The sequence below is a fragment of the Chaetodon trifascialis genome, chromosome 13 (assembly GCF_039877785.1).
Source record: "Chaetodon trifascialis isolate fChaTrf1 chromosome 13, fChaTrf1.hap1, whole genome shotgun sequence".
In the NCBI taxonomy this organism is placed as follows: Eukaryota; Metazoa; Chordata; class Actinopteri; order Chaetodontiformes; family Chaetodontidae; genus Chaetodon; species Chaetodon trifascialis.
In genome coordinates, this window is record NC_092068.1 from 22,103,688 (window position 1) to 22,213,564 (window position 109,877).

The following is a 109,877-nucleotide window of genomic DNA, read 5'->3' on the forward strand; positions in this document are numbered from 1 at the left end:
ATTCCAGCACAGCTCTGCCTCACTCAAGTCTAATCAGCCAGAATAAGTCAGAACACCTATGTGGGTGTTTTCCTCTGAAGGAGCGCTGGGATATTTTGGGAATATGCTGTTTTAGCTGGAGTTAGATAAGAGGATTAACATCAGTTCCATCTCTCTGTGCTCAGCTAAGTGATGGTCCAGGATGTGTTCAGCCTTGTCTGTGATATAACACGGTGATAGAAAGTGCCTCCCTGTGTGGGTTGATGTTTGATTTTGTTTGTCTTCATGTGTGTCTGTTTATGTATCTGTCTGTATATTGCTTATGTGAGGTTATTGCCACTACTTCTCTGGTGCCCTTCACAAGTGTAACCGTTTAGAAAAACATTTCCTCTGGAGGCCTTTAAGTGGGTTGGCTGCCTTGGCTGCGTCAACAGTATAAAAGCAAAAACTCCTTATGTTTCATATGTCAATCTAACTTTGTTTCACTGTCTAGACATTAATTTGCTCCTCATGCCAGCCTTCATACATTTCTTCATTCTTTATGGCTTATTTCTGTCTCTTAGTCAGACATTATTCTGCCTGTGTCAGAAGGTTCAGGATGACAGTTTAGGCAGCACTGGAATAGCTATGCCTGCCAGACTTATGCACATACTTAATAGAAATATTAGGATATCCAGGAGAGCTTCAGACGTAATTATGCGGTGGTGGTGAGAAGGTTTTCATGGCCACAAGTATTGTTATATTTAATTATTTGGCACATAGAACTGTAGACCTGAAACAAACTCTACACACCCTCATGTCATGTTCAATAAATTTTAAGACTTTTGCTCGTTACTCGTAGAAAATAGTCCTCTTACAGTCTTAAATTGTGGACCTTGGATAAACTACGCCAATAGTAGTAGCCAGCTGCAGAATTGTACAACCTAATGGTGAAGGACAGTATCATGATATCCTTCTGGAGAGGATCTGAGGGTGTGTGATTATCTGGAACTGCACATACATGATTTAAATCTTAACTGTAGTGTATCCTCATTTTCCTTATTGATGAGTGGCATCCCACAGGGCTCTGTTCTTGATCCCATCATGTTCTGTGCATACAAGACAATATAATTCGTTGCGATGAAATCTGTAATCATTTCTCTGCCAATGATTCACAGCTGTAGTTTCATAATATCTCAATGATTACATGAATCACTAGAAGGATTCTTCTTCTTCTTCTCATCTCTTTTCAGAATAATGCTACGTGTCTGTGCTCTTATTTATCATCAATTTTTGAGCAGTCTCTCCTAAAATCAGGGCAAAGTACATGCCTGTTCTCACTGACATTTTCCTGAACTGAGTATTTTCTTGTTGCACCTGTCTTTTGGCATATCTCCTTGATTATTTATCATTATTAATATTCTAACACGTACTTTTCTCTCTCCAACCCTGCAGATCGAGTGGCATTTGTGTGGTAATAATGTCAAGCTTGTTGAAAAAAGAGGGGGGGTGCTGTCTGTGCAGGACAGGGGTTAATTTTTAGTAATGGGGCTGTCATTTTTTCTTTGCAGCACTAAATGTCCAGGTTGAACCAACACACACACGCACACGTACATACACACACACACACACACACACACACACACACACACACACACACACACACACACACACACACACACACACACAGTGTAGTACTCCATCAGACCATCATCCAGCACTAATACAGAACATTATGTCAGCTTTTACCTTAGCAAATTATTAGCTGCTTGACTGGCTTGATTGACAAGCTTAAAATGATTGCGTAAAATACTTTCACATTGTGTGTATGTGTGTGCATGTGTTGGTGTGTGTGTGTGTGTGTGTGTGTGTGTGTGTGTGTGTGTGTGTGTGTGTGTGTGTGTGTGTGTGTGTATAGACATATTAGAGCAGGTGTTTCACACACATGGCATGGATTGAAATTAAATGTCAGGCAAATACCAGAGCATGAACTCTTGCCCGCAGATCTAGTGTTGGTGTGCTTGTGTGTGTGTTGTGTGTGTGTTGCCTATTGCAACGACCATTGTTAATGCAGTAGAGGTCGACTATGTTCTGGACAATGTTGGTGTGTATGTGCCTGGTGGCCATGCTACTCTCAACCTTTAAAGGTGCAGTATGTAAGAATTTCAGTGTGAACCATACCAAAATGAACTAGAATTAACTTAAATTATGTGAGGAAGTAACAGTTTTGATGTTATATCAAAGACATCTACGGATAGTGTTCCAATGATTTATCTACTGAACTTAGCATGCTAACCAGCTAGCTGTCACCCATCCTGCAATAGTCCCACAGAACAGCCCCCTGTAGTTTCAGCTGGGCGTTGTTTGCTCTAACATGGTGCACTTAACATGTTAGATTTGGCTGCCAAAGGGCATCACATTCATAGAAGATCAGAGCCAAAAGACTGCCGCAGAACAAACATGGCAACTGCAAAGAGGATTGTTTGGTTTTTGGCAGCTTCTCTCAAATCTCAGAGCTTTGGGAGCATCCATGAACACACCAACAGTCCCTGCTCACAGCTGACAATAATGGATCTCTGATAAATAAATTGTTCACTGTGATAGATTATCTATCTCAAGCAGGTTCCAAGTCAGTGAAAGTTAATTTTCCCTTAGTGAAATGAGTTGAATCCAGAGGCCACCTTGAAGGTAAGAAATCAATCTAAGAGCCTATATGACTCTGTGATAATGTAAAGTGGATGCAATTTGGAGTTAATGGGCTAAAACATGCAAAACCAAGGGTATGGTGCTTTAACACTTAAGTCTTCTTCAGCTCATGAAGCTGCACTAATCAATGCTTTTTAAGAATGATGATGGATCAAATGACTCTGACAACATGATTCTGTTTTACATTGATAATGATTTTCAACCTAAGTTATAGTATTAACTATTAACTAATTACTGCATATTACTGCTTTGTGCCCACAGAGATTCAAAACATCTTCGCCCCCTTCAGTCTATTAAACATCACAACTTTATACATATTTATAATATGTCACATTTGATTTCAGCAGTGCTGTGCAAGTTACTGAACATTAGTCATTAGTTACAGTTTCTTCTCTCAGAAATCACTGAAATACCAGTACCAGCTGCTGCATATAAACGTGCATTACTTTTAAATGCTTCAGTTCTTATTAATGCACATATAGTTGTATTATTTTGGTGTTACTGTGGCGCAGTGTGGGACAAGACAACTGTCAAATTTTTTCATTGTACCTATTATCACTGTAGCGATAGGAGGTGTTAATACTCCCGACCACCAGAGGGCAGCAATGACCAGCATGTTCTCTTGTGATGTGGTAGAAGAACACCCACATGATGCTGTTGTGCATGTAAACCAAGCTTTGCTACAGTAGTTAATAAATCATCCAATTTGATGAACCCATTTTATATTAGAAACATTACGATCACTGCGATGAAAAGCGAGCTCACCGTGCCTGAACTGTCCTACAATCCCCTGCAGCTGCCCACTATTTTCAGGTGAGGCAGCACTAACGAGCCCATTTAAATTTTAGTCACTGAAACTATGAATTTAACTGTTCCTGAGAAATCTTTATGATCTGAATCCAAGTTTTCAGCAGCTTTACGTTTCCAGCCTCCATCATTCTGCTCAGATCCTCGTCTCTGCAGCCTCTATCCTTTTCTAGCTGTCTTTATCTTTGATTCTCCTCTCTCCTTCACTCTCTCCTTCCCTCAGTCTGTCACTGCACTCTTCTGTTGCTCTCTCTCCCTTCCTTTCTTCATTAACTGCTCTGATCTCCTCATTTCTTGTCTCACTCACCCGCCTTACTCCCTGTCTCTTGCCAGAAGTTGATGACCAAGCCTTCCTCTCTTTGACTTGCACACGCCCAAAGGAGAGCGCGCACACACACACACACACACATTACCAAAACACAACTGACTTTACACACTAGCACATCCACAGACTCAAATGCACACAGTGCACAGGGTACTCACACACTCTCGTCAGTAGGTTACTCTGTGTCAGCGACTGTTCGCTGCTGAGAGCCTGTGGGCGGCGAGATGATGCTGAGTTACTGTGGCGATTCTCTGTTGCCGCGGCGACACTTTCACAACAACCGACCGCGGTGTGCACGCACAGACACACACACATACAGCCACATAGGCCTGTTCAGGCCTGGAAAAGCAGCACGCACTCAGCTCCACACATAGATCCAGACATGGAGGCTGTTTGCGACGCCTGCATGCACTCCCACATAAACTCAGGCCATCAGGTAGAGTCACCCTGCTTTAATAAGGATGCTCCAACCCTCCTCAGGTGTTATTTTAGACGTGGGAGTCACCTTCTGACCTTTTGTCCATACATGTCCCATCAGAGTAAGGAAGAATATAGAGGACAAGTGAGTGAGTAGAAAGAGACACGAAACAATCTGAATCCTTGAAATTAAGTGCCATCGAGACAGAAATAGATGAAACAAGGACGACAAAGCCGAGCAAAGATACACATAAACTATTATATATATGTACAAGTGGGTGAAAAAAAAGCGTGATTATGTTCAGTATGCATGTCTTCATATCTGTACACAGCGTGCAGGATTGACTGTATATCTGACGGTGAAAAGAAGTGTGCTTTTCAAACTGTAAATATCTCATTTGTGGGTGTTTTACTGTGACAGGGTTATAGACAGTATTGGCGTGTTTCCATCTATTGTCAAGCAAATTCAAAGCATTGAAATGTCGCAAAAAAAGAAAAAATGAAGAAGATGCGAGTTAGAGGTGTTTCCATAAACTGGTTTGGAGTGAATAAACCAGGCTACTCAAAGAGCAGTTTCATCAGAAGTTGGTGGTATCAGCTACATTACACATGGCTGTAATAAAAAGAATAGAAGAAGAAGAATGTTGAAAATGTCGCAGCCACATGTAGATAAATGGAGAGAGGTCTGCAGGAATTTGTTTCAAAAACTGCCTCTGCAAAAACTGCCTCAAGCGAGCATGAAAATGTTTTTTGCAAACAGTCTTTTTAAATTTTGTCGTTTCCATCAAGCTTTGCAATGCGATATTTCAAAATGTGCACAAAAACACCTGGACGGAAACACGGCTAGTACGATTTAACAGTAACCACAAGCAACATAACCTGCTGTGACTCTGTTAGCATTCATTGGCCGATGGGAAAAATGACTTCTGCCATCAAATACAATCGCAAAGCAACATTTTTAATTTATGTTCTTAAAATAAATAACTGACAACATACTGCACAGAGAGATGTTTGAGTGTTTCTTGTGTGGATTGATGCTATTCTGCCTGAAATGTTGCCTCTCTTAATGCATTTCTGTATATTGGCTAAAGGAACATTTTTCAGTGCCAAAAAATCAATGTGAACCGAGCTGAATTGCCAGAAAAAGACATTATATGCTTCAGAAAGAAAGCCAGAGGTTCCAGGGAAAGACAATTTAGCTATAGAGAGCGCTGTTTCTAAAGATCAAACATGGAAAGTAGAGATTTATTAAAAAGAAAAAGTAACACAGAGAGAAAAATGAACATGAGCACAGACAGACTGAGTCCAAATTCATCTGCACTGCTGTTTGGTGTTTCTGAATTATATGCACTGCTTTTCATTAGTGCGTGTACAAAAATCTGATTTTCATGACACTGAATAATCAAGTCGCACTAGTCTGATAGCCGGTGGAAGAAAAGGGAAAAAGAGAGAGAGGGAGGAAGAGAGTACAAGAGCGAGAGAGTAATAACACCAATCAGACAGCATTAGCCGAGCAGAGACCAGTAATTGGAGCTGTGAAGTGTGACTCATCGACAGCGAGCGAGACCTGACACACACACACACACACACACACACACACACACACACACACAGAAAAACCATCAACCACTTGTACCACTCTGCCTCTTTCTTTCTGTGCTGCCATCGCTGTCATCCCTCTTTCTCCAAGTCACTCGCACACCTTCTCTGTCATACCTCCATCTGATCACTCTCATTTTTAATTCACACAATATTCTGCCTGAATGCTTCGCCTCCAGATCTTTCTCTATTCTAGACACACATGTAATCACACACACACACACTTAAATTCTTTCTCACACACTTGCGCCAACACACCCACACACAGAAATCCACACACACACACACACACACACACACACATACACACACTCCTTCCCGGGCTGACATTCACACAGAGCTGCCAGCTACGCCACATGAGAGCTCCTTCCTGCGCCGCTCGCCCACCTGCTGCAGCTCGCACCATAACGCCGAGAGAGAAAGCATCTTTTCAACCTTTCTGAGTGAGAAACACTTAGCGGAAAGTGTCATCTCTTCTGTGACCGTCACTCAAAGTGTCCTCTTTTTCAGCACGCCTTACATCCGTCCTGTGCAGGTGGCGGAAGGATTGACGTGCTTGTGACCTTTCCAAAGGAGTGCGGTTACAAAAGAAAGTGACATGAGGCCTAAAGTAATGTTACATGTGAAGGGAGGAAAATCACTTTTAAGATAAAAATTTTTTAGAAGCTCAAGTTTACATTTACAAGCTACACTGACGCACAAAGCAGGTTGAAAACTCTTCAGCAACAGTCAGTAACAATAGAGACTATAACAGCGCTTTACTGTCGTCTGTGATGTTTTTCATGTTACACCTTTCTTGCATCTTGTGAACATGAGCCTGTGTCAAACAGACTTCATAGAAATCACCCAAATTCCAAAGCTTAATGCCACGTTAGCATTTAGCATTGCAGACTAATCTGCCATCCAGCTTCTGTCCAGCTTTCAAGCTCTCAAACAAACAACATCACACAAAGATTTCTTGTTTCTGAGTTTAGTTTAATGTTTCTCTTCAATGAGCGGCTGCCGTCTTGTAATTGCTGCTGTTTTCATGTACTTGTTGCACTGTGAAGGCTGCGATCGAGGCTCTCGTCCTGCTGCGTCTCCACAATGCTCAGTTTCAAACTTTCATCTCTCCGCTCGTGTTCCTCCGCTTCCTCTCGTCTTCCTCTCTTTCCCTGTTTCTCATCTTTTCTCACGTCCACTCCCTGTGCTGCGTTTGTGCCCTCTGCACGGTCTTTAAGGTGCGCTCCGTCGCTTTGTTCTGTCCCATCTCTCATCCTCATCTTGGTTTTACATCCTGGTTGAGTTCTTAGCGTTCTCAGATTGTCTCCGGCCTCGATAAAGTAGTTCTCCAGCTGTGCCACAGGTCCTTTACCTGAGAACAAATGGTCCAGGTATGCCTGGGCGTACTGATCTGAGGTGATCAGGTCCAGGTTAATGGAGGAGGACACAGCTGCAGAGGTGCTGTCAGGCCCTGAGACTCTCCGTCTTCTCCCTGTGAAGATCAGCTTAGTTCAGTTAAATGCAAGTCGACTCAGAGGCTTAAGTCGGTTACTTCTAGCGAGTCTACCTGTCTCCCTCTCCATGGTGGATAGAGGGATGGTCACACTCTTTCCTGTCTCTCTGTCTGTCACAGTGAGTGCCGTCATGGAGCCCTCCTCTGGCGCCTCGCTGGAGGGGTCACATGATGCCAGAAGACCCCCTCGGCATTTGACGACAGACACTGTGTGAGACTTATAACGCCTGTAATGAAGAGGTGGGGGGTCAGAGGATGGCAGGAAGAACTGGGAAAGACTTCATAAATGCATATTCCTTAACTTAGACAGAAACCTGGATTAACATTACTGGATTGAACATTACACTGACTGATGCTGTGAGCCTAATTAATGGGTGAGGGGCTGCCTGGTGGTCACTAGGTTTAAAGATTGATTTACGCTTTGGCTTCCATATTTATTCTCTCATTTAACTCACATGCTGTTGGTTGTGCAGCTATTGCCTGTCAGACAGAACATTTTTACTGTAAGCAGCAGGTCTGACCATAAGCTAAAAGCTAAGGGCTCGACTTTTCTGACAGTCTGAGAGCTTTTTGTGTTCTTGCTGTCAGATCTGCAGCTGGCTGGAGAGCTTGTCTCCGAGCAGACAGCCGGGCCCTGCGTGGCTGTGGTTTCCACTGTCAGTGTGCTCCATTAGGCTCCTGCCTCCACTGAAGTGCTGTGTGTTTGCTGTCTGACAACACAGTCTCAAAAAGTCTTCACTGTTTGGAGTTGGACTGTGAGCTGCGTAGTACACTTCCAGCACCGGCTGCCCACCGACAGTCAGAATGGCTAATATATTTATCAAAATTTGCAGCCTAACCTATTATGTAGCCCACTTTGGCCCCATCAGTGACCCAGATGTTCATACACATGTGGCATATGGAGCCAGTACGATACACATCTCCACATGAACATGTTGGCTGCTGCTAAAGTGGTGAGACCCTCCATGATGTTTGAATGCTGTAACTACTGTGTTACCTATAAGCAGGTATGATCTGTGTGAGGTCCTCCTTGTATTGCTCCAGTGCCGCTCTTGCAGCCAGGGGCTCAGCTTTCCCCTCAAGAGCGGCCAGGTGAACCAACATCTGGGTGTTGAATGCTGCTCCGCTGGCCCAGTGCCTCAGAGACCTGAACGACCAGACAGCGTGAGACCAAAACAAGCTCCTGGTGACCACTGCTGAACTGACTGTGTGACACTCTCCACCCTCTGCTCCACAGAGCTCACCTGTGCTGTATCCTCTCACCTGGAGTCACAGTTTCCTCCGAGCAGACAGGTCTTCAGCTGAGTGAGGGTGAGGCTGAGCTGGGCCTCCAGTCTGACGGAGTCCTGGATCAGCTTGTTTTTGTCGTTCAGGTTGATCCTGCAGCGCTTCAGGTACTCCTCCATCACCTCCTGCAGCTCCCACACTCTCTGCTGAGGTAAAAAATGTAACTAATATATATCACTATGAAACTTCGCCAGTTGATTAATTACATTAAGACAACTGTAAAAACCTTCAGAATCTAGATAGGAATTAATATAGATTGGAACATTTGGTGTGTATAAGTGCTGAGAAAAAACTCAAAAACAGCCTTTAAAGGTAAAAAACCATTTGCATACTGCAGATGAATATTATTTTTCATATAAGTTTTCTAAAATGTAATCTTTAGATATGCAAACAAGGCCGTATCTAATGAAATATGCTCTAACTGAAATCTGAATTAAAATACACATGATTTCTCTCCACCAGCCTGTAAGAAGACATGCTGTGTCAGCAAAATAGCCCAAAATTTCCAAATTGACCAGCGTGTGAAAAAAAAGGCCTGCTGTGTCTGGCCCTCAGCGAGCTCTTATTACGTTCACATTGCCTTCATTATTTTCTATCAGAGGCTTTACCTGGCATGATGATGACCCCGCCGACTTCTCTTTCACACCTGCTGACTGTTTTGATGATGTGTAGGCCATATCCATCACCATGGTAACCACTAATCCCACCAGGCCGGCCAGGCGGGGCTCATCTGAGAAGGTCGTCAGTCGGCCAATCAGGTCCTTCAGGTAGGTGGGCGCCCTTTTCCCGATGTCGCCCTGCAGCTGGGAGAGAGGAAATAAATGGCAGCTGTTTCCCATCATCTGTCTCAATAGAATAACTGAGCAGACTGCTCTGCCTTCTTTTTCAGAACAACTGTGAAGAGCGGTTTGTCATCATCATATTGCTCCTCGTTGGCCACTTTATTGATTTGTAACCTCTTCACGATCCCCAGCAGAATGTTTCGAGCACTGAGTGGTGCTTCATGTTGCACAATCGCTCTTTCTTATCGTCTCAAGGCAACAGCGTCTTTCTTTACCCTCCTGTTCACCGCAAAATATGGGATGGATTTCAAGTGGAAATCAATGAGCAGCTCACCCGCTCAGTCTACGTGAGGAGGGGGAGATCACGGCATCAGATGCGCAGCAGGAGCATCACTCACATTTAAAGCTCATTACCAAATCAGCCTACTACCGCCTGAGAAACATAACCAGAATTAAGGGATGTCTGTCCAAAGAAGACATGGAAAAACTTGTTCATGCATTCATTTTCAGTAGGTTGGACTATTGCAATGGAGTCTTTACAGGCTTAAACAAAAAAACAATTAGGCAACTACAGCTGATTCAAAATGCTGCTGCATGAGTCCTCACGAACACCAGAAAACCTCCTCCTCCTCCTCCTCACCTGTGGAACATTCTCCCTGCACACCTGAGGTCTGCCCCAACTGTCAGCTCATTTAAATCAGGGTTGAAAACATTATTATTTGCTACAGCTTTTACCTAAAGTGAATATATCTGCTCAATGATTTTAATCATTCTAAATGCTAAATTATTGTCTTTTACTGGCTTCTGCTTTTAATTTTCCTTTAAATGTATTTTATTTTTGTTTTTCTATTCTCTTCTAATTTCTTTCTCTCTTTCTTTGAAATGTATGATTTTAATGTATTTTTATGCTTCTGTAAAGCACTTTGAATTGCCTGGTGTATGAACTGTGCCATTGCCTTGACTTGTCACTCTTTCTTTCAAATCTCACCAACCTGTTGCAGTTGCTCCTGGAGGCGGGCCTGGGCGTCAGAGCTCTCATCGTGATTGGCGAGGAAGCGCGGGTGGACGACCTCGAGGTCAGGTACGGCGCCGCCTTCCAGCATGGCATCGTAGAGGAGAGAGCCAATCGCATCCTTGACCTGAGAAAGCTCTTCTTCTGATGAGAACAGCTGGCCCATAATGGTACTAGTGTACCAGTAAATAGTCCTAATCTATGGCAGCGTCTGAGGAAGAGCAGAAAATACTGAACAGCAGGTACAACCACAAACCTTCAGCAGTGAATAACTGCTGCAAATAGTGACAATTATATCCTCATAACATAATAGTGGAATTACGGTCTATCGATTGCTTAATTTCTTTATTACATGATTAGAAACATCATATATTACATTAGGATCTTAAAGGTTTTAATACAAGATGTGAAAGTCTGTAGAGGCTACACACTTCAAGACACACATAAAATATATATATTTAACTGATCATACCAGCAGGACGTCACAGTTTCCTCAAAAATAGCTCCCTGACATTTCAGACTAACGTTCCCGCAGCATTTCAGTCACATCTGATCTCTCTGTCACTGCAGAGCGTTCAGGGCAGCCGGCCTCTTTTTGTCTTCACTTCCCCTCTTCCTCCTCTGAGCCCCCGCCCGCTGCAGTGACGAGTCCAACCAAGACAACACAGCAGCAGGACGCAGCTGAGCAGCAAACCTAGAGCTCCCCCTAGCGGCACCGACTAGGAAGCGCAGCAGATGTGAACGCTGGGGAGAGTCTGTCATGTCTTCAAGGCCAAGGACGCCGGCCTGTCCGGGCTTTGTCTGAGTAATCTCCATTGTTTTTGCCCGTTTGCTGTTGGTGCCTGGAGAGTTAAAACCTCTGGGAATGGTTATTTTGCACTCTTTCTTTTTGTGCTATCTTTAAGTGAACGCACGATAGTTAAACTAATCCTCCTTGTGCTGGGGGAGTCCCTGGAAGAAGCCAGAGGTCCTTGGGAATGAAAGTAATAGCTACAAACTCTTTATGGCTGTGAGAAACATTGAAAAAATAGGCCAAGGGCTTTCAGCTTTTTTATTTAGCTAAATGGAACAGTGGCCTTGGTGATGTTGACTTTTTTTTACTTGCTAAAATATGGGGCAAGGGGATTTGGGATTTTCTGTAGTGTGATAGATGTTCTTTGTTAACTGGGACAAGGGCTTGTGAACTGTCAGGCCTCAGAGTTTAGTGTGGAGCTAAATGAAATGCCCCACACTGTGTTGTGGCCTGTAGCTGATGTCTGTTAATCACTTAGATTAAACTTCCTGGACCTTCTTCCTCGCTCTGTAACCTGTTTTTCACGATCACTGTTTCAGAGGGATTATAAACCTACGTTACCTCCTTTTCAATTAGCGCATTCCCTTTTTGATGTTATTTCACAGATGTACTTTATATGCAGTGTTTGTCAAATGCACCAAATTCAGCTATCATCTGCAGCAGACACCCAAGATTTGCACCTTGCTAGTTAACAAAGTGGAGCATTTAGCTGCTTAAGAGTCAGATATTTCCCTCAATAGATGGTGGAGACCAAACCAGAGTTCGAAGGAGCATTGGACTTTCATTCATTAGGTGGCCAGGAACAGTCCAAATGAGTGCACATGATGCTCTGCAACTGCATCAATAAGCAACCGTGTGCTAGCATTAGCTTCATAAGGTGACAGCAAGTCAGTGTGAACTTGTTGCGCTGCCCCCTAGTGGGCAGGAGAGGGTATCACTAATGTCCACATACTGTACTCCTGCCCAGTTTTACAACAATATTGGACTGAATTAAGCTAAATGATAGGTATTATATTTCAGTGCACTCTCTTCAAAGAGCATTTATTTCTGGGGAGGACAGCTCAGCTACTCTCTCACCAATCTCATAATAACCTCTTAAGAGTAGCAGCACTTAAGCAGCTACTTGGCACCACAAATAGGAAAATAGGCCTTTTTCATGGAGGGCATTTTGACTTGTCACAGTGGAAAACACACTGGTGGAAATCATAATATTAATGATGGCAGAATTCCCTTTGGCTGGTTCAGTTTCAGGGTCGTGGTGTTGCCCCTACTGCCTCATTCTTGCACTGTCACGGCTCACTGGGATGCTTTAAAAGAACGGAGCTGCCATTAATGTTATTAGAGACGCCAGTGCTTTTCCTGTTGTGACAAGGACAAGGAAAGGAAAGAAGGAAAATTACAAAATGAAGATGATAAATCACGAGATTAGGAGTTAATTTAGCCAAATTAAGATAAGAATAAGATAAGAAAATAAGACATTATGCATAGACAATTTGGGCACATGCATGAAGTCAATTTTAGATAGAGAATATATTTAAAACACACACACACACACACACACACACACACACACACACGCTGTTTTTGTGAGTCGGCTGAGCGTGCTGACTTGTTTACAGATAAGTGTACCAAGGTGTCACAGTGAATTTGACAATGAAATGTTGATTTTTATAAAACTGAGGACAGGGAAGTCACACACAGCAGGCATGGAACAACCACACATGCACCTACACACACACACACACACACACACACACACACACACACACACACTTTTCCTCGTTTCCTTCTCTCTCTCTCCCTCCACTCTGCTTTCCATCCTTCCCCTCTTCCTTATTGCTCCTGTTATTGTTGATTTTGATAGCTTCTGTCAGTTTGATGCTGTGTTTACAGGCTGAGCTCTGCCGCAGGGGGTGTGTGTGTGTGTGTGTGTGTGTGTGTGTGCGTGTGTGTGTGTGTGTGTGTGTGTGTGTGTGTGTGTGTGTGTGTGTGTGTGTGTGTGCGTGTCTGCCTGTCTGCCTCCCCTCTCTCTCCATGGATGCTTGGCCCTGTTGACACACTTCACACTCCTGTGAGAGCGGTAAATATTTAAATGTGCTCGCATCACACACACATACACACACCAGCACTCACAAATGGACATGGATGCACACGTATGTGGTTAAGCGGCGAAAATTCAGTGCTCTCCCTCTCTCGAGTGCGTGTTTTCGCTCTGATTTTTTCGTTCCGTCTCTTTGTAAAGGTCTCATTTCCATCTGAGAGTGAAGCGAAGGTGAAGAGTGAAAGAAAGTCGAGAGGAGGGCAGAAGAAGAGGTGACGAGAGAAGAGAGAAGGAGAGCAAAAGAAAAGGACTAAAAGATGGAGTAAAGGTGACGTTGATAGAAAAGAGGAGTCGGAGGAGAATGACAGATGGACTCAACCTACTTACACACACGCACACACACACACACACGCACACACGCAGTCTGGCCTTTTAAATGACAGCCCTTTTGAAACCTCACTGAATAGTAATCATCTCACACAGAATGTGTAATTTTACGTGATAATGCCACTTGAAACTCAAGTTTAATTCTCTGTTAGGGACTCAGGGAGGGGACCCATGGCATCTGCATCTGTGTGAGTGTTCATGTGCGTGCGTGTTTACATCAGCGACTGTGTATGTGTGTCATGTGTTGTTGTTAACTGCGTGACCAAACTTCAGTCTTTGTCCTTAACATTTACTGGTTAGCTGACGTTAAAATGTTGACTTTTTAGCAAACGTTTCAAACAGAGGCTCCGCTTTCTTCTTCTCTTGGCCTTCCTCAGCTCATGCAGTTGCAGTTGGTCACATGATGAACAGTATAATTTTCATTTTTTTTGTAGGGGGGTGGTATTTATGGAGTAAACGATGAGTGGCAGGAAATACAGAGAGACTTTCGGCCAATGGGATGCTCCCTTCTATGTGCTGTGTACAAAATGCTCTATATAGCTGCTCTGACTTCCAGAAATGTTTGTAGTGACTTAAGCACCACTTGGCTTCCACAGTTTATTCCCTAAACAGGAACAATTTGTTCTTTCATTCAACAAATGGAATTTTGTCGAGTTGACATCAGATGTGTGCTTGTGTGTATCACCATCAACTGTGTGGACCTTTAACCCTGTGCATTGTTTGCAATTTCACCGCCACTGTTTGCATTATTGTCCCATTCAGAGCTCATCAGCCTTGAGCTCTGCATAAACACTTCACAGCCAAGGCCGCACCAATCAGTCTCTCGTGATGAAGCTGTAAAACAAAGCTGCTGTTTTCTTTTCCCTCCCCCGTCATGTATTTATCTTTTCCCCTCCATTTCTTTTCCCCTATTCTTCCCCCCATCATCATTTCTCCTCTTCTCTTCTATTCTCCATTTTCTGTCTGCTTTATCCCTCTCCCTCCCTCCCTCTGATCATTTATGGGGTGTGGAGGAGAATAAAAACAAGTTTAATACACAGTCATATATCACGCCACGGCCAGTGTGCCAGGCGGCATCCATTTTGTGGAGCTGTTGTGTTCACTTAGCAGCAGTGGGGCTAATTACTGCAAATGGCAGCTGTTGAAAGGAGTATTAATGTCTCCTTTCTACATGGATACGTCCAATATTATGGGCTGATGGAAGCAGTCACAGGATAAAGTTTAAAGAGAAAGAGCAATGAAAAGGGGAAACCTGAATTGTGGCGTGTTTAGTAAAGCCCCATAAATCCAACCGTATCAATTTTAATTAAAGCTGTCACGGACTAAATGTACTGTAATGATTATCCAGCTTGAAGCCCAATAACGTTTATATCTGCAGCATTTTCATGTAACAGAGCTTTGATTGTGAGGTGCTGGATGGTAATTATGTGGCACACAATGAGTCCAGTGTTTCTGACAGAGGAGAAGCTCAACGCTAACAGGAAGACACGTGATATTCCAAAGAAGAAAAAATCACTTTGGGTGTTATTTGTTCTTGCAGATAAAAAACACTTGGTGCTAAGTGGATGATGGAAGACATTTGTCAAAGAAGTGTAATGTAGCAATAAAGTGAATTTCCGATCCTCTGCCAAAGTGGGGATTACAATAACACAGTATGAAACATCTCCCATGCTAGTCGAGTATAAAAACAGTTCTTGAAGCCTCCATTTCTGCTGGTCGAGAGTTGTGCTTTTTACCTAAAATATCTTCGCAACCTTTCAGTGCATAGCCATGAAGTTTGGTTAGCATGCTAACACACTAAATTAACCGAGCGGTCGTAGTAGATGTTCTCCTTGCTAAACCATCAGCATGTTAGAATTGTCATTATGAGCATGTTAGCATGCTGTTGTTAGCTTCTGGCTCAAAGCACCATTGAGCCTCATTACTGGTCTAGCATTAAAATTACAGCTGAATGCAGGAGATGTAACAGGGTCATTTATACAGCAGTAATATGTGTAAAGAAGCCAAATGTACAGTTGTAATATTAAGTATTTTAATTACGTTACGTTTGGGGGTACCCCTCCTATAAAGGGGTGTCTCCCAGCTCACCTCGCCCCTTTTTGCTGTTGTACTCCATGGGAGGGGTAAGCGTCATTGCTCTTACTGTAACATTGGTGTTTTAGTGCTGTTAAGCCATTTAATAAGTTCATTTTTCAGCCTAAACTTGTATAATATTCTAACAAAGTCCTGTGTCACTTAATTTGTGAATGGGCTCGAGTTTTATGACTACAATTGATGGAGGATTTTGTTTTTTACCTCTTGCTGTCAGCTCCAAAAATAAACCGAGACTGCCTCCAAAGACATGCATGGACTCCAGAGTCCACCGGTCACATAGAGTTGATTGGAAAAGGGTTCATTCCAGTAGAAAACCGTTAATACGCTCTTCTTAACTGAAGTTTCTCTCACCCTAGGACTCCATGAAACTTTTGAGTGTGTGAGAGTCTCAGATTAGATGATTATGGTGCCTCAAATTCCTGTTGTGACTTTGCCGAGAGACATGGCCACACGCTGAATCCAATCGTAGCTCACTGCCTTTCGTGAACTGCAAGACTGTGCAAAGGTGATCGGGCAAGAGTGGCCAGAGACGAACAGCTTCCCAGGTCAAGAATGTCAGCGACCCAGTCATCCAAATTCAAGGAGTGTAGACATCATCAAAAGCAAAGGCAAACTAAATACATGAGTCATTTGTTCCCTGAAGGCCTTCTGAGACATCCTGTTACGACTTTTCATCAACCTCGACACTCTACAAATAAAAAATTTGAGAAATGACATTGATTCAGTGGGAATGAAATCACATCAAAGTAATATTCATGTTTGCTATTATATCACCATATTTACTTTGGCCAACCATAACTCTTCGCGTTGTTATGAGCATGCACTACACTGTGGCAGGTCACAGCAGCCTGTCAGCGTCTGAGCTGTTTATGGCACAAGGCAACAAGCAGAACACTGTTCATCAAATAAAGTAAGGGGATTAAACGTTGGGGGTCATTAAAATGTCACAGAGAGAAAAGAGGGAGATTAAAAAGTGTTAGAGAGAGGGTGACGGGGCAGGAGGAGAGACAGAGATAAGAAAGGGATTTAAATGCAAAGTGGTGAGACACAGATAGTAGGATCTCTCTGACTCCAGTAGATCGACGGAAAAAGTGTGAAAGAACAAATTTCTGCTGAAGGGTTTATTAGTTTCCTCTCAGCTTTGGCAGGACATCTGCTCCGAGCTGCCTCCAGGTAGTACACTGCAGCACAGATGACTGTGTACTGTGTCTGTCCAGCGTATGAATGAAATGTATAAATATGTTTGCACATTTGCAATTTGTTGTTATCTTGTTGAAAGTGTGAGTGTGAGTGTGAATACCTAATGTGTGCACAGAAGCTTTTGGGAGTTATGTGAGTATGTGTGTGTGAGTCTGTGTGCGCTGATAAGAGCTCTCAATTCAACCCATGCATTAAAACTAATCACAAAATTAAGGCTTGTTGTTGTGGCCTTTGCACGGCTGTATCGCATTAACATGTCATTGTTACAAAGAAAATTAAAATGGAAAGGTCTGAGTCCCATTGGCACATTATTACATTCAGACTGCGACAAATCTTACGATTAATATGCAGATTGTTTGTTTATTAGACCACTTTTCCGGTTTGTTGCATCACTGACTTTTTCCACTGTGCAAGAGAGACCCCTGCTGGCCGAGGGTTGTCACTGCAGCGTGAGGACGTAGTTCCGTTTCCGGTGTAAACAAACAAGCCAACATGGCGACTTTCATAGTCAAACAGATATAGCAAACTTCTACCAGCAGATATAAGAGTTTGGCGCCTCTGAGCGCATTATACCACATAATGAGTGAACCGAGAAGTGAGGAGAGTTTAGTTCGCTACTACTGCACCGCTGGAAACGGCATGGAGCATTTTTTAATTGACGAGGTGAAGAAGAAGCTGGCCGCTGAAGATGTGAGTGTTTCAAAAAATCTGTACGCCATACGTCGTTTTAGAAAGTTTGGTAGACAGGTTTGACAGACAGTGACCGTAGCATACGCCATTTGTTTTGTACTTGTGTTTAAACCCATTTGAAAAAATCTAAATTAATTAGCTAACGTTAGCATGCTACGTATGTAATGTCCACATATTGCAGCTAAGCTTTGGTATAAGATGAATGTGAGCTTTGAGCAGCTTAAAAGCTGTTAGAATTAAAGTTTCCGGTCATTTTTAGTAACAAAGCTATATTTTTTTCCATGTATAACATAGTTTACCTTTCAACTTTAATTGTATATGCCTGTTTATTACTGGTACTGTAATCTGATATTTAAATTAGTTTTTCCTGCGTCATTACGTAGCGCGCGGTTACTTCGTCACAAGCCTTTACTCATTATATATGAAGGATCCATTGGCAAAAGTATTTGTTATGTTATTATTAGTATTATCTATGATATGTGTTTATGTTAAAAACAAGTACATGGTGTTCCTCATCACGGCAAAAAGTGATCGTCTGCCAAACACTGACTGCATTATACATATTAAACACACATAAGCATTGGAAACAATGGGACAGTATCGCCTATAGTCACAACAAATATGGGATTACAGTCTATGCTGCCTTTAATCACTGACCTCCTCTTTTGTGTGTGTGTGTCCAGGTGTGTCAGATGCCAGGGAAAGTGCTGTTCAGCTCCTCTGCGGGGATCGACAGAGTCAGCGAGCTGAAGACTGCAGAAAGACTCTTCCTCCTGTTGAAACAAGACTCACCTGTGTGGCTGTCAGCCCACATTAGCCAAGGTACCTCCACCAGATGCTCAAATCACCTCAGATGATCTGTTTTACTTAAAAACTGCCCTTGGTGTCTAATTACCATTTTTGCATTAATTTGTTTTTCTCTGTAATATTCAAAGCAAAAGCAGCCTCTGTGCTGCAGTCCAGACTGTTGGCTGACAGAAATCTGTGGAGCAGTGCTGTAATAACATGGAGCCGCCTGCAGGGGGAGCTGGCAGACAGAAGGACTACTGTCAATGCACAGAGCTCTGCACAGGGAGTGACAATGAACAGGGAGGAGGGGAGAAGGAGTCAAGAGGAGGAGAAGGCTAGTGTGGAGCTAAGAAAAAGCACAGGAGGACAGAGGGAGGAGAGTGGCAACAGGAGGCTGAAAAGTGGCAGACAAAATGGAGCACAGATACTGGGAAGAAAGAGAAAGAGGGATGACGAAGAAGAGGAGGAGGAGAGGAGTGGCGCAGCTCAGGACTCAAATAATGAGAAGAATAAAGAGAAAGAGACGACGTCTGAGGGAGAAAGGAGAGGGGGAGCAGAGGAGAGAGGACAGGTTATTGAGTTTAGCAGCTGTACAAAAAATGGTAAACATGGAGTGACATCAGGAACATATTTCAGTGACAGAGATCACACAACACCAGGACTGGAACTCAGTGTGGAAAGAAGCAGCAGGAGGAAGGATGACACAGAGAAAGACGTTGCTGGAGAAATTTTGGAAAATGGTAATAAAAGAGATAATTTCTTCAATTTCTATTTTAACTTTTAAAACATCAACTTTTCAGTTTAACGTCTTTTCATTTCTGTGTTCATTGCTTCCTTCTTCTCATGTTTGCCTTCGTGTAAATAAAGTGAAGTCTGCAGGAGGAAGAGGTGACAGTCTGCTGCCCCCCAGCAGGATCAAACCGGAGCCTTCTTCTGTCCCGCTCTCTTTTAGGATCAGCTGCAAGTGCACTGGATCTCTGTCCCGATGCTTCAGCGCACAGGTTAGAGGAAGTTAAAACGCACGTGAAAAAGACCTGTGCACTGTCTCACTCATCATGAGACTTTAATTTGTGAGCACTAAACAGACTTAAATGATTCAGGTGTCAGTTCCATAAATAACTGTACGTTATGTTCAGAGGACTGTTGTGTGTTTGCATATTGTATCTCTTATAGGAGGTGAGCAAAGTGATCGGAGTGGGTTTGAGCAGGCTGCTGGGCTGGAAGACTGACCTGAAGAATCCACAGCTGGAGGTGAATCTTCCTGGTTGTGTTGATTTGTGTCCAGACAGTTGAAAAGATAATGTTCTGTGACTCTTTATGTATTTTATTTGAAGCAAATACTCCCTCTTTGACGATAGTGCTGCCTGTCCTTTCAAACGTAACGTCATTAGTTGTTTGCTCTTTCCTGCAGGTAAATGTTTATTTGAGCGACGACCACTGGCTGCTGGGGATTCCACTAACCAGGTTACTGAAAGAAGCTTTCTCTGTGTTTAACACATTACTAATAAGTGGAGGGTCTCCTTGGAGGGTCCATCCAGGCTGCTTTAAGAATCAGACTCTGAACAGAGCCGCTTCATTTGATAAGTAGTCATAACTTACCTTTTTCCTTCAGGTTGCCTCTGGCTAAGCGGAGCTACATCAAAACCACAGGACTGAGGTCTACTGTAGCCTGGGCTATGGCCTCACTGGCTCAGATACAGGTATTAACACATGCAGGTGATGCATGCTCTTATTGTTTACAATTTCAGTTTCTGCACATCTAATTCAATTTTGCACATCAATATTCAGTATATAGTGTAATTCTAATATATATTTTCCATCTCAATTTTGCACATCCAATTGCTCAGTATATAGTATATAGTAAAAATACTTGTTTTATTGCTGTGCATTTTATTGTGGTATATTTCTGTATATTTGTATATTTCTTATATATCCTTAGTCTTAATATTCTGTTTCTTTTTGTATTGCCTTTATATATATATTCCTTCTCGTTCTTTCTTTCTAATTTTATTCTAATGTATAATTCTATTTTGTATGTAGCACTGCTACAAAAAACAATTTCCCCTCGGGGATCAATAAAGGAACGCTGATTCTGATACCGATTAATAATGCAAGCCTTTTTTGTCTTTATTGCAGAGATTTTCTGCCATTTAAAGTGTTTGTTTGCTTTATCAATCCCATAAAAAAGACTCATTGTGACCTTATACCTGTCCTCATTTTCTAACTTTTAGCAAAATATTTGTTGTCTGTAACTTCACAGTCTGTGTGCTAAAGCAGACTGTGAGGAAACATTGCCTTCAGTCACAGTCTCACCGTATGCGATTGACCAAGTGTGTGTTCTGCACTGTGTGTGTTGTGTTTCCCAGCCGGGCTTCTGTGTGGTCGATCCGATGTGCGGGGTGGGAACCATCTTAATAGAGGCAGCGCAGGAACACAAGGTCAGGGCACAGATCTACACAGAGCTCAGCTGAAAGTCTGAACAGTGAACTTTTTAGGCTTCAGATAGAATAATATATATAAAACATTTGATTATTTAAAGTAAGTATAAAGATTAATACATATCATGCACCTTTTAGTAATAGCATACTGCAGGGTGCAACTTGAACACCACTATTATAATCAGATCTGTCACTCTCACTGGGATCTCCAGGCTGTCCGTTTTCTGGGCGTGGACTTTGATGATGGACAGCTGCAGAGAGCCAATGAGAACGTAGAGTTTGCAGAGCTGAAAAACAGGATACACCTGCTGAAAGCTTCATGCATGGGTAAGAAAACCCGCACAGACTGATCAGTGGAATAATGTCAAATGTTTCTCATTAAATCTGTCACATTTTTTGGTATTCAGATAACTTTCATATCTAGAGAGACCTGCGGTGGATGCCTCAGTGAAGTCAGTCTGTGGGCAGGAGTTGTGGTGTAAAGCTGTGTACACCAGAGTAAATGGTCAAAGCCAGAACTGCAGTATTTTGACCATAAATGCTAAAATATCTCTAAATTAATGAGCGTAAGTTACAGATATCACACAAACCAAAAAAGTGGTTTGTACATGCAATTATATATATAAGATGCATAACAATAATGTTGACTTTTCACAGTGACTTCTTGTATAAGACCTCCTTGTATGAGAGTAAACATCTGCCTTTTGGAGAGCTGTCACATCCATACACCTCAAACAGAAATACATTAGGAATGCTTTTAGAGCCTCATCAGCAGCTTAAATGTGTAACGCAGCTCCAAATGGAGTCATTAATGTCCTAGAGAACCTGACTCATGGGTCTCAGGTGATGATACCTTTTACTTAATCCTTCATTCTAATTATACGGCTTTCAGAACTCTTTATTTAGTTCACCGGGGATCCAAAGCTGCATGTTTTGGATGGGAATCGGTGTGTGGGAGTGAGTGTGGAGCCTGCTGTCACATATTAAATTACCTCTTGGCTCGTCTGTCCTCCTCTGTGTGCGCAGTGCTGCCTCTGCCCAGCGCCAGTGTCGATGCTGTAGTCTGTGACCTGCCGTTTGGCAGGAAGTTTGGCACCAAAACAAACATGGCTGCCAACCTGCCACTCATCCTGGCTGAGATGGAGAGGTTTGTGCCCCCGTGTGCCCGTTTCCATTGCTTCTTTTCGAGTTGTTCAGTGAATCCAAAAATGTCACTAGACATTTGGTGTGTGTGTGTGTGTGTGTGCATGTGTGTGTGTTCATGTACTGTGCAGAATTCTTCGCCCGTGAGTCAAGCAGCACATCAGTAAAGCTCCTTTTAATTTGTCAAGAGAAATTTTATTCTTCTTGTCTGTCCAAAAACCGAGTTATAACTGTACTTAACAGAATGTTTCTGTGTCTAGAGTCCTCTGCGTTGGTGGTACCCTGGTTCTCCTCCTGAGTCCTCAGTTATCCTGCCTGCTGAAAAAGCTCCTGGCACAGAAAGACACCAGATCAACATCTCACCAGGAAACAAAACCTCAATCGGGGACACAAAACTGTCCATCTTCATCTCAGTCTTCCACAGAAGAGCAGGCTTTCCGGATCCATCAGGGGGCCAATTCCCCACCGTCCCAGAGAACAGACTCTCAATCTGAGCTACAGCACAGCGTTCCCGCCCCCCTCTTGTCCCTGAGGCACCAGGCGACTCTGAGAGTCAGCTTAGGCCTGATAGACGGACTTATCCATAAATATGTCAAGATCAGCACTTCATCAGTGTCAGGGGAAGTTACACTTCAAAGTAATTAGTTACTTTTCTTTGTCACTTATTAGGAAAAATATTAATAAATATTAATAAATACTTTTTTTAATTTGACTGTTTCTCTGCTGTTTTTCAACACAAGTGATATGAGCAAATATACAAGTGATATGAGCAAATATACATATTTTTGTAAACAATGGTTTTGAGTTGTGTTCGCTGTGGATTGGTAAGAGGTAAATCCTTTGTCCGCCTTCTTGTCTTACATTTAATTTTCATTTTAGACGTAGGTCTTGGATTGTCCTTTTCCAGGATTAGCCAGGATTTCACTCTCACAAGGTTTTTGTGTTCTTCATCATTCTCAAAACTGTACGGACTGCTCGTCCTGCCCGTGGCGCTCGGCCCAAACCCACCGGTTCCTACTGAAGATGTAAGATTTAAGAGCGACTCACAAATCTATAGTTTCATCTATTAAAAGGCCCATGTTCTTGATAAAGACGGTACACGGCCCCCCGTGCTGGTGTGTTTTTAATAGATTTTGGGTCTATGGCACAGAAGAACATCAGGCCGGAGCTACACAGACAATACATGTTTGTAGGATCAGTTCATTGTTGATTTTGGTTTTTTTTGCTGTCGCTAAGACATGTGGAGGTACATTAGCCTTATCCTGAATGGACTGAAATGACAACTGTAAAGTTTTCTGTAAAGGGACTTTTGTTCGGCCTGTAACACAGACCCCGATAGGCTGAATCACAATGCTGCCATCTGCCACTGTTTAGCCCTGCTTAGCCCAGTTTTACATTGCGGGGCCATACAAGGCCACACGGGGCTTAGTGTCTTCATTCATATCGCCGTTAGCTCCAACCTTCCTGTGCAGATTAGAAAACATGGCTTCACACTCATTGTATTGATCCAACTGTGAAGTGATCAAGTGAAATCAATATGGGTTTTGATGTTAAAAATAGGTTTTGTCTCTTGATCTTTTTAAGTTTTACTCGCACAAACAAATTAACTACTGACTCATTTTTGTTTTATTTTTATTTTTTACTTTCTCTTGAAACCAGTCGCAATCATAAATTCACCAGCTCCGTCTCCATGCTCAGACTCCATGGAGAGGCTACGCCATGATGTCCATTGCGCATGCTCAATGCGCAGTGGACGCCATGTTGGAGCTACATTGGAATCGGGTTGGGATTTTCTGACGCCGTATGTTTTTCTTAAAATATCTGCTCTCATACACTGTTGGGGTTCGTCAACCGTGCGCGATCGGCGCCGTAATCGGCAGTGGAAATGATGAACTCCAGTGTCGACCTGTCCCGGCGGAACCCGCAGGAGGATTTCGAGCTGATCCAGCGGATAGGAAGCGGCACATACGGAGATGTGTACAAGGTAAAACTGCAGTGAGGGAAGCAGTGGAGTTCCATCATCGGACACAGACTGCTGAGACGTTCATAGCTTTCCTTTGTAGCCAGTCACTGTTGCAATAACAGTTCAAAGCTAATACTGGAACCATCAGTAACCAGTGTCTCAAATACGATTTGGTATTTAACGTTACTGATGCAGTATTTATTTTGCTAATCATGCACCATACTCTATAGTCGGACACACATCCAAAGGTGGTCTTTCCTGACTGTTATTGTTTTGGCCTTTCTTCCCGACATTGTGGACATCCGAGCTAACGTTTTAAGAAATGCCTTTCAGTAGTTATAATAATCAAATAATCAAAACTATCGATAATGTAAACCTGTAGTCTGAGCTCGGGCGCACACGTAAATCTGATTTTTCCGTGCAGAAATCACATTGACTTTGTACTCTACAAGTGTGAGTCGTTGTAAATATTCTGCTAATGCTTCGGCGACATACTTTATACGTTTTAGGCTGTGGGCTTCGTGTAAATACTGCGGTTAAAAGCTCCTATTTTTTTTTTACGATAGAAGAACAATTGCTCGAGTTGTGTCCGATAATAGACGTTTAGCCGCTAGCTGTCCGGGAACGGACGCCTGTTAACCTGTTAGCATCTAGAAGCTAGCCAGGCTTCTAGCCGTTTTGTGGTAGCGTTGTGAGAAAATGACAACGAGCAGCGGCTTTCTACATAAACAGAAGCAGAGATTAACCAGTAGCTTCGCCATTAATCGTAATATAGTAGAGCTTTTGCTGAATTTATTCAAACTGTCTCCGTGTTGCCGCGACGGAGACTGACAGCTGCCTGGCTGGGAGTGCAGTTTGGCTAAAGCGCTCGGCGGCGAGCAAGCTACCACAACAACACCCGTAAAACCAGCAGCTCTTGTCGGCTCTGTTCATGTTTTAACCCCAGTAAGAACCAGCCGCCTTTATTAAAGCAGTGGGGTGCTCAATTCTTGGTGGACTGTGTGATTTATGTCGCGTTAGGGCTGCTCGCTTTGGTCCTTCGCTTTCCACGGGGCCTGCGCTGGGAGCAGACAGCCCGCATCCAAAAGGAAATGAAGTTCCTGAAGTAGCAGCCAGCTCCACCACACTCGCTTTGGCCGTGTTGATCTTATGCTACACAGAACAACCGCAGTAACGCTATGTAGTAGAAAACAACGTGAGAACACGGCAAGGCTGTGGCATGTCATGCACAATTAGTAATATCGCAGAAAACAGTGAAGCAGCGCTGCAGAACAGGAACAAAAGCATCTCGCAGGATGAGGTGCAGTTCCTCTAGAACACCGTGATCACAATATACCATAAAGTTGAGGACAAGCACACTGCTGAGCATGTGAAACCAGCTGTGAGGTCTTACTGATGGTTTTGGAGGTGTGTCGTATCAGCCTTGCCTGGTTGATTTGCACATCAGCTGTCGACCAGTGAATCAGTCAGGTTGCTCAAGTTTGACATGCACGCTGTTGTTTGTGCGGTTGTTTGTGTTGCGCTCACTCTGATGAGGAATTTCATTTGACCGAGGTGTGAAGGAGAGGCGTTTGGCAGGCTGCAGATTCATTAAACACTTCAGTAGCGCTAGATGATGTTTGGTTAACCTCCAGGCTCTTTGTGTCGATTAGAGGAAAATAAAAGTCCTGAAGACCAGAAACGTTAAAGATTTCAAGTCTTTTTCAACGCACAGAACCACAAACCCAATCAGTCTATTATTATTTCTTCTCTTTCTCGTTTTCCGTATCATGTCACTGGATGCTGCAGCTTATCTTGCTCCTAATTTAGCTTCAGTATCTTGCCTTGTTGCAGACACATTGCAGCTCAGCCTGCTGGACCTGTCACTAACAGCGTTCAGCTGATTAAGGTGCAACTAATGTAAAAGCAATTGTACGGAGCAAAAATGTGTCATCTGGTTTACATAATAATGACAGGATTATTAGTAAGATTTTGCTGGGTTGATGCACGCTTTCATGAAGCTGATACACACCGTACGGTCATTATAGCTGCTGCTGCAGTTGGTAGTCGTGCTGATGGACACTCAGGGGCTCAAACCTGAAACCTCTGGATTAAAGGATGTGTTTCTAAGCATCGGGGCACTCAGTCAACCTCATTGATGCCTATATTTGGTTCTACCGCTGTGCGAAAATCTGTGGCTCGGACAGGAATGTTTGAGGAGGAAACAAAGTGTGAAGGTTGTTTTCTCCTCCGTTTGTAGCCCGCTCTTGTCAACAGTGGGATTCGAAAATGCGGGAAGTTTTCCAGCGCCCTGCCCTGGTCTGTCCCACCAGCCTCACCGCGGTCCACACGCCCCTCACATTTAGACAAGGCTACACACAGGGAATCCTGAAAACACCACGAGGCAACCGCTTGCTTTAAATATCAGAGCAACAAGGATTGGGTTGACCAGTTCCTACATGAAGTGACTGCAGTATGTGGTCAGGATCAGACGCCTGGTCGAAGGTGAAATGCTCTGAACATCCCTGCTTGTCATAAATGAAAACACGAAAGGGTGTATAAATTCAGCAGTTAGCTTAAATATGTATTTCTTGAAAGATATGCGCATGTTATGCTTCAGTTGTGGTTTTTGAGAGAGGCTGCAGGCAAGTGAGGCGATTGGTCGAGAGGGTGGTTGTGAAAGTGGATGGCAGAGATGGTATAAATACAGCCGCTGGTGGAGCATGTCTCTGAGCCTGTTGGGTGAGCTTTTGTTTGGCAGATTTGTTGCTTTCCCTCTGCGTGATACAATAAAATCTGCGTGGCATCGTTGCAAAAAGCATGAATTCGACTGACGTTGCTCTTCATTAAGTAGAGGTCAGCCTCCTGAGCTTCTTACGGAGACTTTTCATCGTTTTGGCAGGTCATCCATCCCTCTTGTGTTCATCCTCCTTCTTCTTCTTGTCACTAGATGTTTAAATATTTAAACGTGAGGACAGCAGGAGAGTCCTGGGAAAAAAAACAGGAGGGTTGACAGGTCTGTTGTTGCCTCTTTGTCTGTATCAGGTAGAAGCTGGAGGAGGGTTGGCTGATGTTGAGATAACAGGTTCAGTCCTCATGAAGGGGCTTGTAGGATGCGGTAAACTGGTATCTTTGAGATGTACCAGTATTTTCTGAAGCTGCCATTTAAACTCAGACTATGAAATATCTTCTCTCTCCTTACAGGAGGTGTGCTCAAGCAGGGTTGACTTTTACAGACAAATCAGTTCCCAACTAGAAGAGATCTCAACCAGGCTTACAGTGAAGATGATAGCAAAGGAAAACAGGGAATTATTCACCTTGTGTCATTCCTAACTTCATTGGATCATAAGATATCGGGTATGGAATTGATCTGTAGACGCCTCAGTTGAAGGTGAGACCAAACTTTCCGATGGATGTCAGGTTTTAGGCCACAACAAAGGCCAAAATATGGACTGTAACAGACTTGGTAAGCCTTGTTTTTAGCCCAGCTGATTGCTGGAAAGGCCTTTTGCTGCCAGATTGAAGCAGTTGTGGATCGCTTGTGGCCAGCAGCATAAAACACAGCAGTCACTAAAATCATTTTTTCAAAATTTGGGAATTACTGCAAACACCTGGTCCTTGAGCATGCAGTCAGAAAATATAATTAGTCTCACTGGTTCAGTAGTATGTGAGACACACAGGAACAAACACATGATCCCCTCCAGGCTTAGGCCTGGCGGAGATAATTAAGATTTCTGCCAGAATCATTCCTGAAATACTTGACGTTACCAGCTGAGCAGTACTGTAAAGTATTTCATCATACATTCCAGAGTAAGTAACACCAACGAAACACGTTCAAATGCCATTTACTGGTCCCAAACACAAATCACCAGCTGTCTGTCAATACTGGAAGAAAGTGTTGGAGGCGACGGCCGGCTTTCCGCAGAAGGCCAGCCCCCTCACTGATGCCGAAGATGCAGTTTAAGTATTGATTTGTCACTTTATGTGGGCGGAGAAGCGATAACGCTCTTCTTTTGTCTGCTCTTTTAGTCCGACTTTGTCATTTAGACTGCTTGAAAAGCGCTTCACTAAATGTCAGTATCAGCTTGATGTGTTAACCTGTAGCCCTGAAAACCTGCTCCAGAGGCACCGCCGGAAGAGCTGCCCTCACGTAAAGCCAAGTTTTTACCAACACGTAGGTTTTGACGCAACTTCTGCTGCTTAAACAGGCCGACTGGCTCGTTTTCTCAAGGTGACAGTGGCTTTGGGTTGAGGAAGCAGAGGCAGGAGGCTGACGACGGCCTTCTAGTGGGGATAGCGATCAGTTAATGACCATTTCATTCGCAGTTTGTGCTCTCGAAACACCCCGGCCATCTGGGTATTTTTGGACTTTGCATTAGAGGAAAGCAGTGCTACCGGTTTTCCTTTATGCCAGTTCAGTTTTTGTTGTTTCCACCAGCACAGTCAGCCAAATATCCCAAACCTGGCACGGTTATTTGGGGCATGTAATCAATATAAATAAAAATAACTTCATGAAACAGTACATGTGGCCATATTGAGGCAGAGCGTCCTCTTCAGATCCCCAACTTGAAATCTTACTTATTCCAGATTAAAGGACAGTAAATGTTGAGTTTGATGCTCCATGTCCCTTCGTAGAAGTGACAGAGGTGTGAAGGCCCTCATCGTGATTGTGCATCCACACGTTTCTGATCTATTTAAAGTAAGACTCACACACTTAAGAGCGATAAATGTGGTGGCGGTAAAGATTTCCTCAGCCTAGGTATTGGTTTGTTTGTTTGTTTGTTTGTTTGTGTGTGTGTGTGTGTGTGTGTGTGTGTGTGTGTGTGTGTGTGTGTGTGTGTGTGTGTGTGTGTGTGTGTGTGTGTGTGGCACAGCTGGGCAGCCGCGTTCCAGGAATGCAGGAATCTTCACTTCCTCTGTGTGTGTGCGTGCACGCTTGTGTGTTCATGTCCTATTGTTTCACTCTAGCTCAGAAGCCTGCAGCATAGCACACACACATGAAACCAGATGATTGTATGGTCACATGCGTAGACACACATGCACAGATGGCTGCAGAGCCACAGTTAGAGCTGCTGGCCCAGAACCATCCTGTTTTTGTCGCTGTTCCTCCAGTTGTTTTGATACACAGACCTCGGCCCGCATTCACAAAAGCTCTCGCCTCCTTAAATCCTCTCTGGCTTCAGATCGGAAATTTACTGTAGTCCCCATCCTGGCGCTCTGGTCTCTGTTCGCCTAGTACAGTTAATGTGCTGTGCAGGAATTTGTCTCCGTGCCACTGTGCAGTGACTTATTGATAACTTGCGTGGTTACGCGGTAGTTAATGACACAGTGTGGAGGACAGGAACAACACCAGATGTACCGAGGAACATTTACAGCCTTCTAAGGTCGTTTTAGATTAAGGCAGTGTGGTATTAAATTAAAATAATGCTCGGTTAAAAAGCCCTCAGTCAAGTCGTGATCACATTATTAACAGTAGTGCTCACATCCATTTACTGTCTTGTATATTTTTTCTTAACTTAATTTCCCCAGCGTGGCATTAATAAAGTTTTATCTTATTAAGTATGTGATCAAAAATGTTCTGAGTAGACCTAAATCTTAATTTAAGTGGTTGGATTAAAAGCCGTTATTTTAATTAAAAAATCAAAGTGTGTTTTGTCTAAAACCTCTGGTGCACTCACTGCCCATGGTGAAATATTTTAAGATGATTCCTCTGCACACTAAGCGCACACTTGCTGTATTTTCACCATGTAAACAAGTGGCCAGGCCCACGTGGTTCACATTATCTAGAGCCAGGAGATAAGCAGCTATTTAAACAACAGTTTAATTCCATTAACAGAGATTAATAGAAGATCCTGCAGCTTGTGTTTGTTCCTTTATTAAATGATTAATAAAACGTCTGCAAGGCATAAGCTGTTCTGCAGAATGTCCACAGTGCAAACAGCAAATGGTGCGACAGGTGATGGAAGTCTGCGGGCTGTCCCTCACCAACGCACATGTTTACAGCGCTATGTTGCTGCTTTTGAGCCGGGAAACCTCCACTCAGCGGGTTTTACTCTTGAATTAGAGGATCTGTGACTGTCAGTCACCAGAGTGTGATTCAATAAATCGAACAACTGAATCCCTCTTTCAGGCACACTGCATTTAAGCTGGTATTAAAAGTGAAAACAAAGGCAAGGCCGCTAATTAACATTTTCTGATTCTTTTGCATGACCATGACAAACAAGAGAAAACATAAAGCAGCATCTTGCCACACTACTGGATAGCTTTAAAGCATCTTTGCACTGGGGGGTTGATCCCGGCTGGGGGTCTTTCTGATGGCCCGACAAGTAATAGATATTTGTATTTCTGGCAGCAAGTTTAGGTTTCTGTGCTGAAGCTCACTCTCCATTTTCAGCCTTTTTCATTCTTTAAGAGATTATTTAGAAATGCAAGAATACAAGGAAATCCTTTTGGATGAGGACATATCTATGTTTGCACCGAAATCCACTGAAGGCAGTGCTGCACGAGCGATGCATCACTGCAGCTAAAAGCTGCCTCATCACTAAGTAACCAGGAGGGGAGTCCGTCTTTGAGGCTCGTCTTTGGAGCGCTCTGGTGCTCATTCCTCTGCCAGGATACAACCCTGCTGCCGAACTGGTTCAGTAAATCTTGGCACGACATTAGCACAAGTGTCAAATCTAATTTTGAGACCGCGTGCTCATGTGATGCAGTGGGGAGCGCTCAGAGCTGAATAATGGTTTGATATCAGTTAAATGCTTCTGAGGAAACATTTAGATGACTAATCGAGGGTGTTGGGAATGTTTATGTCTGCTGTCTGGACCGTCGTTGCTTGTGATGTCACAGGCCGACACTCGGCGCTGATGCCATCGGTGCTTTCGTCTCACCAAACGTCATGTGAGATGTTTGAGTTTTTAGATTTGAGCACTGATCTCAGCCTTGTTCTCAGACTGAACTGCATCGCGCTGTGATTTTGTGCCGCTGGCATCGATTTCACCACTTTCCAGTGAAGCATTTCAGTGATTTCCTTTCGGCCTTGTTGAGTTGTGTTGGAAACAGAGGCGGTTATATTGCCGTCGCAGAGCCCATCACTTGCTTTAAGGTAGAAGGGTGAAGTGACTCCTCTGGGTGGATGACTCTGCGGTGAATAGAAGTCGACTTTGAGTGCTAATAAAAAGTTACTCTACTAAATTGAAGTGGCCCTGAGAGGCTGTGGATGGTTGTGGTGTGTGTGCGTTTATGTGGACATTTGGGGGTTTTGTTTGAGTGAGTGGGTCGTTTGTTGGAAGACAGGTGTTTTAAATAAAAGCACATCGCTGCGCACAGCGTTTCGCCTCACCTGTTCCCCTCCCGTGGCCTTGTGATTGAAGTGGCGAGCATCACCAAAAACAAACCAATCAATCATGCTCGTTAAACTCAGTTCTCTGTCTAATTTCAAGGATATTTACAAAAACCAATGAAGCCGATGAGGACACACATTAAATATATCGTCTTTGTGCTGTGTTCAATTGAGTACATGTCCCAACTTTTTTGGAATTGTGTTTGTAATTTCAAAAATTGGTAAATGGACGTCAGAAGAGAAGAAAAAGGCCATTGCTGCATGGCCTAATGCGCTGGTTATCTTGAAAGTCACCTGTTCGAGGCCTCCAATCTGTTGGAAAAATCTCGTCGGAGCAACTGAATAAGCAGCTGCTGGCGTAGTTACTGCCCCCGGCCAGCCATTAACGCCCCGACTGCTGCAGTGGAGCTGCTCAGTGTGCAGGTTCACACACAAACACTAAATATCACAAAGTTAAACACTGCATGACATTGACTTTGTATTGACAGTATCAGCCAATTATAATCCAATTTAAAAACTAACAATGGGGGGAAAAAAGTCATAAAATGAGTCACCTTAATGAAAATCAGTGTGCTAAGAGCTGGTTTTTACTGAGGAGGTCACTGCTGATTCCCATCGCCAGTCAATGTGGAGATTAAGCGGGTGAATCCTCGGACATGAACCGGTGACCCGAGGTGACTTTCTCTGCCGCCCTGACATGACCTCTGACCTCACACAAGCCACTCCATCAGACAAGTGGCCTTGTGGCCTCTCACGAGGCTTCCGTCGCACTGGATTAACTGTAAATTCAAACGTAGTGAATGAAGGTGAATTCAGTTAACACACATGGGTAAACAAACAGCCTCAGAGTGAGATGAGACGTGCACGCTTGTTTTGTTTTTTTTGCAGGATCTGCAGTGATTAGCATGGTGAGCTGCTGCTGCTGCTGCTTAGGTGGTTGCCCTTGTTTGCTTTTCATGGTCAGAGAGAGTGAAATGCCACACTGATCCTCCGCTGTGCTGGCCATATGCTGAGCGTATGATACGCACGCACGCACGCACGCACGCACGCACGCACGCATGCACACACACACACACACACAGCCTGATAGAGGTGTTAATGATGGATATGAGCTAAATTTCTGCATTACTACGAAGTAGAAGCTCTCATCAATCTACTGCTGATCTGGCAGTTTAATACATCAAAACAAACTCTTATCCAGGAGTCCAGACTTGGCTTTGAGAGGAAATGTTCTTTTTTTAATTTATCGTTGTTGTTTTTATTTGTCCCTTTAAAGTCGATTCTCATGAGGTAAAATATCCCACATCGGGCTGAGCATCGAGCATCATTTTCGTTCATTTATAATCTCTTGAAAATTAAATCCATTGTGTTTTCACTACCGTAGAATGAGCCCAGAACAGACAAACCAAACTTTTATATTGGCCTGTATGTGCTTATGTAACAGGACTGGACGCCATCACTTCTCCTGTCGCTCTGTGTCGCCATCGGCAAGCGTCCAGTCATTTCAGCATGGGGCGGTGAGGCGCCCAGCCTGTGTTCATGTAGTGGTGATTTCATCAGTCGCTCATTTACGTCGACATTTTAGCTGTTAGTTTGCAGTTCCCACTCATTGAAATGAGCGGACAAACTTTGCCTTTTGTTTTTCCAATCGTTCACCATAAATACTCAGAAGCAGCCTTACATTCAGGGGTCTCCTTTGATATTTTGTCATTGGTGATCTTTGTTCAGTCATCCCTGAATGCATTTTTCTGACATTTGAAGGATTGATGGATTGCACTGCCTTGCTGTGGATGTCATTCATGTGTTTGTGCACACACGCTGATTTCTTTGAGTACATTTTGAGCTTTGTGAAAGGGTTTGTTCCTCTTTTCTGATCAGTTTCTCTGCTAGCTAGCTAATCCAGCGTGATCTTATTTGTGCGTTTGGCTGACCAGACGTTGGCCACCTCAGGGCACTTCTGCGCGGCGGACCTTGTAGATAACTGGTGATCCAGCCTCCGGCCCCTTTGGCTTCAGCAGACGGCATGCTTCAGTCGCTCACAAACAGCCGGCCAGCCCGTCAAGTGGAGTCAGGCTGCGTGTTGTTGCCGCTCACGGTGGCACTGAGCGCTATGACTCATCTCTGGTCTGTCTGCTGACTGAAGACACACTGTCTCTGCTCTCCGCTCTGCTTCCCTCTTCTTCTGTTCTCTTTGCGTCTCTTTGTATCTCCTCCCTCCCACCACAGCTTTGTTTTGGTGTGGGCTGGCCTCTGTTCTCCTTCACTCGGTCTTCCTCTCGGGCTGAGGAAACAATCGTTGCCTTCCTGATAGACAAAACTGAGAATCCTGGTGGAATGACTGGTTTTGATAGTGAAGCTGTTCTTACTGCGGTTATCCTTGACTTCTGTCTTTTATTTTGTCTCCTCATTGCTGTCTTATCTCTGCAGTCCACTTGTGTGAGCGGCACTGCCTTGTTGAATTTAGAGCCACGGGGCTGTCACTGTTTATGCTGACATGGCAGTTCAGTTTGCTCATTATGCATCTCGCTGTATCGCTATTAAAATAATCATTTTTAAAAACTTTGCATGTTGATCCAGTAATAATTGTGTGACACAGTGGCACATCGGCAACACTGTCGCCTCACAGCTAGAAGGTCCTGGGTACGATTCCCACCTGGGGCGCTGTGGGCGCTGAGGGCCTGTCCTCCACCATGCCTTCGGTGCCTGCAGCCCTTATCTCAAGAGGAAAAAGGGGCCTTTCTGTGTGGGGTTTGCGTGTTCTCTCCTTGTTCACCTGGGGGATCCTCCACAAAATAAAATCCCCCTCTAAAGAACATGCATGAAGATCACCACCTGACCAATGGTGACGAAAAAGAAACTGGATTTCTGGGCGCCGGTCGGATGGCAGCCCACCGCTCCTGGTCTGCCGTGGAGGAATTTTCTACCAGGAAATTTCACCAAGCATGGCGTGTGTGTGTTCTTTGCATCTACTATGTGGTGTGACAATAAAGGCTTCTTCTTCTTAATTCAATGGCACTGATTGAATCAGCTAACAGTGCAAGTGTTCCTTTAGTTACAGCCAAACTCTGTCCTTCTATTGTACTGCACTTTAATGTTCTTTATTATAAGGCATTTTTGCCCTATTGTGTGTCTGATGGGAATATGTATGATGTCCTGATAATATTCCACTAAAGTCCCACTAAAGTGGACAGACCAGAATGTAAAATGTCATGTTTTCTCTCTCTATTGTTGTATAAATACACAGAGGGGATCAGGTTCGATGGGGGTGTTTCTGTTGGTTCCTCTACTGAAACTAGAAATAGTGAAACCATAGAATTGGACAACATAGCAAGAGCTGTTGTGTTTGAGATATTTGTCCCAGGCTGCTCATGGTTTGGAAGCTGTTGTTTTGTCTGTTGAACGTCTTGGTTTTATCAGTTAATGTAAAATCTCTCTCTCTCTCTCTCTCTCTCTCTCTCACGCACACACTCACTGGTCGCCCTCTCACACATACTTCTGTAATGTCACACAGTCGTATTTGCGCATTCTTGCCCAGTGAGAGGCAAGCAGCTCACGTCTCCGCTGAAAGACCATCTTTTATTCATGTACATTTCATATAGGATTCCTCTCCTGACCCACCAGCGCCGCTGCTAAGCATAAACACAGCTCGCTATTTATAGAATCAGCCTCAGTATCCTGCAAAACCCCTTGCTTTTTGACAAATATCAGCTTTTCAGGAATACAGGAAAAGCAGCCAGTTGCATTTTGAATGAGTTATGAATGAATTCTGGCGTTTGCAAAACTGGCTGCACAAAACATAATTGTGTCTTTGTGGTCTCATTAGTAACATGACATCAATGCAGGAAATAAATGCTGTGAAAGAGTGTTTCTGATGTGGGTATTCTGCATTAGTTGATCAAATAAAGAACTGGGGATTGTGTGTCTGAGAAATGGATTAAAGGTGATCGTGTAACAGTTCAAAACTTATTCTGAAATGTCTTTGAAGTGTTAGTTGTACCAATCATGGTCTTTACCTCAAAGGGCTGCGTTTGTGGGAGATGTTGCTGCAGGTGTTGGTGAGAAGATGAAATATGATCCAGGAAAATTAGTTTGAGCCATAAATCCATGAGTTTTGAAGGCTTATGAGAAACCAAAATAGTAGTTTATGCAACTAGTTTCAAAGAAGTTGAGAGTACAGTGAGAGGTTTTTATAGCTGTGCAAAGTTATCACAGCATCAATCCTTTTACCCTCTGTGACAGCCGTGCAGTAAACAGAAGTATCCTGTTCAGGTTACATAGTAATTTAACAGGAATATGCATTTACACGATTAATCAACACAGCACACTGAGCCAGGGTTCCACCTTTCCTTTTTGCTAAATTTTCTGATTTCCTGAAGTTCCCTGGCTGGATTTCTGCTGGAGAATACAGTTTTCTGTGTCATGTGCATATACGTGTAACCGCTTTTCTAATTGGCGTTCGACAAGTCTGCATGTGCATGACAAAATGCTGCACACGGGGAAAGGAACAGCTGACTGAGTGTTTGTTAAATCCAGTTAGATTTGCATGTGAGAGCCAGCCTGTCTCAGTCTGTTTGTCTGTCTCCTCTCATCTCTGCATCAATACACAGATTTACAGCAGCCTGGTTACTCAGTGCATGTAAACGCTTTCAGGGGTGATGTGTGTGAAATGGATTCATTAGCTTCCACTCAGCTGGGAGAAGCTGTCGTCTGTCTCCTGGTTCAGTCAAGTGCAACTCAGATCTACCTTGAAGTTGCATGAACAGCGCCGTGTTGAAGAGCCTGCACTGTCTCACTTTCTCTCCTTTTTCCTCCTTCAGGCTCGTAATGTAAACACAGGAGAGCTGGCTGCTATCAAAGTCATCAAACTGGAACCGGGTGAGTTTTCTTTTCTGTCTTTGTGTTCCTTTATCTCCCTGTTTGCAGCTACATCTGTTTGTGCGTTTGCCTTCTATGAAGCTTTTGTTATATTATTGTTTGTGTGTTTGACTACTGTGGTTTCCTTTCTGCCTAGTTTTTTTATGTTTTTTTCCCGATTCTAGCTACCCACCTCTTCTTCAGTGTTTGTATTGTACATCACCTCGTAACTCTGGTTTTGAATTGCGGTTTATGAATAAAGCTTTCTTACTTTCTACCTCACCAGCCTTTCTGTCAGTCGCTCTGTCATCCTCCATCTTTGGCTTTTTCACCATGTGATCCTCCCACAATCTTTTTACCTTCGTCAGACTCTTCTTCACAAACCTCTTTTCCACAATCTCCCCCGTTCACTCCCACTCTCACCCTACGCTTGCAGATCCTTTCCCATCTATCACTATCTTTAACCTGGTCCTTTGCCCCTTTCCCTTACAGGAAGTCACAGGAAATGTTAGTGGAAATGTATCATGACATCATTGCTAAATAATTATGGTCTTCAAGTGTGGAATTTTATTTTATTTTTTTTTTTTTTGTTGAAATACATCCTCTCACTCCCATCACATCTGCCCTCCATCCGTCAGTCACACACTCCATGGACAAGCCCACTTCTCCTGTTTTCTGTTGCTTTGTACATAACGATAACCACGTCAAGATATTAAGCTGCCAAATTATCACTGTAATAATAATAATAATAATGATGATAATAATGATGATAATAATAATAATGTGTGTGTACACATGTGTTCACTGCAGGTGAGGACTTTGCTGTCGTCCAGCAGGAGATCATAATGATGAAGGACTGCAAACACTCCAACATTGTAGCCTATTTTGGCAGTTATCTCCGGTGAGAGAGGAGTGTGTGTGTGTGTGTGTGTGTGTGTGTGTGTGTGTGTGTGTGTGTGTGTGTGTGTGTGTGTGTGTGTGTGTGAGTACAATGGATTAGTTACAAATGCTATTAAAGTGCACGACGATGAAGACATTTCTTCAGAGTGTGTGCATGTGTTCGTCAGAGAGAGGAAAAGAGATGAGCTGGTGCATGCGAGGAAATAAACAAAATAAAAAGGAGATGAAGCGTGCGTGCGTGCGTGCGTGCGTGCGTGCGTGCGTGCTTGTTTGTGCATGTGAGGGGAAATTAGTTTTGTGAGTTTTGTGTGAAGGTGACTGTTATCTGTGTGTGTGCAGGAGAGATAAGCTATGGATCAGTATGGAGTACTGTGGGGGAGGTTCTCTGCAGGATATCTATCACGGTGAGAACATCATGCACCCAAATGCACGCACACACACACACACACACACACACACACACACACACACACACACACACACACACACACACACACACATTTTGATCTTATCTGTGCTGTTTTTTGTTTGTTTGTCATATCATCTCTCCTCCTTTCACTCCTCCAGTCACCGGGCCTTTGTCAGAGTCACAGATAGCCTACATGTCACGGGAGACCCTGCAGGTAGCGTTTTGACCGGTCTGCTCACACGTTTCAGTGTCTCTGCCTGTCTGATGATGAGAACACAAACACCGAAAGTATTAATGATCTTGAGTGTTCATTTGAGCGCTGACTCTGCTGAGTGAGAGCCGGCTACTTGCTGGACACTGAAGAAGTCAGAAAACCACCTTGAGCTATAAAATCGAACGCATAAAACATTGAGACAAGGCTGTAATTATTGCCAAAAACACCACAGCTGCATATAGTTACAGAGGAAATGCTCTTAAGTGTTAGCATTGTACATTTGAGCCAGCCATCGATCAGAGACACAGATGATGTGTCCATGCTGCCAGCTGGAAATTCAGCCAATCTCACAAACATTTGATTTTCATTCGAGCAACAGATGTTTCTGATGAAAGATATCTAAATACTGAATCTCCTTTTACAGATATCAGGGTTCATACAGCCTTAAAAGATTGATTTAAATGTTTTTAAGGTTAGGAATGTGCTTGAATTTGAGTAGTCCTTGAAAAATGCTTGATTTTCAGCTTCATCTGGTTTTTATGTACACAGTCGTAATTTTACTCCTAAAAAGCTGTTCGAAATTCAAATTTAAAAGTGTTTTTCTGTGTTGTTTTAATCACACGACTTTCCTTTTTTCTGCAATAACAGCCAATAACACCAGTTGCTGTGTGTTTCTGTTCACAGGGTTTATACTACCTACACAACAAAGGCAAAATGCACAGAGACATCAAGGTGAGTTTGGAGCTTTTCAGCCAGACTTTCCAAGTCACCTGTCAGCTGTTAATGGAAATGTCTGTGACTTCCTGTTGGAAGGTGGACAAAATATCACTTTTCAGTCTCATGTAGCTCAGCGCGGCAACACAGATTAACCTGATCTCAGAGGTCGTCCATGGAAACTGGAAAAGGGTATCCACTTTCAAAAAAGACCTGACAGGTGATTGGATGCATCATCTGTCCAGACTAACGTCATCCAATCAGATCTTCATTCGTCTTTCGATGAAGAAATACTACAGTTCTGATGAAGCTGATGTTACAGCAGCATCTGTGCTGACCTGTTTAGGAGCGGCCTTTCTTGTTTTTGAATAAATGGCCATTTTATCTTGGCGTCACACCTAAACCGCTTCTATAGCTCCCAGTAGTTCCTCATAGGACGCCGATTGGTCAGAATCTGGGCTCGCGTGATCTCATGGGATCTCGTGATCTCGCGAATCGAGCTGCCTCACAGCTGATGACATTTCATTGAAGTCCGGAAAAGAGTAAGACCGCATGCATTTAGCGACTTTGAAAATGAAAATTGATCCCCAGATTATTGCTGCTGATAATGTTTGTGACGGGGGAAATGATTATTGATTCATGCAGGTCGAGCGCGCTGCTGAATGTGCGTCTTTGAACTGACCTGAAATGTGCTTTTCTGGTGTCGGGTCCTGATGCTGGTTGTGTTTGTCTCTGACAGGGAGCCAACATCCTCCTGACAGACAACGGCTACGTTAAACTAGGTGAGATCAACACGCTTCTGTAATTACGTTCTGCTTCAAAAGACTGAATCCCAACGGCCTCGTTTGCTGACTTTGTCTCTCTCCCGTTCCCCCTTCGTATAATCATTTCTGTTCTTACTCGCCCCCTTTTTTCCATTTCTCCCTGATCACATTAATTCTTCCACTTCTTCCACTCTATTATTCTCATTCTGCTTTCTTTTTCCCACCTGTTTTCTCTCCCCTCCTTTTTCTCCCTGTAGCTGACTTTGGTGTATCGGCCCAGATCACAGCAACTTTAGCCAAGAGGAAGTCGTTCATTGGAACTCCGTACTGGTAAGTTGTGCTTGTTTTTCTTCATCAGCTCCCTTTATACTGCATATGTGTGTGCATGCAGGTAGAGCACTCGAATAAAATCCAGCTTCCTGTTGAATGCAAGAGGTGATCAGTCAGCTGGGGAAAGTGTGCCTGTGGGAGTGTGTTGTCTGTATGTTTTATTGTGTTAGCTGATGGTTTTCAGTGCAGCTGTAGTAGAATAAGAATATTCACTGATTTAAAACTTTAACAAACCATGAATGGAAAGCAGTTTGGGGTCCTAAAGGCTCTCCTACAGAAGCAGAACCAGGACAAGACATAGCTAAACAGCTTCATGTGCTGCAGCTGCATGGAGAGAGAAATACATTTCACGCATTTCTTCATGTTTTTGTCATGCCGCTCTCCTTCTCTCCATAGGATGGCTCCAGAGGTAGCAGCAGTAGAGAGAAAAGGAGGTTACAACCAGCTGTGTGATATCTGGGCTGTGGGCATCACTGCAATAGAACTGGCTGAGCTACAGCCGCCCATGTTTGACCTGCACCCCATGAGGTAGAGGAGTGTGTGTGTGTGTGTGTGTGTGTGTGCGCGTGCGTGCGCGTGTGTGTGTGTGTGTGTGTGTGCGCGTGCGTGTGTGACTTAGGCTAATTTCTGGGACATGTTTCAGAATAAAGACCATTTAACTGGAGACAACAGCCTTGTGTGTAATTGGAGAACAGCTGATGTTCTGCTGTGAAATGTTGGTGTCCTCAGTAGATTAAAGCATAGCTGTACTGTTCAAAGTACAGCAGTATGTCGACTGGTTTGTGGCTCTCTCACCACACAGCACTGCTCCACTCTGAAGAGTTTAATCTTTGTCTCTTTTCCTGCAGGGCTCTCTTCTTAATGACCAAGAGTAATTTCCAGCCTCCTAAGTTGAAAGACAAACTCAAGTGGTAAGAGCCCACTCTGCTCGTGATGTCTCTGTCTCCCTCGTTTGGATTTGAGATACTTTTACTGCAGATGCAACACCGTACTGTTGAGGTCAGCAAGTTTGATCGAATCTGTGCCTGACAGGGTGGAAAGATGAACCCTTTCTTCTTCTTCTTCTTCTTCTCTGTGTCTTTCTCTGTTTGATCGCAGGACAAACAACTTCCACCATTTTGTCAAACTGGCTCTGACCAAGAACCCAAAGAAGAGGCCCACAGCTGAGAAGCTGCTGCAGGTGAGCAGTAAAAACAACACATCACCACAGTCTTAAAAGCGAACAGATCGGGTGGTTTTACAGTTGTACTCTTACACGTGGACACACACTGCACATCTTAACGCATCCTTCCTGTCGTCTCCGTCTCTCGGTTTGTCTTCCAGCACCCTTTCGTGTCCCAGCCTCTCAGCAGGACTCTGGCAATAGAGCTGCTGGACAAAGCCAACAACCCCGACCACAGCACCTTCAATGACTTTGACGATGACGACCCTGAGCCAGAGGTAACCTTTGACCTTCACAGGCTTTGCTTTCAAAATAAAAGCGTCCTCATGCTTTCCGACAGGTCGACAGTGTCGATTATTTTTTGCCGCGTTGCTTCTTTTCTTTTCCTTCCCTTCTCTCCTCATTTGTTCCTTAAATTCCTTCTTCACCATCCCTCCTCAGCCTCATTTCCTCTTTTCCCAGCACATGTGACTCATCTTTCTGCTCTTTGTCCTCCCCCTTCCCCCTCCCTCCTTGCTGTGTTCTTCACCTCTTCGTTTCTAATTTCACTCTTCTCGCCTTTTATTCTCTCTTTCCTTCTTCTCATCCTCTTCCTCTTTCCTCCTTGTAGCACTTCTCCTTTCTCTCTTCCTTTCTCCTCTCTTTCTCTCTCCCTTCCCTTTTCCCTCCTGTCTTCTTTTCTCCACCCCCCATCCTCCTCCTCCTGCTCCTCAGTTTAAGTACAGGGGTCATTTCCTACCCATAAGCCCCGGTGCTCGACGTGCACCGCGCTTTGCGGCCCGTAGAAAGGTACCAATGTGGGCTGCGGTGTCTGCAGTGATATCCTTCTAACACCAGCGATGCTCTCAGTTGTTTCTTGGCCACAGAACTGAATGAATAGAAACTGGAATTCCACTCAGTCCAATGTCTGCTGGCGCTGTCATGGAAACTGGGACGAACATGTGACTTTCAGGCGGTTGATGGATTACTGTGGCAGTTGCATAAGTAGTGTAACATACCAGTGAGCACTTATGTTTAACGTCCATGTTGGCGTGCGCCTCAGCTGGTGTGGTCATTTCTATATAATCCTCATGGAATGTAATCAATTTGAAACATGTCATTGATCGACACAGCCTGATGAGGAACACACTGCCATTGATTTTACTGTGGTTATAGCAGCGTGGGAAATGTGCTTGATCGATTTGTTGATGAGAAGATTGATACAGCTCTCATGTCTGTGCAGTAAATATGAAGCCGCAGCCGACAGCTCACGCGCTAAATAAGCAAAGATGGAGTTCGATACTCACAGAAACTTTTCTTTGAAGGCACTTTTACGCTGACTGTTATAACTCACATGTGCTTTACAGTGGCTGTGTTGACATACAGATGCTCTTCATTCTCACAGTCACAAGATATCCACCCAGATGAACTACATCACACCCACACAGGCTTAAAACAAGGGGAAACAAGACAATCGTCACATGAACTGTTATTTTTGTTAAGTGATATAAAAATTCAAAAATCATGATGAGATGCAGGAAAACAGCCAGTTTGGCTCTGTGCAAAGGTAACAAAATCTGCCCACCAGCACCTCTAAAGCTTAGTAATTAAAAGAAAAATCTTTAGTTTACAAAACCCAAAGTGTAAGAACAACAAATTGTGATTTTCAGAGGGGCTACAAGCTGATTTTGTGGACTTTGGACAGAGCCTGGCTAACTAAGCGAACCGCCTGCTGGCTGCAGCTTCATGTTCACCGCACACACAAGAGCGGCATCAAACAGGAATCAAGAAATCAGACAAACTTGTTTCCCAATATGTGGAATTATTCCTTCAATTTCTACAATTCTAAACAACTTTGTATTAACGCACACTGACCTCTCGTACACTAAAAACTGGCTACGCTCACTTCCATGACAGCATCATTGGCTAAACCACAGCAGATCTCTCAGGATCAGCTCTTTTCATTCTAGTTCTGTGGCAGCGGCTCTGTTTTTGAAGATGGCTTCCAAACTGCGATGTCCTCACGCTCCGTAGAAAAAGGCATCTGAACCACATCACATTGTATTTCCAAACAAATAATGTGGACGTTGCGTTGCGTCCTCAAACGTGCCAGTTATGTAAGCCATCTTCATCTACCTTTGCCATTACAGTTACTAACCATGAGCTGTGTGTTATGATCTTGAACTTACCTGTTGGAGGTTTTAAATGGATAAATCTATTAGTGGATCAGTGCAGCAGATGTGGTTTTGATGGATGCCTTTTTGCATCATCATGGTTTGTTTTTATCCAGTGTTTCACAGCATGCTCTGAGGTTGCTGTGTTTTGAACTTTAGTGAAAGGATGCGTGTGCATCTCAGGATTCAACACTGAAGACATGAAGTCAAGTAGTTTGATGCTAGTCAACAAGTAGCATCGCATGCAGTCATTGACTGCGTGTGTTTTAATGCAGAAGGCATGAACACGGCCTGAATCGTGTGTGACTGCTGGTTTCAGCCTTAAGAGTCATCTCTGTAAAGAATATATCGCAGTACTGCATGGCTCTCTATGATTAAGAATACCCTAAAGGATATGTTACCTCTCAGGGACTCATGAGGACTGTTAAAAGGCAAAATGTTGATATTATTTCCAGGGAAGGTTCGTCTTTTCCGTCTGCTTCGCTATGTTTTGGTTGTCTGGTTGCAGAGTGCGGCTGGCTGTTTTGCTGTGTCATCATATCCCACCCACAGGAAATAGCAGAGGGATTATGTTTTTTTTTTTTAAACCTATTGTAATCTTCTCAAGCACGGTGGAAGCTGCGTATGTTCCTTGAGAAGATGTTTGACTGTGTGTGCGTGCGCCTTTCTCTTTCCCGACAGTCCCCGGTCTCTGTTCCTCATCGCATTCGTTCCACCAGCAGGAGCGCCAGGGAGGGAAAGACTCTGTCAGAGATAAACTGTAAGTTCATACACGAGATCAACACGAACAAATGCATTTTCACTCCGAAATCTCCACAGAAGCGACCAGAATGCTGTGTTTATGCTGCTTTTATCTCCCTCAGTTGGTCAGGTGAAGTTTGATCCTCCGTTGAGAAAGGAGACAGAGCCTCATCATGAACCGGTGAGTTATTAACTGTGGCTTATGTTTCAGTGTGTGTGTGAGATGGTGTGCTTGTCACTTCACCAGTACCAGCATGGCTGATTCTCACCTAATCACAGGAAGCACCCCGACCAATCCATGTTGTTGTCAATCTGTGTTGAAGCCCATCCACAAAGTTCACTCTGGTAGTCTCAAAACGGAGGCATTTGAAGCAGGGATGTCCCGACGTATGCCGGCCATGGTTCAAAAATCTTTCCACGGGAAGGGAAGAAATCAGACGTGAATAATCTTACTGCAGTGCATGCTGATTAATTCTTTTTTATTTATTTATTTTCCCGTGTATGTGAGCTTGAGATTGGCTCAGGATCAGTCTGGGCTCTCCTTTAGGGACAGAGTGAGGAGCTTAGAAACCGAAAAGAGGCTGAGAGTAGAACCATTGTGACATTGTCAATAAGAAAAAATAAAAAAACAAAATTAAATAGCACCAATGTCATTAATGCTCCATTGTAAAAACGGCACATAAGGCAGAGCTCAAGGACTTGGTCACACATCCCCAGAGATGAGCAGCATTAGTTACTGCTCTGGTCTGAATCGGCAGTGAGAGGCGGCCTGAGTGCTGCGGAGAGAGCAACTCGCCTTCCAGTCTGATTTTGTCTCCTTCTGCTAATCGACACATTTGGGTGATGCCGTCTTAAATGGCTGTTTGGGACAAATACACGCTCTGTTACACCCCTTCAGTTGAGGTGGTACAGGCATCTGATCAGGATGCTTCCTCGGCGCCTTCCTGTAGAGGAATTCTGGGAAATCGGAGGAGACCTTTAGATAGACGCAGAACATGCTGGAGGGATAATGTGACCCACCTGGTCTTGAATTCCCCAGGACCCCCCTGTAAATGCTGGACGATGCGTTTGTTCTCACTCAGCCTGCTGCCACCAAAGACTCAGACCTAATCCAGACCTGCCAACAGCAAGTACACAGTTTGACATCTAAATACGCTGGAACGACTCGCCCCTCTAAACTACGCAAAAAGTGCGAGTTCTGTGACAAACGTGCACGTGCGGTACTCATGTCTGACAGCACCAGTGTTGTGCCTGTACACGTTCATATTTTGGGCGAACGTGAGCTGAACGTACTGGGCAGGGAGGAGGGGGGCGGGGATGTTACGCTATAGGTTCAGCAGACTCGTTATTCTCCGCTTTTCTACATCGATTGGCTGAAACTGCTTCACCACGCTGCCACATCGTGTTGTCAGACATGAGCACCGCACGTGCACATTTGCCACAGAACTCACACGTCCGCAGCCTTTTGCCTAGTTTAGAGGGGCGAGTCGTACCATACAGATGTCAAATTGCGTACTTTCTACGCAAAATGCGTACAGGTAGGCAGGTGTGCTAATCCTCCAGGTGCGACTGAAATCAAAGGGCAGATGCTGCTTTTAGTGAGCATTGAAGTAATGAATTTATAACAATGTTTATTTTCAGTTTTGGTTATAAAATGAGCACTGGCCTTTAAAAAACGTGTATCAGTCGAGCTGAAGGCTGGTTCTGCCATTGTCCCTCACTCTCAGACCTTCAGACTTTCGGACAGTTTCACCTGTGGATGGACTTGGGATGGTGCAGCGTTCACAACCACAGCGTCTTGTTAAAGCCCTCCTCTCCCTCACTCCCTCCCACCTTTTCTGTCCTTCCTTTGCACCTTTTCCACGTCCACATCCTAAAATGCCTCCTTCCTTCCTCTGTCCCTGCACCTGTTCATCCATCAGTTTGGATTAACGTGAAGAAACATGGCCACCAGTGTTTGTCTTGTGACATTCATCGACATTCATCCCTTTGTCCTTCATTTTCTACCCTCTCCTTGAAAGTAATGTAATAACACGAGGTTTCTGTCGGTCATGCTGACCCGTGTTGTTCTTAGCTCCATTCAGGACTGAGGTGCTATATGTAGCATTTTAAAATCAATAAATCATTACCACAGTAATACTGTTATATATTTTTAATAATGTTACAATTGCCAGTTGCCAGAAAGGATTAGCGTCAGGATTTCGTGGCATCTTGGCTCAAAAGCGTCTTCCAGATGATGCGAGGAGTCCGTGGCTGGAGCAGTCTTGTGTAGTCTTAAACAAAACACGCCCATAGCGGCACTCTGGAGCCTGGATCGAGGTAACAGATGTTCTTAAATCAAAAGAGCTGCTGCCAAGAACACCACTGCAATTACTGCTAATCGTCTCATTTGTCCACTGAAGGAGGCTATGAAAAGGTATCTGTATTCATTTAGATTTTTGAAGCTTCACGTAGCACTTAGGATATATTAATGTAATTTATTAATGTCTCCCCTCCTCATTTTGCTGATTTGTCCCCCCCACCTACATCAGTTTACTCATCCCTCCTTCGGCCTACACCCCCATTCATCCCCTCCTCAGATTAATATTCCAGTATCTATCTCCTCCTCCCGTCTTGCTGATCCATGGACTTCAGAGCCCATTTTGGCCTTAATCCATTTTCCATCCGTCGTCCTCTCTTGCATCCATGTCTCCATTGCTCCCCGTCCCCTCCCTCCATCAGTCCAGGTTAATGTATTAACTGAGGTCTCTCTCGCTCTGTCTTGCTGACCAGTGTGATTCTGAGCCCTATCTGGACTGTGTTGAGGAGCTCTACTATACCGCGAGATCTAATCTGGTAGTACTCTTTCTATCTGTCTCTCTCTCTCTGTCGCCTCTCCCTCTGACACCTACATTGACCTTTTTTATTTTCAGTCTTTATTCATTTCTTTCTTTATTTACGCCTCCCACTCGCTTCATTTGGCTCCTTCATTCTTAATTTGTCACTGAAGGACAAGTCCTTGTCCTCTTTTTTTGGACCGTCTCTTTGTTTTTGTTTTTACTTTCCAGACTGCTGATTGTTTTGGCTGCTCCATGTCTAACATGTACTTTTATTTGTTTTCACAGTTTCATCTATTCTGGTCCATCCATCTGTTTCTGTTCACTTTCTTCTTCTTTTTCCAGCCTCGGCTTTTGCCTCACTAACTGGTGTTGTAGTTGTCTTGGTGATAAGAGTCCCTAGTGATGTTGTTGTTCTTTCTGGATTACACGCACACATTCACACAAACCTGCCAATCAATCACATCAGGCTGTAAATGTCTTTCAGTTGGCGTTTGTGCGAGGCAGACTCACACAGACGAAGGTCGGAGGTCAGATTCAGTCATCGAGCTGTACCTCTGAAGGCTGGTAGTGATGCCTTGCTCAAGAGCACATGACTTTGAACAGAGGCATTCCTCCCCGCACAGCTTTTTATGATGAAATTAGCACACACAGACACACACACACACTGCAGACATTTTAATGTTTGCTGTACCTGATATCTGTTGTGACATATCTCTCTGCAGAACGTCTCTCCTCTTTACACGGCCTCTAACCTTTTATGTCCTGTAGTTGACCAGAGCAGTGAGGCCTTTATTGTGTGTGTATGTGTGTGTGTGTGTGTGTGTGTGTGGGGGGGGGGGGGGGCAGTGTGTGTCTGCGTCTGTGCACTGTTCGAGTTTGTTGTCTGTTCATCTGCAGTATGTCTCTTCCCCTCTGCATGCATCCTGTATTATGTCATTATCTTTAAGTGTTTCTGTGGCACTATGCTGCGTTCACATTGTGGCTTTGTTTAATAGACGTCAAACCGAGTTTTCATTCATTTAAGTCACAGAATGAGGCTAAACTCAGCCCGTGCTGCTTATTTCAGCCTGCACCTGGTTTGGAAGGTGAATTATCCAGCACACGTTCAAAAAAGCTTTTGTATTTATTCTGTTCAGGTTTAAAAACAACATTTTTCAGACACACCGGACTCCACATTTAATCAATTTATTGCATAAATTGTCCCAACCCAGGGCTCCTGCAATGTATATGCAGGTCCACCAAACATCTACAGTCCAGTCATAGCTCAGCAGCAGTGATGAAGCACAGCGGGCCTGTCAAACTCTGGATTTCTCCACATGCCAAAGCAGTACGCTGGAAAGAGTTTGGAGGATGGTGTCTTTTTATTATTAAAAGCACAGCCTGTTTATCCACTCTAACCTGCTGCTAAGCTACGATGGTTAGCATGTCTGGCGAACCAGATCACTACCTGCCGAGGAGCACCTTGGCTAACTAGGTTAGCTTGTGTGGTTGCAGTTTACATTAAATAAAAGCTTTGCTCACAACCATATAGCACATCCACTGTGTAATATTTCCCATTAGATTAGCTAGCTAGCTGGCTACAGCTGTTAAAATCTGCTAGCCATAGTTGACACTTCAGCTGACAAATTTTTTTGTTTTTGCTTCCTCTGGTCCTTAGTTTTGTTTTTCTCATGACACACTGGAAACGTTCACATCTTTGGAGCCTGAAATGAAACCGTTTGGTCGAACTGGCGTCAGTTCATGTTCACACAGAGGCCTTAACATGATGACAGCTCCGCTAGCACATGTTGCTTCGCTTCAGGGTGTCACAAGACAAAAAAGTTGGGAAGAACTGGTTTGAAACAGACATTGAAAAAACTGAGCTGGGTGACTGCAGGTATCAACATGTGCCAACCTGCTCTTCTTGTTACCTCTAATGATGATGAAGTGTGAATTCAGCAAAATCTTACTGTGAGAAAAAGAGACCAGCTAGCCTAAAACTGTCAGATATCTTCAGATATCAAAGCTGTGAGGGTGAGGGAATTGCTCTCCTTATTGTGAACATATATTCTTAGGCCACAATGTGAACTCAGCAAGAGTCAAATCTACACACAGTCGCCTGTCTGTGTTTGTGGTTCTGAGTTAAACTGAGGGTGACACTGCTTTTGTACTGGTGCTATTATCATTTCTATCAGGCTGCTTTAACTCACTGCAGCCGACACTGAACACTGATCGGTGTAGTTACTTCTGGCACTTGGCCAAATCTTATATCCCCGGAGGAGTCAAATACATAGCACCTTTTTAAATGAGCCACTTGTAGAGCATTATGCCGCAGTTGAAATGTAATTTGTTTGTCTTGTAGGACTTGCAGTTGGAGTATGGGCACGATTCGCCAAGTCTACTGGGAGGAAACAAGTAAGTTCACCTGCTCTCCGTTCGCTTCCTCTTTGCTCTCTCCGTCTCATCTCGTCTGTTTGTTTCTCCTTCTCTTTAAGCTTTCATCTCTTTATCTCTCCGATGCTTCAGTTTTCTTCCCATTCTTTCATCTCCAGTTGCGGACAGACTGAGAGAATATGAGATCTAGAGAGCGCTCTTGCTGTAGGTTTGATGATTTATTCATAATTGCAGCCTGGGCATGTTCTGGAAGCTGTGTGTTTGTGGGAGCTTTCTGCCTTCAAGTGTGCTTTGTAAGCAGGAAGCTCAGGTTCAGATCATGGCAGCAGAGCATCCTCCATAGCCTGACAAGGACTGAATGGATTTGAGTCTCAGGCCTAGTCCGCACGCACATGAGTCTTTTTAAAAATATATCTCTTTCTATGTGTTTTGTCTGCACACAGCTCCCTGAAAATAGACCTTTTGGAAAACCCCCTTCCACAATGAAGATATTCAGAAGCTCTGTTTGCAGGGTTGATGTGCATACAGAGACAACAGGATTTTTGGCTTGTGACGACATCGTGCACCATTATCTCCTTTGTTTGCATGAGGCGACTTTGTGGCGCGTGTGGCCAAGATAGCACAGGCGCTAACAGAGCTAACAGAGCTTTTTACAGGTCGACACATAACACACAGTCCCTATGCCGAGGAACGGAGGCACCAGGATACATAATCCAACACTCAGCCTATCAGTAATGGCTTTTTTTTTTCTTTTCTTTTTTTTCAGGCTTCTGATTGGACAGCATAGCTTTAGGGTTAGGGTTATGTTGCCGCCTGTTGGTTTTGGCATCTCTTAACAGCACAAGCGGTTTTACTTTTTCATATGGGTGGAGATTTTTTAAAAAACAGTGGTTATGTGGGCGGGATTTTTTTGAGAACGATGAAGGAAATACCCCTTTCATAAAGAATACCAGTGTACGTGTGAACTCGGCACAAGCGAATAAATTCACAATTCTTTTTTTGTTTTTCTTTCTTTTGTTTATCTTTATCGTATTCTGTCATTTATACCTTTCTCCTCTCCACAGGAGTCTTCTCAAATCGGTGGAGGAGGAATTACAGCAGAGGTAAGTCAGACCCTTCTCACGTCCTGGTTGATTTGCTGGTGTTCTAACCGCGCCCACCCATCAGCCAATCATTGGTAACGGCAGGACTAATCTCAGCCAATCACACGCAACTAACGCAGCTGTAATGGCTTCAGGCTGTCGCGGCAGTTTGGATTCTTGTGGGTTTTATTTTCCCTCCGCGGCTCGCTTCACGCTTTGATGTCACCAGGAACGAGGCTGTGCTTCATAGTCGCTTCCCGCAGAGCATGGCTTACACACACGCACTCACGCTCTCATGTGTGCGTTCACACACAGGCGCACACACACACACACACGCACGTATTTACAGCTTTTTTAGCCAAAGCTGCAGTGGGTGTCTTTAGCAGTTTTACCGGCAAGTCTGTGAAGACGTTCTCTTTACTCGCCCCAAAGATAATGACGATCACCGTTCCTGTGCTTTCCTGTTTTACGTGACAAATGTGCTTCACTGAATTCTTTGGTCGACGAGTTTTCACATCTATAAACGGAGGGCACAGAGACGCCCTCTAAACACTCCCTTCTAGATACTCAAGGCTAAATTTGACTGAATTTGTTTCCCTTCAGATGTGTAAAAGCCAGGTCTGTTGAGTTTGTGCCTTCATATATAACTGAGATAACCTTAAATTGGAAGTATTCTGTAACGCCGTTTGACTGCACATGAAGCAGTTTCTATGGGTTTATCACAGCTCTTGTTCCTTATCATCTCCTTTGGTGAGCAGAGGTATAACTGTGATTCAGTTGTGAAGCTGCGTAAACTAGAAATAAATCAGAAAAACAGTTTCATCAAGTTCCTACAGTAATATCCTTTATCCAATCGTGTTCACAAAGTGGTGAACATCGCTCCATCCTCGCTTGTGACTCGAGGTTTTAGTATAATTATTTTAAAATGCAGTTCATGCAGTACGACAGTCACCTGAAAAGTAGATGAAAGGGGCTTTTTCTGACTTAACCGTGACAGACAGGTGTGACGAGGTAAAGCCGGTCCCTGTGGGGAGGATGGAGGATGACACCCAGGTCTGGTAGTTACCTGTCTGACAGTGGCTCTTTCTGGTTTCCTGTTTTTGTCACGGCGGGTTTTTAAAGCTTACTGCTAGCTGTACAGTATATTCACTTTGAGTGGAAGTTTTCATGAATCCAACAATCTTGAAAGATGGTCCAGTAGGAAAAGATGCTGTAGTCCAAGATGTAAACTCTCAAATAAAAGCTCATTTTTAAATAATCGTTTAGTTTCCCTTTTTACCAGAAGCACTGGTTTTACTCACCAGCTGGTTTCAGTTGCCTCTGCTTCGCCTTACTGTGATCCGTGTAAAGCTGCTCAACGCTCTCTGCACAAATGTTTCACAGTAAAAACTTCCCAGAATCCCTCCCTGCATCGACAGACCTTTACTGTGAAACATCTGCAGGAAGCTTTGAGTTTCATTGACAGCTTAACACTGATCCAACGAGCGGCGAAGTTGAGGCGAAGGCAGTTTCCGAGTGAGGGAGATCAGTGTTAGTGTTTAAAGAGAGACGCAGGGCGGTGAGTGTGACGTGACAGAATTAAAGCTGCGGAAATGTACACTTTCAAGACCTCTCAGCATGGGTGCAGTGGTGAGTTTGCATCAGCAGAATATTAAAACAGCAGCAGATTAAAACCAGATACGATCAGTATTTGAGAATTTGTGGGATAGTTGATGCATTGACTGATTGGAGGTTAAGTCTGCTGTTCAGGGCTGTGTGTATCTGTGAGGACTGCACAGGTCTAACAGCACAGTCGAGGTTAGAAGTGTCTGCTGTGAAAGAAATCGGCGGCATGTTGTGGCTCCAGGAAAGATTGGACATCCACAGATTTGCTGCTTTTGTGGAGGAGGAGATTCTTCTTCCTTTTCTCTTAATTGATCTGTTCATTGATTGATTGTTGTTTGGATCTGTTCAGTCCTTTCAGATCTGCCCACAGTTCAAGGGTTAGAGGTAGTTTGTGGACCAAGCTTCACTCAGATCTCCTTCCCCTTTCCCTTCCTCCTCTTCCTCCTCCTCCTCCTCCTCCTGTTGTCACCCTTGCTTGCTCCCCTAACCTCTACATCTTTTGCCCTCCCTACCTCCACCCTCTGTCTCTGTTCTCTCCCTCCCCTTCTACTTTCTTCCCCATCCCTCCCCTACTATCTTCACCTCCTCTCCCAGGGGCCATGTGGCACACTTAGGGGATGATGAGGATGAGGATGATGATGGTGCAGATGATGATGAAACTCACACTCAGTAAGTCCTCTCCCAGTCTTAGAACCGGAAGCCCCCCCCTCCTCGCCCCGTCCTCTCCCCGCCCATTCCCCCCTCCTCTCTGAGAGGAAAGGGTGAGGATGAGGAGTGAGACGAGGAGGAAGGCTTCCTGTCTCTGCCACGGTTTCATCCACGCATCTCTATGCAGCACACCCCACCATCACGCCACATATGCCACCTGTGTTTGTGTGTGTGTGTGTGTTTACCGCCTGTGTGTTTTCTGTGCTGCTAACAGTAACCCTAACCCTAAAAACTCACCCTGGAGGCTGTTAACATACATGTTCCCTCCATAAATACACAAGGATGGGATGTAACTTACGCCGTGGGTCGGGCCGTAGCATCAAAGGGTTCATTGTAGCGACGTGGAAGCCCAAACCAATCAAATTCTGCCACTTCGTATCATTTAATTCTCCCTAGATTCACAGCGGCGCTTTCATGCGGTCTGGGCGTAGTTTCACCGCTCAGGTGACCGATCCTCACGACCTTGACATCTCATTCGCTTTCTTGTTTTGTTCTCCACTTGCATCGCCATCTGTGTGCGTGCGTGTGTGTCTGCGTGTGTGCACGTATCACACTGCCTTCTGTCTTCTCCCGCCTTAGTAAAACCGTGTAGTTGGCGCCCAGCCTCAACCGTCATTGTGTAAAAGCCAAATGTCTGCGGTGCACCGAGTCATACGTTTTCCACTGCAGTCAGACAGGACACACACACACACACACTCACACATACACACACACACACACACACAACCTGAACCTGAACACGAAGTCCTAAATTGACTGCAATCAATAGTATCGTAAAGTGGAATCAGAGCAACGATTGCTGGCTATAAACACGCTGAATCAGTCGAAGTCTTGAAGCCAAACTCGCTTGTGATTTCAGGAAATTATAGAAACGGAGCCATTGAGGCGCTCAAGTGCGTCACCATTCAAGTTATCAAAGAGGAATTACAAACACATTAGGTTAAACTTATAGCTTTTAGCGAAACGTGCTAGCCAGCTACATGCAGTTGCTACGTAGCATGTTAATGAACACAAAAAAAAATTCTAAATTCTGATCTGGAGCTCATTGTCACATTGTCACATTGGATCAGTTGATTGTGTTCCCTTAACGAGCTCAGGGGTGTAAACTGTGTCTGAGACTGATCATGTCGAGGGGGTAAGCTGTATATCTGTTGGCCGCCATTCAACCGAATCACTGTGACTCATTTTTATTGGTGTTCCTGTTTTTGTGTCGTGTCACTGTGATTGGCTCTCAGCCTCTGTCCACTCCGATTTGTGTGCGCTGATTGGTTCTTTGTCTGTCAGTCATTAACAAGTGGCTCAACAAATCTGCAGTCTATCAAGCACAATGGATAAAGTCTCTGTGAACACAGTGCTGGCTTTAAAATGTGGATTTCCTTGATTCAATTGAGAAAAGCAAACAGAAAAAAACACTACAAAATATCTATTCTAATTTAAAATAAACGTCAGCGCTACTCCTCTCAGAGACTTTACACATGCTCCATCTGTAGTTTGTCGTAGCGGTCTCTAGTGTGCCAGTCTCACTTTAAATGTAGTGGTTAACTTTTTATAGCGGTTATCTAGTCGAGTCGTGTCAGGCTGTGGTTATACTCGTCATTTCAGGGCTTTAACACCTGATCCCTCATTAAATACTACATCTGATCTGGTTATACAAATGTTTCCACATCTTTTATCTAAATTAAATAAAATAAACAGTGTGATTGTACGTCTTGGTCTATATGTGATGCAGCTGACTCATCAAAGAGCACGCCTGAAATCTGTCCTTTTAAAGGAAAAGCTGCTTTAAAATGACAAGTTAACCATAGCCTCAGTGTGACACGCTGACATGTGCATATAGTTTTCAGTGTAGTAAATGTCAGTCTGTTTTATGAGTGTCTCAAATCCTCCATCTTCTTATTCTCCAGTAAATCAAGCACTATCATGAGACCAAAGGTCCCGCCTCCGCTTCCTCCCAAGGTACGAACAGCTGAAAGTGTCAATCAGCCACAGTCGGGCGTTTGAGCATTAATTTAACGGTTTAGTCTTATTTCCTGCTGTGGTTGTTTTGAATTTTGAAGGTTTTACTGCCCAAAATGTGAGAAATGATCCGACTGTCTGTCCTCTGTTTGTCCCTCCAGCCCAAGTCCATCTGCTCGTCCCAACAGCAGCAGCAGCAACAGCAAAAACACGACGACAGCCAATCACACAGCGAGGATGACGGCGGAGGGGGAGGGACCATCAAACGCTGCCCAGTCCCAGAGACACCGAGCCCCGCCAAGCCCGCCTCCAACGTCCCCCCGCGGCCCCCGCCCCCGAAGCTGCCGCCCCACCGCCGCAGTAGCCTAGGTAACGAGAGCCCCAAGCGCACGGACGTGGAAAACTCTGCCCCAGAGGATGATGGGAGCTTTAGGCATTTCTGGGAATGGCTCCACACGCCTCACACAGAGGAGGAGCTGGAGGAGGCATGGGAGGTGCTGAAGGAGGTGAAAGAGGAGCAGGAAAAAGAGGAGGAAAAGGAAGAGAGTAAGAGCAGCCACTTGATAGATCGGTAGTGTCCGCAGACCCTGTCGTCCCCTTCGATTGGTTGTGTGGTCTCCCATTAGTCAGTCCTCGTAGTCTTTCTTTGTTCCATGAGTCCATTAATAACAGTCCTTTGAAATCTTCTGTTTGTAGTTCCTTCCGTCCATCAGCACCTGCTCAATATAAGTGTTTGTCATTTTTTTGTGGAGTCTGATTGGTTGTTCAATCCAATCAAACAAAAGCTAGTAGTCTGCTGCCGCTTCCCCTCGCTTCCTAGGAGGAAGAAGGAAGAGGAGAAAACATTGTCCTGGCTGATCAGAACTCCTTCAGTTCCATTTGGCTTTGATTAAATCCGGTCTTTCCTGTTCCTGCTCGCAGCTTTCTGGATGTAAATTCTAAAAAGTGTAGAGTTTCATCGAGCAGAGCAGCACATGAGCGATGGAAGCTGAGCGGGATCAGAAACACCAAAGAGAAAACAAACCAGTTTAAATTCCAGCTTGATCAGGATTCTTCTGAAGGAGTACAGTTATTAAAAGCTTCCCAGTATGATTGGAGTATTTTGGATATTCCCACAGCAGTATTAGGCCTGTAGCTCAGTCTGACTGCTTTGCAGTGTGTTAAGATCTCCACCAGGGGGCAGCGTAACTGAGGCTGTAAAGACAGTGTGAAGAACCACAAAAAGTCAATCTCATTGGTCTTATTCTGTCAATAATTTGTTTTTACTTAGTCACTTCAGACAACAGAGTAGAAGAAGCTGCTCCGCTCAAATCGCTCACAACAAATGTAGATTTTAGCAGACGAATTCACAAATTAAACACGAGTTCGGCATATTCATATTCCTTCAGTCGCAGAGATCAGAAGACACGTAGATGATAAATATGCCGGAATGGTCCTTTAAGCCTTCAGCAGGACCGGTGGAGTTTGACTGTGTGTGCTGAGTGTTCTCAATCGTGACAGGAAGTGGTTTTGTCCATCGCCCCAGAGGCTAGCTGCGGCAAAAAACTCATTATTTTACTACAGTATTTAAGAGCCAGCTCAAACCTGTGTCGGAGTCACAGATTAGACAATACCACCAGCCATAATCGACATTATTGACCACTGTCCTGCAGGTTCTTTGTGGTGAATTAACACCTTCCTGTGCTCATGACTATATTTGATCCTCTGTATTCTTCCTGCTAGCCTGCTCCCTCCTTCCCTCCCTCTGCTCCCGGTAGTTTGTTTGTGACTGTTTTAGTTTAACTCTCACGTCTTCAGTCCCGCAGACCAGATGACACTCATTCAGATCAACTATACGTCTGACGAAGTGTGTTTGCAGTGATCATATTTCCACCCTCTGACCATCACACACACTCACTCTGAGTCTCTGTTGCTGTAGGTAATGGGCTGAACTCTCCACACAGTGGAGACAGGGATGGTCCGGCAGACAGACAGTCCACTATGCCCCCTAGTGTCCCCATACGGAAAGACAAGAAGGACGTCCCGGTAAGCAGACTTGTCTCTGGTTTTAACCGAAATTACTTATCAGTGAACCCATTATTAAAACGGTTAATAGTAGACATAATGCTGTTGAGAACAGTTGGCTGTGTTTTGTGGATGAACAGACAGAATAGGATCATTCATAATCCAGTGCTGACTCTCTGAATCTGCGTTTATTTGTTCTAGAAGCCAATCAGTAATGGCCTCCCCCCTACTCCCAAAGTCCATGTAAGTAACATCCTCTTTCTTTCCTTTATATCTATCGTATCACGTGCTTCACATCTTCGTTGCCTCACACTGAGTTGCTCTCTTTGCTCTCCTCCCGTTGGCAGATGGGTGCCTGTTTCTCCAAGGTGTTCAACGGCTGTCCTTTGAAGATCCACTGCGCCACCTCCTGGATCAATCCCGACACCAGAGGTAACCAACGGGAAACCACGTACGGCGTTGAACATCAGCCTGCAGGGTGATGGACGTGTCATGAGTTCTAAACAGCAGTGAAATGTTTGTTTGGTGTGTTTCAGACCAGTATTTGATATTCGGAGCTGAAGAGGGAATCTACACATTAAACCTTAATGAGCTGCACGAGACCTCGATGGAGCAGGTGAGACTGGAGATTTTCTCATTTTATGACAGCAGTAGTATACTTCTTTACATTCTGGTTTCGAACACTCATTTGCTGCTCTCCTCTGCACCTTGTGTGTGTCTGCAGCTCTTTCCTCGGCGGTGTACCTGGCTATATGTCATGAACAATTGTCTTCTTTCCATCTCTGGTGAGCTGTAGCCTGTCTGTAATGACATAATTGTCAGGTTTACACATCTTCGATGCAAAGTCAACATTATCCACGCTTCACTTTCGCTCTTTTCTCTTCTGTTTTCCAGGAAAAGCCTCTCAGCTGTACTCCCATAGTCTGAGCGGTCTGTTCGAACAGGCCAGACAGTTACAGAAGTTACCAGTAGCCATTCCCACACACAAGCTGCCTGATAAGATGATTCCCAGGTAACTGACCAGAGGGCAGACCTATAGAGTCCTCCACTCCTCTTTAGTCTTTAGGCGTAGAAATTTAAATACCTCTCAATGAAAACCGAACAGCTTGACACTGATTTCTTTGTCTGTTTACAGGAAGTTTGCGGTGTCCAATAAAATTCCAGACACTAAAGGGTGCCAAAAGTGCTGCGTAGGTGAGTCTTAAAGAAGGGTTTTGCATCTTTAGTGACTCAGAGCACTGTTTGATTCTGGCTTTGTTTAATTGTGCTGAAATCTGTCCTTTCACAATCATCTATATATAAAAAAAAAAAACAGCACTAAAGACCAGCACTAAGTCTTACCAGGATACACAGTTGCTGATAACCGGTGTTGTTTCCCTGCAGTCCGTAACCCGTACACAGGCCATAAGTACCTGTGTGGAGCCTTTCAGTCTAGTGTCATGCTGTTGGAGTGGGTGGAGTCCATGCAGAAGTTCATGCTCATCAAGGTCAGTTTTTGCTCTTCAGAGCTTCTCATTTGTGTGTCCTGACCTCATTTCATTAGGAGGCTGTGAACAGGGGAAGAGTGGAAATGTTGTAACACACGGGCACGTTTTAGGGTTGGTCTAATGTCACAATGTTTTCTACAGTGTGCTTCATCTTCAGCTCTGAAAGTGTTAAATTAAATGTAGTTCTCAGCTACAGTGTCAGTGCAAAGGCAACCTCCCTCTCTTACCTTCCGCCTCCTCATCTGCTCGACAGAACATCGACTTCCCGTTGCCGTGTCCGTTGGAGGTCTTTGAGATGTTGGTGGTCCCGGAGCAGACCTACCCTCTGATCTGTGTGGCGGTCAGTAAAGGCACTGAACTCAACCAGGTGGTCCGATTCGGCACCGTCAACCCCAACTCTACCTCTTCCTGGTTCACAGAAGCGGGTAAGGCTAGCTCTGTGCAGCTAACGGCGCTCGATTTGTTCTGACATGCTTCACATGAAAAACCAAACTAAATGCTCTGCGCTCGTCTTTCTCTCTGCAGACACGCCGCAGACGTGTGTGATCCATGTCACTCAGCTAGAGAGAGACACTATCCTAGTCTGCCTCGACAGTGAGTAACCCTGTGTCAGCTCCAGTCGCTTCAGGTCAGAGTGAAGATGTTTCTGCAAAGGATTTACCAGAATTTGACGGAGCTGCTTGGCTCTCTCTCTCTCTCTCCCCTCTCTGTCTCTCTACAGGGTGTATAAAGATAGTGAACCTCCAGGGAAGGTTGAAATCCAGCAGGAAGTTGTCAGCCGAGCTCACCTTCAACTTCCAGATCGAATCCACGGGTAAAGAGAAAAAGAAAAGAGCCGCGCTTTTAGATTTTAAATCACAAAAATATAACTCATTTGTAATTCATGCTGACCCCTGTTTCTCTGCAGTTTGTCTCCAAGACAGTGTCCTGGCCTTCTGGAAGCACGGCATGCAGGGACGGAGTTTCAAGACCAATGAGGTGAGGCGATGCCGAATGTGTCTGTTTGTGGCCGTTTAAGGAGAAAACGCACAGCCGAGGTGACCTTTGTGACGAGGTCCACTTCCAGGCATCATGTCACCGTGTTGTTTATCCTCAGACTGTAATAGGATTGTGATTACCACCATTGTTGTCGGTGTTGTCGCTGAATTCCTAAAATGTAAGTGTATTAATGGAGCGTGGTGTTAGATTAATGGTCGATTTCTCAGACCTGAAAATCACATATTGCACTTACCATTATCCTCCAGACTTCACTCTGACCTCGACTTTCCTGCCTCTTTGTCTCTTTCCTCTCTTCCTCATACACTCATCAGATCACCCAGGAGATCTCTGACAGCACACGCATCTTCAGACTACTGGGATCAGACAGGTGAGAACACACACACCCCTCCTCACTTCACATACACGACACACACTCAGCTGGCTGTTAACGTCCTCTCTGATGTCTTCTCACTGAAGACGTGCTGACTGCAGAGATCCAGAGGCTGAGGAGCGAGGCCTCGCTCTGCCCAGGTACACTCACTGCTTGCTGGCCGCCGCCAGCCTGACACGCTGCCTCTTTCTGCTGGGTTCTCCAGGACTGCTTGTGTCACGTGTCGCTGATCAGGAGCTTTAAGAGTGTCTGAGAGTGTGTCTGACAAAATTCAGCAAAGTTTGGGGGGATTTTCCCTGTTCAGTCATGACAGGGTAGACGCTGAAATCATCTGTGTCTGGTCTGCGGATACTAAAAGCAGACGGTACAGACCGGATCATTTTGGTGTCTGTTGTGCCGTGTCTGAGCAGCTGAGTCCCTTTGAGTAATGATGTGTGAGTGTGTGAGCCTTTGGGTCCCTGTTAAAACAGTATTAACAGCCCTCCGCCGGTTTTCCTCGGGGTAAACAGAGTGTACTTTGCGAAGGGCTTAGCGTCAGAGCAAGTCACCTCCCTCTGCTGCCTTTTTCCAAATAACAGGGCTTTCACAGGCTTGGACCATATCCTGTGTGGGTTGCTGGCTGTTTGTACATATTGCTACAGTAAATCCTGGGTCTTTACTTTGTCTTCACACCTTATATTCCTCTCTGTTTTATTTGTTTATTTATTTATGTCAGAAAAACTAATAACATTCTCAAGCAGGCTGGGCTGTTCTTCTGTCTGGGATTTAAAGGTGAGATAGAGCCTGACTGATGTTTTGTTACCTTCCCTTGACACTAAACTAGACGTTGTGTGTGTGTGTGTGTGTGCGTGCGTGCGTGCGTGCGTGCGTGCGTGCGTGCGTGCGTGCGTGCGTGTGCATGTGTTTTTGGCTGTGTGTGTGTGTTTGTCTTGCAGGGTGGTGGTGCTGGAGAGCAGGCCGACAGACAACCCGACAGCCCATAGCAACCTCTACATCCTGGCAGGCCATGAAAACAGCTACTGAGACACGCGCACACACGCACGTAAACACACTTCTCTAAAGATCCCACCACTAATGCAAACAAGGGAGCGAGCACCCAGGAGATACGCTCAGCCCAACCTTACCGCCAACCCACCCAACCTCCTGCCGGCCGTGTAACTGGGAGACGAGCCGCTCTCGGGTGCAGATGTGGATTCCCAGTTGCAGATGTCGAAAAGGCACCGCAGTGTTAGATGTGTATGATGTAGTAGAGCAGCGGGGTTGTGGACCCGTTTCCAAGTTTGGGTTCAGATAGTCGGGAATCTCCTCTGTGCACCTCACCAGAGCGACCTCAACCCAGAATCCTTCCTGATATGCCCCCCCCCCCCAATCTCCCCCCCTGCATACTGCACACTGGGAAAACACCATCCAGCACACAGAAGTCTGACTTCAACACTACTTCTACTACTAGTTCTACACATACTACTACTACTACTACTGCTACTGCTACTTGCGCTAAAGCTTCACAGAAGAGCCATCTTGCACAGAAAACCTTTCCCTCCTTCATTGTCCCTTTTCCACCTCTTTTTTTTTAACTACACCTTTATTTATTGTGGCATGATGTAACTTTAACAACCAGGATGGCTTTCCTGTTTTATTTGTTTTTTTTTAAGGATAAAAAAAGAGAAAACACACTAAAAAGCTTCGCCACCTCCGCTAGCATTGAACTCCGATACCCGTCACCACACCACACAAGTGCTTAATTGACCTCTATTTAATTGTTGTAAATATAAATGTAGTATTTTTTGACAGAGACGAACACTAAAAAGACTGGTCGTGTAGATAGGCGTGTGTATAGTTGCTCTGTACAACTGTGGAGACGGACAGAGACGCAGACAGGCGTGGAGGAGCGACGGGGCGGTAAATTCACTTCCTCGCTCCCGGATCATGTGACCAGGGTCAGGAAGCAAAGACCCCTGCAGTCTCCACAGGTGGACAGCTTCAGTAATGGGATGTTACTCTAATAACAGCCTGGAGCTCAGGATTGGACTGAGCAAACACAGGAAGCAGCACTGATTGGTCATTTCCATTTTGCATGCGTCACCAGTCGTCAGGGCAGCGGATGTTACAGTTTCTGTTCATTTAAGTCTGTTTCTCCTGGTCTGACGTCATCGTTTTTTTTTTTTTTTTTAATGCCGTTTTAATGAGAAAGCTTCGTGTTTTTTTTCTTTAAGACGATTTTTTTCTTTTATTGAACCACTGGTGTTAAAAATTTGCACAGAGAAAAAGGTATTTGACAAACAAATGTGATGTCATTATAATATATGACCTTGTGTGTATGCACAGTGTGTGTGTGTATGTGTGTGTGCCTAGACGTAGATTATGCACATGCAGGTGCATCGTGTACAGAGCTGGTCTTTAACAGGTGACGGGTGTGTTTCTGCTCGAGGCCACTTGAAAAGAGCACCAACAGATTTTAAAAAAACAAGACAACAGCTGGATTTACACAGACGGAAAATTCACACTTATGCAGCATCGATCAGCCGTCGTGTCGAGCGGTAAATTCTCTGGAATTCCACACGGGTGGAGTTCAGGGAGTCGAAATGGTTTGATATATAAATCAAACACTAAAATACTGCGTGAAAATGATCCATCGAGCTCGGACGCGACACATTTAGGCCAGATAAAACGTATTTACTCTACAGAGCAAAACATGCTAAAGGCACGTCTCCCATTCTGAGCTAGCTTCTGTTCTACCAGCCTCCAAAACGAAATCTTTCTAAGAAGCTGAAACAACATGTTGGGTCAATGACAGCGTGTACTAGCATGCTGGACACATCGAACACATTAAAAAGTTAGCATTGTTAGCATTAAACATCTGCTATACAGAAAAGTGCTGCACGGTTGCTCAATGCTAACAAAATAACTCTAATCTTTGTCAACACAATGAGGTGCTCAAGTTTGGTATAGTACAATATTAAATGCCCATTTAGCTCAGATTATAAACTTTATTATCTGTTTCAGCTTTTTCAGAAGGAACAGTGAAACACATGCTAGTAGAAGAGAAGCTAGTCCGAATGTTTTACTCCTCTTTTGTCGTCACATTTGGAGAAGTTTTTAACTTCAGCCTCCGTTGCTGCGACTTTTTTAAAGGCCGACATCTGTACGAGCAATCACACTACATGCCTGTGGACGTGCACTTGGGTGCGTCTACAGTACACAAGCAGTCTTTACAAGCTGTGACACTAGAGGTCGCCTCAGAGGGCGGGAACACTAGCATAGCTCAACCCAAGTGAGACGCCGTCGCTAAACCAGAAATCTTACAGAGCTGCTTGGGTTTTCAAGTGGACCGCTTTCCAGAATTTCTTTTATAAGCTTATAATCCATTAAGCATTAAAATCTGATATTGTGAAGATCCCCAAAACAGCCGTCACCCATTAAGGTGTAGACACAAATATCGCGGAAAATTCTTAAACCCAAGGTTTCCCAGCAAAGAACATTGCATTGTCGCATTGCACTTCACCTGTTGGTGGTTTTAACTTCATCTGGTCAGACTAAACACCGTTAATATACTGGCAGAGAAGGATAACTTGGTAACAGCCCCTGATTTAGGATGATGAAACAAAAATCTGGCATCTGCTGCCATCTGGTGGTCTAAATTTGCCATCTCTCCTAACACAAAGTGACCCAACTCTGGACTCAAACCAAGCTGACGCTATGTCGTCAGACTGTAGCATCAAAGCTGAACCGGCGGTTTTCAAGAGAAGAATGTAACCGCTTCTTGTCACCCCTTCGCTGTACGGTGAAGTCTGTTGTCTTTCCTCTGCTCAGAGAGTCCATATGTTATAATCTCAGCCTTGTTTTGTCACTCTGCCGACACGGCAGCATGTCCCTCCTCCAGACGCTCGGTGACAGGAAGCACACCTGCACACGCTTTCTCTGTTTTCATGGGGTTTATTTGTGGATCCTCTCAGTGGATTCCTCCTCCTGATGCACTGTTGTCTTGAAGTAGCTAAAACAAGCAAAGTGAGCTTGAATCCACTGCGAAGATTTAAGTTATTTATCTCCTTTTTATGGCCTGTGCACACTTTTTGTGTATAAAGTGTCGCTTTGCACCTGGAAAACAAATGTTAGAAATATAAATCACACAAGACATTTAGACACTACACTTAAATGCCATGTAGTAAGTTTGGAGTGGGAAAATGTATTCTTAATGTGGTGCCCTTCTTAGGACTCTAATGGCTGTAATTTAACCACGAATCAGCCACAGAAGAGATAAACGTCAAATCACTTGAACTCTACTGGTAACAGCTGGGGTTGATCCACTTTCAGGGCAAGAAATGAGTTCAGACCAGTAAGAAAAAATTTAAACTGTATCTCAGAGCACATCACAGTGTCACAATTTATATATTCGAAGGAGATTTTCTCTCAAAAAGCGTTTATAATCAAAGCAAACACTAAAATGCATTAGCTTCGTTGTGACTTGCCTTGGAAGTGAATCACTTCCCGAGATTAGCAACTTAGCCACGATCATGCTAATACATGTGCTCCTCGCCAACGCCCATGAATAGAGACGTGTCATAGTTTCAGCCAAGTTTTATTCACACATGCAGGTTATTTAACACCAATAGTTTCTTACCAGTTTGTAGCAAAAAGACATTAGTTCTGCCAAAATACGCTGAGTCGCCTCACAATGACATAATCAGCCATTAAGCCTAATTAATCACTTTTCATATTAGATTGGTTATACAGCCCTGTATAACCAAACCTGTTACCAGTTCATCGTATATATGGAAAAAATATGTATCAGATGTTCCCTTTACGTTAGGGCTCAGTTGATGTCAAAGAAGGTATATTTTACATTTTTAATGTAATGCCAAAATATTTTTAATAAATTTTATGGCCAAATCTAGATAGTCTACCTCGTGGTATATCCTAGATGAATAAAAAAACAAAAAGTCTGATTCGAAAGACAGCCGTAAACATGTCCTCTGAGACTTGATAGAATGTCTTTGTCCTCTCAGTTGACATTTGTAAATGAGCAATTCATTAAACGATGCTGAAACTCGTATAAAGACAAAGTGAATGAGAGATTCCACTGAAAGTGACTCTGTGTTGAGTTATGAGATCTCAAGCTGAAGAAAAAGCTCATCCTGTGTCATAGCTGCACATCTAAAGTGCTGATTTAGTGGAAACATGTCACGTCTGGTTTAAATCTTGGTAAAATGTCCCTTTAGCAGGATAAAGGAAGTTTCCATGGGACTGAAAGCTCAGTCTTTAAGCCCCTGAAGCAGGTGCCAGCGTGGCCTTCTGCTGAAATGTTAAAAGTCTGTTTGTGTTTTTGAAGGTCGGCTTCTCCTGGGTCAAAAAAAAACAGTTCACTGGGGTTGTTTTTAACATGATGTGGGCACCAGATGTGTGGATGTTCTGAGACAGTCGCAGAAGCTGGCGTTGAGATCTATGCTGCGCGGTGCTCCGATCGGATTAAAATAAATGCCCATGAGTTACAGTTTGACCCCAGGTCTCCTCCCAATCCAAAACACGACAAGTCTCCTCTGTTCTGTCGCTTTTACATCACCTTTGTCTTTGGTTTTCATAATGCAATGCACACGTTATGAAATGTATATAGTGTAAAATAAAAATGGGTTTGTTTTACATACTGTATAATTGCCTATATTTTGGTTCAGAAGTGTAACAGATTTATGAGATGACAGGTTAACACATTAAAAAGAAGGAACTCAAACATTTGGTGTCTTTGTGGTTATTAGTGAAAATGTACTAAAAAGAGGCTCCAAAGGGTCGATTATTTATTCTGAAAGAAGACTGATGTGACCCTGAGTCCAGGTCCAGTTCACATCATCCAGGTAAGAACAGTTTTAACAGGTGCTTTTTGTGTAGTTGAGGCTTCACATTTTACATTTTCAACCTGTCACACATAATGTTAACGAGCATATTTGAACTGTAACCCATTATAAAGTTGCGTGTGTGTTGTTAGAGTAGTTTCCCTGGACCAGTAGCCAGTAGCTGTGGGCTGAGATATGAGAAGTTTAAAGGGATTTTTATTTCTTTTCCCTCTCAAGATTGTTGATTGAGTGATGAAGATGTGAAAGCATGTAGGATTTTAAAAGAGCAAAAATTTGAGAAACCGTATCGTTACAAAGCTGCTGCATGGTCCAGGCTGATGTATCTCCACAGCTTTAAGGAGCTGTGCAGGAGTTAACATGCTAACAGCTAAGCTAAAATAGTCAACATGATAAATATTATGCCTGCCTAGCATTAGCGTGTTAGCATTTAGCTCAAAGCAGAACCTTTTTCTTTTTATAACTTTAATCTTGTGAGCCCTTCAGATTAATTGAGGGACCCTTGGGGGGGTCAGACCCCACAGATTGAGATCTGCTGCCCTGGAGAAGTGACTATTTCTCCAGTTCCCTTGTCTAATAAAGCGTAATGTGCCCAGTTCATGGATGTGACGAAAGGTGAATACTTGGTGTTTTATAACCCTAACCCTAACACTGAGTATTTAATATCCACTGAAGGATGATGTGACAGTAATGTTCCTTTATTTAATCTGAGCTAACGGGTTCTTCTTGCCTGCAGGTGGCACAAGTTTCTAACAAGGAGCAAACACAAGAAGGCTCTGCAGAGAGTGAGTTACACACTCCATGAGGTGATATAGACATGTTTAAAAGGTCTATTAAATGTTTATTTAGCCCAAAATCACAAAAGCATTTTCGAGGAGATCCAGCATATGGAAGAAGGAAGCTGTGTTTATTTTAATCTGGTTGTATATTATCAACCCATTGATTTCAGGAAAAGTGACCAGCAACACATTTTCATCGTGGACCTTTTATTGGACATTGTTGATCTCTTGATTGTCACTTTTAACTCTTAACAAAACAGTTCTGTTCAATGCATACAAATAATCATCACAAAGGAAAACAAGCATATCACATTTTTGACTGTGGGCAGAATGCTCAAACGCATACATACAAACAATTCACATCTAACAACAGATTAACATTTGTTCTCCTGAGTAAATGCACAATTTATTAATTTCTGGTTATGGCTTAAAACATTAAGCAAACTGACTTCAGTTAAAGTCATAAAAATGAGCCTGCTGAAGTGATGGGATAGTTACATTTAGGAGCATTGCTCCTGTTCAGAATATGTACTTTTCTCCCACAATAAAAACAATAGCTGGGGTGCAAACAAAAAAGAAAAGGAAAGGAGTTATCTGTAGAGCAGAGCCTCTTATGGTATGATGTAAAACTGTGCCATCTAGTGGTCAGGTTTGTAACCACATCTCCACTGAGAAACTGTTTAATTTGGTCTTTAACTGCACATTCAGTGTCTGTCACATTTAATTTAAGGTGACGTAATCAAAGTCACATTTCTACCTCAACCCCCTCGTGTCATTGTGGTGTGGGCATGTGATACTTTCCCTCAGTGTGAAGGCATGGGGTGTCACATTTAACCTCGCAAAGGATTAGAGGAAAAGTAGCTTAGCTAAATGGAATGTAAAAAAAAAACATGCTTCTTTAGTTCGTATTTTTTGCTTAAACATGCATTTATTACACATGATTGATGTGTGTGTGCTCATACAGCTGTGCCACGGTTTATCTCCAGATGTACCAGTTTGGGATTTTTCCCCTGTGTGTCATGTTCACCGTTATTTTGGTTTTCTGTCGTTTTCTCGCCTCCCTTCTCTTTCTTCTCATCGCCGCTCCTGCGGGAAAGAAAGATCAGGGGTGAATTTGATTGGTCCATGTCAGAGTGTTCGTGGAAAAAGATGCTGCTTTTGAAGGCAAAGTCTTCCTCATGTTACACTGTCATTCTTACCTCTTCTTGAAGAGCTTCTTGAACGAGCTCCTGAAGCCTCCTTTGTCCTGCTTCCGACTCCTCTCGCTGAAGGGAGTGTGGTTGTTCTCCTCTGTCACGCTCCTCCACTTTGACTCGTCCCCCCACGACTGGAACCCGGAGTCCTGGTGGGGTTGAACACAATATATTCACATTTGATTACATTTTGGTTTCTGTCTGCAGAAGACCACGACAGCCACAACCAGGAAAAGGAACAAGCTCAATTTTAAATACTGCTGTTGGGTTTAAAATCTGAGATCTGCATCCAACGCGTCAGACACAGATAAAAAGTATTTACTGGTGCAGACAGATTTCATGCAAAGACATAAGAATCTTTGCTGGAACCCACAATTCTGAGCAGCCCGTGAAGATCATCGCTCTGTTTGTCGACATCCACTCTGTTCCCCAGGGGGCTTTGGACCTTACGGGATGGGGTGGAACACCCTTTGCTGCCCTTACTGCCCTGGCGCTCCAGCTTGGCATGGCTTCCCAGTCCCACCCTGTGGAGGTGGTCTGACACAGGTCCACCATCCAGGCCACTCACTGTGTTGTCCATCTGCAGGCCGTTCAGAGACTAGACAGCAGAGAGGATGTACAAGTTATGTCCAGAAGCACGTAAAAAATATTTGAGACTCTCTTCAAACGAGCTTACCTTGCTCTTCCGCTGGCTGGCCTGAAGGGGGCGATGCTGATTGCGACGCATCATGACAGCTTCGTCTGGAGACACGCACCCTCTGTTGGGCAGTTTGCTGTAACCATTGCCTTGGCTTCGACCATTGCCAAAGGCATCTCGGGTTGACGACACATTCGCTGCCATTGCATGATGTGAAGCTGGGGGCGCTTTGGGGCACTTCACGAAGGCAATGTCGATGGAGGAATCTGAAGAGGCAGTGGAGCAGCGATCAAACATGGAGACGTCATGAAAGGAGCCTGCGTCCTCTTCATAGAGGCTCTCCATCCCCGGTGGGTCAGGGGGGAGGAGGAACTCTCCGAGGGCATCGGCCAGAGCAGAGCCCGGTTGAACCTGGCGAAAGTCTGCTGGTCTGGAGGGCAGATGATGCTGGCACGACATGGACCTCTCAGATGCCTCGCTCTCTGGGATACTGCCGAGACCTGAAAGCCAGAGGTTGGTTGACTGGTTGACTGATGGGGCAATTGTCCCAAAAGCATTTAAGTGACATGGCACTAAGTGGACATTGGTATAAGGTTTTAAATTCTATCATCTCCTAGTTCTTCTCAGTCTGTAACAAGATGGTATGACAAGGCAGAACTTGATAATCAGTCCTTGACTCAGGGGTCATACCAGCTCCAGGTGTGCTACTCAAAAGGGTTCAAGATGCTTCACAGAAAGAAGCTTTTTGAAGCATCATCTTAACGCATCTAAAGGTAAAAGTGTTTGTACCAATTCCACATGGTAACGATTGACTTCTGGGCAAAAAGCCTGCCATCATAGAGAGGGTTGCATTGCAGTGAATCAAATAGAGAGGGGAAACATTCAAAATTTCGGACTGTCGATTGCACATGCTAAAAGTGCTGGAAGTATCTGTGTGAAGAAGGAAAAGAGGCAGCTTGAAAGAGGGGTTCAAATCCTCCCTGTTTTCCTCCCTCTGAGTGCCTGGCTAATCGAACTTTGACACACAAACCACACAAAGATCATCCACGACAACAACCTGTTGGTTTGTGGTTCCGTGAGTCCATGTCGGGGCTGAAGAACGGGAGCTGGGAGGGCCACTCTGAGTCGGAACAGTGAGTTTCGGGGTCCTTGTCCCGATCCCAGTCCTGGAAACGATGGGACTGGATCTGCTCCAGGAGGCGCTGCTTGCTCCGGTTCACTTGGTTAGCATGTTCTCTGTGAGGGATGAATGATTCATACAAACTGATCCATCAACCCTGTTTTCCAGCTCCGAAAAGCCCAGCGTGTGCAACCTGCCTCGCAACAAGTAAGAGACAAAGTTGGCTACCAGCTAAAAAACATATAAATACTCACAGCATGGCACTGCTGTAAGGGTACGGCGAGCCAATGCTGTTAGCTTGAATCCCACTTTCCACTGTCTTTAACAGCTGTTTCATGGTAGACCTGCAGGGGACAAAGAGAGAATATGTCTTGTTTGACCTCTTTAGCAGGCACGTAATGTTTTTTGTTTGTTTTTTGCGGCCTGGTAATCCTCACCTCTTCACCTCCTTGCGGTTGTGTAGCAGAAGCTCCTGGTTGTGCTGGAGAAGGTGGTGGTACTGAGCCGTGAAGGACCTGAACTGCTGGATGCAGACCAGCAGCAGGTAGTAGTCTGGGTGCTCGGCCGCAGTCTGCCTCAGCAGCCCCTGCACACACACACAGACACACACACACACACACACACACACACACACACACACACACACAGATGCATGAATGACTTATTTATGTTCACATCTCTGAGCAGATGGCATCTTCGGAGTCATCACCATTAATGAGATATTAAGCATATTTTCCCTTTCTGCTCATAGTTTCTGCTCAAGCATTATCGTATCTCTTATTTTAATATAATGCACTGCATTATTGCTATATGTATGAAATTGGCATTTTAAAGATGAAGCCCTGTGGAAATCAGTAGCTGTATTTCTTAAAGTGTGTGTGTGTGAATCTAACCTGCAGCAGCAGCAGGTACTCAGGGATCCTCTGAACCGGCTGAAGGAGCAGAGTGTGGAGGGAGGGTTTGGATTCGTCACCCGTTATGTCACTCTGACAGAGGCACCGTGCAGCCAATCAGAGCAGAATGGTAGCCAACCAATCAGGGTGGAAGGACAAAGACAGAACAGCAGGTGTAAGCAATGTGACTTTATTCAGGTTTGTCTGTTGCTATTGTTCAGCTACAGCACATTTTAAATGACCATATCATGTTTTTTACAAATGTTCTGCTTCCTCATGTCACGCCATGTCCGACCTGGACATCACCCTTACTCATTGTCACATCCTGTTCTGCAATTACGTTACATTTTCTAATGCTTTACAGTATAATTATCCCATATTAGCCCTCCTTGTCCTCTCATGTCATATCATTGCCTGCCAGTGAGGTCACTTCCTTCTGTGTTACCTCCAGGAAGGCAGAAGATTTCATGGAGCTGGAGGCGAGCATGCTGACGACGGACAGACAGTCTGGAAGCTCCTTCAGGTACGACACATAAAAGTCCAGGAAATCACTCTGTGAGGAGACAGAAAGAGACTCTGTCTGAGTTTGTCTGTGTGTGTTCATACACCATCCACACACTCCTCTCCTGCCTTCACTGTCAATTCCGATTTTAAAACAATTCACACATTTATTGCACGAAGCAGCGCTCTTCGTGCTCTGTTGAGGTGACTTCCAGAAACCTCACCAGCACAATCCTCAGACCTCCCTCTAACATTAAATCCAAGCACACAGCAAACAACAAATAAAATACCAATGAAATGAACATTTTCAAGTGAAAAACTAGTTCTACAAGCTAACGATGACTTATTTTGATATATAAGAGCTCTCAGGCTATTGGTGAGTGAAGACCCATAATGCATTGAGAATCTGCATTTATTATTTGGATAGGTGGGCGTTCCAGCCAATTACTGCATTTACTCCCATTCACTCTGAGCCAATTAGCCACATATTAGCTGATTTGCGATATATGAATTACTGCTGCAGCATTGCAATTCCCAAAGTGCAAAGTGACAACAGCAACCACTGTTGTCTTTGTACGACATCTGTATTCCAGCTGTCAACATGACATCATGCGTTGTTACAACGGCTCTGCTGGAATTTGACATTTCTTTTCATTTCCGTCACAGCTGCCAAAGCAATTCAAATTCATTATAAATGGCCAGTCACAAGACCAAACCTTCTGACTTGTCCGCATTAACAGGCCTTGAACAGCACTGCGCACTGTGAATGTCAAGATTATCCTTTGCAAGGAAGCTCACTGGAGCTCCAGATCTTTTGTGGTTAAAATATCCCCTGAAATATCAGATTTGTCCAACATTTCTGGGAATTTCAAGATCAGCATGTTGATGCTGAATCAACTCTGTGGTCACGCTGGAGGCTGTGGTTTGAGATGGTGGTGTTGACACCAAATGATATGCTGCAGATGCAAGACAGGTAGGGACGCTCATTGCCTGCAGGTGGCACAGGTAGCACCAGTAGATGGCGTACATCGGCATGTCTTCAGAAATGACAGGAGACAAAAATTGTCTGGTGAAATGCGTCCACATTATTTGGCATTTGTGCACAGTTTGGACACTCACTGCAATACCTAAATGATTCCAGTCTGGGTAGAAGAGGAGAAAAACTATCCCAGGATGGTTTGCTGTTTGCAGACGCTGGTACAGCAGCCTAAGGCAGCACAGGCATCTCTATGGGCTGCTACAACTACAGTTTGACCTTCAGATAAACGGTGACAAACAGTAAAATACACAGTAGTTCGTATAAACGACTCTACATATTCAATTTCTGTGTGTGTGGTTTACCTCTTTGCTGGTGAGCCTCATAAACACATCCCCCATGATGCCTTGCCACTGGCACTTGAGCACACGTTCCTGCAGAGTGTGGAGGAGCTCGAGGTGCTGCTGGATCAGAAACCTCAGAGAGCTGGGAAAGGGACTGAAGACAGAGAAAAAGAGAGAAGAGGAGAGATTATAGGGAATATTTGCTAGTTTTATGGATGCAAAATGTCTGAACGCACAAAATGACAAAATACGAATGAAACATGTTTGTCTCAGATAAAAAACTGACGTGAAAATGATTTTAAAGCACATTTTTGGAGACAAACACGTGACAAACATAGAATTGCTAACATGTAAACTGCTCCATGAAATCCAGCCTTGCTGTGGAGAAGCAATGAAACCTTTTCACAATTGTTGTACCACCTTATGTGACAGACATCCAGCAGAAGGTAAATCAGGTTAGAACAGACGCAGTCACTTACAAATACCATTAAACCCAGCTCAGCGTTTGCACCTTTCCATTGGTGCTCATGGTCATTGCGAACACGTGTGCTGAGGTGAAGCAGTGATCACATTAGCGAGCTGCGCAGAGCATCCTCTCTGTCTCGCTGGTGCTTATAACCTGTTTTTATTTGATTAGCTCATTTCCTGTTCTCCCCTTGCTGCGAGCTCTCAAATTAGATCAGCGGCCACTCCTGGAATAAAGTCTGAGTGTTGATCTGTGAGTGTGTGTGAGTTGTAGTCTGTGATATTTATTGAGTTTATGTCTGACAGAATATCAGAGAGCTCTTTTCTACTTCAGATGAGGTTGGCGATGTCTGGGTCATTCGGTGCTTCCATACGTTGCGTGCGCGGCCTCTTAAATGTATGCATTGTTTCAGTCCTTTCTGCAGAGAAAACATTTAAAGGCCTCTTCCTTATTAGATAACCTCCTCATCCATCATTGGTTAATTTCAGTTATGGCTGTTTTTGTGTCTAAGTTGTGCAAAGTTTCAACATATTGACCTTAGTGCGTCTGCAGGCTCACCGTTTGTCTTTGGATGTGAGGGCTTCTGATCCGTTAAAGGAGATGTTGGCCTTCAGTAACAGCGACAGGTGGGACACATAAACTCTCTCTGATTCCAGCAGCTCCAGCGCCACTCTCTGTCTCTTATCTGCACACACAGAAACACAACATGCAACCCCGAAACCTTCAGAAAAGACCTATGTTGACCAAAAATATATTTGTGCCATAGATACAGTGTTTCATATTGAGGGCAATCTTGTTCTCACTAAAGGAAGAGCTCGGCATTTTGGGAAATATCTGTTCCATATCTGTCCATACAGCCTGAAGCTTGGCCCAGGAGATGGTTAGCTTAGCTTAGCATAATGACTGGAAACAGGTGGAAATAGCTAGCCTGGCTCTGTCCAGCTGTAACATATTCAACCACCAGCAGCCCTAAAGCTTACGCAGGGAGCAGACTGTAAGTAGTAGTGTTAGCAGCAGCAGCCTAGCACTAATAGTGGTTTTAGTGGTTTTAATGGTAATAGAAATGCAGCAGTATTATTATTATTATTGGCTGCATGAACACGTGTATTTCTTACTGTTCTCAGTCGGACTGCTGGGTGGCTCTATTTCATCTCTGCTGCTCCTCCTGTCTCCCCACGCTGGAGATGTGGATGAACAACCTCTCTGCTGCTGCTGCTGAGCCTCCTGCTCAGAGGTGGAGGCTGCGACACACACACACACACACACACACACACACACACACACACACACACACACTCATAAATGTTACATATACAGTATAAAGATAAATGGATAGACCTGAATGACACACTGAGACTCACTCTGTGTCGATGTGACACTCATTTGTGGCGACCCGCTGTGTGACAGACTGGAAAAGAAGTGTTGAATGACGCTGAGGTCCGACTGGCTGGGAACGCAGATGTGTTCGTCCCCTGATGCCGTTAGCACATCTGCCTTGGAGCCCTTTCTGCTTTTGGACCAATCAGCAGTTGAAGTAAAAGAAAAAGAAGTTCAGGTAAGTTTTATTTTAAGATCAAAAGCAGCTCTGGAGCATTTTTGCCTTGCTCAGCTGCACTTTGATGGCAGTAACAGACATTCAAGAGGTAAGATTCCACTGTAATTATCTGTCCACTCCATCCATCCATTTTCTATGCCGCTTATCCCTTTCGGGGTCGCGGGCGGGAGGCGGGGTACACCCTGGACCGGTCACCAGCCAATCGCAGGGCACAAACACACAACCAACCACACTCACACCTAGGGGCAATTTAGAGTCACCAATCAACCTAATGAGCATGTTTTTGGTCTGTGGGAGGAAGCCGGAGTACCCGGAGAGAACCCACGCATGCACGGGAAGAACATGCAAACTTCACACAGAAAGGCCCGACCCGGGAATCGACCTTCTTCCTGTGAGGCACGCGCACTACCTGCTGCGCCACCGTGCAGCCCTATCTGTCCACTCAAATATGGATAATTAAAAAAGAGTAAATACATGAGAAGATTTTATGGATGAAACTGTGTCTACAGTGCATCCATATTTGGCACCTTTCAGCCTACCTGTGTGGAACAGAGATGATGTCTTTGGTGTTCTGTGACTGCATCAGTTCTATCCTCCTCTGCACCTCTTTCTGTCTGCTGGACACATCCTTTATGTGGAACAACGCCACATTCAGCTCCTCCTGCAAGCAGATCAAACCAAGGAGCTGCATCAGTGTCGCAGCTGTAAACTGATAAGACTGACGGCGACTCTGTGAGCCAATAAGAGGGCGGTTTCTTTCAGAGCAACTGAAAAGTTGAAACAAAGGTTTCATCGCTTCTATTTGACAGGGATGATACATGTTGGCATTAATACATTTAAATCAAATGTAACTGATGCAACATATATGCAATCCCCATTATGCAAAGGTTAGCCGTAGCTCATGTGCAGTCCTTGTCTCTGGTCAGGGAATAACACACAAAATACAACACTAACACAGGCATTCCTTTATATCTATTAAGAAATGATGGCATTTATGGAAAATGCATTCAAAATGTCACTAAAACTAAAAAAAAATACCAGTAAATGTCAGTTGTGTGCACCATCTGTGGTGTGGTAATCATGATAAACACAACACAAAACAACCTACACATGCACACATTTCTTACACTGCTGACATGTTCAACTGCAACAAACAAGCACCGTAAAGAACGTATGAAATATCTAAAATGCCAAAAACACGTGTGTAGATGCAGCATGTGAAAGTAAAAGTGGGTTGATGAAGTTGGTGCGTTGCTGTCTGTGCAGATAAGTGTAATAAACACCAAAGAGTCAATGGATGACACAGAAGATGTGGATGATTCTTCCACTGCTGAACGCCTCAAGGAGCTGCCTTCCTATCTAATAAATGAAATTAGTTTACAGTTTCAACACGGTTACAGTCAGATGCTCTAAATTATGTTACAGCGGCCTCTCCACCGCTCCAAGAATAGACCCTGTGTGTGCGTGCGTGCGTGCGTGCGTGGCCTCTCCAGCACCTTCAAAGTGTTGAGGGAGTTCTTGAGGCTCATTATCTTATCATCCACGTCAGTCTGATGGGCCTGGAGTTTCTCCTCCAGGCCGTGGTCCCTCTGGCGCAGCTCGCACAGCTCCATCAGGGCAGTGTGGAGCCCCTCGCGCAGCTCAGCCACCAGGCCCTGCAGCTGCATGGCGAGAAGCAACAAAAAGACGGCATGTTTTCAGTGGCGTGCTTCTGCTGTAGCGAGAAGATTTAACTCTTTATTTTATTCTCTTCATTTGATTAGTTATTTTAAGGCCATAACATCTCCACAAGTTATATTAATTTATTGAATTCCTCTATTATTTTAGGCCTTTTATGAATCTTGTTTTTGCATCAGTTTCTGTGGGTTTTTATTTTTTACATCTTCTTTTTTACATCTTTCTTATTAATATCCTATGAGTAGTGGGTTCAGTATCCGCCTCTCTTTTTCTGTGCAGTTAGTTTTTATTCATAGCTGATTGAATTTATTCAGCAGAGATAACTGAATCAGCTCATGGGAACATGACATGGGTTGAAGCAGCTCTCGCTCGTCCAATCTCTCCATCTTTCTCTTGCTCTCTCTCTCTCAGTCATGTGAAAGGCATCAGGCGGCAGATTGAATGGAGCGTCTGTCTTGCTTGCCCTCTCCTCTCCTTCCTCTCTGATGCTATCGTAGGTTAGCACTGCTAGTGCATGTGCACATCTGAAGTTTAGCTAATTTCTGCCATTCGCTCATGAATTGAAAAGTAACGCTAAACACCAAAGTGTTTATAAGTTCAGGCGTAATGGGGGTATTAAGTGGATTTGTTCGAACACGGTTCGTCTAATCTGTGCAGTTCTGCTCTTCTGCGAATATACGCTCATCAAAGGTCATGAGACCGAATGCAAATATAAATCCAAGTTACATGAAACAAGCTACAGGAAACAATTCTTCACACATTGTATTTTCACATCACATGCAGCGTGATGAGAGGAGCTGAGATGCTGTGTTTCCTCTGCGTTCGTGGCTTTGCTTTATATCACGGCGACACTTTGAATAATCTCAGCAGTGTTTCTTTCTCTAATAGAGACCGTCGGTCTGAACACTGAGGGAAGAGGCCAACAGTTCATTTTTAATGAGAAGTAAATATGAAAACAAGGCAGCGCTGGGAACACAGTGGGTCTGCTCTGCGATGTTGTGGTTGCCATTTATTATTGCTAATATCTAAATGGCTCCACTCCCAGAATGCAATGCATTAAGTTTTGGGTAAGACACATCACTTCGTCCTCTGTCAGAGCTTTGAGTCTGCAGCTCTACAACAGATATTATTTAATCTGTAGCAATAAAAGCCCAGCTGAGCAATTTCAACTATCCAAGAACCTCTAAAGGGAATAGATTAACCTTTGACCTTTGACTTTTGTGTGAAGATCCTGAGAAGATCATGTATGGTCAAGTCCTGAGTGTTTTCCCATAAAAAACTGAAAAGTAAATGTTATATGATTGGCCAGCAGCAGGTAAGTTGTAGTTCAAGAGCACGGGGAGTTCAGAGTTCTTGATTACCTGAGCGACCTCGAGGTTAGCCTCCTCCACGATTTCTTCTTTATCTAAACAAAACAAAAAACCCAGTTAGGCACCCACACGGGCAACAGGATGACTTCATAAGCTCATGGAGAAGCATGAATAGACGGCCCAGCCGTACCTCCACTTACCGTAAGAGTGGAGAAAGTGTCACCGACACCAGCACAAACTTCTAATATGAACAATGAACCTTTCTGTTGTCACAAAAAGACTTAATTCATTCAATTTCAGCCATCTGTTCAATCAAATCTAACCTGTTGACTAATTCAAAGTGTCGACTGGTAAATTGTTGATGCAATGGAGTCTAATCACAGAAAAACCTCTCACAAACTCCTGATCCATAAACCTTTGAATCATATGAATTATTAGACACTCATTTAAACATATTCTGTTCATTAACATGTACTGAACTCTCTCGACAACCACAACAAAACAAGGAGGTTAAAGAGTAAAATATGTTTCCATCTATTCAGAACTTTGGCATGCTGTATTATACAGCACATATCCTTATATTTATGGTCTTAGAGTTCTCATTCATGGTTCAGATTTTCATTAAAAAACAGAATAATAAGTCTTTGTGATGGAGGAAAAGCATATTCATCAGGGCTGATGATAAATAATTTATGCCACAGAAGTCAAAGTTTGGACAGGAAGTGCTTCAGCAGACATGTGAAAGTCCAAATACATGCAAGAGCAAGCATCATTTTATGTCCTCTCACTCTGTCTGTGTCAGTCTTCATGTGACTTGTGGTCTCTGCACCTAATGGAAGAGTCTCCTGATGGCATCCCATGTTCATTTCTCCTCATTTTTAGCTGCAGGGGAGAGTTTTGAGGGACTGTGTTCGATGTTTACAGAATGATTGGATGGCTGGAGGATTTGGGGACAATTAACTGGTTGTATAAAAGCACAATGCTTCTGTTTGTGGTGGAAATGTCACAGGTCAAGGCTGCTGTCAACATCGCCGAGGGTCATCTGAAACACGTATTTAACATGTATTACGATGCATAACTGACAAGGCCGGCAGGCACAATGTACCAGATCTGTACTGCATCATACTTAACTACGAAAGAGCAAAAGAAAGGAATATACAGTGTCCAACAACAGAGGCTTTCTATCTGCTGGATATACAGTCTGAGAAATTTCTCTGACGGCTTGGCTTTTCGCTCTTGGCAACAGTTGCTTCAGGCCAGAAGAGATTGCTGTCACGATGTCAACATTGAGCTTTATTGTCCCAGAGTGACCTCAAGCTTGAAGACAAACTCACTGCCATCGGTAAACCAGAAGGATGTGGTTGTGTGATCGAAGCACTGATAGGAAAACACAAGATGTTCTTCATAGTTCTGACCATAAGCTAATTCAGTTAGCAATAGCATTACAGCTTGTGGTATAAAATTAATTAACATGGAATCCAGTAACACTGATGTGTGAAAAGGTGCTGCATGATTCATTTTCTGTACTGTCAGGCACTTTCATAAAGGACATTTTCATGCTCTTTGCAGATGGGGATGTATTGATAGGTAGCCTGGGAGCCGATTGGATTAAAAACAACTAATGAATGGTGCTGTATCAAGTTCAAAGAAAGAGCTGAGCGAGGGAGATCTTATGAATGAGATCTGCGATCTGCAGCCATCATCGCTCCGACCAGTGAACCTTTGCTGGGCGAAACCTGTTCAAGTCTTCACGGCCGTTCACGAAAAGAAAAACGTGACTGAACATTGTAAATTCTGCAAAAGCATGTTTTCACACAATACTGCCCTTTGGTGCCTTTATGTTCAACAAAAGTTGGACTTTTCCTTGTCATTAAGTTGTCGCCTTTGGATCTGGGAAGTTGTGATCTTACAAATTAAACAATTCATTGACAACTGAAAGGAACTGCAAATGAATCAGTGGTCACTGTAACTGTTGGCTGCAGCTCCAGCACAAACCAGACCTTTTGTCTCTGAGAGCATCTGTTGAAAAGTTACAGCTCAGGTTTTTTGACACCTGCTTTACCTTCTGACGTGCCTTCCATCTTGTCCTCTGTTTCTGTCTCGCCGTTCTCCATGTTTAGGTATCCTGTCTGGTTCGGTCCAATCTACTTCACAGCTGTCCGGTTTCTGAAGTCCTTATCCAGTTCAAGATGAGTTCAGTCCTCTGCCTTGTTCTTCTCCTCTGGACAGCTGTATCCTTTCCTCTGATCACTCGCTTTCTCTCCTCCAAAGCATGTGAGTCCTATGATTTCTCCTTGGCACAATAAGGCCCTTGTCTTCAGAGGGAAGAGAGACAGAAGGATAAGATCAGGAGGAGAGAGAGAGAGACATTTGTTCATCATACAGCCACTTACTGTAACTAACTCATTAGTGACTGACTGTTAATGAGGTTTATTTACCAACAGAACTGATCAGCTGCTGCAGAGGGTAACAGTGAAACTGGCAGATTGTCATCCTCTGCAGTTTGTTTGTAGCCTCAGTGTCAAATCCAGATGGGCCTGAGAGCATGTGTTGGTGGATGTGTGTGTGAGAAGGACTCGTGAACTTAATGCGTCTACAGTGTTTACATTTGCTTCTTCTGCTTCACTCCTTTATCAGATTCTTGGGGGCAGAGGCTGTAAACAGAACACTTAGACTTTATAACCTTATAATGTGCCGGCAGTGATCATATCAGCCTTGTGAATACTTGCTTATTTACACATCCAGCAGACAAGGAGCAATGTTGTCATTCTTTTGGAGTTGTGTTTACAGCAGCTTGATTAATGGAAGTCCCATATTCGTTCCTTTTCAGCCCTGAAAATATCTGGTCTTTACCTGCTAAATGCTGTCAGTCAACTGTTCGGCGTTAGGCAGGCAGCAGGGAAGTCAAACGTGGGGAAGGTCCGCGAAGATACTCAAACTAATAGCTGTTATTTCTCCACACATGGATGGAGAAATAGTCCCACTTTGACCAAAATACTACAAATCATGGCTGTATTTACTCATCAACAGCTCATCAATTAAGTCTGTCAACCTTCTTTAAAGGGCAGTTTCGTAGAGTTTATATGTGCAGGTCTTAGTACTACTGCAGTACTACTGCGTATATGGGGAGAAAATGTATCGACGCCTTTGTGGCTCCAGGAGGAGCTGCGTGAATTTTGATAAGTGTCATCAAGTGACGTCCCTTGAGGCAGCATCGGTTGAAGAAGACAAGGTTGAAAACTGAAAAAATCTCAGGGGTGGGGTTGAAAAGATGGAGGTTACCACACCTCTGCTTGAGGCTACCTCATCTGCTAGCATAACACACCCAAATCTCCAACCAAACTATTGCACAGAAGCCTGTGTTTATCTCTCTGACGTCTCCTCACTGTGCTGGAAGTCTGTCTGTCTGTCTTCCTGTCCTCAGTCTCTCTGTTTTTGCGCTCCCTCTGTCTTCGGTGGAGACGACAAAGCCTGGAGACAAACAGCTGAGCTGCAACTCATTTCAACAACAGACCTGTGTTTGAAGGTTGTATCATTACCACACATCATCTGATTCTGTGGTTTCATGAGTGCATGCAGGGAGGAAAGAAAATCTCATTCATCAATAATTGAAATGGTTTAGGGTTAGAAAATGCCATTCTGATGATTTGGTTTTGAAGCTTGAAACAGTCACTAAACCTTCGTTTAGTGCTGTACAAGTCTTTTTCTTCCTTCTCAACATTTGGTAGCCTGTTGTTTGTTGTTGTGAGTGTACAGCCTATATTATTTCCTCTGAATGATGTCAATTGAGAAGTCATTGGACAGAAGGTTATGTGCTGTGATCATCTGTGAAAAGTGGCTTGGCCCATATTTTCAGGACGCTCTGATCAGTTAAAGCAGGATTCGGTGCATTTTGTGTCTCATAATGTCATCATGGCAACCATTAAATACCACTGTATTTCAGAGAGAGTCAAAAATCGATGTAGAAACCGAAGCCTGCTCCTGGTTATTTGCTACAGGGGTCTCATCCTGAAGAAACAATGCCTCAGACTGTCTAGTCTATTATGCAAGGAGATTTCTCTGAATTTCCGACTTGCACCACATCATTTCCTAACACAGGCAGTACAGCCCCAAAATAGGAATATAATAAGTAAGCTGTTGTGTCCTGGGCTGAGTCTAATATAATTATAAACCAGGAATTATGAGGATCAGGTGGTAGAGAGGTCAAAGCTCTTTCCTTTCTTTGCTGAAGGGAGTGTTTCACTGGATCCTTTTGCCCCTCAACATACAGGGTAGGCAAAACATTATTATAATTAACTATGATGAAACCACAGCCGAGTAGATGCCACAGACAGCCAGGGCCTTTGTGGCTCCTGTAGCTGTTGGGTCATGTTGCATGCTGGTAATGAAATGCTGAAGAGTGGAACTGACAAATCTATTGATTATTTCTGTCCATTTTCTGTTCACTTAATTCATTAATTGGTAATCTTATTAACATTTCCTGTTTTCATTGTGTTTTCCTAAACTTCCGTATTGCGTATGCACCTGCTGGCAAAACCCGGGGAAAACAAACAACTCAACTTCCGGTCCGGTGTTTCTCGTCACGTGACGGCAGTTAGCTCGTGTCTCGGGCGGAGTTGAGCTCAGCTGACCGGAAGCTCCAGTGAAGTTTCTGCTGCTTACTGGTGTTGTTGTCTGGGTTAGTCTGTGATGCAGTACGTAAGTGTTGACAGAAAAACATAAAATAAAATAACAATAAAAATGGAGCGCTACGGGTCGGACACGGAGGGGGACGAGCAGGAGACACCGCTGCTTCACCGAGGACACGAGGACAAAGCCCACAGAGGTGAAAGACAAATATCTCCGGCTGGCTAGCTAACAAAAACGTTGCTCGTAAGCGGGGTTCATTTCGGGTACCGTCCGCCATCCATCTCACTTATGTGTCCTGGATTTAACGGCTCTGCCTTCGGCGTTTGTTTCCACCGCGAGGACGCGTTAACTAAACTACATGAACACTAAAGGCTTTTTACGGAGTGTGCACGAGTCTGTGCTTTCTGGTACATGTTGACATTTTAATAAGCCTGAGTCACGAGTTTAGGGATATCCGCCTTGAGCTCGTGTCGTAAGGCAGGTGTACCTGAGCTGTGAGTCAGAAGAGGCATTTTAAAAGTCCTGCAGAGTCTGCGCGTGAAGGCTGCTGAGGAGCCAGCAGGAGAGTTTAGCCTCGATCAAACATGACTTGTAAGAATAAGCTTCAAATTTTGTTTTTATCTGCAGCACCTTATGCAAAATCCATATACTTATGAAACCAAAGTTTACTTATGAAAATGAAGGAAGAGCTGCTTCCACTGAATAACAGGCGAGTTATCAGTTATAACTTTAGTTAAAGATTAACATTGCAGTCATTGATCAGGTTCATGTATTACATTGTTTTTCATACCTCGACCTAAATTAATGTTGTTTTTTTTCTGGCTGCAGATTAGAATAAGAAGTCTGAAAGTCAAACATTTGGCTCTGGGAACGTGTGACGTGCGTTTGCTTTCACTTTGGCATGGATTGTTTTAAAATAAAATAAAATAAAAATTGTCTCTGCTCCATCCTGTAGCCCCAGCATGCTGCTCATCGCGCTACGGCCTGGCGCTGCTCTCCTCTTTCGGCTTCTTTGTGGTCTACTCTCTGCGGGTGAACCTCAGTGTAGCCATGGTGGACATGCTCAACAACACCCACCAGTCCAGCACCAACCACAGCGGCTCAGTGTGTCCCGCCCATGCCAACCCTGCACGGCCCAAACACAACCACACGGTGAGCGGGAGCATGACCGCAGCTCAGGAAGATCAATGGTGAAAACTTTCCTTCTCGGAAAACAGCGTTTAGCACGACGGCCATATTCTTCCGTGTTTGTCTGCTGTCCGTGGAAAAAACCTAAACCCGTCACGAATCGGGAAACTGGAGTTGATGCCTGACATTCAGCACTTTGTCAGTCCTGGAAAAAAACGGGCTGATGCAGATGATGCTGCTCGCCACCTCTCTGCAGACGTGACATAACAAGGCGATCCACGGCTGAACTCTTTGCTGTGTTTACTGCAGTTCAGTGTGTGAAAAGTGAAAGACATATGCACATGCTAAACAATCAATCAGTATTCTGTTTTCATTCAATAAGCCTTCATCATATTTGATCTTGAGCTCCGTTCCTAACACAGTTCTCCTCCTCGCAGGCCAGTGTGTACGACTGGGACTCTGAGACTCAGGGCTGGATCTTGGGCTCCTTCTTCTACGGCTACATCCTGACACAGATCCCTGGGGGCTACCTGGCTGGCCGCTGTGGACCCAAGTGGCTGATGGGCTTTGGCATCCTGGGAACTGTAGTCTTCACGCTGCTCACCCCCGTGGCTGCTGACCTGGGTGCGAGCTACCTCATAGCTGTCAGGGTGCTGGAAGGAATAGGAGAGGTGGGAGATCAGGTTGTTTAATTCTGACGTGGTTCATGACAGGGTGTCGGTTTCCAGGCCATAGAGGCAGTGATCTGTTTACAAATCAACACCGGATAATCTACCAATGGCTCGAATCTTAGCATCAAAAGTTCTAGCCACGGACAGACTGCACTCCTGCTGATGCTTTTATTGTGTTTGCCTTCAGGGAGTCACTTTTCCTGCCATGTACACCATGTGGGCAGCGTGGGCCCCCCCGCTGGAGAGGAGCCGACTGCTCACCATTTCCTACATTGGTAAGACGCACAGACACAAGGGGGACGGTGTCCGCCTCGGCCGCCTCTTGCATGGCGTCATGTGTCCCTCTCTGAATACTCATCAGTCAGCAGTTACACTGTGTGCACTCAGACAGCTGTGAGATACAGATGTTTGTCTTCTCTCTTCCATCTCAGGAGCCCAGCTGGGGACGGTGATATCTCTCCCTCTGTCTGGTGAAATCTGCTTCTACCTTGACTGGACCTACGTCTTCTACGTTTTCGGTAAAGCACCATTAGTGGAGGGGAGGGTGGGGTTACTAGTTGTGGCAGAGGGACTTTTATGTACTCGTCTTTGGCAGGAGTTACTAACTTTATCTTTATATGTGAGCCATTGATGCATTAGCATCACAGCAACTCATGTGCTTAAAGAAAGACTGATGAAGTCACTGCTCATAGAAGCTTCTTCCTCTTCTTCGACTGGCCTCTCCACTGATGAGTCATACAGTGCTGTTTGCTCTGTCTAAGCTTCAGATAAGACGTTTCCACTGTCTGCTCTTTTCTTCCTCTTTGTTCTCGAGAAACAGTGATTTAGCAGGTTGATGGAGGAAATGTGCTTACAGATGAAACCGCTGCACAAGTCCCACCTTATATGCTCGCTTGCTTGTCTGCTGTAACTGCTAACATAATCCCACCTCTAAACCACTGGAGAGATTTCAGGAAAACAGGCCTGCAGAGCACAGTGTCTTTGAAAGTGTCATCATCATAATCCATGAAGGCTTTATGCTGGATGGATTCAGGCCACCGCCGCTGATCTGTGTGCTAAAATGTGTGTGTCCAGGTGCCATTGGCCTGGTGTGGTTCATCTTGTGGGCCTTTCTCGCCTTCGACAGCCCGAACACTCACCCACGGATATCAGAGCAGGAGAGACTCTACATCAACACCTCCCTGAAGAACGAGGTAACACCAGAAACCAGACGACGTGTCCTGAATACAAAAACAAGGTTTCATAGGTTTAAGATACCGCTGGTATGCACGAGGGAAGATCCAGACTTGGATGCTGTGTGGGACATTTTTCCCTGAACGGTCTGTGTGAAACAGGAGAGGACGGAAACCTCTGTGTTTCTCTGCAGAGGATTGTCAGTGGACGGGAGGGGAGGAGCGAGGGGAGACTGTCCGCTAGCTGATCGATCGCGAATCTCTCGAAGGATTAAAAAAAGCAACCTGCCAGTAAAGTCTGTGTGTGGGAAACACTGTTCTTCCCTTTTGCAGCAGAGCACTTGCAGGCTTTTCCGCTCCAGTACAGTCATCAGATATTGATGTTACATAATCTCAGTGTATTGCAGCATTTTATTCTCTTATCTGTCTCACCCAGCTGTCAGGTCACAACAGCCACCATTACTCTGCGCTTTAATACGACATTCAGAGGCAAAGCTGACCTGCCTGCTGTGCATGTTCACGGCGACGCTGTGCACTAATGCAGGGTTTGTCATTTCTGCCCTGTAATTTAGTGCAATCTGCAGAAAGCTTAAAGCTCCAGCAGCATGGACGACATCTGAGTGGAAGCCCTTTGTTCATTAAATGTTTGTAACAGGCGTCCTTCATAGTACTTAGCTTACCATTTCCTTTTTTTACATTGAGTCACACTTGTTTTGGTCAGACCTTCAGAACTTCCTAATCAATCCATTTCCTGTTTTCCACTTCCTGTGTGTGCCAGCTGTCCACCTCAGCAGGTTACACCCCCTGGCGAGCCATAGTCACCTCCAGGCCGCTGTGGGCCATTGTCGTGGCTCACTTCTCCTACAACTGGACCTTCTACACCCTCCTCACCCTGCTGCCAACCTATATGAATGACGTCCTGGGATTTAGCATCCAGCAGGTTAGATCGCGCCATGTGATTAGCATTCATTCACAGTCAGAAGTGCAGGCAAACACTGACAGAACGAGGCCAGTAAGGGTCAAAAGTTGATCAGGTTTTAATGGATATGCATCTCTGAAACCCTTTTTTCCAGTATTTTTTATTGAAGCTATATATATAACTTAATTGAGGTTAATATCGCTGTGAAATCAGAGTATTTGAGACGTGAAGGCTCATTTTTTGGTTCTTGACATCGCAGATTGGTCCAAAGTGATTTCCACTCACTGATGATATGGCTAAAATATCTGTCATAAAGATACTCACATCACGTGGTTTCCGTCTGTCCACAACAGAACGGGATGCTGTCCGCTCTTCCTTACGTGGGCTGCGCCGTGATGGCTGTGCTGAGCGGCCAGCTTGCCGACTACCTGCGGGAAACCTGCCTCTACCCCACCGTCATTGTCAGGAAGTCCTTCTCCATAGTGGGTGAGGAATGGCAGCGTCGCAGCAGAATCATGGATTGTTATTTTGGTTTGTGAGGCTGCAGGCTCTGAACCTGGATGACACCGTGCTATTATTTCTGCAGGCATGATCGGGCCGGCGGTGTTCCTGGTGGCAGCAGGTTACACAGGCTGTAACTACACCTTGGCTGTGACCTTCCTCACCATCTCCTCCTCTCTGGGTGGAGTGTCGGCATCAGGCTTTAACATCAACCACCTGGACATCGCTCCTTCGTAAGAATGGCCAAAAAAACCTCTTACTGTAAAAAGAATCAATCAAGTCCTGCTGTAATTGAGATGTTTAGCCATAATTATGCATCCTGAGAGAATGCAGTCATGTTTCTTAACGTGAGTCTATTCATATTGATTATACAGAGGTTCAGGATCTCCTCCAGGTGTAAACAGATGAAGCTGTAAGCTACGCTGGCTTAACACTCTTTTAACAAGCTTCATGCATGTTGTAGGTATGCTGGCATTCTCCTGGGCATCACCAACACCTTCGCCACCATCCCCGGCATGGTGGGACCAGTCATAGCAAGAGGACTCACCAAACATGTAAGGAAGTCGTGTTCAATCACACTTACTGATGCAGCCAGCACAGTGGCTTTAAAACTGAATATGAAATCTGAATGGTCGTGTTTGAGCAGATAAACTTAAGATGTAGAAAGCTGCTGCTTACATACCAACAGAGGTCACGCTGGGTCACTCAGGGTGTCCTGGCTAAACAGATGGGATCCTTACTTCAGCTTGACGCTCTATTTCCTGCCTTAATTGGTTTAGTCAGTACAGGATTAACATGCTATCATGTGGCCACCAGGGGGCGTCCACAGGCCTTTCGAATAACAGCAGCCCAGTCACACCCAGCATGTGTGTCTGGTTTGATTAAAGCCAGTACCTTAACCCTGTTTCATTCTCTGTGAAGCCCAATTAATCAATCACACCAGTTCAGTGAACTGGTTACTAAAGCGAGTGCCATGAAAAAAAGCTCATGAGCATTTTACTCAACGTGACCTCACAGCCTGAACTGTGCCAGTTTGAGCATTTTCGCCATGATGCTCATATATGTGTATTTGTGATCGTTAACAAGGAGAACTTCTGTTGCGCCGTCCCGGCTCCACAGGGGCGTGACCGGTCGGGTGGAGATTTAGACGATTAGTCATGAGCCAGAATGAGCCTTTGGGATGTCTTGTGATTGGTCATGATTGTCAGATTGTAATTTGTTCTTGGCACACAAACGGTTTTTTCCTCTTTATGATTGATGATTGCCATTTTGTCCTCAAAAAAATGTAGACACTGGTGAAAAAGACATTTAGAGGAATGTTTTAAATGCTTTCTTTTGCTCAGTCAGGAAGTACTAACTGTAAATTTCCGACCTTGTACGGTTGTTTGACTCTGGATGGAAATGTTTCACAGGATGCTCAAGTTAATGAGTGAATTCATTAATGACGCACTCGTCCAATGAGGGGCGAGTCCTTTTGTTTTCGATGCTCATCATTACCTGTGCTGACTGTCCTTCAGAACACCATAGACGAGTGGCAGACTGTCTTCTACATCGCTGCAACCATCAACCTGGTTGGAGCGACATTCTACACTATATTTGGCCAAGGGACAGTGCAGCCCTGGGCTGTCCACACGTCCTACTCTCACGGAGACTGAGCCAGAGGACGAGCACCAAACTCGTCCACCTGGCAAATCCGAATCATCACATGGACAAATCTCAATCGTGGGCTTTTTTTAACGGGTGATGTCAACGGGAGCTGTGCTGATGATTCTCAAAGCACTGCGAGCTAACAGTGAGTAACAGCCATATTCCCCTCGAGGACGTTCTTTACTGTGACTGTGGGGACTGAAGAGTCTGTTCACAGATCAACCTGCAGTCACTGCAATGAACAAAGAGGACTGCAGTTTTTACTCAGTATTTCTTTGAGGCAAAAATCAATGAGAAATGTAAACAACCAGGTAGAAAGTATCAAAGGAGGCTAGCTCCTAGCTAGCTCCTGGTATGATTACGCCTTCTTAATTGTCAAGCATTATGAAGCATTAGGAAAATAAGCTATGAAAGACGAACGATCCCAGTGTAGTTCCTCTTAGTGTTCAGGTTTGACGTTAACTTGTGAGGCTCAGTTGTTCTTTCTGCCTTTCTGACAGTAACCCCCCACCCCCACCCCCCGAGTTTTATTGCCATAGTCTACTCTGAACAAGGATGCTTCTGTTCACGTGTGTTGTAAATTTGAGATAACACACAAAACTACATGTTTAAAAGGTTTGTTTCAAAAACAACAGACTAGACACACATCTGAGAACGTCTTTCTGAGAGAGCCTTGTGACTGCACACTGGTTTGGGTAAAATGCCTTATAATGAGCCTCTGTAAAAAGATGTTAAAGCTCTTTGTCTTTCATGCGATTCCAAATGAATCTTCCTTCTTTTTTAATGCCTTATGGTGCAGTTGAGGAATTTTATGTGTAAAACAATGTATTTTCAGGTTTTGTCCACCGGGTGCCTCACTGAACTGCTGCATACAGTGAGGACAGCAGATGAGCTCGGGGCGCCGCATTTTCAGGCTGTAACACTAAAGCTTTGTTCAGACTGCAGGCAAATCAGATCTTCACAGCAGTCTGTTCCACGCTGTTATTTGCAAGCGAGCAGATCGAATCCGTGTATCCAGACATGACCGGCCTTTCTGCGTGGGCCGCTGTGGTAATGAAGTAGGCGTCAGTAACCATGCACGCTGGTGTCACGGCTTCCCAACAGCAGCAGCAGGTGAAGCAGGGTATTCCAGACGCCCCCTTCCACCCCTCGTCTCCTCCCACCTCGTGTTGTAAACAAGCTACAGTACGTCAAGAAGTGTGATCATTCACAGCGATCCCCTGATGAATGTGGTTTATTCCCCGAAGGCTGACGTTGTTGCTCCTGGAAGGAATGTTGCAGCTCACGAGTTCACGCGTTAACGTCACAGCGGAGGATTTGCCGTCAGCTCCTAAATCGCAGACACAGAATGCGAGTCCTTTTCTCTAGTACACAATAACAAAGCTGTAAATGTAGTCGGAAGAATTTGTCTGAATCTGAAAAAAATTAACTAACAAATTCTTACAACTACATTTACACCTGTTCCTCGGCTCGTGCTCGCCCAATCAAAAGAGGTGACGATGCTGGAAACACTCTAGATGTGCAAAAGACCAGATTTGGCCCGGCAGTCTGAACAAGGCGAATGAAGACGATAAGTTGTTGCCATTTTTCTAATGAAGGGAAAGAAAAGAGGCTCCCGGTGGACACAGCCTGGTGCCATTCACAGGATTTGCACTTTGAGCGTCAGTTCTCAGGTATGTTTTAAAAGGATTGAAAAGGATGTTTGTTTACTTTTTACAGATTGACTGATCTGTCACATTGAGGTACGTGTCCTCGATTTTTAAGTGTCAACTGAATTCCTGTTTTAAAACAATCTCAAACAGCGCCGTTAACAAGTCCGAATATGCTGTCATTAGCATTAGCTGTCAGTATGTTTTGTTTACACTCTGGCAGGTCACATGTTTATGATGCTTTATGTAAATTGTCCCTTTAAACATAATTACTATAGAGAAGCCACATTGAAAACAGTTGTGATTTCTGTCAACAAGTAGCAGCATCGTCCCAATTTCAGATGTGATGCACTTGTGCCTTATAACATTATCTTAAAGTGGGTCAGACAGTTCAGGACCAGAGAGTCATCCTGTCATAAGGGATTCATTTCACCACTGCTTTTTATCATTTCATTGTTATATTGGTGTCTATACAGAGGAAAAGGGACTTTTGAATGATGTGTATGTACAGACTGTATTGAGAGGATAATCACTGTAACCTTTTGACCTGGACACATTCCAGAAAAATGTCTTAAATCACTTGTGTGTTGTAAATACTCATACAGCTATGCTCAAATCTGATCTTGTGTTGGGTCATTATTTTGTTACACAACTTTCATCTGACTACAGGAACAGTGTGCTTTGATGAAAATGTGTGAGAGATCTAATTAGTCAATTAGTCAACACAAACTACATCAAGAGCCAACAACCGAATATTAAAAAAAAAGGCAGTACCTGACACACAATGACGGGAGGGTCCACGCTTCACCCTGCTGGTATGAACCTTATCTACAACCCACACTCATCCAGCTCTGAGCCACAGACTGGAATATTCTCACAAGGCGCTACCGCTGTGAAAATCATCTTACTGAATGCAGATAACATCTGGACACACTTCACAGTTGATAAAAAAGGTTTACAGCTATCAATTTTCTCAATATCCCTGTAAACTGTCACAGGATTACAGAAGGTCTCTTCAGGACATGAGATCCCTTCAGAGCCACTTGGGATCGCTCTCCCTGCGGTTTCTCAGCAGCTCTGCATCTTGTGATAATTAGCAGACGGGCCTGCAGACAGACGCGCTGGAAAACAAGTTAAGGCCATCGGGGTTAATTTTAATCCAGCCGGGGAGCGTCTGGAAAGGTGAACGCTCCACCTGCTGCGCGCTTCGTTCGGTCTCCATCTGGCTTCACCTCGACTAACCTACACCATGAAACCAAAACCTCGATCCCATATAAACGTTTTCTTCCACGGATCCGGTCCTGCAACGCCAGCTAGACCTACCGCAGACAGAGCCGCCGACCGCATAAACGCGAGTCTGTTTATTACATGCATGTTCAGGGGCCTCATCTTCTACACTGTGAGTATGGAGTGCATCTGAGCAGGGCGGTGTCCGATAATGGATGCCCGCCGTTGGCTGTGTCCTATGGTAAACTCGTTTGCGGTAACTTCTCCCTCTCTGTGATGCTGAACAGCAGCGGGCGTGCGCAATTACGCAACACCCCCGCCTACCCCGCGCGCTATAACCGGATCAGCGGCTCTCCTCTCTGGTCCTGCACCCAACCTGACACCGAGCAGCTCTCAGGTACGACCGCGGCACATGAAACTACGCATCGAGGGGATTTCGGTGTGGATGCTATCGGGAATGAAAGCGTTTTCTTCGCCGGTTAACTCTCCGGGCGGCGTTTCGGGAATATTGTGATGCGGCGCGGAGCGCAGGCGGCTGGTGGTTAATGCGCATCCCTCAGTAAGCGGGCAGATGAGAGAACATGGCGGAGGGCTGACATTTCAGTTAAATCCTTAAAATAGCAGCTGTGTCGCAGTAGCTGTGCCGGTTTTTGCTCACTGTTTTATCATCCTCTGCGCTTTAAAGCGCAGTGCGGCAGCTGTCGTGACGATCCGTAGCAGGAGAGATGAGACAAATAAGCGCATGCAAACGTTTGTCCGCCCTGGCGCCGAGTTCACCTGAACTAGTGAGGATTCGTGTTACAGTTGGATTAAAGCTGCAGCTTTTCTACCTGGTGCAAACTAGATTCAGATCAAATGAATCCGCGCTGGCAGGGATCATTTAAAATAGCCTGCGGTGCATGTGGCTGTTCTCATACTGAAGGTTATCACCACAGCGCTCCTGCAGAGTGAACCTGCGCGCAGGGCACCGCAGTGTCTGACAAATGGCTGCTGCTCCTGCACCATCGCTGAATTGGACCTGACAAAATGGAGGATTCTGGCTCGGAGTGGAACTGTAGTGAGTCTGTGGCTGCGAATAAAAAGCGGCGGACGGTGCTGTGTTTTGATGCGTCCGTGCGCAGGAGAGCGGGTGGGTGGGTGGGTGTGTGGATGGAGGGATAGAGTAGGAGGGGCAGAGGGTTTTTGTGCTTGGTGCAGTTCAGTGGCCATTGATCCCATTCCTAATTATAGGTGATGCAGCATTTAAGAAGACGTCTAAGGCCAGTCAGGAGACTCTTAAAGTATCCAGAGCTCAGCGGACAGCACAGTCAGCTCGTTTAAGGGCTGTGTCTCTGTCCTTGTGCAGCATTTCTAATTCTTTCTGCGCCAGCCTTTTGGGGAGATGTTGGCACTCTAGTAGTGTTTTCATCTCCAGTGCTGCAATACATGCTGCATCTCCAGCTGTGTGGTCTTCAAAAGCCCATCCAGTCCACCAGTGTACAATTACCACATCTTAGCCTCTCCAGCAGTAACTATCATTTGTTTAATCCACCCTTGAAAAATACGTCGCTGCTCACACAAAACCTTCAATTACAATTACTAGTGCACGAAAGGTTTCTGTTTCTCGCGTCCTAATTGTAATGTGATACTGGCTTTAGCAGACAGTTTCGTGACTCCAGCCACCTCCGGTCACCATGGGAAAGGAGAAACTCCACATCAACATCGTCGTGATCGGCCACGTGGACTCCGGCAAGTCCACCACCACGGGCCACCTCATCTACAAGTGCGGGGGCATTGACAAGAGGACCATCGAGAAGTTTGAAAAGGAAGCCGCTGAGGTGAGGAGATACAAGCGAGAGGACGATGCCTTCGTGGATCAACTAATGTCTCTTCCTCAAGATCAAGATCACCCCTCTCTCCATAAGGTAACAGCCATGACAATCTGTCTGACAATCTGCTGCTTATTTCTCAGATGGGGAAGGGGTCGTTCAAGTACGCCTGGGTGCTGGACAAGCTGAAGGCAGAAAGGGAGCGTGGCATTACCATTGACATCTCACTGTGGAAGTTTGAAACCAGCAAGTACTACGTGACCATCATCGACGCCCCGGGCCATCGGGACTTCATCAAGAACATGATCACTGGGACCTCCCAGGTCTGTAATTCAAGGATGCTCAGCCATTCTGTGTGCGATACATGCTGTATAGTGTAGACGTGGCTCCTGTTGTGCCTGTGCCTTTAAGAGAGACCAGGGGCTCATCTATAGTGATAGTAAAACAGGATTGTATTTCCGTGTAGCGTATACTGTAACACTGTAACAAGAAGACACAAAAGTCATCACAAATAGCTTCCAATAAGAAGCTCATTCACCAGCTGAACAATAAAAGTTGTTCATGTTGTATTTCAACTTGGTATTATTGCTGAATATGCCACCTCAGATTTGATATCAAACAAATATTTTAGTTTGTTCTATCCTAATTTATACAGGACAGCCCTTGCCTCTACTACATTATTCAATAAACCTTGAATCCTAAATGAAGGAGTACGGTGGTTGAAGCTGCTGCGCATCAGCGGCACTAATGTCCGACCTTTGCATCCACAGGCAGACTGTGCCGTGCTGATCGTGGCGGCTGGCGTGGGAGAGTTCGAGGCAGGTATTTCTAAGAACGGACAGACCCGTGAGCACGCCCTGCTGGCCTACACTCTGGGAGTAAAGCAGCTCATCGTGGGCATCAACAAGATGGACTCCACCGAGCCAAACTACAGCCAGAAGCGTTATGAGGAGATTGTGAAGGAAGTGAGCACCTACATCAAGAAGATTGGCTACAATCCGGACACCGTCGCCTTTGTGCCCATTTCCGGCTGGAATGGAGACAACATGCTGGAGCCCAGCCCCAATGTAAGCAGAGCACAGTGCAGTGATGCAGCTGCTTGAAGAATTAATGAGACGTCCATTCAGTGAGCAATTAAAAGTTATGTTCTCATTTCAAAAGTTACAGTCTTAATTCCAGTTGAGTTTTTTGATCAACAGTTGACAAAACTGAAGCTGAAAAGTAAAAAAAGGACGATTCAGTCAGTTCTTCTCTTCTACCACGATCACAAGCTTAAACCCTCCTAACTGATGATAATCATCTTCATGATCATCTTCTCTCTAGATGACGTGGTTTAAGGGGTGGAAGATCAATAGGAAAGAAGGCAATGCATCAGGGACCACACTACTGGAGGCTCTGGATGCCATCCAGCCCCCCACCCGTCCAACAGACAAACCCCTACGTCTGCCCCTGCAGGACGTCTACAAGATAGGAGGCATGTAGTGCACCAATTAAGAAACTGATGAGTAGGAATGGAGGACGGTGTTTTTTGGGGGGGGGTTCAGTTCAGGTCTGAACTACGTGTATGTTCACTTCAGTGTCCTTCATTGAATGTCCTCTGTTCTGAACTTCTTCTCAGGCATTGGAACTGTGCCTGTCGGCCGTGTGGAGACGGGCGTCCTGAAGCCTGGCATGGTGGTGACCTTTGCCCCCGTCAACGTGACTACTGAGGTGAAGTCTGTGGAGATGCACCACGAGGCGCTGACTGAAGCCCTGCCCGGCGACAACGTTGGCTTTAACGTCAAGAATGTGTCAGTCAAGGACATTCGCCGTGGCAACGTGGCGGGTGACAGCAAGAATGACCCGCCGCAGGAGGCTGCCAACTTCACTGCCCAGGTAGACACCGCAAGGGATCCATTTATATCAGTGAGATATCAGCAAGATTTAACACAGTCAGCTCCATCTTTAGTCAGAACTATTTATAGTCTTGATAAATACTTATTAGAAAATCTATTTTTATGCTTCACATCAAAAAGCTCTTTGAACTTTAGCCCCAACAACATCTGGATTATCAGGCTGCAAGCAAGTCAACATTTCTGCCACACAAGTGCAGATCTGTGTCCAGAGGGACCTTATCAAAATAAGACAATAACAGCAATAATCACTCAACACGCCAGCAGTCGAGTCTCTGTATGACTCCGTCATCCGTGCCGTCTCTTTGCTTTGTAGGTGATCATCCTTAATCACCCTGGCCAGATCAGTGCTGGCTATGCTCCTGTGCTGGACTGTCACACAGCTCACATCGCCTGCAAGTTTGCAGAGCTCAAGGAAAAGATTGATCGCCGTTCTGGCAAGAAGCTGGAAGACAACCCTAAATCCCTCAAGTCTGGAGATGCTGCCATCGTGGATATGATTCCTGGAAAGCCGATGTGCGTTGAGAGCTTCTCTGAGTACCCTCCGCTCGGTAAGTTCAAGTGTGACGATGTGTTGAATTTCAACACTTTTCCCCTCATCAAAGGCTGCGTGACTCCACTGTAAGTCATACCAGATGAAAGCCTCACCTAAAATATCTATCTTCACTCCTCTTCACCTTGCAGGTCGGTTTGCGGTGCGTGACATGCGTCAGACTGTCGCAGTTGGCGTGATTAAAGGCGTGGAGAAGAAGGTCTCCACCACTGGTAAAGTTACCAAGTCCGCCCAGAAAGCCCAGAGGAACAAATGAATGTTGTGCTACTCTGCCGACCCCAAGGTCTCCCAGGGCAGGACATCAGTCATCCAACTTCATCCTACAATTGGCTACTTCAACTTAATAATCAAAGACTGGTTAATCATCACAATGCATCGCAAAAGCATTCGAAGGAAAGAACAACATTTAAACCTTAAGTCCTTGAGGCGGCACTCCTGACTCCATTTCAGTGGTTAGATTACCATTACGTACAATGTAATATCAAACAGGTAGTTTTAAATGTGCACTGTCGACTTGGTTCATGGCAATACCTTTCTGTAATAATGATACTGAGACACTGAACAATTAGAGGTACTGAAATGTATCACCTCTCTAGCTATCTGGAGTGCAGGTACTGGTCACTTTACATGGTACGTGTTGTCTTGCTTTTAGTGTTTGTTTGCAACTACATGGTGCTCTGTAGGAGCCTATGGCAAGAAGTTAAAACTATGTTCTTCTGAGTAGTAGATTAGTAGAACTTAGTGATTTGTTGTGTTTCAGCTTTAAAAAAAAAAACACCTAAAACAAATGGTCCAAATGCGTCCTTGCCGAGGGGCTCAGAGTAGGCCAACTGTTGATTCTTGAGGCACTTTGATTGGCATTTCGCTAACTTTGCACTTGCACTGGAGAAGCTTAAATTGGCATAAGCTACCGCACCTTACTGTAAGATGGCATGAGCCTCTTTGCAACATTAAACATGTTTCAACCAAAATGCTGGACTGTGGTCTCCGGTCATTTTTTTTCTGAGATTGATGCAAAGACGTGATGGGGCAACAGATGTTTTTAACTTTCCAACCCTTCGAGACAAAACTGACAAAAAGCTCATCCTTACAATACACCTTTATGTCCACAAGATGTCGCTGTTGGCACAGGAATAAAATAGGGATTGTAAGTAATTTCCAAAGGAAATGTAAGACGCTCATACAAACACACATTTCCCAGAAAAACTTAGTTCTTCAATTTATCATGGGACACAAAATGTCTAAATATCAGTTCAACTTAACATTTCAAACAGCTTAAGGGCAGTCTGAAAAGTAATTAAGGGGGTGTGTCCTCATACACTTGCCAGAACTACCTTGAGTATTACTATGATGAGTAGTTTCATTTCTTTCATTGCACGATCATGACTGGTAGAGGGAGACCAGTACGAATGCTGACAGAAGACATGTCGAATGGCACCACCGAGAAAGAGAAACCAAAGAAGCAGAAAAAGACAAACTACACTGAGGAGGCACCATCTGTACAAAGGACACGCAAGGAAAAGAGCCCAAAACATTTCACAGAGGAGACCAACAAGCAGCGACGGGCACCTACAGAGAACACAAAGGCCAAAAACTGTGGTGGCAGGGCCAAAGCAACCGAGCAATCTGCAGAGGAGATGATGCAGCCAGAGGCAACAAAGGACACCACAAAGGATCCTCAAAAGACCACCAAAGCAAAAACATGTGGTGGAAAGACCAAATCAGAAGAAAGAAACACAGAGAAGATGACAAAGGCGCAGCCGAAGACACCAAAGGACACCACAAATGCTTCTGCACAGATCACAAAACCAAAAACTTGTGCTGGTAAGATCAAATCAGAAGAAAAAAGTGCAGAGGAAATGACAAACATGCAGCCAGAGACACCAAAGGACACCACAAAGGATCCTCTAAAGACCACCAAAGCACAAACATGTGCTGAGAAGACCAAAATGGCAGTACAATTTGCTGAGGAGACAGTAAAGACACCGCCAGAAACACTAAATGACATCAGAAATGCTGCTGTACAGCCCGCAAAACCAAAAAGATGTGCTGGCAAAGCCAAAAAAGCCGGAGACGAGGCAACGAACATGCAGCCAGAGGCACTAAAGGACACCACAAAGGTTCGCGCACCACAAGACAGGAGTGAGGACAAAGCTGCAGTGGACGCTGTCCTCCGCACAACTCTGGAAAAATTGAAGATCAGGAGGGACGACAGATCAGGTGCAGCAGAAGTCGTCAATAATGTTGAAAAAGAAATCATCACGCATTTGAAAAAGAACACTCGATGCTTTAAAGACGTAGAAGACCCTCTAAATACTGGAAGTTACTATGAAAATCTAAAGGTGAGTCACTGTGGTTCTGATTCCCTGTACGACACTTATGACACTGTGGAACTGACGGTGGATGACTGTTTTCGTCTGCACAGATTTGTAATCCTGATGAATTTGACGTGATGCTGCCTATTCCTGTTGACCGAGTGAACGTCAGACCATACGGAAATGATGGAGCATTTTACAGTGTGGCGTTAAAACGTGGCAACAGCCCTCTGGAAAAATTTCAAGAGAACGGTGTTTTATCAGCCAGTAAAATGCTCGACGAGTTCAGGACAGAGGTGAAGAAAAGCGTGGCGCGATGTACAGGTGAGCACCAAAACAGCCTTGACTGTAGATCAAACAAGCCAGAATCCTTTTTAACATGTCCACATCTAATGAATCCCACTCCTTAAAATCTGACTTCACTGAAGCTTGTATTGAGGCTGTAATATATGCCAACGTTCACTGAAAAAGCTCCAGTGAAGAAAACCAGAAAATGTCTGCTATAATAACATTGTGTATACGATCATATGGAAATTCAGCACGTGTTTCCTGTTTGTTTTTCAGAATGGACGTTGACAAGAAAGAAAAAAGGCTGCCCTGCAGTGACCCTGATCACAACAGTTCAGTCGATCACCATTTCACTGGACGTTGTTCTCAGTATCGTGGTGAAGTCGAGCTGGCCACCTTTCACTGAGGAAGGCCTTAAAATAGAGGGCTGGCTGGGATCCAAAGAAAAGCGGAAATATAAGCAAAGGGGATATTACCTTGTCCCAAAATACGAAGGCAGTGCTATGGTGGAAAATGATGGGGTCCTTGCTAGGGGTAAGTCTAACTTCTGTCAACCAAAAATCAGAACAGGGTTCATGTTAACTCTTACAGTGTTCTCTAAAAACTCCACTCTGACAGGCGACAGAATGTAGTTATGTCGGCTTTCACAGATAAGAGCTCACATCCTGCCTATAACCACAGCATATCTGGAGCTGACCACTAATGATAAGCTGCTAGCATTAATTTTGTCCCTTCATGAGCATCAGAAGCCTCCACCCAGGCAGAAAGAGTATCAACTACATTTACTGTGCTCAGCATTTTCACGTCTTCCTGTTACCTAAAAAGACTGTTTTGGGGCTTTCATATCAGCTGTTTCATGAATGAAGACTAGACAAAAAGGAAGCGTAAAGCTGCCTTATCCATTGAGCCTTTTCTCTTCTGTAATACGCAGACACGTGGCGGATTTCATTCTCCCACATCGAGAAGGACATTTTGATGAATCACGGATCGGAGAAGACATGCTGTGAGAAAGGTGGAAAATCCTGCTGCAGGTTAGCTTCAGCTTGTTCCTGATGTGAAAGTACAGCACTGCTCACTCTATCTGCATCACGTAGAGAACAAATAAGATTTGCTCTCCGTGTTTGGAAATAAAGATCAGAGGGAACAATCCACAAATCTTTTCCTTTCTCTTCAAACAGGAAGGATTGCCTGAAGCTCCTGAAGCACCTTCTCGGCCTGCTTAAGGAACGAGACTCTTCACTGGACAAGTTCTGCTCCTACCACGCCAAGACCACGCTCTTACATGCCTGCAGCTCCAGAACTAAAGACAGCGAGTGGAGGGCCTCGAGTCTGAGCCACTGTTTCCAGCTGCTCCTGGATGACTTTGTAGGCCATCTGGACAGCGGTGTGCTCAACAACTTCTTCATCCCAGATCAGAACCTGCTCTCTGGCCCCGGCAGGCGCAGATGCAATCATCTGGCTCAGTGTATCAGGGAGGAATGTGACAAAGGCTTTCCTATTTTTCAGTGACGACCTCACAACAAACATCAGGTATTTGGTTTGTGATAGCGCCTGAAACATCACTCGAGGGAAAAATGGGCAATTAAACCCAAAATAATCATTCAAGGAAGACAGCAAAGCCATTTATGTAATGAGGGCATGTTTTCTTATCTAAACCTTAATAAATATTATGTTTTATCTATGTTTTTCTAACGATGACCCAGCTTCCTTCTCAGAAGTGTTGACAGACTCTTCTCTGCTCTTGTCAGAGCCAAACATACAAATGCCGTCCTACATCAGCACAGAGGAAGAGAGAATAGAAAAATGTGGTAACTGTGAAATGCTGCCTGCTTATGGGAACCTACAGCTGTGTACTGGTTTGATTTCCTGTTTGGATCCCCCCCCCCAGTACATGGTCAGCAGATCAAAGTACCTTCCCGTTCAGAGTACGGATGTGAACACATGACTGTATAAAGCAGATTAGTACATGGGCACAGGAACACTTCCTAAATCGGTTGTCGGTAAACACAGTTCATCTGCATCTGTTTTTATTTCCACTTCACATGGCGTCCCAGATTTTCCAGATTCAGGGTTGTACCTTTGACTCCTTCCAGGCAAATTTCTCTCATGCTTTTGGTGGTTTGGTGCAAAAAAGATTTAGTGACTATTGTATCATACGGTAAATCTGAGTGTTACCGAGCCAATAAAATCTAGACTATGTCAAGTCTCGTCTAAAGGAGAATTTATTATACATATTTATTTCTGCCCAAATCAAGAAGTCACACAACAAAATATTCAGAGTGACACTGAACTGAAGAAAACTGTTGTTGTGCAATCTAAACAATCCACATTTTTTGGGTGATAATCCAGCAAACAACAAAAACATTTTCAAAGAAAATAAACAAATCTACATTTAAAAGAAATGACTGAACAGGCAGTGTCAGATCCAGCTCAACTGTGAAAAAAGGTGGAAGCAGGGTCTATGAGTCCTCTTGTAGGCCTGTGGTTAGGTCAGGAAACCTTGTGCTGTGCGGGAACTTACATGGACAATCATTCATTAGAATCCCCAGTTTTGGCCTCGATCTCTGCCTCCTCTCCCTCCACCGTCTCTCCTCCCCCGTCCTCCTCCTCCGGCTCGTCCCTGTCCTCCTCTTGGATCGCACATCTCCTTCTCCCTCTTGTGTTTCTCGTATCGCGCTGCCATAAGCACCAGCTCCTCAGGAACCTCCTGAAACAGGATTCACAAAGGTTACACAAGCTTTATTAAATCTGGTTTAAAAACTGATCACTTCAAATAAGAACATGTGCTTCCTATTTGACTATGTTATTCTCTCAGCTTTCAGGTTGTAGATACAACTTGGGAACAAGGATTCTCTCCTGATTTAGTGACTTAGTGCCATCAAGATTGGGGGAAAATGCTTTATTTTGAAATAAAAAAACTGACCTGTCCCGCTCGCTCCAGGATGGGAATCAGCTCAGGGGCCATCCTCCAGTCTTCTCTTGTTACCAAAGTGACAGCAGCACCTGACCGTCTGGAACACAAACGCATCAACATCACACACTAAACCAGTGGCGGTGATTTTCAGTCACGTGACCCCTGTACATCGCAGGACACCCCTTACCCTGCTCGGCCAGTGCGGCCCACGCGATGGACATACTCCTCTATGTTGCGTGGGAAGTCGTAGTTGAAGACGTGTGTTATGTCGTGGACGTCCAGCCCTCGAGATGCCAAATCTGTGGCGACGAGGACACGAACGCGACCTGGAAAGACGTAAAACATGGTGATCCTCTGGTCAGTTTGCTCGCTCAGACTTATTCTGTCGTAGTTCAGTGGCTTCAAAGTAACGCCAAGAGCTATTCACCGACATTTACTTTCAGTTTCCTTAAAGCCAATGTTTTTAAGCACATTTTCCTAACTGTTGCATACTCTCTTTAAAGTCCTTGAGGGCTTCTTCACGGTCGTACTGCTCGCGGTCACCATGCAGACTTTGCACAGCCATGCCATGCAGACACATGTCACTGGACAGGTCATCAGCCCTGAGATTGCATGCAAATAGAGACACAAACGAACACACAGGAAGCCGTTAGTGCAGCTGCCGATCAATGTGTGGTTAACTCTGTGGTTCTTCGCCATGACCCACAGTTAGTGGTGAAAAAAACAATTCTCCCCCTTGTTTACGAGTCACGTGTTAGACCGACCACTCACACAAGCTTCTTGCCAACAAAGATGAGGACTTTATCCTGGGGCATCATACTTCTGATGAAGTCAAACATATAGGACTTTTTCTCGTCTTCATGGACTATCAGCACTGTTTGCTGCACTGTGTTAACCGCCTACGACCCACAGAAACACAAGAGGCATTAAAAACATGGAATCCAGATGGGGGCAAACCGCATATGAAATTCACTTCCTACGAAGCAGAAAATATCTGTCAGAAATAATGCAGATATATTTAGCTGTTTTGCAGCAGAGAAACAGAATTTCTTTGGTCTCATTTAATTGGCATGTGATCAGCGACGGAGACAGTGTCTCCAGTGTTCAGGTGGGACAAAGTAGGAGAACATGTAGACATCATAGACCAAATCCTCAGTTAATACACTTAATACATGACTGAATGTGTTCATTTCCACTTACAGCCAAGTCCAGAGTGCCCACATAAACCATCATGGGATTCCTTAAGTAGGACTTGGCCAATCGTCTCACACCGGCGGGCCAGGTGGCACTGACACACAAGAGAAAAAGAAAGTTTTTGTGCGAAAACGTGGATCAATTTAACACAGTTATGATACAGAATATACAGACAGTAATCATTTCTTATTTACGTGATGAAACATATTTGCTGAGTTAATGTTCGCACTCTGTGGGACTGTGGAGGAAACACTCACCAACACTGGACGATTTTCATGCTTAATGTCTGCAATGGAAAGGCTTTCTCTCTGGGTGTGTTGCACTTCTGCCCTGCTCATTAACCATGTGACGACAAACCTGACCTGACGTGACTCATACCTGGTCATCACAGTCTGTCGGTCGGGCCGGATGTCCAGGAGAATCTTCATAATCTGGGGTTCAAAGCCCATATCGAGCATCCGGTCAGCTTCGTCCAGCACCTTTTCCCAATGATCAGAGCAGTTATGAAAAACAACTCTCTGCACTCACACACACACACTTTAAGAAAACCAGACATCAAACGCAGAAGACAAACTTTTGATACGTTGGTTTGTGCCATCGCTAAGACCTCAGCTCTCGAATTAAAAATAATGGTCAAGTTAAAACAATCCTTTACACACATAAACAAACACGCACACACAGAGACACAGCTGACCAAGTAGGTGATGGAGCGCAGATTGATGAGCTCATTCATCTGTAGATCATTCAGTCGGCCAGGTGTAGCGATCACTATGTCCACACCGTCCTTCACCAGACTGATCTGTCCCCTCCTGTCCCCTCCGCCATAGATACAGACACTGAGAGAAGGTGGAGAAGGACAGTCACGTTCACGTCGCCTCTTCATCACCATCACTGATTCTAAGCTCAGCCCTAAAGATACAATGTGTAAGACGTGGTCAGTCCCGTACCCGACAGCCCCTGTACTTTCAGAACATACTAACTCTGCAGTACTTAAAAGTCTACTTTACTGTAAGTGTATTGGAAATTGTACTAAAAAGTGTTCTTAAGTACAATTACTTTTAATAGGAATAAAGTGTATAGAAAGTATATTTACTTTCAAGTCCTTTGTAATACACTGTTAGCATGTTTCATTAAAGTGTACTTTAATTTCACTTAATTTTAAGTATATTTAAGAATATATCTAAAACATTGATAATACAATTGTACTGTTAGCATGTTCTGAATGCTGATTTCCTGAGTACTTCAGTACAAGTTGTGCCAATTTAGCAACTATTTACACATCAAGTATAATCAAGTATTACTCAAGTGGTACCCAAGGACTACTTGAGTACACTTAAGTGTACCTGAAGGCAACAAAAATAGCACAAAGTGTACTTCGTACATTCTTCAAATAGAATTTGAGTAAAAAATGTTTCACCTAGGTTTGCTTTTTTTAAGGCCAAAAATAAAATAAACTCAAAAAATGTCAACATATATCTTTTTTATCTATCTATATTATATATCTATCTTTTACCAAACTAAGATGAGTTCATACCAAGTCAGCTCATCTTGTTTGTTTGGAGTGGCCTTCGACAGGTGGCTGATTCTTACACATTATACCTTCAATGACTTTGATGATGTAAGGCTAAAGGACCTTTTGTAGCTCTTGTAGCGGTACTTTTTGCACTCTGTTTCAATCTGCAAGGCCAGCTCTCTGGTGGGAGTCAGCACCAGCATGCCTGGTCCTCCCCTCTCAGCTCTGGGTCTGACAAACAGGCACAGTACATTACACCATGACACATTAAGAACACAAGGCCTGAAAAGAAAGATGAAATGTGGAGAAGCAGGCTGAACAGGTCCTGTACTCACACAGGTTGTCCATCCATGTGGATGAACCCCGGCAGCAGGTAGGCCAGGGTTTTCCCTGTTCCTGTCTGAGCGATGGCTATCAGGTCCTCCCCGCTGAGCAACACCGGCCACGCCTGCGACTGGTGAAGAAACAAGCAAAAACACCATCATACGTTTATACAAACCACAACTGATGTATGACAGACTCAAGAAGTTAATGCTCTGCAAATATACAGTAAACCTCTGAAAACACCTTCAAAACATCCATATTTACACAATGTGTCTTTGTTTAACCTCATGAAGGTAAACAGAAAAAAGGAAGATTCATGATTTTAGAGGTGGTCACATGTTGGAGCCACGTCTCGATGAACAAAAGATACAGCAACGGTTTCCTATGAGGCTGCAGGACCTGGCAAGAATGCACCAAAACAAGTAATCAATGACTTAAGGGAAAGTATTTTTAAAGATCACTGAAACGGATGACACGGATACCAATCTAATAACATTGCAGCATTACGCAGAGAAAGCACAGGTTGGTAATATTCCACTCCATCTGACAAGCCTCTTACTGTGAAATGAAAGTGAAATCAGAGGGGGAGGTGATGCACTTTCATTTCTCCGTGCAGGACACTCCTGGTTTCATTTGACATTCACACAGCCGTAAAGAGCGAAACCTCCTGCCCCTAGAAGATCATGGAAACACCCTGACTACGTCCCTGTCCGAGTCTGTATGAGATACAACAACCACAACAAGTGCATGTCAGAGTGGAGGATGTCCCCTTCAGGCTCTGGACAAACATTTTACCTCCCTTAGCTTTAAGACTTGTGTGACGGCAATCTGCAGGAGGTACACACATCTGCATGCTTACACGGCAACTATTATTATGCAACACCCTCGAAGGAAAACAAAGAAGGATTTCTATTATTCCCGAGAGCATTTGTGATAGTACACCTTCTATGATGACTTCCCATCACCCAGCAGAAACACTAAATAAGTATTCTTCTCAAACAGGTCATTTATGTACAAAAGTATGAATGAAATTTGTTTTTTGGCACAACGTATTGAGTCATCAAAGACTGAGTTTCATATGATTACCTAAAAATAGGACACACTTCCTTTCATTTCTGCTTTTTGGGGAGACTACCGCAGATTAATGATAATAAAAGTATGCATATTTCCCATCAAGGCTGCTGTTGTTTTGGGTATTTCCAAATATGGATCTTTGTAAATCACAGGTATTACCCATAACAGCAGACAATGAACAGGGCAGGTTACTACAGGCCTTTAACAGATCCACCCATGCACAGTTTACACACATGGAATTTCTAAGGTGCATATTGTTCAAAGTACTCAAACAACTCACACATTTTACAGGAAAGAGGGTAATGCATTTCCCTGGATGACAAGTACATACTTCTACACAGTAATTAACCCAAACATTGCATTAGTGGGTTGTTCAGCAATAATACTTCAAAGGATGATTAATAATCCAGAATAAATCTGTCCTGATGACAGGCTCGTACCTGGATGGGGGTTGGTTTGACAAAGCCAACTCGCTCAATGTTTTCCATGACCTCTGGATAAAGCTCGAAGGCCTCCAGAAAGGTGCGGCAGGGGTTGGGAATGGGCCGCTTCTCCCCCTCATCCTTCAGGTCGTCCACAAATATATTGTTATTCTCTTTCCTTTGAAAAAAATATAACACAACCAAGAACGCTGTGAACTGGATGAAAAGGTGGTTGATACAGGTGACACTGACCGAAAGGCAGACAGATAAAAGTTTAGTAATTTGCATCCTGGAAACTACAAATCAAAGCTTGATGTAAATCTGGCCTTTTTGTCCTGCACAACCAGATTTGGACCACTAACAAGCCCTCATTGCTAACTACAGGTCCATATTGTGAGGCCCTGAAGACTGAGAACCACTGACAAACTGAAAGACAAATTTACATACTATGTACTTTAAGTTCTGCAGCTGGACCTGCTCAGAGAAAACAAGAGGAAGTGGATAAATGATGCCACCTATTGGTCTGCGGCTGTAATGAAAAACACATCAGGGAAATTTATTGGCTGGAGAAATTCTTAACAAAGACGGGAAATCTGAGGTTTTGCAATCCTGTCAGTTACACAAACATAAAAACAAACACATAAGGACATCAAAAAAGAAATTTATTAAAATAATACCAAGCATTGTAGAATACAGTGTGAACCCTTATGGTACTCTCTCTATTTTTTTAGATTATGTGCTAAAAAGGAAACACTGTCAGATTTACCTCCATTCACTGACCTCCTCTGCTGTCAGCATGGACACACTCTCTGCCTCAGTGTAAAACTTCTTCTTCATGGGTGGGAGGTCTGAAGGAAGCGAACATTTAAAAACAGTTTAAAGCCACACTTTCATTATCAAATGAAATTCAAGTGCCATATCAGAAGGATAAACTATTAACAGTAAACCAGGGGAAGCAAAAGAGAATTCAGAGTAGTGGGTCATAACAGGACAGCACACACACTCGAGCGTAAAAAAGGCTGTGATTCCCACATTGTTTCAGAAATACGGGTGTGAACACCCCCAAAAACACCATCTAAAAGTGAAGGTCATCATTTTTTTTAACTCATAGTGAGCCCTCACCCTTCCACTTCAGCTCCTCATACTCTTTCTTGTTCTCCCGGATTGTGTTCCAGTCTATGGGCACACGGGCCGGGGCGGCATTTGCTGACTTTAGTTCTGCAGCCGACCAGACAGAGTCAGTCCTTACTCCTCCATCACCTCCTCCTCCTCCTCTACAGAATCCTCCATCATCTCCTCTTCCATAGTTTCGACCCTCACGAAAAACTCGAGAGTTGCCGTCAGCCACCAGGTCTTCAATCATCTCCTTGGCCTTCTGCTGGGCAGCAGAGGACCCAAAGATGACCACCTCACCTTCGTAGTCCCCTTTGTTTATCTAACAAAGAACAACACTGATTTACACACAGGAAGTTAAAAAGAGCCTGTTCATCCACGATATCTTTAACAATACAGCACTATAGTGCTACAGCATCAACTCTTGCTGTTAGGTCCAGTGCCAAAAAATACATAAAGAATATATCTTGCTCTTAACTAACATAGAAATTGACCGTTATGGTCAAATATGATACAAAAAAAGTTTTTATTTCACTCACTTACTTTTACCACAATACTCATTGTATTCTGAAGATCAATTACAGCTATTTACAACTTAATTTGAGTCTGTGGTAATCTATTAGAAAATGTTAAATGGACGCAGTCCACTGGCAGTTTATATTTGATTTGACTATGGCTTTGGGATCAAGTCCACATGACAAATAAACTGGGAATAAGAAAGCAGAGTGAGCTTTTCCGTTAATAGGTGAATATTATCGTTATCGTTGCACCGTTGCACTTGCCTTGATTCTTGTACCTGTGCTCTCTTCAAGTTCACGGATTTTGGCTCCTCCGCGACCTTTAACACGATTAAAAAGTCATTTAAAGTCTAAATAAAACCTCTAAACAAAACCTATGAACATCGCTAGTTACATAGAGGAAATCTAATACATAGAGGTGACTACACTGACATATAACTGGAGGTCAAAACCACACTGATTTGAATATCTAAAAGAACTTTGCAGAATACGGGATTACACGTGAACACATCACGCCGAGCTAACGTTAGCCAACGTCCGCTCATTTAGCATAGCTAGCGTTAGCCACAAGCAAAGTTAAGTTTAGTTAGCTATGACTGAGAAGAATGCAGCAGAGTTACCGTTTGAAACTGAAATTACTGCTTAGAAACTTAATTTACCTATTACCCTCCCAATTACAGCATTTTCCACGCTGAATGTGACAGAGGGGGACGAGTCCGACTTTCCATCGCCGAAGGTTCGCCGTCCCGTGCTCCGGGGAACCGAACCAAACTGGGCTCTGCTTCTTACGCCGAAAAATACATTTTCACCTCGACGGTCATCCTCTGACATTTTCCATTTAGTCGGAGCTGCTTTTGTAGCAGGTTTCTGGATAGCGACGCCATCTTCGTTGTATTCCTCTTCCCAGTCAGACATTTTAAATTTGGCTCTCCACCTGGAAGTTAGCTACACCCCAAACCGCAATTAGCTAACTGTCCAGCTGTCAATCATGTCGCCTTCACGTCCTCTCTTGCAGCTCATACTTCCGCCATTATGATTTTCGATAGATTTTGACCACATTTTTTATTAATGAGGTATCCATAAATAAGGAATTTAACTAATTGAAATTGAAATAAACATAGCACAAAAATATGGAAAGATCTCCCAAAAATCTTAGACACCACCCTACGATTTACATCCACTGTCCACCACTCTGAACATGTAAAGTCCCCCTTCCAAAAAGGCAACATAACCGTGTGCCCTCCAAGAAATCTCATTGCTAAAAGAAAAAGACACCAAAACAGTTTAGTTAATTTGTACTTTATTAATGAATAATAAAATTATTTTTGCATTTCTCATCCAGAGAACATAATGTGCACTTTAATAAATTAATTTCAAAGAAATAATAATGTTAACATTATCAAGCTTTAAGGCCAGTTGTGTAATAAATTACTGTTCAAGCAGTAGAGAAATGGTATTATTAGCCATCCAAGCCACATAAAGTCTGTGGCTACAGCTACATGACTTATGTGAACTGGATGCCCAAAATGAGCAGTTTGACTTCAACTATACAGTATGCTATAGGCTGTAGGCAAACAAGACCTTTATAGCCCTGTGAAGAAAAAAATGAACAATTTTTATATGCAAGAAAGGCACCCTGAAGCAATTTACAGACTGCAAAAATGAGCATGTTTTATGAGGGGAATAATCCATCCAGTGTCCCAACAGGCTGAGTCCATGGGCTTTCCTCATTATTCAGTATTTGTTCGATTTCTTTGCTTCAAAGTAACAGTTCTGTCTGGCCTCTTTTCATATGCAGCAAAACTCAATCAACAACTGCAACAAATCTATTCCAATATGAAGCAGTAAACTACCATGTCACATTTTCAGGCTCCTCAGACTCATTAACAACTGTGCTTTCATGTGGATAATATCATACCACAACAACTCCTGCATGGGCTGTAGAGGATTTAAAACTCAATCTACAACTGTTTACAACTGTCATTTGTTAGTGGATAATACTTGTTATAGTCTACTACAGAATGTTAACTGGCTAAGCAATGCACTTACTCACCATTCAAAACAAAGGGAATATAACTGGAGAACAATGATGACTAAAGACCGTCATCAACACATTAAAATACATTTTTAAGACTGCTGTGACTGCATACCCCTTAAGATGTAAACATGCAAACACAAATGGTGAACGAAAATTACGATGGCTGACAGTTTTGTGCATCATACTGATGATCTGCAAGCAGGATGGCAATGAAAATAATACCAGGTGTAGTGTTAGGACAGTGCCATTTAAGACACTCGCAACACACAATGTTTCATAAGTGAAAACATTTTTTTTTAAAATCTGAATATGGACTAAATGCACCAAAAGCAGAAATACGTCCACTTGAGTAATTCTTAAGCTTATTACAATTTTCCCCAGATGGTTAACTATTGTAATTATGGTTGATGTGATGAGGAGGAAGTGCGTGCGTATTCAAAATCCTTGCAACTTATACATGATTTTGGAGAGATTAAAGAAGCCATGCATAAAACAAATCTTAATCTCAATCTCAGATGAGACTGTAGTTTGTGTAGTAAAGCTCCCTTGAGCTGAAGTCACAGAAAATATCAATTCGGATCTTGTAGTGACTACGGGGCATATTTTTCTCATCTGTCCTATTTTATCATGAGAACATGTATTTTTGACACTGTCAGCAGCAGAATGGGTAAAGTAACAGCATGCACTCAACAGTGCACGTACAGCATGTTATCATGGGCTCCTCAGGTGAATCCAAACTAACCTGTTATGTTATAACTGGAGTCTGTGCATTGCACATTTCACCCTGTATCACCACACCGTATCGAGTGTCGCTCCGGACTGGGAGGAGGAATTAAGGTCAGCCCAGCAGCCTTCAATCATTACTGATACACGAGGTGCAACCAGCACCCAGTTAAAAGATTAAGAGGGTTTGTCCAAAAGAAAAAAAATCATTAAATGACCTTAATTACATTTGTCATAAAATTTAATAGTAAGTGGGTTATTCATATAAGTGGAAGTACAAGTTTTAACTACGTTCAAATTAGTTCAAATTAGAATATAATAACGTTCATACAGGCAGACTTTGTTTGTAGCTTTTTGTTGAAGGTTTGGAGGAAACGTTACTTTCACATGCACAACGACATCCAGGCCACCAGCGAGTGTGTGGCCGCTCTTCACTTCAAGCATTGCAACAGCTCAGACATGCAGTGTCTCATGCTCGGCTGGAAAAGCCCACTTGATAAGCCTCCCGCAATTCAGCATTCAGGCCGTTCAAAACTAACTCTCCAAGCCACTATCTAAACCACATGGGGCACAGTCACCTGTCTCCAGTGACTGCCGGAGGGCCCTTCTTCTTTGCTGCATCTGGATTGACTGACCTCTCGTCGACAGGCGAAACAAAGCGACCGTACAAACATTAACCAACATTTCTGTGGTTGAAGAAGATGAACAGAGCGAGATGCTTCTGATCAGGATACATGCTGAGGGTTTGACCTTTGACTCTTTTAATAATTCAGCTATTCCCATCAAACCACCCATTATTCACCCTTCATTCATTGTTTTTGGAAACAGTCCATGCAGTGATATGTATGAAAGCATAAGGAAACGATGACATTTTACATTGCCAAAGACAGACTTTGAGTAAGGGGAGCGAGCGACTCCCCTCCTCTTCCGACAAAGTCTCTGAATACAAGCACTTGTATGAAAAAATAAGTCCGTCTCGTCTTTGTTGAGTCGGCTCTCCTCAGAGTACTCAGTGTTGGCGTGTGTCCTGTGTGTGTGTGTGTGTGTGTGTGTGTGTGTGTGTGTGTGTGTGTGTGTGTGTGTGATGTGATGTGCATGTACCTGTGTGCTGGTTTCACCACATGCTAAGAAAGACGTGGTTGACCTCTAGTTTCCAGTGGCTTGTTTGAGGTTCAACTCCACTTTTGACTTTTGTAAATTACTACTTTTAGCTCTATATGGTCTCATTTAATCTGTGATGGTCAGGGCAGGTGGGATGTCCTCTGATTTCCACACTGAAAGCTTACACTCCCTCTTCTTCAGTGAGCCCAAACCAGGTTGTCTGGTTCAGCTAATTAACATTACTCACAGGTATTTTTGTCATAAACCAAATTATTTGAGCTGCTTCTACACTCTAGCAGGCAGGTGTCAGGCTGCAGGCTCAGATATTTTTATACCCTATCCTGAATGTATAGCTTTTTTAACAACAA

At 44.2% G+C, this 109,877-nt stretch overlaps 8 protein-coding genes across 22 annotated transcripts; 5 read left to right on the forward strand and 3 right to left on the reverse strand.

The window, feature by feature from the left end:
• Positions 1 to 6,766: 6,766 nt before the first annotated feature.
• LOC139341282 (uncharacterized) lies at positions 6,767 to 11,023 on the reverse strand. Of its 2 annotated transcripts, none has more exons than XM_070977709.1 (7): positions 10,861 to 11,023; positions 10,369 to 10,599; positions 9,203 to 9,397; positions 8,571 to 8,740; positions 8,305 to 8,454; positions 7,362 to 7,534; positions 6,767 to 7,286 (listed from the first exon to the last, which is right to left on the reverse strand). In XM_070977709.1, exons 2-7 carry the CDS (start codon positions 10,552 to 10,554, stop codon positions 6,838 to 6,840), a joined length of 1,323 nt encoding a protein of 440 aa, XP_070833810.1. In that variant the 5' UTR covers positions 10,555 to 10,599; positions 10,861 to 11,023; the 3' UTR covers positions 6,767 to 6,837. The 2 variants fall into 2 exon arrangements, with proteins under 2 accessions (XP_070833810.1, XP_070833811.1); XM_070977710.1 differs by having other exon boundaries at positions 8,571 to 8,737; positions 10,861 to 11,008.
• A 6,356-nt stretch (positions 11,024 to 17,379) lies between these two features.
• thumpd2 (THUMP domain containing 2) lies at positions 17,380 to 22,643 on the forward strand. The gene is made up of 11 exons (XM_070977940.1): positions 17,380 to 17,593; positions 18,277 to 18,415; positions 18,529 to 19,122; positions 19,250 to 19,383; positions 19,556 to 19,633; positions 19,794 to 19,846; positions 19,995 to 20,082; positions 20,749 to 20,820; positions 21,033 to 21,147; positions 21,847 to 21,967; positions 22,224 to 22,643. Exons 1-11 carry the CDS (start codon positions 17,483 to 17,485, stop codon positions 22,606 to 22,608), a joined length of 1,890 nt encoding a protein of 629 aa, XP_070834041.1. The 5' UTR covers positions 17,380 to 17,482; the 3' UTR covers positions 22,609 to 22,643.
• A 1,078-nt stretch (positions 22,644 to 23,721) lies between these two features.
• LOC139340892 (mitogen-activated protein kinase kinase kinase kinase 3-like) lies at positions 23,722 to 64,601 on the forward strand. Of its 8 annotated transcripts, none has more exons than XM_070977002.1 (35): positions 23,722 to 23,947; positions 36,059 to 36,116; positions 36,906 to 36,996; positions 37,335 to 37,399; positions 37,563 to 37,618; positions 38,303 to 38,350; positions 39,072 to 39,114; positions 39,354 to 39,426; positions 39,823 to 39,954; positions 40,275 to 40,337; positions 40,525 to 40,606; positions 40,750 to 40,866; positions 43,423 to 43,501; positions 43,605 to 43,663; positions 46,255 to 46,317; positions 48,643 to 48,695; positions 49,739 to 49,777; positions 51,956 to 52,030; positions 53,974 to 54,025; positions 54,187 to 54,571; positions 55,944 to 56,050; positions 56,231 to 56,272; positions 56,377 to 56,461; positions 56,566 to 56,645; positions 56,754 to 56,814; positions 56,924 to 57,041; positions 57,165 to 57,223; positions 57,413 to 57,516; positions 57,770 to 57,941; positions 58,042 to 58,110; positions 58,238 to 58,330; positions 58,424 to 58,494; positions 58,827 to 58,882; positions 58,972 to 59,025; positions 59,821 to 64,601. In XM_070977002.1, the coding sequence occupies exons 1-35, from the start codon at positions 23,849 to 23,851 to the stop codon at positions 59,906 to 59,908; spliced, it is 2,991 nt and encodes a 996-aa protein (XP_070833103.1). In that variant the 5' UTR covers positions 23,722 to 23,848; the 3' UTR covers positions 59,909 to 64,601. The 8 variants fall into 8 exon arrangements, with proteins under 8 accessions (XP_070833103.1, XP_070833108.1, XP_070833104.1 ...); XM_070977007.1 differs by having other exon boundaries at positions 23,730 to 23,947; positions 54,187 to 54,394; XM_070977003.1 differs by lacking the exon at positions 58,972 to 59,025 and having other exon boundaries at positions 23,730 to 23,947.
• A 1,097-nt stretch (positions 64,602 to 65,698) lies between these two features.
• Positions 65,699 to 78,435, reverse strand: arhgef33 (Rho guanine nucleotide exchange factor (GEF) 33). The gene is made up of 17 exons (XM_070977978.1): positions 78,239 to 78,435; positions 76,228 to 76,271; positions 74,686 to 74,850; positions 73,729 to 73,850; positions 72,996 to 73,141; positions 72,750 to 72,875; positions 72,193 to 72,319; positions 71,190 to 71,322; positions 69,793 to 69,900; positions 69,348 to 69,440; positions 68,892 to 69,040; positions 68,709 to 68,798; positions 68,392 to 68,570; positions 67,374 to 67,834; positions 67,071 to 67,295; positions 66,704 to 66,846; positions 65,699 to 66,590 (listed from the first exon to the last, which is right to left on the reverse strand). Exons 1-17 carry the CDS (start codon positions 78,288 to 78,290, stop codon positions 66,461 to 66,463), a joined length of 2,493 nt encoding a protein of 830 aa, XP_070834079.1. The 5' UTR covers positions 78,291 to 78,435; the 3' UTR covers positions 65,699 to 66,460.
• A 2,344-nt stretch (positions 78,436 to 80,779) lies between these two features.
• Positions 80,780 to 89,113, forward strand: slc17a5 (solute carrier family 17 member 5). Its single transcript, XM_070978160.1, has 11 exons — positions 80,780 to 81,001; positions 81,761 to 81,957; positions 82,371 to 82,604; positions 82,792 to 82,879; positions 83,036 to 83,122; positions 83,679 to 83,797; positions 84,555 to 84,716; positions 85,049 to 85,181; positions 85,282 to 85,429; positions 85,660 to 85,750; positions 86,714 to 89,113. The coding sequence occupies exons 1-11, from the start codon at positions 80,917 to 80,919 to the stop codon at positions 86,849 to 86,851; spliced, it is 1,482 nt and encodes a 493-aa protein (XP_070834261.1). The 5' UTR covers positions 80,780 to 80,916; the 3' UTR covers positions 86,852 to 89,113.
• A 390-nt stretch (positions 89,114 to 89,503) lies between these two features.
• eef1a1a (eukaryotic translation elongation factor 1 alpha 1a) lies at positions 89,504 to 94,943 on the forward strand. 7 transcript variants are annotated; one of them, XM_070978166.1, is made up of 9 exons: positions 89,540 to 89,891; positions 90,007 to 90,116; positions 91,357 to 91,536; positions 91,671 to 91,850; positions 92,298 to 92,594; positions 92,851 to 93,001; positions 93,146 to 93,402; positions 93,736 to 93,970; positions 94,104 to 94,943. In XM_070978166.1, the coding sequence occupies exons 3-9, from the start codon at positions 91,393 to 91,395 to the stop codon at positions 94,226 to 94,228; spliced, it is 1,389 nt and encodes a 462-aa protein (XP_070834267.1). In that variant the 5' UTR covers positions 89,540 to 89,891; positions 90,007 to 90,116; positions 91,357 to 91,392; the 3' UTR covers positions 94,229 to 94,943. The 7 variants fall into 7 exon arrangements, with proteins under 7 accessions (XP_070834268.1, XP_070834269.1, XP_070834267.1 ...); XM_070978165.1 differs by having other exon boundaries at positions 89,566 to 89,891; positions 91,360 to 91,536; XM_070978167.1 differs by lacking the exon at positions 90,007 to 90,116 and having other exon boundaries at positions 89,504 to 89,674.
• Positions 94,944 to 95,092: 149 nt separating this feature from the next.
• cgasa (cyclic GMP-AMP synthase a) lies at positions 95,093 to 98,212 on the forward strand. Its single transcript, XM_070977865.1, has 5 exons — positions 95,093 to 96,314; positions 96,398 to 96,611; positions 96,852 to 97,109; positions 97,507 to 97,606; positions 97,754 to 98,212. The coding sequence occupies exons 1-5, from the start codon at positions 95,355 to 95,357 to the stop codon at positions 98,082 to 98,084; spliced, it is 1,863 nt and encodes a 620-aa protein (XP_070833966.1). The 5' UTR covers positions 95,093 to 95,354; the 3' UTR covers positions 98,085 to 98,212.
• A 787-nt stretch (positions 98,213 to 98,999) lies between these two features.
• ddx43 (DEAD (Asp-Glu-Ala-Asp) box polypeptide 43) lies at positions 99,000 to 106,562 on the reverse strand. The gene is made up of 15 exons (XM_070978116.1): positions 106,307 to 106,562; positions 105,912 to 105,967; positions 105,139 to 105,451; positions 104,783 to 104,864; positions 104,035 to 104,194; positions 102,532 to 102,650; positions 102,317 to 102,427; positions 101,378 to 101,519; positions 101,062 to 101,162; positions 100,690 to 100,777; positions 100,261 to 100,388; positions 99,982 to 100,091; positions 99,677 to 99,815; positions 99,499 to 99,586; positions 99,000 to 99,282 (listed from the first exon to the last, which is right to left on the reverse strand). The coding sequence occupies exons 1-15, from the start codon at positions 106,560 to 106,562 to the stop codon at positions 99,112 to 99,114; spliced, it is 2,064 nt and encodes a 687-aa protein (XP_070834217.1). The 3' UTR covers positions 99,000 to 99,111.
• Positions 106,563 to 109,877: the final 3,315 nt, after the last annotated feature.

What these genes read in the sequence shown, in the direction of transcription:
- LOC139341282 (XM_070977709.1), bottom strand. Translation starts at nt 10,554, where the DNA reads ATGGGCCAGCTGTTCTCATCAGAAGAAGAGCTTTCTCAGGTCAAGGAT. An exon ending in CGGGGTCATCATCATGCCAG is followed by an intron (nt 8,741 to 9,202) that starts GTAAAGCCTCTG and finishes TTTTTACCTCAG; the next exon opens with CAGAGAGTGTGGGAGCTGCA. An exon ending in GGAGGAAACTGTGACTCCAG is followed by an intron (nt 8,455 to 8,570) that starts GTGAGAGGATAC and finishes CTGGTCGTTCAG; the next exon opens with GTCTCTGAGGCACTGGGCCA.
- thumpd2 (XM_070977940.1), top strand. Translation starts at nt 17,483, where the DNA reads ATGAGTGAACCGAGAAGTGAGGAGAGTTTAGTTCGCTACTACTGCACC. An exon ending in TGAAGAATCCACAGCTGGAG is followed by an intron (nt 19,634 to 19,793) that starts GTGAATCTTCCT and finishes TCTTTCCTGCAG; the next exon opens with GTAAATGTTTATTTGAGCGA. An exon ending in ATCCTGGCTGAGATGGAGAG is followed by an intron (nt 21,968 to 22,223) that starts GTTTGTGCCCCC and finishes TTCTGTGTCTAG; the next exon opens with AGTCCTCTGCGTTGGTGGTA.
- LOC139340892 (XM_070977002.1), top strand. Translation starts at nt 23,849, where the DNA reads ATGATGAACTCCAGTGTCGACCTGTCCCGGCGGAACCCGCAGGAGGAT. An exon ending in CGCCTCCGCTTCCTCCCAAG is followed by an intron (nt 54,026 to 54,186) that starts GTACGAACAGCT and finishes TTGTCCCTCCAG; the next exon opens with CCCAAGTCCATCTGCTCGTC. An exon ending in GTGCCAAAAGTGCTGCGTAG is followed by an intron (nt 57,224 to 57,412) that starts GTGAGTCTTAAA and finishes GTTTCCCTGCAG; the next exon opens with TCCGTAACCCGTACACAGGC.
- arhgef33 (XM_070977978.1), bottom strand. Translation starts at nt 78,290, where the DNA reads ATGGAGAACGGCGAGACAGAAACAGAGGACAAGATGGAAGGCACGTCA. An exon ending in CTAACCTCGAGGTCGCTCAG is followed by an intron (nt 74,851 to 76,227) that starts GTAATCAAGAAC and finishes CTCGCCATGCAG; the next exon opens with CTGCAGGGCCTGGTGGCTGA. An exon ending in AATCTTCTGCCTTCCTGGAG is followed by an intron (nt 69,441 to 69,792) that starts GTAACACAGAAG and finishes TGCCTCTGTCAG; the next exon opens with AGTGACATAACGGGTGACGA.
- slc17a5 (XM_070978160.1), top strand. Translation starts at nt 80,917, where the DNA reads ATGGAGCGCTACGGGTCGGACACGGAGGGGGACGAGCAGGAGACACCG. An exon ending in CTACGTCTTCTACGTTTTCG is followed by an intron (nt 83,123 to 83,678) that starts GTAAAGCACCAT and finishes GTGTGTGTCCAG; the next exon opens with GTGCCATTGGCCTGGTGTGG. An exon ending in TGGGATTTAGCATCCAGCAG is followed by an intron (nt 84,717 to 85,048) that starts GTTAGATCGCGC and finishes TGTCCACAACAG; the next exon opens with AACGGGATGCTGTCCGCTCT.
- eef1a1a (XM_070978167.1), top strand. Translation starts at nt 91,393, where the DNA reads ATGGGAAAGGAGAAACTCCACATCAACATCGTCGTGATCGGCCACGTG. An exon ending in TGATCACTGGGACCTCCCAG is followed by an intron (nt 91,851 to 92,297) that starts GTCTGTAATTCA and finishes TTGCATCCACAG; the next exon opens with GCAGACTGTGCCGTGCTGAT. An exon ending in CTGCCAACTTCACTGCCCAG is followed by an intron (nt 93,403 to 93,735) that starts GTAGACACCGCA and finishes TTTGCTTTGTAG; the next exon opens with GTGATCATCCTTAATCACCC.
- cgasa (XM_070977865.1), top strand. Translation starts at nt 95,355, where the DNA reads ATGACTGGTAGAGGGAGACCAGTACGAATGCTGACAGAAGACATGTCG. An exon ending in AAGCGTGGCGCGATGTACAG is followed by an intron (nt 96,612 to 96,851) that starts GTGAGCACCAAA and finishes TTTGTTTTTCAG; the next exon opens with AATGGACGTTGACAAGAAAG. An exon ending in GGTGGAAAATCCTGCTGCAG is followed by an intron (nt 97,607 to 97,753) that starts GTTAGCTTCAGC and finishes CTCTTCAAACAG; the next exon opens with GAAGGATTGCCTGAAGCTCC.
- ddx43 (XM_070978116.1), bottom strand. Translation starts at nt 106,562, where the DNA reads ATGTCTGACTGGGAAGAGGAATACAACGAAGATGGCGTCGCTATCCAG. An exon ending in GAGGAGGTCAGTGAATGGAG is followed by an intron (nt 104,195 to 104,782) that starts GTAAATCTGACA and finishes TTTTTTTCAAAG; the next exon opens with GAAAGAGAATAACAATATAT. An exon ending in CACATGGATGGACAACCTGT is followed by an intron (nt 102,428 to 102,531) that starts GTGAGTACAGGA and finishes CCTGTTTGTCAG; the next exon opens with ACCCAGAGCTGAGAGGGGAG.